The following is a 143774-nucleotide window of genomic DNA, read 5'->3' as shown; positions in this document are numbered from 1 at the left end:
TGTATATCAGACATTAATACAATCCAGCGAATCCAGAGGTATTTCACGAGAAGAGTCCTCCAATCCTTATGTCCCCAGGCTTGAAATTTTGGGCTTGGACACTCTAGAACTACGCCGATTAAGGTGTGACCCAAGTGTAGTACACAAAATTGTCTGCTACAAGGTCCTACCTGTCAATGGCTACTTCAGCTTCAACCACAGTAATGCATGGGCAAACAATTGATACAAACGCAAGATAAACTGCTCCAAACTCGATTGCAGAAAACTCGATTGCAGAGTGATCAACGCTTGCAATTCTCTACCTGACTCCGTTGTTACATCCTCAAACCCCCATAATTTTAACCTTAAACTGCCTATCATGGACCTCACTCCTTTCCTAAGAGGTCTGTAAGGGGATGGGTGCATAAGTGCACCAGCGCTTATGCACCCATCCGTCCCATTTATTCGTACCCATTTCCCGTGTTCATGTCCATGTTTACAGCTATACCTGTTATCTTGTACATGTTTGACTAAGTAAGTAAGTAAGTAAGTAAGTAAGTAAGTAAGTAAGTAATGAAAGAAATGTCCTTCTGGGTTCAGCTCCAAGTGGGGAAAAAGACACTGGAGACATGGAAGCTGCTTGGAAAGATGGTTTATTAGTGGACAGGGTCACATGGCTTGAGCCCTGAACAGAAAAGGTGATCACATGCTTCAACGTTGGTGAAGAAGAGAAGGGCTGAGGGAGGGGCTTGCTAGGCTTTTTATAACCTGTTCAGTCCCACCTCTCAGTTTCCTGTTTCTGTGTAAGAAATGTATTCTGATTGGTTGTCAGACTCCCATGGGGCCATGCAGGGGCAACTCTCTGGGCTGTGTTTTGAATCCAGGTTTAGTTGAGTTCTCAGATGCCATGTGGTCAGTTGAGTAAAGGGCCAATATTATCATGCCTTTACTCCCATCCCCCCTGGGGCTGCAGTGGAGAAGTCTTTATTATGTAAAAGGGACTAGCTTGGCCTTCTCAATGGCCCATTAACAGTGGGGATGGGCAGAAAGCTACAGGCAACTATTCTGTCTTTTAAAACATGTTTCTTTCTTTTCACATCCAGAGAAATATTCTGCCTTTTCAATATTTCCTAGGATATTTCATTTTTCTGGGAGAGGGCTGGATGATAACTTCCCACATAAGCAAGTAAATAAGTAAGTAAATAAGCAAGCCAGCAAGCCTTCAGCTTTCGATGCCAGCTGGGAAGTAGAAGTATTACTAGCTCTCTTCCCTTGGTAGTCCAGAACTGGATTTTGTGCAGGCACATTTAAGACTTTCAAAGCCCATTGGAGGGTTTAAGGGAAAGGAGCAACGGTCATCCCAGAAACCTATTGTGAGAATGAAAAGAATCAGATACGGCGGTTATATTTCAACCCCTTTGCAAATCAGCAAATCAACTTGCTCTTCTGTAATCGACTGCTGGTCGTGATTGCAAACCCCCTCCACCCCCATTGCAAAATGCAATCAAGCGCCTGGGTGACGGCATCGGCAGCTCCCAACCTTCCCAGAAAACGGGAGGATTTCAAACGGGAGGAAAGGCGCACAAGACCAAAGGGGCCGGCTGAGTCACGAAGAGGAAAAACAGGTTGCCCCGAGCAGGAAAGGGGCGGGCCGAGGCGGGGAGAGTTTAAAGCCCCGCCAAACTGGTCTTGGCGGCCGAGATTTGGGAGCGCTTCGCCATGGGTGGTTGGCTTCTCCTCCTCATCGCGGGCAGCCTCTGGGCGAGCTCCTGCGGGGAAAGTAAGAGGCCGACGTGCGGTTATCCGCCGCAACTTTGGTGCAGTTCCAAAGAGATCGCCCGAGCCTGCCAGGTAAGCCGGAGGGTTGGCCCCCGCTGCACGCCGATAACCCGTTTGCAACGAGGCATGCCGGGCCGGCTTCGAACTGGGTGCTTTGCAACCTCCTGCTGCAGAAGGCTGCTTGTTTCCTCCCTCCCCTCTCTTTCTCTGCTAGCCTCCCCTGAACGATCCCCGAAAAGTTGCAGCCCACGCCTCCCGAGAAACACCGGGGAAGGGCTTTGATTTTTCAGCAGGCTTGACTCTGATTTTGGGGGGGGGGGGGGATGATGAGAGAAAGCGCACGATCCCGGGTCGTCCAGTTGGCATTGGGTGCCCGAGGGAGGACTAGAACCCAGATCTCTCTGTTCTGAGTCAGGACCTTTAAGGTGCTGGCTCTCCGCATGGTCAAAAAGAACAAGTCCATTCAAAAAAAAAAAAAACCTTCAAGGAAAGGAAGAAGGCAAGCAGCTCAAACGGTCAAGATGGTAGAAAATGATCCCCATTTGAAAAGATGGGACGTTTTATTATGGAGAAGGGGTGTCTCTTGGTGCTCTCTGAGCTTGGCTATTTTCTTTTTCCCCCCCTTTTTTAATTTTAAAAAAGTTTTTTATTAGATAAACATTAAAAAACATTGGGCATAGTGCAACATTTCTGGCGTAAACATTTCCATATAGTGTTTGGATCTTAACAATTACATTTTATATCCATTATATAAGTATGTGTAGTCAGTTAGATTACCTTCCCATTGATCCTTTTGTTGATAGAATTACTAACCATACCAATACATATCCAATTTCTACCTATCACACATTTTTAAGCTTCGTTATTTTCTTGCAGGCGTTTCATTACCCAAACTAGGGAATGTCATTAGTGCACTCCTATATTTCTACCCTGAGCTACAAATATTCTCTTTTATTGGTACGGTTTATTTTCCAGCAGTAAATTAATAGTGAGATGTGGGCTAAAGGTTGGTCTGTTGGCATGGTGTGTGTGTGCAGTATTGATTTTATTATGAATGCCAGAAAAAAGGGGGGAGGAGGAGAAAAGAAAGAAGGAAGGAAGGAAGGCTGGCTGGCTGGCTGGCTGGCTGTGAAGTCAAGCAAAGGACATTTGAATTGGTTTCCAAAGAACTCATGCTGTCAATGAAGAATCACCAGACATTACTATGTTTCTCCTTCATTCATGAGTTTCCTGCCGAGGATGATCAGATGGAAGAAATGCATAACAGAAGGTCTGAAGACCCATGACATTCCCGGAAAGAGGGAAGATCTTCATAACTCTCTTACCCCACTCATAGGAGTTGGCCAGATATTTCTTTTAAAATACTTCCCGTAGAGTCCAACAAGGCAAAATTTTGACTAAGTTTCTTAAGCCCTTGCTGATGTTAAGTATCGCTTATTATCTAAGGAGAAGGGTGGATCTATAGCGCAATAATAACCTGCAAATCATTGGGTTTCCCCCCCTTCCTGCTCCTCCTTTAATGCCAGAGGACTTGGGTTTTTAATTCCTTCCAGCTAAGCAATGGGGAGGACAGGGAGTAGGCAGAAATTCCTGGAACCTTTGCATAAGGAATAGTGGGTGGAAACAGCAGGCTTGATCAGGAAATAAAAGGCAATATATAGTACATATTTTAAAAATGGTCTCACAGAACTCGGCCTAAATTGTGTAGAAACCAGCATCCTCTCCAAAATTTAAAGCAAGGGCATCTAGCATCCTTGGCAACTTTAAAGCTTGTGGACTTTAACTCCCAGAATTCCCCGGCCACCCTCTTTCAAAACATCCCCTTTTGCTTACCTTACTCTCTAGAGATCTGGGCCTCATTGACTGGCTGTGATGAAAATTGTATTGTGATGCATCTGAATTGTATTCTGGTGCAAAGTGCAGAAAACGGGTGAGCAATAGTCAAAGACATGTTTAAAAGAAGTGAACAAAATACTGCAAAATCATACCAATTATGTACTGTTCCACCCTTATAAATTATCCTTCCTTTCACCATGTTAGTACACTAATACATATTTATCTATCATCTCTCTACCTACCTACCCATCTTCCTACCTCTCTCTCTTATAGTTTACTTCCATCATAAACTGCTGTTAATGCACTTAGTAACTAACCAACTTTTGGCTCCATATTTGCCATGCAGAATGTTGTGTGTGTGTGTGTGTGTGTGCGTGTGCATGTGTGTGTGTGCGTGCACGTGTGCCATTTGAGTCAACATTGACTCCTGGAAACTACCTGGACTAGTCCCTGAATTTTTTTGGGCAAGAGTTCAGAAGTGGTTTAATTCAAGCTTCTTCACATTTTGGTACCTTTTGTCTAAATCTCCAATCATATACTAAGTTCTCTGTCAGATGGCTTACAATTGCACTACCTTTCTGTTTGAATAGGGAACAGTAATGGCTTTCCACTAATTACCAGGCATAGATGAAGTCCTAATGCGCAAAGTCAATGGGGAAAATTGGATTTACTTAACATTTTCATGATTCACTTACTGGTTGCAGTGATTTGCATAACAAATGCAATAGAAAAGGTTGTGACATCTGGCGTGAGTCACTTAATGACCACATTGCTTAGTGAGGAAAGTTCCAATCCCAATTGTGGTCATAGGTTGAGGACTACCTGTACTGTCAGCCTGTTTTCCCCCGCAGTTAGAAAGTTGGGAGTCTGTGCTCCCAGTTCAAAAGCTCCCTTGCAAACAAAACCTTTACAGCTAGGTTGCAATCTAAGAGTCTTTGCCCAGCTTCCTTTGGCCCAGCCCATTTTATTAGGGAAAATTCCCGACAGAAAACCCCACGGTTGGTAAAATGAATCAGCCCTGTTTTTGGCAAAGCCTCACACTTTCACTTCTCTTTACAAAGAAAGGAGGAAATGGCTGAATCAAAGCATTTGAGCTTTTTTTGTTTTTATTTGTCACCTTCCTTGGTACAATCGTTCATAATTATCATGTTTCCCTGAAAATAAGACAGGGTCTTATTTTCTTTTGATCCCCGAAATAAGCGCTTGGCCTTATTTTCATGGAGGTCTTATTATTTTTGAAATGCAGGAAGCGGCGAGCGTGGTCACCTCATGCAATATTTTCGGGGAGGGCTTATTTTAGCGCATGCGCTCAAAAGCCCATTTGGGCTTATTATCTGGGGAGGGCTTATTTGGGGGAAAACAGTAGACCTGTGTATTGTATAACAATCAGGCTGTGTTCATAACAGTTCATACTGGTTGTGGAAGGAATTTTTTTCCTGAAAGAAACATCCTAAGTTTTAAAACTGGGAAGTAGCCTGGGGATACATCGTTATTTATTTAGTGTATGGCATCTATGGAGGTCATGCAATCACTGATAGAATAGAATAGAACAGAACAGAACAGAATAGAATAGAATTCTTTATTGGCCAAGTGTGATTGGACACACAAGGAATTTGTCATTGGTGCATATGCTCTCATTGTGCATAAAGAAAAATAAAATAGAATACATTCATCAAGAATCATAAGATACAACAGTGATAGTCATAGGTTACTAATAAGCAATCAAATCATACTAGGAAACAAATAAGAATCATAAGATATCATACTAGGAAACAAATAAGAATCATAAGATACAACACTTAGTGACAGTCATAGGTTACTAATAAACAATCAAATCATACTAGGAAACAAATAAAACAATATAAATTGAAAGATACAAGCAACATGATTATAGTCATTAGTGGGAAGAGATAGGTACTAGGAAGGATGAGAAGAATAATAGTAATACAGTCTTAGTAAATAATTTGACAGTGTTGTGGGAATAAGTTGTTTAGCAGCGTGATGGCATTCGGTGGGAAAATGTTCTTGTGTGTAGTTGTTCTGGTGTGCAGTGCCCTATAGCGTCGTTTTTGAGGGCAGAAGTTGAAACATTTTATGTCCAGGATGTGAGGGGTCTGTAGATATTTTCACAGCCCTCTTTTTGACTCGTGCATTATACAGGTCCACAATGGAAGGCAGGTTGGTAGCAATTGTTTTTTCTGCAGTTCTAATTATCCGTTGAAGTCAGTGTCTGTCTTGTTTGGTTACAGAGCCATACCAGACTGTTCTGACCCCCCTCGTTCCACACCAAAGCACACTCTGAGCCAAAGATAAGTTATGACATTTAATTAACAGACAGCAGGGACGTGCAGTGACTAGAGGCAAGGGAGGCAGAGCCTCCCCAGTCTCCTGAGAGAAAGGAAAGAGTTTTAAATATTTTTTTTTAATGAATTAAAGCCAGGATAGTTGCTACCAGATTTCAAGTCACAGTGGCTTGGTGTCTGCTCTCAGTGTTAACTAGGAGGAGGCCAGAGAACTCGGGGCCTCTTTTGCTTAAGGAATTTTTCGCCTTTTAAAAGTTAAGGCGGAGTTAAAAAGCAAAAGATTTAATATGCAAAAGAGGCACTGATTCTCCCGCCTCCTGATCTGGAAGCAGCAAATCATGTCTTGTACTTGAGCGACTGCGCAAGTGCAAGGGTGATTCTGGAGAGGTTTTTCTTTCACCAGCCGCCATTTCTTCTGCAGCCAGCCCAGCACCGAGCGGGGAGGAGGAGGAGGAAGAGAGCGGTGAGCCCTTGTGGCTGGCTGGGGAGGGACTCACCGCTCTTCTCCCAGCCAGCCAGCCACTCACCCCCACCCGACCTGCTCCCTGCTTGGCCGGCCGGCCGGCACAAAGACTCACCGCTCTTCTCCCAGCCAGCCAGCCACCTGACCTGCTCCCAAGAATGTCAGCGGGGACGGAGGAGGCGGGGGGGGCGAGGCGGCAGAGGCGAGAAGCAACACCCCCGCCGCTGTGTCCGACAGGCATCTCGCGTTTATGTCCATCATAAACGAGAGACGCCTGTCTGACACAGCGGCGGGGACGTTGCTTCTCGCCGCTGCCGCGCTCTTGCCTCACCAACGGTATCCCTCACTGCACGTCACTGACAGACAGACAGGTTCTTGGCAGCAAACTGGCACAGACAAGCTTGGGCAGCAATAAACACAGATAAGGCTTGGCAGCAATCCAGCCTGCCAAGCTCACAGTAATGTCCTCCGACATTCAATCCTGCGTTGACTTCTGCAAAGAGGGGCGTGTGCACAAGTAGTATTTTTATAGTCTGGAGAGGAGCCTAATGACCACCAGCTGAGTGCAATTACCTCCTGTAACTGCGCAACTGTTCCTTACGCTTAGTACCTCTTCGATGCCGGGCATCCAGGAACAACTCACTGCTGGACTCAGGCTCACTCTCCCTTTGTCTCCTCCTCACTGGTCCAAGGCTCAGGTGCCTCCTGGTGGCCAACCAGCCTCTCTGTGCCCTCTTCAGAGTCGGAACCCTGTCCAGGGTCCTCCAGAGCCGACTCATAGGGCCCCTCGCTGTCGGAGTCTGGTGGCAGCTCCAATGGCTCCTGCTGGGCCACAACACCAGACTATATAATACAACTAGATATATAACCAGATATACATCTTTCCTCTTGTCTGTTAATTTCACATGGCTCCACACTTGAGGGCTGGCCCAAAGGCGTGGGAAAGGAGGAGCAGGGACACCAGCTCTGACAAGGGAATATTTGTAGCTCAGGGATGAATGTTGGAGTCCTTGGTGTTTTCTGAGCTTGGTGGTTTCATCAGACGTTTCATTACCCTATTGAGTAACATTAATCTTCTAGCACTGAAGATCTTACCTAGTTGGATAATGAAACACCTGAAAAGGAAACAATCAGCTCAGAGAGCACCAAAAACTCCACAAGATGGACAAGGTCCTGAAGCCAGACCTTCCCCATTGTGGCTGCAGAGGTCTTAGTGGTGGATGAAGTCCGTGCTGACTGGAGACAGGCTGAAAGCTGTAGGATGAGGGTGGAGATTCGTTCTCCAAGCTTGTGGGTTGGTTTCTGAAGGTTTTGTTACCAGCCTTGGTAATATCTTCAGCAGAATTTAGGGGGGTGCCATTGTCAGTGTTCTTCTGCTTATCAGGGCTTTGTATGGTCAGTAGGTCTTGTGATAGGGAGGTCACATGAGGTGAGGGTCATGTCAGGTGAGGGACCCACACCAGTCACAAGACCTTCATCTGATGTGACCTCGTCATCATAACACCTACTGACCACATGAAGCCCTTAGAAGAATACCGACACTGACATTTCTCTAAATTCCATTGAAGATGTTACCCAGCCTGGTAGCAAAATGTACAGAAACCTCTGCGGCAGGGCTTGCCTCCAGGAGGCTTGTGCCCTCTCCTCCTGCTTGCCTGGCAAAGGTCCTCACTGAGTGACTCCGGTCTCACTCAGTGGCCAGGGCAGCATGCCGCCCCAGTCTTTGCAGGAGGAGGCTGTGCGCGGGACAGGGAGACAAAATTCGTCGGGTCCAAATATTTTTTCCTTTTAATTCCTTGCGATTTGCTGGAGATCCAGAATGGTGAACCTTCCAGTGAGTGGATTGAGTCGATAACTGGGTAGTACCTGGTGGCCAGGGGCGTGTCCCAAAGAGCTTATCTGACTCAGTCCAATCAATGAGAGGACAAGGTCAACCCAGTCTGGATACTCCTCCCCCCTCACTATGGAGAACAACCCACAACCTCGGAGAAAGAGGTTACCACCCCCATGACAGAATTATCCAGATGCTGGTTTTTCTTTCTTTCCAACCATTTAAAGTTCTTTTGAATGAACCAGCAGAACATATACAGTATTAGCCCATGGTGGCAAATCTATGGCACGTGTGCCAGAAGTGGCACACAGAGCCATCTCTCCGGGCACGCAAGCCATCACTTTAGCTTTTCCAGGTTCCAGCAAGCCGGCCAGTTGGTCTTCATGCACGCATACGCATCGGCCATCTGGTGTTGCGGTTTCTGGCATGCATGTATGTGTGAAGACCAGCTGGGCAGTGTGCATGCATGTGCCAGAAACCGGAAGATCATCTTTCCAGCACACGCAAGCCCACCGGGTGGCTGCTCTTCCGCTTTCTGGCATGCGCAGCGCCAGCTGGTGTTCATGCGTGCATGTGCACCAAAACCCGGAACACTAGGTAGCCGGTGCGCATGTGCACGCCCTCCCATTTCAGCACTCAGTGCCGAAAAGGTTCATCAACACTGGTATAAACTATGGAAAATAAATATTTTCTTTGGCCCTATCCAAGGAAGACAACTACCTTTTTAATGTGCTGGCATACCAGGCAGTCAGACCCCGAACACCCCATCTTGATGCGGACTTTCCTTTCTTGCAGGTGGAGAAGCATTGCACCAGTTTGATCTCCAACACCCCGAAAGCCGACCCTGTCTCTGTCAGCCTCTACTATGAATCCCTCTGTCCTGGTTGCCGTCAGTTTCTTGTGCTGATGCTCTTTCCCACTTGGTTGATGCTAAACGATATCATGAATGTCACTTTGGTCCCCTACGGGAATACAGAGGTAGGAGAATATCCCCGGGTGTAGCAGAATGACTGAAGATGTTATGGAGACGAGTCCTTGCCCAGATTTCTCATCCACTCCGTTTATCATCTTGCAGGAGAAGAAAGAGGCTACAAAATGGCACTTTGAATGCCAGCATGGCGAAGAGGAATGCTTGGGGAACACGATAGAGGTTTGTGCTTATAGAGTAACTGATAAAATGAGACTAGTTGAGGGTGAGATGTGGGAATGACCTGTTGGAGCAGATCAACCTTGCCCAGGTTGCAACTTGGAAATGTCTTCCTGCATCTACACCAGGGGTGTCAAACTCAAGGCTCGTGGGTCGGATCCGGCCCACGATGTGGTTAGATTCAGCCTGTGGGGGCCGTCTTTGCATTTCCTCAATGTGAAAAGGAAAGTTTGGGCCAGTGTACCCAATACGAAGAAAGATCACGCCAACGTAACTTCGGCCCGGTCTACAAATGCGAAGGGGAAACATGCCAGCAGTTTGGGGAGTGACGTCAAGCTGGCCATGTCCATTAAGTTGGCCATGCCCACCCAGTTGGCCATGCCCGGCCAGCCCTTCCCAAGATCCACTACAGTCCTGATGTGGCCCTCAATGAAATCGAGTTTGACACCCCCGATCTACACAGCAGCATGCTTTAGAGCACAAACTTGCAAGCTGAAGCTGCGTGTGATGTGTCAAGGCCCCACTCTTCCCTCAGCAAGGGAGGACAAAGGCCCATTTCAGGAGTGGATTTCAGGGTGAATAGCAATAGCAGTTAGACTTATATACCGCTTCATAGGGCTTTCAGCCCTCTCTACAGAGTCAGCATATTGCCCCCACAGTCTGGGTCCTCATTTTACCCACCTCAGAAGGATGGAAGGCTGAGTCAACCTTGAGCCGGTGAGATTAGAACCGCTGAACTGCAGATAACAGTCAGCTGAAGTGGCTGCAGTACAGCACTCTAACAACTGCACCACCTCGGCTCTATTAAATGGACACCTTAATTATGTGCCAAGCTTCAGCAGCCATTTTGCATGTTAAACCTCTGCTTGTAGAAACTCACAAAAGATAGGAAAAGAGTCCATTTTTCAAGAGCCGAGGTGGCACAGCGGTTAGGGTGCAGTACTGCAGGCCACTTCAGCTGACTGTTATCTGCAGTTCAGCGGTTCTAATCTCACCGGCTCAAGGTTGACTCAGCCTTCCATCCTTCCGAGGTGGGTGAAATGAGGACCCAGACTGTGGGGGCAATATGCTGACTCTGTAAACCGCTTAGAGAGGGCTGAAAGCCCTATGAAGCGGTATATAAGTCTAACTGCTATTGCTAACTGCTATATTCTCCCCCAAGACTATATAGGTACGCCTCGACTTGCGACCATGATTGAACCCCAAATTTCTGCTGCTAAGGAGCCGAGGTGGCGCAGTGGTTAAATGCAGCACTGCAGGCTACTTCAGCTGACTGCAGTTCAGCAGTTCGGCTGTTCAAATCTCACCGGCTCAGGGTTGACTCAGCCTTCCATCCTTCCGAGGTGGGTAAAATGAGGACCCGGATTGTTGTTGGGGGCAATATGCTGACTCTGTAAACCGCTTAGAGAGGGCTGAAAGCCCTATGAAGCGGTATATAAGTCTAACTGCTATTGCTATTGCTATTGCTATTTAGTAAGTGAATTTTGCCCCGTTTTATGACTTTTCTTGCCACAGTTGTTAAGGGAATCACTGCCGTTATTGAGTAAACACGGTTGTTAAGTGAATTGACTTTGTCAGAAGGTCGCAAAAGAGGATCATGTGGCCCTGGGACACTCCAACTGTCATAAATATGAGTCATTTGCCATGACTATGGGGATGCTGCAATGGTCATAAGTGCTGAACAGGGGCTTGGACTTTCACTTGGGTGGGGAAAACCTGGAAGTTTTTAGATTCGGGTTTTCCCAGATGTGCCAGTATGACATCTCTAATAAAATGGAACTTTGAGGAGACTCAAGCCTTCTTTCGTTGGGGGTGTTACTAGGAAAGCTGACAGATTACCTTGATGTTGATGTAGGTTTGTAAGCTTAATCTTCTGACCTTATTGTGTGGACAGCCTTGTCCTAACCCTTGTGCTCTGTCTTCCCCAGGCTTGTATCAGCCACCTGTACCCGCTGTTCGATTTTGGGCTCATCTTCTGCATGGAGTCAAGTGTAGATGTTACCGCCAGCTTGCCACTGGTATGCCACGGGCCCTCCTGCAATTCTGATCTGATGGGGGATAACAGGGAGACCTTGGAGGGAGGGAGGGTAGAACTAAGGTTGAACACTAGGTTTTTAACTTGGCCGAGGGACTGTGCCATGCCAGGGCATTCATTTTACTCATGAGGATGGCCATCGCCTGCTTAAAAGGACCAACACCAGGAATGCTCACTTCTATAAAGAGAATAAATCAAATTAAAGAGAATAAATAAAAGCTGAATACAACTGAGAAAGCTGGAAAAAAAATCCTAGCAAGCAGGGTGTCTGCACTGTATGTGTGAACTCCACTAGATAGACCAGTCCAGAAAACCAATTCCTCTGGAAGACCAATACTAGTTTTATTGAGATCATCTATCATAATATGCAAACCTTCTACCTCCCCCTTTTTATACTCCGGTGAATCCGGGAGATAACTGCCTGAGCCTCTTCCAAATATCATCTCATTGCTCAGGACCTAAAAATGTTTCATCTCCTTTAACCCAGGAAATACATAAAATGCCTTGCATATTTCTGTCGAGATCATCTTCCTTACTTTCTACAGCAAGAGTGTCAAACTCTCATCGTCACAGGGGTGTCATGTGATATATTGTGATTCCTCCCCCCCTTCGGTAAACTGGGTGTGGGCGTGGCCAGCCCGTGACGCATCTGGTCTGTGAGCAGTTTGACAGCCCTGTTCTACAGTATGGTCGAATAATTTTAGATGGTAGTCTCTGATAGTAAAATTGAATTTACCAGGTTACAACTTCTGTGGGAGCTATATTTTGCCCCATTTCCACTATCAAGAAAAGTTTCCCCCCTTCTCTCCAACTGTTTCAGTTCTGCTAATAATCATTTTAATTTAACTTTAATTTGCTTAATGATGGTAATTGGGAACGGAATTTCTGTTGCTAAGGGATGGAGTTATACAGTGTGATGTCATGTGACCATGCACTTAGCAATGGCAGTCCCAACAGACCCTGGTTACAGTCGTTAAGTGAATCACTGTGTGGTGTTAAGCAAACATCTCCCCTGATTCTGACTTCCGATTTCCCGCCGGCTTCCCCATTGATTTTGCTTGGGGGAAGCCATCAGATTGCAATCGCATGGCCATGGGATGTTGCAATAACTGGGACAAATGGTTGCTGAAGACATGATCATTAACCGAGAACTACCTGAAATATGTTAGATGCCATAAGTCAACGGTCCCAACCTTTCTGGCTCCATGGATTGGCAGCAGCAGGGGGGATGGTTTTATGTGTGCCACCCAATTTCGTGCATGCACAAATGGAGCTTTGTGTGCTCACCTGTGGCTTAGCGGTCCGGTTTCCAATAAACCGTGGACTCTAGCGGACCATGGACTAGGGGTTGGTGACCCCTGCGATAAGTGACCAGCGGAGTGAAAGCAAACGCTACATTGCACAAATGTAGTAATAATACATAATTTATTGTTAAATTTTTATGCTTGTATAGTATTTGTATTCCATTTTTTTTGCTCATTTCTATAAGGTGGATGGGTCAGAGAGAGAGAGAGAGCCCAAGTAATATATCAGCTTCTACAGCAACAGGATTTACAAAGGCAGTCAAATCCACCTTCGTCTTTTAGTGGTGGTGATGAGAGGATCAGGGATCAATGAAACAGGTTTAATAAAATTGCTCGTTCTGGTTTCAAAGTAATAAGGATTGCTCATTCTGTTTCTGCAGTGCCTGAAATTGTATGCTCCTAACGCCTCCCTAGCAGAAATCAATGCATGTGTGAACGGAGACCTAGGTAACAAGCTTATGCACAGGAATGCTGAACTCACCAGGGCTCTGAAACCACCTCATGAGTATGTGCCATGGATTCTCATCAATGGGGTAAGTGTTAATCAGGGATGGTACCGTGTTTTCCCCAAAATAAGACCAGGTCTTATTTTCTTTCGAACCCCGAAATGAGCATATTTTCAGGGAGGTATTATTATTTTTGAGGTGCAAGAGGCGGCGAGCATGGTCACCTCATGGCTGTTGCTGTGTTGCAATATTTTCGGGGGAGGGCTTACTTTAGCGCATGCACTCAAAAGCCCAGGGAGGTCTTATTTTCGGGAAAACAGGGCATTCACTTACCTTCCCTACCAGTTCACAAATGTGAGCACATCCATGCATGGACTCAGCCTTCCACGCATGTGCTTTGGCTTTAAAAAGGGGTCTAAATGGGATGCCATAGAGCCAGGGCGGGTGGGCAGTGCCACCCACGATTTCCACCACCGGTTCGGGTGAACTGTCCCAAACTGGTAGAATACCACCATTGGTGTTATTGGAGGCAGGAGATAATGTTCCCCTCTCATGTCTTCTTGTATTATCTTAGAAGAGAATAATTGTAGCCTAGGGTTGACCTCTGGCATCCTGGGTGCTCTCTGAGCTTGGTGCTGCAATAGTGATGTTACCTAGCTTGATCATGAAACGTCTGCCAGAAAGCTCAGAGAACACCAAGGACCCCGCCGTGTCAATCTTCTAGAAACCCCAGATATATCAAGCCTTGCAAAGAAGATGCTGCTAAAACATGATGTAAAAAAAGATGTTCTTCCAACATTTTCTTCTTCTTTTTAAGACCTTGTAATCTCTTGTTTGGGTTGGATTGTGGGGTGACTGAATGCTGTTTACTGGACGGATGCTCTTCCTGCAAATCAATAGCGCACTTTTAATTATATAGTTCAGATAGTCCTGTTAGGAATATAATCTAACGGTTGGGTTGGCAATATATAAACCATGTAACAATGCTATACCTGTTTTTTTAAATCATACTGTAAAATGTGTTTGGTTGCTGTTTTCCTCAATCAGCCATAAGAAGGAGCCAGAATGACTGTTAGCTCTCTGTTTGTTAGATGCTGGGCTGATCTGATCTGAGTGTTTTGGAAGCTGGCTGTTAGAAAGTGCCGTGAGCTATTTAAGTTTTGCAACTGCTAGCGAACATTGAGTACTGAACTGATTATATGATACTGGACTATGTTATTTGGATTATCCCTTAACTGAAAGACATTAAAAAGAGCCAAGGTGGCGCAGTGGTTAAATGCAGCACTGCAGGCTACTGCTAGATCAGCAGGTTAGCGGTTCAAATCTCACCGGCTCAGGGTTGACTCAGCCTTCCATCCTTCCGAGGTGGGTAAAATGAGGACCCAGATTGTTGGGGGCAATATGCTGACTCTCTGTAAACCGCTTAGAGAGGCCTGAAAGGCCTATGAAGCGGTATATAAGTCTACTGCTATTAATGACTGACTGTCTTATCTGTGTATGACTTGATGGACTCTGATACCTCTATTTCCACGAAAGTAAAAGCCTACTTGAACTGCAGTGTCTCTGTATGCTGGTTTGTGTGTTCTCCAACAACACTTCCACAACGCTTCTCTGAACGCACTCGCTCTCCCAACGGGGAAATTACCTAACAATCCTCGACTTATGACTACAATTGAGACCGGAACTTTCATCGCTAATACAATGTGGTTGTATAAGTAAGTTGTCATAGGACTGTGCCTCATTGTACAATCTTTTTTTGCCGTGGTTGTTCAGTGAATCATCCACTCATTAAGTAAACCTGGCTTTCTCTGTTGACTTTGCCTTTTGGAAGTCCTTGGGAAAGCCACAAATGGTGATTGTGTGACATTACGATGCTGCACTGTCATAAACATATGCTGGTTGCCAACTGTCCAGCTCACGATCATGGATCCACAAGGACAGTGTACCAGTTGTAAGTGCAGGACTTGTCCTAAGTCACTTTTTTCAGTAGTTATCACTTTGGACAGTTGCAAGTTGCTAAATGAAGGGTTATAAAAAGAGGACTATCTACTTAGCAATAGCAATAGCATTTATATACCGTTCCATAGTTCTTTATAGACATCTCTGAGAAGTTTACAGAGACAGCATATTGCCCCAAACAATCTGGGTCCTCATTTTATCAACCTTGGAAGGCTGAGTCAACCTTGAGCCTGTCAGGATCGAACTCCTGGCAATGAGCAGAGTCAGCCTGTAATTCTGCATTTTAACCACTGTACCACCATGGCTCTTTTTAGACCAGTGGTATCAAACTAGATTTCTTTGAGGGCCAGATCAGCATTGTAGTTCTCCTCCATGGGAAAGCCAGGGGGGCTGGGTGGGGTGGGACGGACGTCTCCTGTCTCCTCCACCCACACGTGCCCCACCATGCCCGTTTTGCCTGCCAGAGGCACCACTTTGCTATTTCCAGATTTAAGCACTCCATGGGCCACATCCAGCTCGTGGGCCTTGAGTTTGACACTCCTGCTTTAAACCTTTGAGGCCGATACTTAGATTTTTTTGCTTCCTTAACTTTCCCCTTTGAGATGGAAAGTTGGGCCTTCAGTTTGCTCCTGAACGTTGAGCTGATTGTGATAAGAGGGCCCTGATTCGCGCTGCCCCTTCTTAACAGATTTTCCCTTCTACCTTCTTCTTCCTTTTTTGCTTCAGTGTTGAGTTGTAACATCCGGAAGCATTCAGCATTCAGCATTCCTTGATTGTTATTTGGTTAAAGGGGTGAAATACTACATTAATATGAAAATGGAAAGGATTACCTTTTTTTTCCTTTACTGTGCTAAGAGAATAATGTTCAAAGTTCTAAACTTCCCACTCAAATTCAAAGTGTCTCAAGATCAAAACGGGTTGATGTGACAATATTGGGTCCCGTCTTGTTGGTGTTATTTTGATCATTTCCAAATAGTTGCCAGGTTGAAAATACCCTTTATGCTCAAAATTGGACTCCTTTGAGCTTTGAGCGTGCTATGAATGACTGTTTTGAGCATTTGAACGCAATTCTTAAACATTTTACACAGGGATAATACAGGTGGTCCTGGACTTATAGCAGTTCATTTAGTGACCATTCATAGTTACAGTGGCACTGAACAAAAGTGACTTATGAATGTTTCTCACACTTGCAACCATTGGCGCATCTCTACGGTCCTGTGAACAAAATGTGGACACTTGACAACTAGTTCATATTTATGACGGTTGCAGTGTCCTGGGGTCATGTGATCAACTTTTTGCAATCTTGTGACAAGCAAAGTCAGGTTCACTTAACAACTGGGTTACTAACTTAACAGCAGGGGTGGGATTCAGTCGGTTCATGCCAGTTCAGGTGAAACGGTAGTTCCGGCGATCATTTGGCCCCACCCACCCGCGCCTGCTCTATTCCATCCTATACTTCCTTTGTTTGAAGCCCAGCTGATTGGCGCGGCAGAGCGGTTTTACTCACTGGTGTCTGCAGGAAAAGGTAAGGTTTAGTGCTGATTTCAAAGGCAAAAGCGCACACGAAGCGAACCGGTTGTTGCACCGATTGAATCCTACCCCTGCTTAACATCCTCAGAGATTCACTTAACACCTATGGCAAGAAAGGTCGTACAAAGGGGCAGAACTTACTTAACAAATGGTTTGCTTAGCAACATACATTTTGGGCCCGGTTGTGGGTCGTGCATCAAAGACTCCCTGTATTCAGGTCTCTTGATGAAATCTAGTTGCAGAGTAGCCAGACTCCCTGGTGTACTGCCATGGTGAAAATGTCTCCCTCCGCTTTGTCTGTTTTCCTCAGGAGCACTCTGAACAACTTCAAACTCAGGCGCAAGAGTCTCTCTTCAATTTGGTTTGCAGCTTGTATAAGGCAAGTATTGCTTTCTTTCTGAGGACTATTCCTGGTTGCTTCCCCACTCATCTTGAATGGATAAAAAGAAATTGGGGGTGATGTTCATCTATGAGTTATTCTGGCTTTGCTTATATCGCACTGAGTTAGCATCATATTATTATTTACTAAATAAAAAATATGAATGTATTAATTTAAATTTATTGGCTGCCAGACTCCAGTAGGCTCTGGGTGGCATAGTAAACTAGGGAAAATATAGAACAATCAAAAATATTCAGTCAAACAGAGAGCCCGTACTAAAATTCAGCCATTTGTCTGAAATGGAATAGGCTCTCCTACTTGAGCAGAGAGTAGGACTAATTACCCATAGCGATAACACTTAGACTTATATACCGCTTTAGAGTGCTTTAGGGCCCTTTCTAAGTGGTTTTACAGAGTCAGCCTATTGCCCCCAACAATCTGGGTCCTTATTTTACTCACCTCGGAAGGATGGAAGGCAGAGTCAACCTTGAGCCTGGTGAGATTCGATTTGCCAAATTGCAGGCAGCCAGCAATCAGCAGAAGCAGCCTGCAGTACTGCACTCTAACCACTGTGCCACCGTGGCTCAGATCAGGGTTCCCCAACCTTTCCAGCTTTGCGGACCGGCGGAGGGGGGAGAGAGAGGGAATGGTTACATGTGAGCAGTGGGCGAGTGCATGCACAAGCACAAGCCTTATTTGTGTGAGTGGCGGGCTTGCATAATGGAGCTGTGTGTGTGTGTGTCATGTGCTCACCCCCCACTTCTGTGGCCCAGTTCCGAACGGGCCAATGCCTGGTAGTGGGCTGGGGGTTAGGCACCCTTAGACTACATGACCTCCAAGGTCCCTTCCAATTCTAAAATAATCTAGTAGAAAGCCAAAACCACAACTATTTTAGTTTTGGAACAAATACTAAATGTATGAAACCTGTGTTCTTCTTTTGCCTGTTTCTTTACCAGAAGAAGAAGTGCCATAATCCCAAATGATAAAGAATCGGTCCAACCCTTGGTGTATTTTATTTATGTGATATGGCCGAAAGTCACTCTTCTCCTGGGTGATATGGAAATCTAAAGGTCTACTAGATCTAAACCCAGAATGTATTTGGTCTATTTATTTAATACTAGTATTAAATGGACAAACAAATGCATTCAGGGTTTAGATCTAACACTGTCTTTTAACTTGGGAGATACATTTTTTTTTTAATCCGCACCAATAAAATTTGTAAGAAGTATTCCAATATGTCGGGTTTTGTCCTTTGCTTCTGTTTACGGTGTTATTAAGTCTTTTGGAGGAAAGAAATTACCTTAATACAGTGTGCAGTGAGACAAAAATGGGAGATCTCTAGTCTCATAAGCTAGATTTGCATTAACACTGTAAATTAGGTTAAAATGAAGTTGGGCAGCTGGGTTTGAGCCTATTGCAAAACTTAAACAGGTTTCTAAACATGCTGTGTAAAATACATGTTTTGGTTAACGAGCTCATGGATAAATAAGTCTTCTATAATGGAAAATGGGGTAGCAAGTGGAGTAGCAAGAAAGAACTTGTTGCTACTCGTTGAAGTCCTTCATGACCTGCTGAGATCCTGAGCTGAAATGCTGCAACCTTTTTGTGATAGATCCCTCTTATGATGTCCAACTTGTTTGCGCTTCCAGAAGTTAAATTACAGCAGAAATTTGTCCAGAGCAGTAAATCGAGTGACAGGGGAAAAAAAAATCTGAGTTAAAAAAAGAACGTGCACATTACACAGAGCCAATAACTAAGTGCTGTGATAACTAAGAGCCTGTATTATGTCGTTGAGATCATCCTTCTTCCTTCTTATAGCTCTGGTTTTTACCTACTTTTGTGTTTGCAGGGAGATCTGCCACCTGCCTGCCAGAGACCAAAGGAACTTTCGTTTCTTCCTTTTTCCCCAAATCGCACTTCCTTGAGGAAGTCAGCACCCAACTTGTCCGAGGGAGAGGAGACAGTTTATCAGTCTGCCCAAGGAAAAGCAAAGGAAACCTTTTAGGATTTTAATCCTACATCTATCAAATTTCCCTGCTACAAGGTGGAGCTTGGATCTGGAATATAGTGAAGTCAAGGAACTCTTTCAAGGAGGCAGAAGAAGAAAAATCAGGGCCAGATGTTTTGGGAAGAAGAGTGGCATCTTGGTTTTCTTGGTGCTATATGAATAAACCTCTGGAAAGGTAGTTTTTGTCACTCTTCAGCAAGAATTACCTATTTTAACCTCATAAAAGTTGCTGATTTTACCCTCATTCCTACTTCCTATTGATTGTACCCCTCCCCCAAATTGAAATGTTGTCTTTAGAAAAAAAAAATCATGTCTTCTTACCAACATCCAATCCTGTTGGTGATCTGAGATACGGGAAGCTCCATTGTAACCTGGAGAAGTGGGAGCAACGTCTTCCTAAGGACCAACCTTGACATCATCTCTGTTAATATTCCCGAAGAGTCTGTTTTGCTAAATAAAGGTGCATCAAGACAGCCAATATAATGTGGTTTTCTTTCCACGTGGGAGCACAACATTATTTAGTAGCTGGTTTCTATTCCTGCCTTTGTAATGCAGCTGGCGAGTGGTGGTCTTATGACAGAGTGAGTTAAGGAGCAATGGTTGAAACATCTGGTTGTGGGAAAAACATTCTTCAGGTGCTGTCCCTGAAGCAGGTTAGGCAGAGGTAGTATTCAGCTGGTTCGGATCGGTTCAGACGACCCGGTAGCGGAGATTTTGAGTAGTTCGGAGAACCGGCAAATACCACCTCTGGCTGGCCCCGCCCTCCCGTCCCCGCCATATTCTCTTGTTTTTTAGTCCAGCTGATTCGCGCGGCAGAGCGGATTGCCACGCCTCAACTGAGCTAAAAAGCAGCTCAGCTAATCCATGCCGACACCAAGGGCAGTCGTTGAGCATTGCACATGCAAAGCACGCTCTCATAGAACTGGTATGAAAAGATTTGGAGTCCCACCACTTAGGCTAGGGATGGGGGAGAAGGCGGGTTTCAACAAAAGGTTGGAATGACAGGTTTAGCCATCTATTGAAATCCAATCTGCAAAGTGGGTGGAAGATTTCCTACTTTGCCCATTCCTTCTGTGGATAAAACTTCAGATGATCACTCTTATGTGGTCTCTTGTTCCATTGCTGTCTTCTACTTGTCTTTTCCAATGATTGTCACCTTCTCTCTTGTGTGGATACATGCAATTGCAATGCATGGGCTATTCAATTTAATACGGCATTACAGATAGTCCTAAAACTTATGACAGCAATTGAGCCCAACGCTTTCCTGCCTCTCTCACACTAATGTGCATGCTACCACTCTTGGACTCAATGGTCTTTTTCGCTTGATTGTCTTTCACCCTTGTCAATCACTCACATTCACCCATCTGTCTCTTGTTGTTGTTCTCTCATTCACTCACTTTCACTTATTTAGCCCAAAAACAACTGCTGGGAGTCAGGTGACAGATTGAGATGGGAAAATAGTATGCATGAGACACTTTATAAGACCCCAATCTAATGTTTTGCATGGAATCCCTAGGCTCATATAAATAAAACCTGCTACGTATGTTTTGCTGCATACTCAAATTCCTGATGCCTAATCAAGCCTGCTGCCCAGATCAGAATGTTCATGGAAGGAAATCACAAACAAGTGGAGGGGTTGTGTTGCATTGTCAGATTATTTTATCTCTCTATATAAAAGCGAAATACCACTTACACATCATCATGAAATCTCCAGAACCGTAAAGCCTACAAACTTGAAATTTGGCACGTATGTTCCTCTTGGCTTCTAAGTGCTCACTAAGAAAGGATTTTTCGAAATCACCATCAGATCATTAGTATTTCTTATATTATTATTAAGACGCTCTGATGTTAAGGAGTTACGTAGACATTCTACTCCCCCTCCCCACCTGAAAAGAACTCTGTTCCAACTGCCACTTGGATGTGGGTGTGGCAGTGCATGACTCATCTAGCCTGCAGGTTGGGAGTTTAGACATTCTACTCCCCCTCCCCACCTAAAAAATGCTCTGATGCTAAGGAGTTAGACCTAGGGAAAGAAGGGGATAAGAGGAGAAGCCTCTGTGGGGCAAGCCTGAGGGGAGAAGGGAGGATCAATGGGGCCAGCCTAAGGGAGAGAAGGGGATAAGATAGGAGAGGCTTCTGTGGGGCAAGCCTGAGGGAGAGAAGAGGACAATTGTAACTACTCATTAATTTTCAAGCTGTAAGTGTCGATTTATCAAGCCCAATCACATAGTTTTGTAGCGGAGCACAGGTATCTAGACCAGGGGTAGTCAACCTTTTTATACCTACCGCCCATTTTTGTATCTCTGTTAGAAGTAAAATTTTCTAACCGCCCACCGGTTCCACAGTAATAGTGATTTATAAAGTAGGGAAGTAACTTTACTTTATAAAATTAATAAAGCAGAGTTACAGCAAACCCCTACCGCCCACCATGAAAGCTGGAACGCCCACTAGTGGGTGGTAGGGACCAGGTTGACTACCACTGATCTAGACTTATACGCCGCTTCATAGTGCTTTACAACCCTCTCTAAACAGTTTATCATAGTGTTAGCATATTGCACCCAACAATCTGAGTCCTCATTTTACCCACCTCAGTCTGAATGAACTTTGGGCTGAGAACCTTGAGCTGGAAGCCGGCAGTTAGCAGAATTAGCCTGCACTATTGCATTCTAACCACTGCACCACCATAGCTCTTTAGTAGCATCTACAGGGGATGGGAATAACAAAAACAATGTCACAAGTCTCGTCCCTTTTAGATTTGCACTTTCCCATTTCATGTGCACCCTGAAGGGGCAGGCCTTGCAGGCAATGCTACAACGCTGCTTTTGCTATGTTGCATCCACATCCCGCAGATGCCCCTGTGTGGTGCAGAGGTGGGTTGCTACCGGAATTACTGCCAGTTTGGCGCACAGTTTTTTTTTTTGTTCGAACCCCTAGCACCGCATAGCAGAGTAAGCTCCCGTTACTTGTCCCAGCTTCTGCCAACCTAGCAGTTTGAAAACATGTAAAAATGCAAGCAGAAAAATAGGGGCCACCTTTGGTGGGAAGGTAACAGCATTCCATGCACCTTCAGCCACAGAGAGGTCTTTAGATAGCGCTGGCTCTTCGATTTTGAAATGGAGATGAGCACCGCCACCTAGAGTCGGGAACAACTAGCACATACGTATGTGCGAGGAGAACCTTTATCTCAGCTTCTAGATTTTGTGCTTGAGACAGAAAAAAAAATGAAACTCTGATTTTGGGATTTGCTGATGACATACGTTTATTGTTATAGAAATGGCTAGTTTATACTAGGAATGCAAAGATAAAAAGTTGAGGCTGTGATGTTATTAACCTTTGTTCGAGTGCGCTGAAAAGAATTGGAAGTGAATGGGTTTTTTCCCTGCTTTTCCCTTTACCCCACACAGTTCTCTTCCATTTCCCTCCCCACTTTCCCACAATCTTTATTTGCGCTTGTATTTTATGTTTTGATAAATTTAACAAAATTACATATATTAAAAAAAATGAGTGGAAAAGCCTTCCTTTCAATTTGCCTTATGCAATTCCTTTTGCTACCAGAAGGAGGCAGTCACGGAACACTTTCACAAATAAATTTCCATTTCTGAAGCATTGAGAAGTTCTGAAGGAGAAAAGATGAAGGGGCTGTAGAGACTCTGGAAAGAGTGCAGAGAAGAACAAGCTGCAGGAAGATCATTAGGGGACGGGGGCTAAAACATATGAAGAACAGCCGCATAAACTGGGCATGGCTAGTCTAGTGAAGAGAAGGCCTGGAGTTGATATGATAGCCGTCTTCCAACATCTAACGGGCTGCCACAAAGAAGAGATAGGTGAACCTCTTCTCCAAAACACCTGAAGGCAGGACAAGAAGCAATGGATGGAAACTAATCAAGGAGAGAAGCAATCTAGAAATTATGAGAAATGTCATACCATTGTTCATTAATCAGTAGAACTGCTTTGCTTTCAGGAATCATGGATGCTCCAACACTATACGTTTTTAAGAAGAGATTGGACAGCCATTAGAAGACCTCCAAGGTCCCTTCCAACTCTGTTATTCTAAATTCTATTGCCTATCTCACTTGCACTTTACAAAATGCTAAAAATCATTCTATTTCAAAGGGTTTTGAGGGCCCGTATATGTGCCTTGAAAGAGACACGATGGCTCAGTGGTTAAGATGATGAGCTTGTTGATCAAAAAGTTGGCAGTTCGATGGTTCAAATCCCTAGCACTGTGTAACGGAGTGAGTTCCCATTACTTGTCCCAGCTTCTGCCAACCTAGCAGTTTGAAAGAATGTAAAAATGCAAGTAGAAAAATAGGGACCACCTTTTGTGGGAAGGTAACAGTGTTCTGTGCGCCTTTGGTATTTAGTCATGCCGGCCACATGACCCCGGAGACATCTTCGGACAGTGCTGGCTCTTTGACTTTGAAACGGAGATGAGCACCACCCTCTAGAGTCGGGACCAACTAGCACATATGAAAAATAGAAAACAAAGAAAAAAGTATAAAGTGGCTTCTGATATTCTTCACAACAGTTATAACTATACAATGTTTTATTTATACATACATACATACATACATATATATATACACACACACACACACATACATACATACACGTATACACACAGACACAAATATATATTTCGTATACACATAGATACAAATATATATTTCACCTTTCTCTAAAGTTACATTTTATTACTCTGCTTTGTACAAATGATCCTATTTAATCATCAAAACCGTAAATCACAAGTTCTGTTTTCATTTTTCTTCAAAAAGTCTATAAGTGGCTTTTAGCCAGCAAGAAATGTAGACAATATATTTTCTCAACTCAAAGAAATCAGCATATCCATTTCACCAAAATTTGTCAACTTCACCAACTATTCCTCCATTGTGGATAATGTCAAACCTTTTCATCTCTGTGCAACGTGTGTGTGTGTGTGTGTGTATGTGTGTAAGATGTGCATTCCTTGAGGTCATATTGTGTGCTGTGACACAATTATTGACACAATTGACACAAAATACAATTATGACACATTATGAAATCCGCATTGAGAGGCAAAAAATGATATAACATGAAATCAATCAAAGCCAACCATAAACTTCTAGATCAGTATGTCTCAACCTTGGTAACTTGAAGATGTCTGGACTTCAGCTCCCAGAATTCCCCAGCCAATGCTGGCTGGGGAATTCTGGGAGTTGAAGTCCAGACATCTTCAAATTGGCAAGGTTGAGACACACTGTTCTAGATTCTTCTTGAAGAATCTAATCGCAAACGACCCCAGGCTTGAATAGATTCATATGAAAAACTCAAACTGCTAATCACACTCACCAACACACAAACCAGAAGCAGGTTGTCTGCAGGAGATGGACAGCATCAAAAAGATCAAGATCAATATAGAACTGAAATGGAACTTGGAGGTCTTCTAGTCCAGTGATGGCCAACCTTTTTGCTATCATGCACCAAAAGCGGGGGGAGCGCAGGGGTTCATAATGTGCCCACACCCATAATTCTACGGTTTGCCCATAGGGCTGTTTTTCTCCCTCCAGAGGTTTCAGGGAAGCCTCCTGTAGCCTCCGGAGGGAGAAAAATGGCCCAATGTGCAAACCGTTCAAGTCTGTTCCCAAACTTTCGGTTTCCGTGTTGGGTTGTTTTTCGCCCTCCGGCGGCTTCAGGGGAAACCTCGGGAGGACAAAAAACATCCGTAAATGAAGGCTGAAACCAGCTGGCTAGTGCGCACATGCGTGCTGGAGCTGACGGCAACGCCTCAGGTGCCCTAAGAAATGGCTCTGCGTGGCACGCCTGCCATAGGTTTGCCATCACCTAACGCTGTCTAGGGCAGGAATCCTCAGACCTTCCCAGATGAATGGCCCATCCAACTTCTGCTTGAAATCTTCCAGGGATCTTGCACCCATGACTTCAGGAGGCTGGCTGTTCCACTGTTTAATAATTTTCACCGTCAGAAAATTCCCTCCTATGTTGAGTTTGGATTCCTCTCTGTAAATTTTCCATTCATTGTTTTCATCTTATGCTTGGGAGTCCTGGAGAATAAATCGTTCTCCCCTGGGATAGTCCTTCATGTTTTGGAAGGCGGTCTCATATCTCTCCTTGGGCTTCTTCTCTTTAGGCTAAACACCAAGTTCTTTCAACTAGCCTTCATAGGATTTAACTTCCAAGCCCCTCATCATCTTGGTTGCTCTTCTCTGCCCTCTTTCTAGTTCCTCAGCATTCTGTGTTTATTGTAGCAGCCAGAACTGGACATAGAACTCCAGGAGTGGCCTGACCAGTGAAGTAGAGAGCGATACATTCACTTTCCGTGATCTTGACATTATATCCCGGTGGATGCAGCCCATAGATTGCAGAGGGGTTTTTTGGGGGGACGGCTTCCAAAGTGACATCACATTTCACAATTGAAGTCCTACCTCTTTCATCAAGTGGAGATCTGGGGGGAAAAAGTTGAGCTGCTTTAATGAATGTAAGAGAAGTGCTTGTAGTGGTTTGATGTAGTGGTAAATGAGAGGCGGTGAGTCCTCTTCTCTTAGGCTCGTGATGGCGAACCTATGGAACTCGGGCCGGAGTGGCATGAAGATTCCTCTCTGTGGGCAGGAGCACCATCCCAGCTGCTCTTCCAGGATCCGTCGCACACATGCACCAGTTCTGGATCCCGTAGCAACCGGGTGTCCTCATCAGGCATGCACGCTGCACAATCATGCACATGCCACCACCCAACGACACTCAACTGCTCGGCGGAGATTGTGCAGGTGTCGCACGCTGTGCACGCATGCCCAATTGGCCTGTTTGCACCAAAAAGCGGTAAGGAACGCGGGTGGGCAGGTGGGTCAAACAATCCATCGTTCCGGTATGGTGGCCGCTGCTCCCAGCTACCACCAATGTGCCCATACCGAACCAGACCGCCCGGAACCCACCACTGGCATGCACGCAGCCAGCTGCACTCTTGCAGGTTCTGGAATGTGCATGCACACTGAACTAGCTGGCCGGCGCGCCTGCGCACATCGGAATTCAGAAGAGAGTAGCTGACTAGTGCTCATTCTCACCGGACCAGCTGGTGGCACGCAAGTGTGGGACAAAACCCAGAAGAGCAGCTGGCCGCCGCGGGCTTGTGCATCGGCCAGCTGCTTTCTTCTGGGTTCCTGCGCTTCCAGTTCACATGTGCTCGAGTTTCAGCACTCGGTGCCAAAAAGGTTAGCCGTCACTGCCTTAGCCAGAAAACCAACTGGGTGACCTTGGGCCAGCCACTCTCTCTCAGCCCTCGGAAAGAGATAATGGCAAATCTCTTTTAAAATCTTGCCTAGAAAATGGCAGAGAATACCCCAGGCAGTTACCAGGAGTCAGAAACAAATTCAAGAGCACACTGACATCAAATAATTATTGTCAACCTCAGATATTGACCCTATGGGACTATGTAGCATCCCCTAACTTCATGCAACTCCATTCTGGCCCCTGCTTTGCTTCCCTCTGCCACAGCAGTACTAAAGGTCTCTCCTCATTGTATGCCTGGGAACTAAACTCTCAGCAAAGCTTACCCTTCACACTAACTCCCAATTAGAGCCAAGGTGGCGCAGTGGTTAAATGCAGCACTGCAGGCTACTGCTAGATCAGCAGGTCAGCGGTTCAAATCTCACCGGCTCAGGGTTGACTCAGCCTTCCATCCTTCCGAGGTGGGTAAAATGAGGACCCAGATTGTTGGGGGCAATATGCTGACTCTCTGTAAACCGCTTAGAGAGGCCTGAAAGGCCTATGAAGCGGTATATAAGTCTACTGCTATATTCTGCATTTTTAAACTAATGGAAGCTTATTGGATTACCTCGGCCTCCTTCCTTCCTTCCTTCCTAAGAGTAAATGCCACTTTTTTTTTTTAAAGAGATCTGGAAACTTAGTCTAAAAATGGTAAACATACCACCGGCTGAGTCGCCAGCGCCAGCCCATTAATGAGCCAGCTCAGCGGCAAAAGATCGAATGGCCCTGGTGAGCATTAGTGCAATGAACCAATTAAAGGCATTTCAAGTCATTATGTGAACATTTCTGCTCCATTCACATAAATAATTTTCAGGTTGTTTATTCTGCCACATGTAAATATATTCTCCCTCTTACCACCCACCTCTTCTTTTTCATCGTATATTTAAAATGCAATTGTAAAACTATTCCAGAAATATGCTTGGTTTACTGTTTCAGCATTTCCTCTTCAAAATTAATGCTCAGGGCATGTTACTTAACAGATTCCTGCTTTTGCTGTGCTTGAATTCTTAGGGAGGAATGAAAGTAGAAGTTCCTTGATTTTACAGGAACACTTCTAATTAACCTCAATATAAAAACCTATAGATCAAGTTTATCCCCTTAAAAAGTGACTCGGAAAGGTCAGATTGTTATCTAATTAGCTTTATTAATTAACATACTTTTGCCAAAGGGAATAAAAAAATCTAATTAAAGACAAACAATACTGGTAGAAACTATGCCTCCTCTGATAAAGGTTTGTACATTTTAGGGAACGAACCTTTAAAAGCAAACAGTCCAAAAATGCCACTTTTAAAGTAATAAAAGGTAAAGGTTCCCCTCGCACATAGATGCTAGTCATTTCCAACTCTAGGGGGCGGTGATCATCTCCGTTTCAAAGCTGAAGAGCCAGCGCTTTCTGAAGACGTCTCTGTGGTCATGTGGCTGGCGTGGATTCGACTGTTGCGACTGTTGTCTACTTTTATTATTTGTATTTTGTCTTTTATGTTCCCCCTTTTTTTCCCCTTTGAATTGTTCGCCGCCTTGAGTCCTCCCAGAGAAGGGCGGCATACAAATAATAAAATACCAATACCAATACCAATGACTAAATGCTGAAGGCACACAGAACTCTGTTACTTTCCCACCAAAGGTGGTTCTCATTTTTCTACCTGCATTTTTACATGCTTTCGAACTGCTAGGTTGGCAGAAGCTGGGACAAGTAATGGGAACTCACTCCGTTATGTAGTGCTAGGGATTCGAACCTCCCAGTTGCCGACCTTTCTGATCAACAAGCTCAGCATCTTAACCACTGAGCCACCGTGTCCCTGTTTTAAAGTAATAGGTTAGCACAGTACTAAGGAATACTACAGTGTGCAAATTATTATGGTTTGTGAACTACGGTTAGTTTCTTCTTAGGGTAGGTTTGGATCTTACACTATGCTAGAAACAAACAGTACTCTGTCTTAACATACACATGAACATGTTGCATTTATTTTGCTGCCTGATTTTGTTTTTCTTAAAAACCACTTCCTAATATTGTTTCTTTCTCAACTGAAGTTGGCTCTTCCAAAGCATTGCACAGACCTAAAATAAATTCGGGATCCTTTTTAAATTGTTTTTTGTCTTAGGAAAAGGTCAGCTACAAAGTCTGTGATTAAGGACCTCGGTTTCCCAAGTCAATCCTACTACTTCCCATTCACTGCACTTACAAATAACGTGTTAGAATTCCCATTGGAATCAGTGGGAACAACAACAGAGAAACTTAATTAAAGGAAACAAGAGCTGCACTGAGGTCATAGTCAAGCAGGGAGGGATTAACAAATGTATAATCCGTTGCCATAAAATGAATAAATCTTTCCCCAGATGAGGCAACATTTCTATCAATACTAACTTGGCAAATTGAAAATAAATCCAGATAAAACGTAAGGATTTTGGGCAGCTGAAAATAGGGATTTGGTCTTTTTTTCCAATTTTCCTGGTCCTTTCAATAGCTTTAAATGTCATAAAGCTCTTCTGAGAATTTTTCTGAGCAGGATATCTATCCTTTGAACAATTCCTGATCATGGTTGGTTGATTCCTTCTAGAACAGTGTTTCTCAACCTTGGCAACTTGAAGATGCCCGGACTTCAACTCCCAGAATTCCCCAGCCAGCTGGCTGGGGAATTCTGGGAGTTGAAGTCCGGGCATCTTCAAGTTGCCAAGGTTGAGAAACACTGTTCTAGAACAATGTTTCTCAACATTGACTTCAACTGCCTACCATACTAACTAGAGAATTTGCAGTTTACTAGCTAGGCAGTTGGGAACAGTGGCTAAGACACTGAGCTTGTTGATCAGAAAGGTCAGCAGTTCAGTGGTTCGAATCCTAGCGCCGTGTAACAGAGAGAGCTCCCATTACTTGTCCCAGCTTCTGCCAACCTAGCAGTTCGAAAGCATGTAAAAATGCAAGTAGTAAAATAGGGACCACCTTTGGTGGGAAGGTAACAGCGTTCTGTGCGCCTTTGGCGTTTAGTCATGCTGGCCACAAGACATGACAAAGTCTTTGGATAGTGCTGGCTCTTCAGCTTTGAAATGGAGATTAGCACTGTCCCCTAGAGTCAGGAACGACTAGCACATATGTGCAAAGAGAACTTTTACCTTTACATTAGCCAGCCAGTTGAAGTTCACACATCTTCAAGTTGCCAAGGTTGAAAAACACTGTTCCAGAAGATGGTGATGAGAAAAGTTAAAAAAGTAAAAGAATTAAAAAGAACTGATTGTTTTTACTTATTGCTTTTAGTATTTCCTCTTTCTTTTTATTTTCTTTTGGTAAATGCATGTGCATTTAGTTTAGGTAATGATAAAAGCAATAGACTTATATACCACTTCACACCGCTTTACAGCTCTCTCTAAGTGGTTTACAGAGCATATTGCCCTCAACAATCTGTGTCCTCATTTTACTGACTTACGAAGGATGGAAGGCTAAATCAACCTTGAGCCGGTGGGAATCGAACTGCTAAGCTGCTGGCAGCCGGCAGTCAGCAGAAGTAGCCTGCAGTACTGCATTATAACCACTGCACCACCATAAACTACAGTGACCACAATATAAATCATACTACACTGAGTTTTGCAGTGTTTTATAATGATTTCTCAAGGTGACACTAGGATATTATATTTATTTGTTATGTGATCAATAAAATAATTCTGAAGGTAATGAAACTACCCTGTTTCCCCGAAAATAAGACCTCCCCGGATAATAAGCCCAATTGGGATTTTGAGCTCATGCACTAAAATAAGCCCTTTCCCAAAAATATTGCAACACAACAGCAGCCATGAGGTGACCACGCTCGCTGCCTCCTGTACCTCAAAAATAATAAGACCTCCCCGAAAATAAGGCCAAGCGCTTATTGGGGGGGGGTCAAAAGAAAATAAGACTCTGTCTTATTTTTGGGGAAAACACGATATAAAAGCTCTATTTACAGGTATTTTATTCTCCAGCCACTATGTCTTTTCTTCTTTTATGTAGCAGTATATTTTATTCTTTTATAAGTTTTAAAATACAGCTAATCCTTAACTTACAAGCGCCAGAATTTCTGTTGCTAATAGCAATAGCAATAGCAGTAGACTTATATACCGCTTCATAGGGCTTTCAGCCCTCTCTAAGCGGTTTACAGAGAGTCAGCATATTGCCCCCAACAATCTGGGTCCTCATTTTACCCACCTCGGAAGGATGGAAGGCTGAGTCAACCCTGAGCCGGTGGGATTTGAACCGCTGAACTGCTGATCTAGCAGTAGCCTGCAGTGCTGCATTTAACCACTGCGCCACCTTGGCTCTAAACGAGGCGCTTAAGTGTATCATGGGGTTGATAAGTGAATCTGACTTCCCTTGTTAACTTTGCTTATCGGAAACCGGCTGGAAATGTTACAAATGTTGATAACCTGATCCAGGGATAGTGCAACCGTCATAAATGCAGGCCAGTTGGACCATTTGTCCGAATTTTGATCACGTGACCTCGGGGGATGCTGCAATGCTCCTAAGTGTGACTCCTAAGTCGCTTTTTTTCAATGCTGTTGTTGTAACTTCAAACAGATGTCGTTGTAACTTTACTCACCGAACAAATGGTGGCAAGTTGAGGCTAATTGCATTTGCTTTTTTAAAAAATCGCTTGCAAAATGGTAGAGACCTTTTCTGCATGTGACAGTTATTCCTCGTAAGCAAAAAAAAATCTGTGTTAAACTGGATAATTTAGCACAGATCTGCTCAAAATGAAAGCAAATTGCACAGTTCTATAGGCAGCCTTGTCTCATTAGGACAGTGTTTCTCAACCTTGGCAACTCGAAGATGTCCGGACTTCAACTCCCAGAATTCCCCAGCCAGCATTCGCTGGCTGGGGAATTCTGGGAGTTAAAGTCCGGACATCTTCAAGTTGCCAAGGTTGAGGAACACTGCATTAGGATATTTGTAAGATTCAGCCGACCCCCAAGCTCTCGGGGGAATTTGGCAACTGTCAGGTCTGTGAAGCCTACAAACTGTACAAATTCGGTGTGACGAGGCACATTCTACCCAATTTCCTTCAAGGTCTCAGGTCAGCCTTCCAACCCCCCAGCTCCACCTTCCACAGCTGCATTTACTAGCTGCTAATTAAGTGTTTCCATTCTTTTGTAGCCCAACCAGCTGAATTAATCAGCTTTGCCTGCTCAAAGCCAACTTCCTGAATAGAGTAACTATTCCACTGCGTTGCCACTCTTGATTTTAAAGCAAGATCGTTTTACCAAGGAGTGCATTCTCTCCACTGCTTGTGAGATCCTATGAAACAGTCTCCATTTGCTTCCGAGATTTGTATCTGGTTTAGGATTGAATAGAATAGAATAACAGAGTTGGAAGCGACCTTGGAGATCTTCTATACCTGTGATGGAGAACCTATGACATGCATGCCATAAGTGGCACGCAGAGCCATATTTGCTGGCACGCCAGCCGTCAGCTCCGCTCTGCACACTTCTGGAGGGCTGGGGTAGGCCGTTTTCACCCTCTCCCCTCCCCAGGCTTCAGGAAAGCCTCCGGAGGCTGGGGAGATCGAAAAATGGTCCCACTGGCCCAACCGAGGTGGCGCAGTTGTTAAATGCAGCACTGCAGGCCACTTCAGCTGACTGCAGTTCAGCAGTTTGGCTGTTCAAATCTCACCGGCTCAAGGTTGACTCACCCTTCCATCCTTCCATCCTTCCGAGGTGGGTAAAATGAGGACCCGGTTTGTTGGGGGCAATATGCTGACTCTGTAAACAGCTTAGAGAGGGCTGAAAGCCCTATGAAGCGGTATATAAGTCTAACTGCTATTGCTATTGCTATTGCTATTGCTAACCGGAAGTTTGGGAACGAACTTCCGGTTGGCCCATTGGACCTGTTTTCACCCTCCCCAGGCTCCGGAGGCTTTCCTGAAGCCTGGGGAGGGCAAAAAACAGCCCCAACAGGCCAGCCAAAAGTTCAGAAATAATCCATTTCCGGCTTCCAGAGGGCCTCCCAGAGCCCATGGGAGGCCGTTTTCGCCCTCCCCAGGCTTCAGGAAAGCCTCCGGAGCCTGGGGAGGGGTTGTGCATGCATGCGCGGGGGAGAAGTTGTGCGTGCATGCTGAGGTGGGCAGGGGAGGATTGTATTGGTATGTGTGCGCACAATTTTGGCATACCATAATAAAAAGGTTCACCATCACTTTTCTAGTCCAACCCTCTTATACCTATACCATTTCAGACAAATGGCTATCCAATCTCTTTTTAAAACTTCCAGTTGTTGGAGCATTTACAACTTCTAGAGGCAGATTGTTCCACTGATTAATTGTTCTGTCAGGAAATTTCTCCTTAGTTCTAGGTTGCTTCTCGGTTTCCATCCGTTGCTTCTTGTCCGTCAGGTGCTTTGGAGCGTAGCTTTGTGTCAGCCCCTGAGATATTAGAACACTGCTATCATGTCTCCCCTGGTCCTTCTTTTCGTAAGACAAGACATACCTAGTTCCAGCAACCATTCTTGATATGTTTTAGCCTCCAGTCTCCTAATCATCTTTGTTGCTCTTCTCTGCACTCTTTCTAGAGTCTCAACATCTTTTTTTACATCGTGGTGACCAAAACTGAATGCAGTGTTCCAGGTGTGGCTTTACTAAGGCGTTATAAAGTGGTATTAACACTTTAAATTATCAACACAGCCTAGAATTGTGTTGGGTTTTTTGGCAGCAGCTGCACATTGCTGGTTCATATTTAAATGATTGTTCGGTTCCTGTTTGATATATCTAAAGCAGGGCTGTCCCATCTTGACAACTTTAAAGCCTGTGAACTTCAACTCCCAGAGTTCCCCAACCAGTCAAACTGGATGGGGAATTCTGAGAGTTGAAATCTACAAGTCTTAAAATCGCCAAGGTTGGACACCTTTGATCTACAGCCAGTTTTCACGTAATGGTTAAGGCACTGGACTAGGAATTGGAAGATGATGAGTTCTAGTTCCACCTTAGGCAGGAAGCCACCTGGGTGACCTTGGTCCAGCCACTCTGCCTCAGCTCCAGGAAGGAGACAATGGCAAATCACTTCCCCAAAAAACCTTCTACAAAGCCGTAGGGATGAATCCAAGCAATTGCTAGGAATTAACACTGGCTTGAAGAGTCAAAAATCTAGCTCTGGGGGAGAAAATAAATGATCAGTCAGCCACAAGGGCCAGCCCCAGAGACATTCACGAGGACAGCAGTGGTAAAATTTAGGATGGTAGCCATCATCATTCATTTGAAATTCCCCGGTTTTTTTTACAAGCATTGTGGCACATACTGACAGCCAGTATGGTAGGTTCCACCAAGGTCCTCCGATCTGGCGGGAAAATACTTAAAGCCGATTGGCCGAGCTGTTTGACAGATCCCTATAAAAGGGCTTGCTGTCAAATGGAGCGGGGCTGGATTGTACATAGTTATTCCAATAAAGAGTTGTTGTTTGTCACTGAACTTTGAATCTGCCTCATCCATTCATCCGATCTAACACATTTACATTGCATGTAAACTTTTGCAATCTGCAAACACAAAACATTTCATTACTGGTGTAAAAACCAAGCACACATTTAATGTTGCAGAAATTACTATTGATTCAAAAATTCAAAAAGGGTGGGCTTCAAAAATTTTAGCAATGGGTTCTCTGCCTAGTGGCTGGGTGGATGTGGGCGTGGCCATGTTGGGTGTGGCCTAGTCGGCCTCTTGCACCATGGGGGGGGGGGCGTTTTTGCCCTCCCCAGACTCCGGAGACTTTCCTTGAGCCTCCCGGACCGCAAAAACGGCCTCCCCTGGCCTCTGGAGGCTCTCTGGAGGCTGGAAACAAGCCTGTTTTTGGCCTTCCAGAACTTCTGGGAGGCCCGTTTTTCGCCCTCCCCAAGCCTCCGCACAGGCCATGTACTTACCTGGCACCCCAAATGGCCCGTGTAGGGACTCCTGGGATGGGTGGGGCAGGTTGGGATTCGTGTGTTCTCCGAACTCAGCAAATTCTTAGCTAGAGGTTCTCCCAAACCTGTGCGAATACGCAGCAGCCCACCCCTGATTCCGGGCCCATGTTTCATTTCATCAGTGCCAACTGTTCTTAGGATCTAGGACCCTAGGCTTTAGTCTATGAAAATCAGAGGAGAGCCATCTAAAAATGGAATAAGACCAGATCGCTTCAAAATCAGTACTCTAGCCCAAGGCATCTCTCTGAAAAATCATGTTTTTCAGCTGAACTTCCAGCCAATTTGCAGAAAAGGGATAACCAAGAAAATAATGTCAAGTTCAGAACAGAGACACCTACTTACTGTCACAATAAAATGTTCTTTATAGACCACTTTTTTCCTGTGTCATCAGGAAACCACTAAGCCGAAAAAGGCCAAATCAGCCCCATCATGTGAAGATTATGAATGCAAAGAAAATTGAAAAATAAAAGAGAAAGCTAAAAAAAGAGAACAGTGGGGAAAGCATTGAATCCTATTGACGCATGAAAAAAGTACTTTGAAATTAGTCATTCAAATAGAAGTAAAATTTTAAAAAGTAGATTAAAAATGAAAGAAAGTAGCCGAGGTGGCGCAGTGGTTAGGGTGCAGTACTGCAGGCCACTTCAGCTGACTGTTATCTGCAGTTCAGGGATTCTAATCTCACCGGCTCAAGGTTGACTCAGCCTTCCATCCTTCCAAGGTGGGTGAAATGAGGACCCAGATTGTGGTGGCAATATGCTGACTCTGTAAACCGCTTAGAGAGGGCTGAAAGCCCTATGAAGCAGTATATAAGTCTAACTGCTATTGCTATTGCTAAAGAAAGGAAAAAAGAGGAGGAACTGGCGAGCTAATTAGAATAATTTACCAGCCCCCATATGTTTGGTTTAATTGTTTTTATAAATAGCTTGCAAAATACAAAAATATAACAGTAACAGATTATCGTACAACTAAATTAAAATATACAAAGTATGAAGAATATTTAAAAAATTCTACATGTCTTTAAAATTAGACATAATAAACCAACAAAATGAATGCCAACAAAATAGCATGAAACCCCCACAAGCAACATTTTTAAAAAAAAATGAAAGTTCTAAAGGAATGAAAAGTATTTTTAAAATGCTTGTGGGGCAGGGATGACTATAAAAAGGAATCCCTTAATATCATATTGAGAGAAAGGTTACTATTTCTCTGTGTATTCATACAGCTAAATGGAGTGGATAAATATTTATTTCTTTTACCAAGTAAAACAAATAGGGCCATAGTAATTACAGAGGAAAATGGAGATGGAGAAGACACTGGCAAAGATTTGTGGACTGAAGCAAAAAATTTTCTAAAAGTAGAACTTCACTTTACAGGTAATCCTTAATTTATGACCTCAATAGGGGGTCAGAATTTCTGTTGCTAATCAAGGCAGTTGTTAAGTGAGACACGCCTTTAAAACTTTGCTTACCATTGTTGTTAAGCAAAGCACTCCAGTTGTTAAGCAAATCAAACGCCTGGTAAGTGAATCCAATCACCCCATTTTGCTTTTCTGAAACCATCTGGGAAAGTCACAAATTACGTTCATGTGACCCCAGGACACTGTAATAGTCGTAAATATGGTTTATTTATTTGTGTTTGTTTACCAAATTTAGAAATTGCCCATCTCCACTGCAGAGGCACGGTCTTTATTTTTAACAAATAAGATATTGAAAACATAAAAATGGACTATAAAAATTTAAAGCAGAGGCAAGGATTCTTACCATCTGAAAGAAACGTTAATGGAAAGATTAAAAGTTAATGAAAAATTTGAAAAGTCATAAATTTATGCCAATTGCCGAGCATTAAAATATTGATCACATGACTGGGGGGGAAGCTGTGACCGTTGTAAGTGCAAGGGCCAGGTGTAAATCCATTTTTTCAGCACTGATGCTAAACAAATGATTTTAAGCGGAGGACTAAAAGTCACCATATTTTTCGCACTATAAGACACACCAGAGTATAAGACGCACCAGAGTATAAGATGCACCATGATTTTGAAGAAGTAAATTAAAAAAAAAAGTTTTTGTACTCTGCAGGCCTCCCAAACGCTTTGCACGCTTCATTTTTTGCAAAACAAAAAGTGGGAGGCATGCAGAGGTTTTGGGAGGCTTGTAGAGTGCTCCTGCAGGCTGGGGTTTTTTGCCCTCCCCAGCCCCCAGGAGCACTTTGCAAGCCTCCCAATCCCTTTGCATGTCCATTTTTACAAAGGGAGCAGGGTTTTGGGAGGCCAAAAATGCTGTATTCAGTGTATAAGATGCACCCAGATTTTCACCCTCTTTTTGAGGGGGAAAAAAGTGCGTCTTATACTCTTCTACTTAAAATACGGTATAACTTTTCCCTCTGTCTTTACCCATTTTGAAGTTGAAGTGCCCTCCCTATTACTGACCTGGCAGCACATTATAGTGGTGTGATATTTGCTACCCTGTAACTATCCTGTCTTGTTTTCAAGTCATGGCGTCCATCTAACTTGAAGGGAAAGGTTTGACAAAGGCAAACATGAGAAGCATGCCCTTGGGTGACATCCAAAAATCCTTTAATATCAATTCAGTTAAGGATGGATTAAGTTTGTGTAACTCATTAGCTGGAGCTGAGATGAAGGCAAATTCATGGGAACATCTTCCTTACCCCCCCCCCCAACCCCCCAAAATCCTATTAGGACATGTTATCATTGAAAGACATGAAAGACCAGGTTAGAGACAGATTGTCATGGAGAATATTTCCTTCTTGTATGTGGGTTGGTAAGAGTTGACAATTTGATGGCATATAAAAAAAATAATCAATTAATCACATGGGGTCAGTGGTGGGTTCCTACCGGTTCAGATCGGTTCGGCCAAACTGGTGTGGTTTGGCGGCCTGGGTCACTGGAACCGGCAGCAACCCAGGCCTGCCACGCTCCTGAACCAGTTCTCCGGGTGGCGCCATAGGCGGCGCCATCTTGTTTTTAAGTTGTGTGCATGCGCAGAGCAATTTTAATTACACCGCACATCAAGCACGCGCAGAGCGCACACACAAACCAGCAGTAGTACCTGCCGGAACCCACCCCTGCATGGGGAGTCCTTGGTGCTCTCTAAGCTTAGTTGTTTTCTTCCAGACATTTCATTACCCAGTTAGGTAACGTCATTGGTGCTAGTTGGGTAATGAAACATTTGGAAGGAAACAACTAAGCATGGACAGCACTGAGAACCCTAGTTAAACCCTGAGCTACAAATATTCTCCTTTAATAGTATCAGATGAGGGTGTCAGTCATCCCAGTTAGATCAGACAGAAAACACAACTACCTAGATGAGCCTATTCTACTTTATTGTAAGGCTACATTAATAGAATCTGCAAACTTTAAAAGTGTAAAACTCCCAATGACTTCTTTACAGCCTGAAAAGTTAGGCGAGTCCCTTCTGAGCCCTTTCCTCTGTCCATTATGCAGCGATGGGCTCTGCCCTCTCTTATCTAACTTGTCCCTTAGGTAGTAACTCTTTGTCCTATTTCTCAAATCTTTCTTACATACCAATGCATAGGGCCGTGATGGTGAACCTACGGCACCGGTGCCAGAAGGGGCACACAGAACCATCTCTCCGGGGACGCTAGACGTTTCCCATTTCTCTTCTGGGTTTCAGCATGCACATGCGCACCGGCCAGCTGGTTCCTCACGCATGCGGGAGCGTCATAAACTGGAAAAGCAGCTCCCTGGCATGCATGCACATGCAGGGAAGCTGAGCTTCTGGTTTCTGGCACTCCCCCACATGCGCACGCATGCTCCCATTTCTGCACTCGGTGCCGAAAAGGTTAATCAACACTGGCATAGGGCATCTTTGTCTGGCAACTTAATAGACTACTGTACAACTACATAATTGTAGAGGACTTTGGAAATTAGAGTGAGAACCACACGTTCCCATCTTCTGAATTAAATTCACACCTTCTAACGGAAAGGTGGATCGTTTCCCATCCTCTACAAGGTATTTTTCACTAGAAAGCCAAAAAAAAGGGAGTTATTTTTAATTTGAAAAGACTCAAGTGTGCATTTAATTGCTGCCCTGATTGGAGTAAATAGGCTGGGCATCATCATGGAGGTCCACCAGAAAGGTTCTACTGGATGTCCTACTTACAGAATTAGAAATTAATTGTACCTAAAAGAAAAAAGAAAACCCATAGCCACATCAGTGCAGCTAACTGTATGTAAAGGAAAGAAAGGAAAAAGATTTTGAAAAACAGCACAATCAGAATTTGGGGGAGGGGGGAGACAAAGGAAAGACAATGAGTTCTGTACTCTCCCACCCTTTCAAAGAAATTATTTCTATGTCATTAAGCAGAAGAATTGTGGTTTTGTCCGATCAGGGAGTCTGTTGTCTGTTGTCAGCAGAGTTAGACACAAAGGCATATTTCATGCCATGCCTAAGAAAGTTACAGAATTTACCAAAACAGGATAATATTTTATTCATTGTTGGAGCCTTTTCTGGATTTTGCTTTCCCCAGGATCTGAAACAGGGACAAGTTTTTCACTGGAACTATCTGATATTTGAGGATCTCTTCTTGGAAAATCTCTGATGGTGGCCACTTGAATGGTTTTCTGGCCCCCAATTAAAAGGCCATTTGTTTATATAGAACTTCAAGCAAGTTTAAAATGTCTTGTACCATGGACTACTGAAGCCCTTTGGTGGTTTACAATAAAAATATAAAACCAAAGTTAAAACCAAAGGTGCTATAATTAATCACCGAGAGTTAAAAGGAGTGCTTTCAGTCTTTTAAAGCTGCTGAAAAACAGATCCATCTCTTTAGTGAGGACATCTCAGGAAATTGACAGAGCTCAGCAAATTGATGGTAACGAACAGGAAGCGAACATCTTCCAATTATTTCAGTTAGATGTGGGAGAACAGAGGTACCAGTGAAGACGCTGTTCTCTCAAATAACCTGGATCCAAGCAGCAAATGGTTTTATGGGCACAAACATTTTTCTTGGAAACAAATTAACGGACAGAGGGCAATTTCAAGGCAGCGTTTTCAGGAACGTTTCATACCATAGTCATAGTGGAGTCACAGAATTCAGCTGCTCCTGTCTCTTCTGCTCTGGAGGTGGCTTTTTTTTTTTAAAGGTTTTTATTAGGTAAACATTGAAAATGTTTACAAAATGTCATTTGCGACATTTTTGGCATAGTCATTTCCATAGAGTTTTTTGGTCTTACAGCAATAACAGTTTATATCCGTTAAGTAGGCATGTGTAGTCAGTCAAATTACCTCCACATTAATCTCTTTCATTATATAGTTACTATCAGTACATATGCATATCCAATTCTTACCTATCGTACAATATTAATACCATATTTTTCCAGTTCTTAACTTTCTGTGTTTTTCTGTCCCGGTCTTTTTCCCCTCATTTGTAACTATCGGTACCATTTGTCCCAGATTTCGTGGTATTCCATCTCACCCTTGTCTTTGAGCTGTAGAGTCAGCCTATCCATTTTTGCACACTTGAGTATTTTCTTTATTATTTTTTGTTCCGGGGGAATCTCTTTGTTTTTCCAGTTTTGTGCAAAGTCCAGTCTTGTTGCCATTAAAATATGCAACATTAAATATAATCCACCTTTGCTATGTTTTTCTTTTGTGATCCCTAATAGAAATAGTTCTGGCCTCGACTTTGTCCCATCTCTTCACTAGAACCTCCAGTGTTTTAAAGAAGAGATTGGGCAACCTTGGGGATTGGAGCCCAGGAGCAACGGGCAGCCTTTCTGGTTTGAAGACTCATGGAGGGGGGAGAGGAGATTGCAGGTCCTGATTTATTGCAGAAGAAGCAGGCAGGTGTTCGAAGCACAAACATCTGTCATCTGTCAGAAATGGTGTACAGTTTCCTGATTGGGCAGGGGGGGTTGGACTAGATGACCTACAAGGTCCCTTCCAACTCTGTTATTCTATCTTTTATCCAGTTAGGAAGGGAATATTCAAGGTAGCACAGTTGACTTAGATGTAACCAGGATGAAGTTTAGAATACATTGAGATCTCTGCTCAATGAAAGTATGAAAGAGATCGTTGTGGTGCCTTAAGAGACTCGCAATGTGTGATAGCAAATACAGTATATTCATTGTTAAGGGGCCTATGTTGTTTTTACCAAAAAAAAATAGTTTAATAAGCCTACTCTTTTGGAAACTTTTAATCCGATGGTGTTGCAGAGCTAAATTTTATTGCCCCACCTCAAGTGTTGGGTCATTTAGCAAGTGCAAGTTTTGAAAAAAGCCTTTTGCTTCAAGGACAAAGATGACTTTATTATCTTTATGTGAATCTTATTATGCTTATTCTGTTCCTGGAGCAGGGAGAGGTGAGCCCATCATGTTTACATAGGAACATCAAAGAACTTTTAATGAATGTTAAAGAGTACAAATAACAGAAAAACAAACTCTGGAGTCAATGAAGTTTTTGGAAGCCATGTCGGAAGTTAGCACCCACCCCTCTCCTAGAAAAATGAAATATTTTAGGAAATGTTAAGAAGACAGAATATTATAGTTCCCTGGATGAGAAAAGAAGAAACATGTTATAAAGACAAAGCATCTCCCTGCAGCTTCACCCCCGCCCCCACCTTTGACAATGGGCCATTAAGGCCTGAGCCAGTCTATTCTACCTACTTCGGGCAGAGTCATAATAGGAATCCCAAAGCCTTTTCATACATCATCACCCAGCATGGTACTCAAAAGACAGATAGCCTACAAAGTTAACTAAGATCCACACCCCCAATCAGAATGCCTTTCTTGCACAGGAATGGGAAGCTCTGGGCAGGGCCCAGAGAAGGGATAAAACCAGGGCATTCTCAGCATCTCTTCCCTTTTTTTACTTCAAGATCTTCAAGGCATGTGATCCCCTTTCCCCCCAGGATCTCAAGCCATGTGGTCCAAGGGTGGGATGTTGCTGGCATTACTGCCGTTTCGGTGCACGTGCATTGATTGGAAAGATGGCTTAATGATGAACCAGTATCACCAAGCACATGGTTCTTTGGTGCAGCTGACCCCATGCAGTTGAGATTGGAGGTTATGTATACCTTCTCTTGGGCTTTGAACTTGAGCTTCCTGTTCCTGTGCAAGAACATATATTCTGTTGGCTGTGGTCAGACTCCCATGGAGCCATGTACAAATCCTAGGAGTTTGTCTGAGCTAAGCATGGTTGAAGTTTGGCTGATGCAATGAAGGGGCTTGTTGGGCAATTCCTATTATGGCTGAAGGCTAACCCTACCTTTGTTCCGAGTTAGATCTTGCTGCAGGAAGTAATGGATCACAAAACCTGCATTTCTAAAGCTGTCCCAGCTCAGTATCTGCTTGGTGGGGCATGGAGCTGAGGCTCTGAGTTTCTGTCTCCCTTAAGATTTTTATTTCTCTTTTAGGGGAAATATTTTATTCTTCTTTTTTTAATATTTCTCGAAATATTTCATTCCTCTAGAAGAGGGGTAGATGCTAACATTCTACACTAGAGTAATCAAAGCAATGAGGAATGCTTCCTACTGTGCTTCCCATGTTGTGGCAAGGAAGAACTGGTAATTCAGCTTCCTATACAAAACAGCAATATTCTCAGCTGAGTTGTTCTAACCTTGACAACTTTAAGACCTGTGGACTTCCACTCCCGGAATTCCTCAGCCAACCATGTGAATTCTGGGAGTTGAAGTTCACAAGTCTTAAAGTTATCAAAGGTTGGACACCCCTGTGCTAAAAAAAATAATCCAAAAAGAAAAGAACAGAGATAGTTTGTGGTATCGTGGACAGTGTGAGAGAATACCATACCAGCCTGGGCAGGAATTGAGAAGGTGCCCCCTGGGAAATGTAAAGTTGAATAGAGGAAAGTTCTTTGACTTAATTTTCCATCTTTGCATGAAGATAATTTATATACTCGCAGTTGCCAGGGATCAAGGAAGAAAGATGCCTCCCCTCCACATGCTGAAGAGCCTCATGCCAGGTATGAATGGGTCAAAGTAACACCCTCTGAAGATTTAAGATGCATTAGGCTGGAAACAACAGTTTTAAACAGTTTTGAACAAGTAAGGTCCTAATACTACTCTATAAAACCTTAGTAAGACCACACTATAAAAAAGATGTTGAAACTCTAGAAAAAGTGCAGAGAAGACAAACCAAGATGATTAGGGGACTTGAGGGCTTAAACATACAATGAACGGTTGCTGGAACTAGGCATGGCTAGTCTAGTGAAGAGAAGGACCAGGGGAGACATGATAGCAGTGTTCCAATATTTGAGGGGCTGCCACAAAGAAGAAGGAGCCAAACTATTTTCCAAAGCACCTGAAGGCCAGACAAGGAATAATGAATTGAAAGTGATTAAGGAGAGATTCAACCTAGAAATAAGGAGAACTTTTCTGACAAAGAAAGCCAATGGAACAGCTTGCCTTCAGAAGTTGTGGGAGCTTCATCACTGGAGGCTTTCAAGAAGAGACTGGACTGCCATCTGTCGGAAATGGTGTAGAGTCTGCTTGGGGTGGGGGTGGGGGTTGAACTAGATGACCTACAAGGTTCCTTCCAACTCTGTTAATCTGTATCTATATCTGAACTCAAGATGGCAAATATAGAGATAGGGTGAATTTGCAATGGACTTGGAGTGGCAAGAGGATGGTCTATTCCTGCATTTGGGAATGGCTAGTACTGTCCTAGTCAAGATGGAAGTATGGATCTGCCCACTGGGATACAGGTAGTCCTTGGCTTATGACCACAGTTAGGAACAGAATTTCTGTTGCTAAGCAAGGCAGTTGTTAAGTGAGTTGCACCCAATTATAAGACCTTTACTGTCCTGATTGTTAGAAGAATCACTGCAGGTAAGTGTGTCACATGGTCATTAAACAAATGTGGCTTCCCTCATTGGTTTTCCTTGTTGGATACTGGCTGGGAAGGTCACACATGGCAATCACATTATCAGGGGATGCTGCAACCTTCCTAAAATTCATGCTGGTTGCTGCTAAGAACCTGAATTCTACTAATGTGATCATAGGAATGCTGCAATGATCATAAGTGTGAGGACTGGTTGTAAGTCACTTTTTCAGTGTTTTATACATTCGAACAGTTCCTAAACAAACAATTGTAAGTTGAGGACCTATCAGCAAGAATTAATTAAAGGCCACCTTTGATTTTCAGCTCACAAGGAAGAGAAGAAGGTTATCTGGAAGCAGGAGCTAGCAGGAGCCTGCTGGTTTACTGATCAAGTAACAGATGATCTTACTTTAGACATTATAACTTAAATTCCATAGAGCAGTGCTTCTCAACCTTGGTTCACCTGAAGACGCGTGGACTTCAACTCCCAGAATTCCCCAGCCAGCTCTGCTGGGAGTTGAAGTCCACGCGTCTTCAGGTGAACCAAGGTTGAGAAGCACTGCCATAGAGAGATCTGTGTGTACCTGTGCAAACAGAACAACAGAGTTGGAAGGGACATTGGAGGTCTTCTAGTCCAATCCCCTACTCAGGCAGGAGACCCTATACTCTTTCAGAAAAATGCCTGTCGAGTCTCTTCTTAAAAGCCTCCAGTGATAGGGCACCCACAACTTCTGAAGGCAAGCTGTTCCACTGGTTAATTGTTCTCATTATCAGAAAATTTCTCCTTAGTTCTTAGTTCTCTCTTGGATAAGTTTCCATCCATTACTTCTTGTTCTGCCTTTGTGGCAGCCCCTCAGAACACTATCATGTCACCCCTAGTCCTTCTTTTCATTAAACTAGACATGCCCAATTCCTGCAACCGTTCTTCATATGTTTTAGCCTCCAGTCCTAATCATCTTGGTTGCTCTTCAACCATCTAGTTGGACTTAACTCCTAGAAACATGGACAAAATGCCCTTCATCTGGACTTGTCAGTGAAAATATTTACAGACCCCTCGCATCCTGGACATAAATTGTTTCAACTCCTACCCCCCAAACGACACTACAGAGCACTGCACACCAAGACACAAGAAGAGTTTTTCCCCGAATGCCAACACTCTGCTAAACAAATATTTCCCTCACCACTGTCAAACTATTCACTAAGGCTGCATTACTATTAGTCTTCTCATCGTTCCTATCACCCACCTCCTCCCACTTATGATTGCAGGACTGTAACTTTGTTGCTTGTATCCTTATGATTTATATTGATATTGTTTCGTGATTGCTTATTTGTACCCTAAGATTATCATTAAGTGTTGTACCTTACAATTCTTGACGAATATACAGTATCTTGTCTTTTTATGTATACTGACTGAGAGCATATGCACCAAAGACAAATTCCTTGCATGTCCAATCACACTTGGCCAATAAAGAATTGTGTTGTATTGTGTTGTATTGTGTTGTATTGTATTGTATTGTATTGTATTGTATTGTATTCTATTGTATTCTATTCTATTCTATTCTATTCTATTCTATTCTATTCTAATAATTGACCACTCTGTCAAGGATGTTCTAGCTAGCTAACTCAATAGATACACATAGAAAAAGTTCGGTCTCACAACTGAATTTGGGTCCTTGTATTTGTATCAAAGAAAGAAAGAGGTTAGCTTCCTTCTTGATGGACCTTTATGGAAGACCTGGGCCAAGATTAAGGCCACCAAGGAATGCAATGTTCAAGAAACCCATTGCATTCTGGGAAGGGTCTCCACAGCAAACCTTTAGCCCTGAGCAGAGGGTGGGGTGCTTGCTGTAAGCCTCCAGGGACCATGGGTGGAACAGAAAGCCATTTCCGTTCACATTTCAGGTTTTCTCTGGGTGTTTTAATTTACTGGGGTGTAGTTTGTGATTCTATATGAGAGCCATATGCTTCCCTTTCTTCTTTATTGCTGGGTGGGTAAAGTTACACACCAAACATCAGGCCATGCCTGTGAGGTCACCTCCGTGAGGCCAGAACCCAGAGCTGTTAGGGAGCTCATCATGCGTTTTAAACATATACAAGTCCAGAAAGAACTAATATTCTCTCGGAAAGGGGTGGGAGTCCCTATGGGCCCATCAGTTTCTTTTTCCCCTTTTCCTTTCAAAGTTTATTTTGTGGAATCTGTGAAAATATGAACTCAACCCTGAAAGAGGTAACCCCGTTTGCGTCATAGCGGTTCAGAATGGCAAGGCCCGTGAAGGCTGATTTTGAGATTGCCTCACTAAAGCAGAATGCAAATTAGCCCTGCGGCTTGCCTCTATTCCTACCCCATACAAGGTTCAGCTATTAGCCCATAAAGTGTGCAAATTGAATCCAGGCCTTTGCATTTTTTGGGGGTGGGGGGAGAGAGATTCTGAGGATCTTTCCAAATTTGGCCTATTGCCATTTGGGAGAAGGGTGAATTACTCGTTTGGTACTTTCCCCAGTGAGCAATACAAAAAAAAAAAAAAAAAGGTTTCTCCTCCTTCCATTCTTATGGGGCAAGCCTGTAATCAGTATAAGCTGGATGAGGATAGATCAGATGGGAAGAGACATGATTTAATTTGCTTTTACATGCAAACTTATCTGGGCATCAGAAAGGGGGACGTCACGAAGGCCAGCAGTTATGAACAGTTATGAACCAAGGCGATTCCCGTTTTTATAAACGTCATGCAAAAATGATGATCGCTTTTTGTACTCTTCCTCTGTGAATGTCCCTAAAACTTACTTTAATTTTCATAACTTTAGCCCAGGGGTGTCCAAACTTGGGAACTTTAAGACTTGTGAACTCCCAGAATTCATTTCATTTCATATTTCATTTAAATATAAGGAGAAACTTCTTGACAATGAGATCTAGTCAGACAGAGGAACAGTAGTTTATCTATGGAGGTTGTGGGTTCTTCATCTTGGGAGCTACCTGAGAAGATGGATAATCTTCTGACTTGGGTGGTTTTGGTGATTTTCTTGCATGTGCCAGAGGGCTGGATTAGATCAATTCTTTTCAAACTTGGCAGCTTTAAGATGTGTGGACTTCAACTCCCAGAATTTCCCAGCCAGCATGTTTGGTTTGAAAAATATTGGATTAAATGAACCTCTTGGCCTTCTATGGTTAATGATTCTGTGATCCTCCAGATAATTTCCTCAGCTGGACTGAAGAAAGGTGCTAAGGAAGGAAACAATCTTTCTTTCTTTCTTTCTTTTCTTTCTTTCTTTCTTTCTTTCTTTCTTTCTTTTCTTCTCTCTCTCTCTTTCTCTTCTTTCTTTCTTTCTTTCTTTCTTTCTTTCTTCTTTCTTTCTTTCTTTCTTTCTTTCTTTCTTTCTTTCTTTCTTTCTTGGGGCTGCCTGAGTGCTGCCTATCACCACCAATACATCAATGCTGTGTTTCCCACAAAACAAGGCAGGGTCTTATTTTCTTTTGACCCCTGAAATAAGCGCTTGGCTTTATTTTCGGGGAGGGCTTATTATTTCTGAGGTGCAGGAGGCGGTGAGCATGGTCACCTCATGGCTGCTTCTGTGTTGCAATATTTTCTGGGTGGGTTTATTTTCAGGGGAGGACTTATTTTAGAGCATGCACTCAAAAGCCCGATTGGGCTTATTATCCAAGGAGGTCTTATTTTCGGGGAAACAGGGTAGTTGTTCAGTGCCGGTTTTGTTGCTTTTCCCTACCTAATTCAAGTTAAGAGTAGCCAAGAAGTGTACTATTGGAGTGTATTGTTTAGAGTAGGGGGAAAAAAAACTTTGTCTGAGAGCGCACACTGTTGCCAAAAACTTGGCAATCATTGAAGGTGTTGAAACATAGCTCTAGAGAATGATAGTGCCCTCTCTTTTAATTAAGCCCTGGAAAAAAAAAAGATAAAACAGGGGGAAAAACAGCAGGAATTTCCTCTGGCTTACATGTGAACCATTTTTTTTCATGATCTGGATGAAATGCACTTGATTAACCCTAGAGGGCAAAGGCATCAAAACTTCCAAATTGTGCAGCGGAAACAGGATCCATTCCAATGCTATGCTTCCTTTTACAGAATAGAATAGAATAACAGAGGTGGAAGGAACCTTGGAGGTCTTGTAGTCTACCTCCCTGATCAGGCAGGAAACTCCATATCATTTCAGGCAAATGGGTGTCCAATCTCCTCTTAAAAACTTCCAGTCTTGGAGCATTCACAACTTCTGGAGGCAAGTTGTTCCACTGATTAATGGAGTAGATTGTCCAACTCTGTTTTCTATGGGAAGATCTTTCTTGTCTATGAGAGCTTCTGCTAAATTTCTTTCTTTTTTGGCTACGTTTTGTGATTGCAGAGGTATGCGGCATGATTCCCATCATCCCCTGACGTTCTGCCTCATCTTTTCTTTTAGATGCTTTTAATAACAGACACTAAATAGAAGCCTTGGCGTGCTGCAGAACAAAACTCCGGGTTCTAGCATTTTTTTTTAAAAAGTATTTATAAGAATATTTCTGATACCCTCTAAATGTCCTTAGAAAATAAAGAGGATGGGTGGGGAGGTAAATGTTGCAGGCTTGTGGTAATTTTGGAAAAATGACTATATGGTATGTCCAGCAGAAAAAATAAGACTGATTGAGAAAATATTGTACAGGGTGGCTGTTAGGGGGCAGGTGGGGGAGGGGGAGGGGAAATCCTCTGGTAAATGGGTTTTTTTGAGTGTCCATAATATACATAATAGCCAGCTTGTGAACAGAGAAGCCATTTTGGGCAAGTGTCCACAACGTTCCTAGAGTTCTAGAAGTGCCTACAAGAACTAAAATGTTGCTTGGCTGATTTACCGTATTTTTCGGAGTATAAGACACACCTTTTTCCCTCAAAAAAGAGGCTGAAAATCTAGGTGTGTCTTATTCACTGAATACAGAATTTTTGGCCTCCTGAAGCTCTGCTCCCTTGCAGAGCCTTTAGCAGGCTTATAGAGTGCTCCTGGGGGCTGGGGAGGGCAGAAATGAGCGAAAAACGGGCTATGCATGCCCTTTTTTCGCAAAAAATGGGCCCGTTTACATGAAAAAAGGGACATTTTTTGCTCATTTTTTGTCCCCACACCCCCAGGAGCACTCTACAAGCCTCCTAAAGGCTATGCATGCCCCTTTTGGGGGGAAAAAAACAGGCTCATTTTCATGAAAAATAGGCTGTTTTGAGGAGGTCTGCAGAGTGCAAAAACTTTTTTTCAAGTTTCTTCAAAATCTTGGTGTATCTTGTACTCTGATGCGTCTTATACTCCGAAAAATATGGTAACTTAGATTTTTACCATATTTTTCAGACTATAACACGCACCAGTGTATAAGACGCAACAAGATTTCAAAGAGGTAAGTAAGAAAAAAGATTTTTGTTCTCCCCACCCCCCGGGAGCACTCTGCAGGCTTCAGCAGGACTGGGGAAAGGCAAAAAGGCCCCCATTTTTTGCAAAAAACAGGCATTTTTGCCTTTCCCCAGCTCTGCTGAAGCCTGCAGAGTGCTGCTGGGGGCTGGGGGAAGGCAAAAATGCCTTAGTTTTTGCGAAAAATGGCCAGTTTTTTGCCAAAACAGGGGTATTTTTGCTTTCCCCCAGCCCTGCTGAAGCCTGCAGAGTGCTACTGGGGATGGGGGAAGGCAAAAATGCCTCTGTTTTTGCAAAAAATGATCCGTTTTTTGCAAAAATGGGATGCGGGGGCAAGGCTTCAGGAGGCCAAAAGTGGCTGTATTCCGTGTATGAGATACATCAAAATTTCCAAGCTCTTTTAGAGGTGGGGAGGTGTGTCTTATACTCTGAAAAATACGTTATTTTATGTATTATTTGTATCCCATTTTTATTATTTTTACATAGAACTAAGTGGCGATAAATATATTCAACACATCTTCCTCTTCCTTTTTTCCCCACAACAAAAACCCTGTGAGGTGAGTCTGGCTAAGAGAAGGTGACTGACCCTAAGTCACCCCGTTGGCTTTCACGTCTAAGTAGGACTAGAAGTCACAGTCCCCCATTTACTAGCCTGGTGCCTTAACCACTAAAACCAAACTGGCTCTATCTGTGCAGGATGGAACAATTGCCCTTTAGCCTATCATCAATAGTTGTAAGCAGCCTCAGAAGGATGGAAAATGGCTTTTGGTGCACTTTGTGCACAAGGAATCCTCGACGTACAATTGCACAATTGAGCTCAAAATGTCCATTGCTGTAAGACACTTGTTAAGTGAGTTTTGCCCCATTTTACAACCTTTCGTGCCATAGTTGTTAAGTAAAACATTGCAGTTATTAAGTTAGTGTGGGAAGAAATATCTATCTGGTTCAGTTCCAAGCCGGGAGAAAGACACTGGAAACATGGTAGCTGATTGGAAATATGGTTTAATGATGAACAGAACCACCAAGCACATGGTTCTGGGTATTTATGCCTTCTCTTGGGCTTTGCACTTGAACTTCCTGTTTCTGTGCAATAATATGTATTTTATTGGCTGTTGTCAGATTCCCATGGGGCCAGGTACAAATCCTAGGAGTTTGTCTGAGCTAAGTTTGATTGAGGTTTCTGAAGGTAATGCAGTAAAGGGGCGTTGGGCAATTCCTACTGTGGCTGAGGGCTAATCCTATCTTTGTTGGATCTTGGGTGAGAGTATTTGCTTATGAATAGCGCTATCTATCTCTTTGTCTCTTAAGTGCTGACATCTGCTCAGGGCTCTTAAGAAAGGTTGGGGTTATTAAGAGTGAATCTGCTTTCTGCCTCTTAAAAAACATGTTTCTCCATTTCTCATTTAGGGAAATATAGTGTTCTGCCTTTTTTAATATTTCTCAAAATAATAAGTCTAAAATATATATTTTTTAAATTCTGCCTCTGCCTACCAGCAGCCATCGGTATTCATCTGGCTAGCGTCCTTGCAGCAAACAGCAAACACCCTGGTCAGCTTCAGCACATTATCGCAACCTGATTTAGCAAAAGCAGCTGATTGGTGGTTGGGTCGGCCTCCCAGAATACCCCCAATCTGCTGTTCTAGGCTGCGGCGATCACCACAGCCCATGGCTGCCATCGCATGTCGTGTTTTTGGTCTCCACATGTTGCATTTTCAGCCTCCGGATGTCATGTTTTAGACCCGTTCCAGGCTGTGGGGATCACCACAGCCACAGATTGCCGCTTCCGCGTGTCGTATTTTTGGTCTCCTCATGTTTTTGGTCTCTTCATGTTTTTGGTCTCCTCATGTTTTTGGTCTCCTCATGTTTTTGGTCTCTTCATGTTTTTGGCCTCCTCATGTTTTTGGTCTCTTCATGATTTTGGTCTCCTCATGTTTTTGGCCTCCTCATGTTTTGGTCTCCTCGTGTTTTTGGCCTCCTCATGTTTTTGGCCTCTGCATGCCCGTTTTTGGCCTCTGTGCATTGCGGGGGAGTGCATTTTATACTCAGAAAAATGTGGTAGTTCCCTACAAATCAGTAATCAAAAATCAGCTTCTCAACTTAGCCAAACACTGTGGTTCTGGATAGCTTAGTAGTACCTAGCCAACCTTAGTTGACTTCAAAAATTCAGGTAGTAATTGGAGGGGACACCATCAGGTAATCCCATAACTCAGGGGTGGGTTGCTGCCGGTGTTACTGCCGGTTCGCAACTGGTGTGCAATATGCACGAGCAGGCGCAGCCACTATAATCCAAAATGGTGGTGGGCAAGCGGCAGCGAGGAAACTGGTTTGGGAGCGTGGCAGACCTGGGTCTCTGCTGGTTCTGTCACGCAGACCTGAATTCTACTACCGGTTTGGCTGAACCGGGCCGAACCGGCGGCAACCCACCTCTGCCATAGCTGTAGGCTAAGTGAATAGTTGGCCAAAAAAAAGAGAGAAAAAGTGGACCTAGAAAAAGATAATGGCAAATCAGTTCACAACACTGCTGTAAAAAAATCTGTATGGAAGGAAGTCATTAGAAGTCAAACTCAATTTGAAGGAGAATTCATTTTTAATTAGTTATTAGAAAGAATAATTCAATCATGAATACAGAATGACTTTTTGTACATGCATTCCAAGATGGTAGGCAGGATTATTATTTAATTTTTTTTGTTTTTATATACAGTCACTCACACAATAATGCAAATGACCGAATCTCAGATGTTATCCCAAGACTGGAAGATAGGGATGAATGGTTAGCTGGCAATATTTAATATCCAGAAATCATAACAGCCTCTCCAAACATGGGCCAGGCACTCCATTCCCAGAACGGTTTTCAAGTTGTGCTCATTTCTGGTTTGCACAATCTCAGTGAAGAAGAACAAACTATCGCATTACAACCTCCCACAGAGGAAGGGATTATGTGCGAGTATTGTCCACTTCCCTACCCCTATGGAGAGAAAGCGAAGCCTACGCACTTGCAGTCTATCAGGTGACGCTACTCATTCACTCTTCTCCCTTACTCACAACCACCTCCTGTGTACTCCACTCTATGCACTGCGCATTCCTGCTGCTGCTAATTGCTCAGTCTTCTACTCATGTCTCCTTTTGATCCCCACAGTCGGGTCTCTAAGCAAGCCAGCCAACGGGGTACCCAGAATTCTATGTTGTACACAGCCGTGGGATTCACTTATCTTCCCTACCTGTGTGCAAATGTGAGTGCGCGCGTGTTTGCGAATGCGCATCACCTTCTGCGCATGCTCACGCATTACATTGGGCGTGGGTGGACGGAGCCTCCCGCAGCTGCCGCTACAGGTTCGCCCGAACCGGCTGAATACCACCTCTGATTGTGCAGGAAGAATATTCCTGTGAGGCATACAGAATAGGAACAACTTTGTGAATAGGCCAACTGTTTCTTTATTGTTGATCACCTATATTACAAGAATCTTGTCAGACTGGCTAATTCTTCCCTTGGGAAGAAGTTGATAAAGCTTCACTAGTGTGCTCTATGATGTTTCCGCCCATGCAGAAATGCTATGTTGCCACATCTCTTTATTTCTCCCTGTCCTCTAGCTGGTGATTCCACGAGATGATGATGATGATGATATCCCTTCAGTCATCTCCGACTCTTGACGATTCAATGGGCCATCTCTCTCCACATCTTCCGATCTTGCACTACTTTTTAAAGAGTTTTTCTACAATCTGGCTAGGGTCAGCTTTGATGGGGTCCAGCCACTGTGTTTTTTGGTTTCCTTTTGCCACTAACTCTTCCAAACATAATTGTCTTTTTTTCCAGTGAATATCCAAAGTGAGATGTAGTTTGTGATTTTTGCCTTCTAGTGATAAGTCTGATATTACGTATCCCAGCATTTGCTTGTTAGTCACCTTTACTGTCCAAGGAGATATAACAGAGTTGGAAAGAACCTTGGAGGTCTTCTAGTCGAACCCCCCTGCTCAGGCAGGAAACCCTATACAACTTCAGACAAATGGTTCTCCAACCTCTTCTTAAAAACTTCCAGGGTCAGAACATTCACAACTTCTGAAGGCAAGCTTTATTTTCAACAGTGAAAATAAATAACATTCGGACTCCCATCTCCCGGAATTCCCGAGGCAGCCAACTTATGCTGGCTGGGGAATTCTGGGAGTTGGAGTCCACGCATCTTAAAAGCTACTCAGCTTGGGAAACGCTGCTTATAGAAGCGGAGCTCAGCTCTTTCAGACGCCGGAATCGAGCGAGGCGGGCGCGGGGAAGATGCTTCCGAGGCCCTCTGAGCAAACTTTTCTCTTTCGGGCACAACCGAGCCCAGCGCCCTCCTTCCTGCCTTGGTGCATCAGTCAACCCGTGCAGCTGCCAGCAAACACCGGCCCGAGTCCGGAGTGGCGATCCTCGGCCGCCCCTTCTCTGCCCGCTCCGCTCCCCCTCATCCCAAGCCAAGGAAAGCCGAGGGGCGCGGGGCGGTCGGAGGAGGTGCCGGGGGCGGGGCGGGGGAGGTATTAGGCAGGGCCCCCGGATCGAGGCGGGGCTGCGGAAGAAGCAAGGCACCGGCGGAGCTGCGGGGCCGGGACAGCCAGAGCCGGAGGCTGAGCTAGTGGCTGGGATCTCGCTCTGCTGCTACTGTGGGGAAGAAGCCCGGCGCTGCTCGGACGGGGCGGCTGCTGGCTGCCGAGCTCGGCATCCTTCCCGATCCATCTTCTGCTCCGGCCGTCCCGAGGGAACAAAGGGCGCCCGGACCCAGCGCGCCATGCCCGGCGGCCGCCTCTGCTGGATTCTTCTGCTCCTGCCCTTGTGCAGCTTCGGCGAGATCGGCGCCCCGAGCCCGCCCAGGCAGTGAGTAGCTACGCGCAGCCCTCGGGATGCCGTTCCCCGAACAAAGCGCACCCAGCAACGGCTCCGTATTCCGCCTCTCTCCTTCTCTTTCCTTTTCAAGCCGAGCCTCCCGCGCCAGGAAGAGTCTTTCTGAGTAGGGCTCTGCTTGCCGGGGTGGTCGCGAGGCATACTCAGAGAGCACCTTGACCGCCTTCCTTTCTGGCAATCTCCGGGCTGCAAAGGACACAGGGGCATCCGAAGAGGAAGGCTATAATTTGTGCAATCACGCGCGTTCACACGCACATGTTTTTAGCGAGCAGATTTTACGCATCTGGGCCGGTCCTATGAGAGATGAGTTGTGGTCCATACAAAGTTGCACGCTGTTTGCGTTGATTCAAAACCGCGTCTTTGCTGTCCTTAACAGTAGGGCTTATCAGTTTAACAAATGTTAAAAGCTGTGTTCCCAGGCTTAGATTTGGGATGGGTTTGATTGTTCGTTTCCAACCAAACAATCCGATTGGGCGGGAGTCTAATTCAGGGATTGGATTGAGAACAATTAATCTGGCCTAATTCTGCCCTTGCCATCTGATGTGGTAGCATCGAAAAGCAAGCAAGGGGAGAGGGGTGGGTTTTGACATCCCACTTCTGGCCTGAATTGTGTAGAATTTGAAAAGTGCTTGTTGTGGCAGGTCACCTAATTCTGTGAGGTTCTCCAGGCTGCCTCCCTTGTTTCCAAATGATCTGTCTGCTTTGCTAACAGAAGCCTGGATATGTACCTAAACTCAGTTCAGAGGAACATTCATTGGCTAGCTAGCTTAAACTTAACAGTAACAGAGTTGGAAGGGACCTTGGAAGTCATCTAGTCCAACCCCCTGCTCACGCAGGAGACCTGTACTAAGGAAGGAGAGAGACATTTCCTGGAGAAGATGCAGAAAGTATGACTTGTGAAACGCCAGATTTCTTTGGTAACTAGCAAGTACTTTTGTTTTTCTGAGATAAATTATGCAGAAATCATTGCATGCTATTCCCCACCACCACCACCTTTCATTACCCTACAATCAAGTTTGTCACACCAGGCTACTTGGTTGTAACTCCTTCCCAAATGTTAAGTATTAAACAGCCTCTGACACTTCCTTTGTGAGGAGCACATGACATTTTGCTTCTAAGCTGAGTGTATAAGCTTTAAATTCTGAGACCCTCTTTGTACATTTTGTTTGTTCCCGGCAACACATCTATTCCCCCACAAGCTGGGGCGCTGGTGAATATTGCCTAATTCTCAAGCCAGTTCCCAAAGCAAGGTTAATAAACTTTATGCTTTGTTTTAGGATGTAGCAAAGGCACACCAAGCTGGTAACGATGCAAAGTTAGGTTCTCGAGGTGCCTTTAGCAATTCCTTCTCAGTGACTAAATGCTTCAGCCTGTACAGATTCCAAAGGCAATACCTTTCCTTTTAAGATCTGTCAAAACAGTTAGCAAGTCAGATGCTGTCCTAGGGTTTGTGACTGCATTTCTGTGCAATGTGCATTCTTGGTGTGACTCTAAGCCCTAAGCCAAAAAAAAAGAAGTCAGAAATGCTCGATTTACAAAAAGATGGAACAGTGATGATGTATATTTTTTAAGTGCGGTGACTTTTAGGAGCAGAACAATGCCATTTGCAAGACAATGACAACATATTGGAAGAAGAATTTTAAACGACATGTGTTCCCCATATGGGATCATCGCCCACAGTGGATGTGGCCACTCACAGCTGTTTGCCTAATAGAAGCAGATGTATATTTTTTTTATTCCTCTCTCCATCCCACCCCCTCCTGATACAGAAAACATGGCCAAAGATTTACAATTAGAAAATGAAATATGTATTTTTAGCCTGGTAATATGAGGAAAACATGCTATATCCTACCCTCCCTGGTTCTTAGCATGCCCAACACAATCTGCATGATGCACACCCAGGAGATCTGAACTTTTGCAGTTGTAATGGGATCTCCATGGCAATGCATCCTGCTGAGGAAGAAACACAAGAGTTGGAATTTGAAAAAAGACAGGGTTGGGAGCTATAAAATAGCATGACCCTCAACCCCTGGGGTGCCTATTAATCTCCAGTTAGAGAGACCCAAGGGCTAGGCCAAAACGAAACAACTAGTTAAATATATATTTTAAAGCGTGTGACATGAAGAGCTGTCTTCCGTGAAGGGTCTTCAGAGAGCGGTAGAAGCGGGTGAGGGAAGCTGATGGATATCATGATGTCACACGGAGGGCATAAATAATTCTGCAAGAACCTGAGAATATGGTTCAGCCTTTTGTGAAGCTCTAAAGTATGAGTATCTTCCTATCTTAGCCTTGTAACAGAAGATAGAGAACGCTTCTGGCCTTATGCCAGAAGAATGAAACAATAGACCAAAATTTGATAAGTATGACCATAGCCAGGAGAGCCAACAGGACAATTTAAATAGCAACAGGGGACCTTTAAGATTCCTCCCATAAACACAGAAATATTTTTTACTCGAGGGGGGGGGAATGAGATCAAGGGGGATGCGAGACTTCTTGAGCATCCATTCAGGATTCCTTCATCTTTTAATGCAATCACAAACTTCTCAAATTCCAGCCTTCCAGGATGGATAATAAATAAATAAATCAGATTTTTTAAAAATCAAATTTATTTTAATAAAATGCTTTTGGAGTAAAAATCTATCTAAAGATAGTTTCCTATTTAAGATATGTGAATAATTTAGTTTATTCAGCGTGAAATGGGGCTTAGTTATATAGCATGAGGAGGCTATATATTCTGCAATATTGGGACTCTTGGTGAGTCAACCAAGGAAGTCAACAGCGGGTCAGAGGAAGAGCTGCTGCGGGTCAGAGATGACGGTTGCTCTTTAAAAATTATGATTTAAATCGAGTTGATTTAAATCAAGCCTTTTTACTAGTGATTTAAATCATGGTTTAAATCAACTTGATTTAAATCTAATCCATCTGGCAGCCTCCCTCATGAAATATGTTTCAGAGTCCCTATCTATTACCTAATAGTCTTTAGAAGTTCTCTTTAACGGACCTTTTGTAAGTATGGTACTCTGTGTGTCTTTGTGTGTGTGTTTGAGAGGAAGGGAGAAAAATTAAGAAAAGCAGTCATATCCGTTTTTGAGAGCATCGATCAGGTTTTATCGTTTCTTGCCTTTCCTCCCCGATAGCAAATGAGAAATGTTAGCACTGCCTCCCATCTGTGTTACTGTACAAAATCCTTGGGATAATGGATGGTTATTACAGCCTCTGCTTCCTTTTCACCAAACTTTCTTTTTCCAGATCCCTTGGGTGGAATAATCCTGAAGTCTGTACAATAGTTTTGAGTTTATTGGGATTTATATGCCGCCCTTTTCCCTGAGGGGACTCAGGGCGGCTTACAACCACAAGGGAGGGGGGTGCAGTGTCAAAAACAGAACAGTATGTGAACAAAGAAAAAATAGTAAAAACACAACTTTCATTCAGCAATCAAACACTCGGGCGGGTAAATTGGGAACCTATCCCCAGGCCTGCTGGGAGAGCCAGATCTTGAGGGCTGCGCGGAAGGTCTGGATAGTGGTGAGGGTACGGATCTCAACGGGGAGGTCGTTCCACAGGGTCGGAGCTGCAACAGAAAAGGCTCTCCTCCGTGTGGTTGCCAGTCGGCATTGACTGGCAGATGGAATTCGGAGGAGGCCCAGTCTGTGCGATCTAATTGGTCGATTTAGGGAGGTAATCGGCAGAAGTTTCCAAGATAAGCACAACTTTTCATTGCCGTGAAATCTCTTTTTTTTTTTTCCATCCCTTTCTTCTTTTGCGCATCCCTACAGATGGGAGGAGCAGTTTTACAAAATACACACGATGTTCTTGTGTTGACTTTTGATTTCCCCCCCCCTTTTTCCAGGGGCTACTTGATTGCGGTTCCTTCTGTTTTCCGATCTGGCGTGGAAGAATCTATTAGTGTGACCATTTTTAATCCAGTAAGGGAGACAACGGTCCAGATCCAACTTGTTGTCAAAGGAGAGATGGTGGCTCATGCCCATGGAGCAATTCTAGGTAGGCTGCCATTCATGTATACAGTACATAATTGAATGATGCTGTATTTTCTTGAAAACAAGACCTATCCCAAAAATAAGCCCTACCTTGATTTTTACACGTATCCTTCAGGAAAGGCCTCTGGTGGCAAAACGGAGCTGGGGGGGGGGTGCTGTACATGTCAATCCAGAGCCTCGTGAAGACCTCTGACAGTAAAACGGAGGCCAGGGCGCTGCATGCATCAAGCTGGAGCCTGTTTCTTGGCTGCAGAGGCCTTTCCTGAAGGCCTCTGCTGGCGAAAGGTAGGCTGGGGGCGCCGTGTGCAAGTGGCAGCAAACGGTTGCAGAAGAAATGGGCTGGCAGTAGCCACATGAGCTGCTGCTGGGCAGGGCTGTCAGTGCCGCCATTGCGAGATGAGACAGTGGAAGACATCTCCCAAAAAGAAGACCTAAGGCCTCTTTTGGGGGCCAAAAAACAACAACACACACACAACCCCAAGTCCAGGTTTTATTTTCAGGGAAACATGATAGTAGACTAGAGCAAAGCTATTTGGATCCATCAAGGAAAAACAGTTTTGTGGATTACTGTATTGCAATGTTTCTCAACCATGGATCCTTGAAGATGGGTGGACTTCAACTCCCAGAATTCCCCAGCCAACTTTGCTGGTTGGAGAATTCTGGGAGTTGAAGTCCACGTATCGTCAGGGGCCAAGGCTAAGAAACACTGCTTTATTGGATATCTGATACCCAATTTGTTGTGTTCATAACCCAATTCATCCTTTGCCTGAATACTTCTGTTGTGTACTGCAAGTCCATCACTATAATAACAACAACAGCAGCAGCAGCACAATACTAATGATACAAGCTCAGTATTTCATTTAGTGATACAAATATGTATCACCTAGATTTAAGTGTGAGTTTTCCTGATTGTAAAGGACTAGAGTTTTAGATGTTTTTATAGCTACTTGTACCATTTTGTCAGTTCTATATTTCTTCTAATGTCCTTAATGCAAAATTAGAAGTAGATAGCAATAGTCAGAAAGTCAAATATTAGCAATGTCAGTTCATAAAGAAGTGTGACTCTACCACTTTACTATGGTTGTCAACAAAAGTCTAAACTAAGCATTGCAGGAAATGAGTAAATTATTTTGCAAAAAACAATAAGCAAAAAAAATGTGCTTATTTCCCCCCCAGAAATAAATACCACTGTTCTTCATGGGACTTACTTTCAGAAAAGCAGGCATGGGATTATAGCCTGAAAAGCTAAACTCTATTCCCAGATATGTCTCCCTCACTTAATTCCTTTTTAAAAGAATTTGCTAGAATTTATTTTCTATAAGGATGCTTGTGGTCCCGAAATCAGTCTTCCAGTTCTGGGAAAGAAGATGCCATTAAAATTTAAATATTTTTGCGACTCATACAGTAATTCAAAAAGTAGAGATTACAAACAAATCTTCTACGATTATGCAGGCCAACATTCCTGAAATTACCGTATTTATCGGCGTATAACACGCAGTTTTAAAACTAAAATTGCAAGCTTAAACCCTGCCTGCGTGTTATACGCCGATACTCCGGGTGGCAGAAGCCCGGGACCCAGTCAAATTCGCTGCGCAAGGTGAAACGGCCGGCAGCAGCCCTGCTCTCCTGCTGCGGCTTCTGTTTCAATAGGGAAGAAAACTTCCTTTCGCTTCCCGGGCTTCTGCCGCCCGGCAGAAGCCCCGGGACCCAGTCAAATTCGGGAAGCGAAAGGAAGTTTTCTTCCCTACTGAAACAGAAGCCGCAGCAGGAGAGCGAGGCTGCTGCCGGCCGTTTCACTTTGCGCAGCGAATTTGACTGGGTCCCGGGCTTCTGCCACTCGGCAGAAGCCCCGGGACCCAGTCAAATTCGCTGCGCAAGGTGAAACGGCTGGCAGCAGCCTCGCTCTCCTGCGGCCAGCGTCCGTTTCAGTCGCTTCCCTTGTCCGTCTTGATTGCTGGAAGCAGTAACAAACGGCACGTCCGCTCCACATCGCCCTGACAACCACCCCAGCCGGCGGCTGCCAGGCCTCGCTGGAGTCAATTGCAAAGCTGCGTTCAGCGCTTTGAGGACCTGAGGCATCTTGGGAAATGTAGTTCCCTATCAGAAAGAATGGAGTAGCTGCGAATTTGTAACAACATAATATAACTTGGTGCTTCGCAGGTTACGAAAATCTCGTTTGATTTGCACACTGTTTTTTAAAAGTTAGATAAAGAAATTATGCTGTGAAAGCGACTAGATAGCCCCCTCCCCTTCCTGTGTGTGAGAAAGGGAAGGAGAGGAAGGAAGGAGGGAGGGGGGAGGAAAAGAAGAAGGGAGGGGGGGAGAAGATGGAAGGAGAAAAGATGGATGGAAGGAGAAAGAATGGAAGGAGAAGGAGGAAGATGGAAGAAGAAAGGAAGAAAAAGAAGAAGGGAGGGAGAAGGAAGAAGGTAGGAAGAAAAGGGGAAGAGAGGGAAAGAGCAGAAAGACAAAGAGGATGAAGTTGATAGGCAAGAGGAAGGGGGAAGGAAGGGAAAAAAGAGGGAGAGAGTGAAGATGAGGAAGAGGTTTTTGGTTTTCCAAAAAGCAGTGATTCTGATTAAGTTTTTTTGCTCAAAGAGGTGTTTTTTTCATTTCATATTTGCCTTTTAAGAGGAGTTAATGTTATAATTCATGTTCTAATGTTATAAATTTTAATCCAACATTAAGTTCCGAGCTTCCAAGTCATTTATTTTTAATGAAAAAAATTTTTACTCAAATTTTTGTGTTAAAATGGGGGGTGCGTGTTATACGCCGGTGCGTGTTATACGCCGATAAATACGGTAAAACCGGAAAGCCATGGAGCATCTTTCTTTGGCAGCTTGTATGTCAATTATTTAAAAATACCCTTGAAATGTATCATTCCAAAGTGAATCATGTACTTTATAAGTAATTCCATTATCTAAGTGTCGTATGCCAGCAGAAGTTTTCACAACAGTATGAGAACTGAAGAAGCTTTAAAATTGTAGCTCATTCATCCAAAAGGCTTTGTTGATAGCAGCTGTTTTTCGTTGTCATCTTTGCCACAAACAGCTGCTTTTGACTCTTGTTGTGTCCCACAAAAGGTGCTTGCATGTCCTTTCCTCTTCCAGCTATTGCAAATGTAGCATTTATGGACAAGTTTAAAGCTGCAACAGAAGCCTTTGGGGTTTGACATTTATGTTAAGTTTAGTTTACTTTATTGTCATTGCACATGGTTCAATGAAATTAAATGCCGTCTTCATTGTACATTACAATTATAAAAATAAAAGCACTAACATACATCCTTTACATTCTATATAATTGAAATTGAAAACCCAATATTGCATTATACTGTAGAATTCAATATGGATTGAATTTTGATTCAGTATGTTATTGGGAGTTTAGCTCAAGTATATCACCCTGATCCCTATCTCCGGAGTGGGTTGCTTTGTACATGGCTGAGCCCTCACCCTGTCCTTCTGGTATTCCTAGTTGAGAGATGATGCTCATGCCAAGGGTAACCATGGACCTTGGGGTTTTTTTTTGCCAAGGCTTGTTGATTATCTTGCAGCTGAACTGGCAATTATAGCCAGAACAAACACATTTATATTTTTGCTGAATATCTGTGCTAGGTTTGTTACCCATTTGTATTAAAATAGGAAAATAGTCAAAATATTTATCTTTATGGGACTTCAGTGGGAGAAAAATAATGATTCCTCACCCCCTTTCCTTTATCTTGCAGGTAAAGGAACAATCAAGCTTAAGGTGAGTTCTTATAACTTAGTTGGAACTATCAGGTACTTACAACTGAACAGAAGCTTGTGGAATTGAATGGCTACTTTTCGCTTTTAGGATACAAGAGATAAAATTGGCTGCCCTTGTGCCCGAAAAGAAATCGTCCTTTGTCGTTTAAACCATCAGTTTCACAGGACATCTTTTGGATGGTTCCCACATTTCTCCCCCTTCCAGGCTTTTGTGCTTCGTTTTAGCTCTCTTTTAATATTGCTTGCTCGAGTGAAGTGTGTGCCAGTTCCATTATTTTTTTGCTGCTCAAGGAATGGGTTTACTCTGAACTTGGTCTGGAACCTTGGCAACAGTGACTGCAGCATTTCTTCAGGGTGGCTGCGACTAAGACCACACATTCCTTGGCAGCATCTCTGAATGCGAGTTCTTTCAAAGCAGCACATACCAACTCCTTCAGCCATTGCCAAGAGGTCAGATGGTGGACCTATCATTGACCATCTCAGCTCTGGTCCAGTCTCACCCTAGCCTCCGCGGTGAAATGCTGCTGCTGTTTGCAGTTGTAGCAGAATTTGTGGTTGCTGGAAAACCTTGAAAATGGCTATTGATCTGCTTCTGATAGGTGGACTAAGCTGCTCTGTTTTGCTTAAACAGACGGTCCACTTCTGGGTCCCACAGAAGCCAAATCTGAACTGAATGCTATGCTCTGAATATGTTAGCAACCCTCTTCCTGCATTAGGCCATGTTTATATACTGCATTTGCTTTGCTTGTTGGAGTTAGAATCTTGCAAAGTAAATTATGTTGTCTGTCTAATTTAGTAGGGGATCTGAACTTATATAGTTGTTGACAGATTTTAACTGCTGGTCAGATTGCACTCTTAGAATTGTATTCATTTCTATATAAATAACTGGGCTAGCATTTGGAAAGAAACAGCATCTACAATATAATGGGTGTGTATTATTATTATTTTCTTGCTTTCTTTCTGCTTTAAAAATGAACAATTTTTACGAGAACAGATTTCTACCCACTCAAATAAAGTATACATTCATTCCAAGAATGTTATCCATTTACTCATGTGTGATATTGCTGAGAAAAGCTCATTACTCTTTCTTGTAATTCGGTTTATTCAACCATTTCTGCATCTTCTCTGAGCCATTGATCTTCAGGTATTTTGGAGCATACCTCCCATGTTTCTTATTCCTAGGAACTCCAGTCCAAATTATCGAAGAGTGACAGATTGGAGAAAGCTTCTCTGAAACTTGACAAGCCAAATGTTTCATTTATGATATATTTTAAAAACCTGTAACAAACTAGGATTACCATCTAGCTCTATGTGTATAGGTAACCTTTAAAGCACCATTTCAAAAAAATCGTGTTAGACATATGGCAAGAATCTTCCTCTTTTGCAGAGAAAGAAGATGCTAGAAAAAGGTTACTGTGTGGTCCTGTCCACTTTGGATTCTAGTCTTTGCTTGCTTTAGGTTCTTCACCCAGCCTTAAACCACCAAAAGACAATTCTTGAGGAAACAGAGTTCTCCCTTCCTGTTGTGAAGTAATGACATAGAGTTGTATCCACAGATAGAAAACCAAGAAGGTCCCCAAATTCAGCATTTCTCTGTCTTGGAAAAAACGAAGGGAAAGGCAAGAAAACAAAATTTGTTGCCTATAATGAGAAAATAGAAAGAACATGGAAAGAATATGGTGGAGTGAAAGTTTGGAAAAACAGTGGTGGAGAAATTAAGAAGCAAGAGGTCTGGGTTGACTGTGAAAATGCTTTATCAAATCATCTTGGAGTTTGCGTTCCTATAGATCTGAACTAATGTTTCTCTAAACCTTAGCAAACGTAAGACTGCTGGAATTATCTTCTATAATTCCCTAGCTAATCATGCTGGCTGGGGAATTCTGGGAATTGAAGTCCATTTTAAGTTGCCATGGTTGAGGAACACTGATCTAAGCTGTTAAAAAGGACAGGGAACTTATTCAGTGTAACGTTTTTAGGATCTCTGCTAGAATTAGTTCTGCCCAAGACTAATAGTCATAAATCCAAGTTCCATCCTGGATTTGTCTCCTAGGTTCCCTCAGGACTTCGGGGCCAGGCTCAGGTAAAAGTGTGGGGCAACCATCACTTGGCTGAGGAGGGCTACATCTTCCACAACTATACTACCGTGACTATTGATAGCAAAGGCGCTTCAGTCTTCATTCAGACAGATAAGTCGGTGTACAGGCCAAAGCAGAAAGGTGAGAGCATTGCACGGGAGCATTGATTGAGTCAGCAGGAGCCTGATGTTTTGTGCTGGGGCGATTTTGATTCTCCCTGATTATGTTTTTCATTTCTTTTTTAGTGCTGATCAATTTGTTTACCGTGAACCCAGATTTGCGACCAATCAACGAGAAGGTAAGGATTTCCCTAAGCTTGGGACTTAAGAATCCGTATTTCATAGAAGTAGGCTAGATCAGTGCATCTGGTTGGAGAATTCTGGGAGTTGACTGGGCAATTCTAGGAATTGAAGTCTGCATATCTTATGAGATTGAGAAACACTGGTCTAGATTCATTTCATTTGAGAAGGATCTTGGCTGACAGCCAGTGGGGAAAATCAGTCTTTACTTAAGACTTGAGAGACTGCTCTTGAAGTAGAGAATAATACAGGTAGACCTCAGGTAACAATTACCCTATTTAGTGACCATTTGAAGTTACGATGGCGCTGAAAAAGTAACTTTGTGACCCATCCTTGCATTTATGACTATAACAGCATCTCCGCCATCATTCAATCAATATTGGGTTGCTTTGCAACCATGGCGTATTTACAGTGGTTGTAGTGTCCCATGCTTCACAACTGGCTTCTAAGAATAGAATAGAACAGAACAGAATAGAATTCTTTATTGGCCAAGTGTGATTGGACACATAAGGAATTTGTCTTTGGTGCATATCCTCTCAGTGTACATAAAAAGAAAAGATACATTCATCAAGAATCATAAGGTTCAGCGCTTAATGATAGTCATAGGGTGCAAATAAGCAATCAAATCATACTAGAAAACAATCAATATAAATCGTAAGGATACAAGCAACAAAGTTACAGTCATAAGTGGGAGGAGATGGCTGATAGGAACGATGAGAAGATTAATAGTAATAGTAATGCAGACTTTGTAAATAGTTTGACATTATTGAGGGAAATATTTGTTTAGCAGAGTGATGGCGTTCGGGGAAAAACTGTTCGTATGTTTATAGTCAGTGCTAAAACCTAAAATTGAGGGCATGCAGTCTTGCTTAACAACCTGCAGTGATTTGCTTAACAACTGCAGCTGAAGTGATGATATAGCAGTTAGACTTATATACCGCTTCATAGGGCTTTCAGCCCTCTCTAAGCGGTTTACAGAGTCAGCATATTGCCCCCAACAACAACCCGGGTCCTCATTTTACCCACCTCAGAAGGATGGAAGGCTGAGTCAACCCTGAGCCGGTGAGATTTGAACCGCTGAACTGCTGAACTAGCAGTCAGCTGAAGTGGCCTGCAGTACTGCACTCTACCCACTGCGCCACCTCGGCTCATATAAATACATCAGAGTCATGAAATGTGTCACTTAAGGAATTGTGTCACTTAGCAATGGAGTTGCTGTCTCTAGTTTTACTTGTTAAAGAGGACTCATGTGTATGCCAGATAAAATAAAACAATTTATTTAGGAAAGACATGTTGGCTCTTTCCCATAACAAAGATTTTTTTCTTTCTAATTTTGGAAAATGAAAGGAAAGAATCCAAGGAATTGAGGTGACCTCTATAAAGAGGAGAGATATTTTTGTGTGTGAGCACCTTACTTATGGAATTATTTCATCAGAACGGCTTGACTGGTGCCTATATTAGCTTTATTGCATTGCTTTGCATTGCATTGCATTTCAATAAATTAAACAAACAAACAAATTTCCCTGCCAGGTGAAGACTTCTTCATTTTCCCAGCTTTTTTATCCTGGTTTTAATTGTACTTTAATAATGCATATTACTTTAGATTTTGAGTTACTGATTTGCAGCTGCCTAGTTTATGTAGTGTTTTTATTTTACATTTTGCTGTGTATGCTTTTACTTAAATTGTATTTTTTGGAAGCATTTTAGTAGGAACTGTCCATATAGCTTTGGCTGTTGAATAGTTTTTAAAAACCAAAATAATTAAATAAGCTCGCGTTTAGTGCCACAGTGCCTAGTGGAATAAAGCTATTTAATTCTCACTTTGTTTTCTTTCAGATTGAAGCTTATGTGCTGGTGAGTATCTCTCAAGACCCAAACTATTAGAGTATTTTCTTCAGGGGCGTCTACAGAGGCATTGATAAAATCAAGACGGAAGGACTCCCCCCCCTTCCCCCCTTTTAAAGTATTGTATGTGCAATGCCCATAAAAAAGGGGTGAGATCTTGATCACAAAATGCCATGTTGACTTTTTTTACCTTTATGGGTGCCCTGATTTCTGCCCTCTACACACAGACACACGCACGATACTTTCAAAATTCTATAAAAGTTGTGCTTGAGGAATTAATTTTCCCGCTAAAAAGTTAACGAACACAACGACCCAATTACCTTCACTATCATTTTCAAGGAATTGCTTGGCACAGGCCTGTGATGGTGAAACGTTTGGGCTTGGCGTGTCAGAAACTTGGAAAATGCCTAATTTGATTCTACTAACATGGGACCCCCTGAACTTAAGAGAAACAATTCTCTAACTTCTCCCCCCCCCACCTTATCTAAGCTACCCTGAGCAGCGACAGTTGGCAGCAGCATTGAGATTTGGCCTGAAGTAGATGGAGGCCTGGTCATTGGCTTCAGCCCTAGCCTCACCAACTGCCATTCAAAAAGGCCACCTCGCACCATTCCCCGAAGTGTGCGGTTTACCTTTGGATAGTGTTCTCTTTCTGTTGAGAGGCCCCTGCGGCCTACCTGAGGCTGCTCCAGGTCCCATGAGGACTTTTTCTCTAAAGTAGCTTGGAGAAGGCTTTTCCGTGGCCTCTGTAGCCTCTGAAAATTGAATGAAAGCATGCCCCATTCTCATGTGATTTTTCCAGAGAGTCCAGAGTCCTCATAAGAGCACTTGCTCTCTCTCTCTCTCACACAACTTCCAGAACATCCAGAGGCTGCACAAGAACAGACCTCATTCTTACGTAGCCTCCACATCTCCAATTCTTACGTTGCCTTCACAACACAAAATCACCAGACTATGGGCATGCTTTCAAGGATAGTTTAATGTTCTGAACTGCTCAGAGTCACCTTGTGGCAAGATGGGTGGCAAGCACATTTAATAAATAAGTAAAATAGTTGTTGTTGGGTGCCTTCAGAAGTAGTGGATGTTCGATCAGTGGAGGTTTTTAAGAAGAGACTGGACAGCCATTTGTCTGAAATGCTGTAGGGTCTCCTGCTTGAGCAAGGGGTTTGACTAGAAGATCTCGGAGGTCACTTCCAACTATGTTATTATGTTATTCTGCTGCCATGTAACCAAAACATTGTCATAGGTTCACCTTCACTTCATTCAGTTAAAGAAAGAAACATGGCATATCTGATGAGTTTCTGTTTATATATAATAAGATATTAGAGTCAAGTAAATATAAACCTGGTTTGCATGTTAACATTGTGTGCCAAAATTCCCTTAATTATAATTCATCTAAAAAAGCGTTAGTTGTCTCTATTCATCTATGCTGTGCCATGGCTTATAAATGTTAGTGACTGGGCCCACTTAGCCCACTAAGCAAAAATTGTGATGTATTTTTATTATTTATTTATTATTACCGTGTTTCCCTGAAAATAAGGCAGGGTCTTATTTTCTTTTGACCCCCGAAATAAGTGCTTGGCCTTATTTTCGGGGAGATCTTATTATTTTTGAAGTGCAGGAGGCAGCGAGTGTGGTCACTTCACGGCTGCTGCTGTGTTACAATATTTTTGGGGAGGGCTTATTTTCAGGAGAGGGCTTATTGTAGCGCATGCGCTCAAAAGTCCAATTGGGCTTATTATATGGGAGGTCTTATTTTTGGGCAAAGGGTAGACTTTGATGCCACCAATCTCATTGAGCCAATGTGTGAAATTATACATATTCCGGTTCTGGGGAATTGTTTTTACATTTTCAAATGGTGTAGTAAAAAGATATTTAGATATTGGTAACAAAGACCAATATAAGAAATGCATCTCTTTTCATAGGATCCCCGAGGGTCTCGGATGGTAGAATGGAAAAACCTCAAGCCAATTTGTTGTGGTGAGTTTTAGACTGTCACAACTGAGCATCCCACTGCCCAGAGCTTCAAAGAGAAAGGGTGAGAGGCAAATTGATTAAGGAAATAAGGATGAATCCTTTGGCTCTTCTATTTTCTGGTTGTGATCCCTTAAGGAAATTGGGCCACCAATGTAGCTCATCTCCTCTGATCTTCCTTTTCTTTGGCAGGCATCCTGAACATGAGCTTCCCTTTGTCTGATCAACCAGTGTTCGGAGAATGGTTTATATTTGTAGAAATGCAAGAATACACATATAACAAATCATTTGAAGTTCAAAAATATGGTGAGTGAATAGCAGAGCTGCTAGAACTTGTTTTGAATACACACTATTTTTGAGATGTCATAATCATGTTTGAATGAGTCCAGAGATTAGGTGTTTCAGTGGAGTAGGATCAAATCCATCAAAAAGGCAGCTGGGGCCATGCAGTTGAAGGCCCCCCCCCCTCCCCCCGTATAGATGTTCCTATATAAACCGTTTCTGAAAAAAGTTGTTGAGTTGGTGGTGCTCAGGTTACTATTATTGCACTGACTATGGTTGTCAGTAATATGTATATTCGTTCATATTCAGACTTAGTATGGTGGACAAATGAGGAATAATTAAAGCCATCCAAACAATTAAAAAGTTAAATGGCTACTCAAATCTTTGTTGAAAAGTCAAATGATTATTCCAGATCTGGACACCCTAAATATTAATGGACATCACCATCCTGACCTGTGATGGCAATGTTCATCATCAGTTATGCTTATTAATATTCTTATTAATATCTTTATTACTTAGATTCTGCTTAGGCAGGAAACCCTCTTCTTAAAAACTTCCAGTGTTGGAGCATTCACAACTTCTGGAGAAAGTTGTTCCACTAATTAATTGTTCTAACTGTTAGGAAATTTCTCCTTAGTTCCAAGTTGCTTCTCTCCTACCCATTTGATATCCTCTAGACTTTTATAAACTTCCATGTTAGAAAGGCTTGCTTTGGAAATCAACAGTTTTGAAAAAGTGCTACAAATAGCCTCATGAAGTTGTGCCAGATTTTATAATCCATTTATTTTTTGCATAAACCATGAGTAATATCTGATTGCTTTTTATTAGTTGTGTAAACTTGTCTCGATATCTAGTTATTCCATTCCATTCTATGCTTCTTTTATCATTTCCAAATAGAGATTATAACATCCACTTTCCTCTGTATTTTTTTCCATATCTTTTCCAACCTTATTTCGTTCAAAAGTCCATTTCTGAAACTAATTTAGCTCCTCAGTGTGCAGCCTTGCACACTTGAAATAGCTTAGAATCTGAAATCAGAATTTCAGAACCCCAGACAATAGGAGAACCATTTAAACCTTGCTTTTTAAGAAAGGCCTAAAAGGGGATTTATGATGATTTAGAACCTTAATGTAAGCTTGAATCTTCTGTCTCAGTGGCCTTGTTTTTATAGTAACTTTTGTTACGTTTTATTTTGTACCATATAAGATTTTAGAATTTCAATCCTTCAATATTTTAAAAGAACATGTGCATATCTTTTGAAGTAGCTCTGCTGAATTGAAACAGCTAATAAAGGAAGGAAAGAAGGAAAGAGGGAAGGGAAGGAAAGGAGGAAATTCTTTCAGTCACACCAACATGTAAATATGCCATACTATATGAAGTGTCATGAATTGTCCAAGCCCTGCTTGAGGAACATGAGGAATGCAAACTTAGTATCAGAATTATTATAAATAAATAATTTCAGCAAACTGGAAATACAGGTAGTCCTCAACTTACAACCACTATTGAGCCCAAAATTTCTGTTGTTAAATGAGACATATGTTAAGAGATCTTTGCCTCATTTTATGACATTTCTTGCCACAGTTGTTACACGAATCATTGCAGTTGATGAGTTAGTAACCTGGTTTTTAAGTGAATCTGGCATCCCCATTGACTTTGCTTGTCAGAAGGTCGCAAAAGGTAAATCACATGACCTTGGGACACAGCAGTGATCATAAACATGAACCAGTTACCGAGCATCTGAATTTTGATCACATAGTCATGAGGATGCTGCAAAGGTTGTAACTGTGGAAAATGGTCATTTGTCACATTTTTCAGTGTTGTACCTTTGAATGCTCAGTAAATGAACTGTTGTAAGTTGAGGACTACCTGTTATATCCTGAACACTTTATCCCCTTACTAAAATTAAAATCAGTCAGGAAATGAAGGATCTTTCAAAGTAACACATTTTATTAAAATGCAGAAGCTTTCATGAATTACACCTCGCTTTCTTTGTTCCATAGAATGGCTACTACATTCATTCTGATTGTTGGCTCATGTTGATTAATGCGACTCTCCTCCCACACTGTTTATTACTGAATGAAGGCTCATTTTTCATGAGTGACCAGTTGTTTAGTCCAAGACCTTTTCAGGTTATGTTTGGTGGATTCCACAAGAACTTGATTGGAGGGAGAGAAAGTTTGCTTACACACAGCCAATTTTCCATCATTAGAACTTTGCCTTTTGATTGGGTGTTCTGGGAACTTTATTTAAATTTTTAATGAAATATTTAAATTTAATTCAGTCTTGAAATCTGAAGAAGCTTGAAGGTCCGTGGTCTAGAAGTGTTTTCAAACTTCGCAACTTTAAGATGTGTACTTCAGCTCCCAGAATTCTCCAACCAGCATGGGGAGCTCAAATACATATACTTTAAAGTTGCCAAGTTTGAAAAACACCAGCCTAACGTATCAGTCAAAACAGGGAGAATACTTCCATTAGGCTGAGCACTTTATTTCACATCATTTGAAGCTTTTTGAGGGGAAAAATAGTTGTATTTAACATCATTTTAAAAAGTAAACCAGCACACCATTTGAAATTATTCCATGGGAATTTGGCAGCAATAAGCCTCCTAAACATATGACGTTTTCAGTCTTACTTCCCCCACCAAAATAAAAAATCAAATTGTTACGCCAACTGAAAAAAATCAGGCTTGATCCATTTTTGGGTGGGAGGGCAAGGCATTGTAATTAGCTGCTATGAAAAATAAGTGATCCAGCCAGAAGTTATAAACAGTTGAAAAAAAAGTTACCCTTTAGCTGGATTACTGTCATGTTACAGCTCAATTATTTCTTGTAGTTGTGAAACATGTTAAAAACAAGACAATTCAAAAAGATTAAAACAGGAATGGAAGAGTTGGACTTTGTGAATAGAGGATTCCTTTAATGTGTGATTCCTTTAATGAACCATTACATTTTGTGGATTTTTTTTAATGAATCATTTTTGGAATTCTATTTCCAGCTCTGCTATGGGATAGTATCAAACTGGATTACCCAAATAGATAGCTGATTGCTAGGGATATATTTAGTTTACTGTGTAGACACTGGTTAGGTTTTCCCCTTTGGGGGTAAGATGTCCAGAAGTTCCATGTCTATTATAGATCTCTTTATATTGTAGATCTCTTATGGATCTCTCCACTCTTTTTTCAGTCCTCATTACTCATTTCTCAGTTCAACTGCTTTCTTACTTTTAGGTTAAGATTTCCTGATAGCCTTACTCATGCCACTTCTTATCACAATCAGATTTCCACATTGTTCTCGCTCACTTTTCCCTCCTCTTTTTAGTTTTACCCAGGTTTGAGCTGCGTATTGATCCACCACGATACATTCGGGACTTTGGGTTTTGTGAAAAGGGAACCGTCCACGCCAGGTAGGAACGATCGGTTCCTTCTGCTCACTTGAGTAGTTTCCTGCTGTTTGTGTTGACATCCCTGTGATTCTTCTGAACTGTATAGTTTGAACAAGTTTTTGTGGGCGATCATAGATAATCATTGTGTCACTGAACTTGAGATAGAGAACTTTCAAGAGCTCTCTTCCCACAGAGGCAATGTGTTGGGGTCACGTGGGCTGTGCTGAAGCCAACAACAGTTGTAGGTAATGACAGAAATAAGTTAGAGCAGCCCTTTTCTGACACATTCTTGTTTCTACCCTTAAGATTTTTTTCTGGGTGTCCTTCTCAGCATTGGATGGGCTGCCTTTAATCTTTTATTTCTCCTTCTAACAGTACTGCTGAGTTTGATTCAAAGGGTGGCATGGAACAAATGTAGTTTGCTGTCAAAACTCAACTGCTAGGCAAATTGGGTACACGATTCCCAGTTGTGGCTCCCTTTAATTTCTGCAAGGAGGGTTGGTTTTCAGCCTTTTCTGGGCACCTTTAATGAAAAGGTATCTTGGCAACAGGCCTGGAGACTTTCTGGAGGAACATAGCAAGGTACAGGAATTTGCTAAAATCAGTGACTCAGAGTATCTGACATGGTCTTAGAAAGCTTTGCATGCATGTAATTAAGCTTGGAAATGAAAGCTAAAAATAATAATTGTTGAGCTTCTGTTCCAGGTACACATTTGGGAAGCCAGTGACAGGAAAGCTGACCATCAATATGACAGTAAATGGAGTGGGGTACTACAGACACGAATCAGGGCATCCTGTCCTTAAAACCACTGAAGTGAGTAAGGGGATTACGGTAAATAACAAGGGGGGGTACATTTTGGTGACAGCGAAATAATATTTAACAGTTTTAAAGAAGATTACAACTCCAGTGGATCACATGGTCATATAACATGGGTGAAGCCAGGCCACATCCATGGATTAGACCAGTGGTAGTCAACCTGGTCCCTACCGCCCACTAGTGGGCGTTCCAGCTTTCATAGTGGGCGGTGGGGGTTTTGTCCGATACTGAAGCACTTTCCTTTTTTTAATTATATTGACTTTAAAAAAAAATCATAGCATTATTTAAAAATTTTCATTAGGTTTTCATAAAATCACCATTACTGTGGAACCGGTGGGTGGTTAGAAATTTTTTACTACTAACAGAGATACAAAAGTGGGCGGTAGGTATAAAAAGGTTGACTATCCCTGGATTAGACTTTGGTTCACTTTTTAATGGGTTTCTAGGTATATTTAAACTGTGTTGAGCCTACCTTAGGCCATAAACAGCCATTTTTCCTTCAAGGGATATGAAATGACACTTCCAGCTTTTGGCATTTGCAGTGTTAAATTTTAGAGAGGGTTCCGAGGAAGTGCAAAAAAGGACTGCAAAGTCACACATAGTTCTTGGATCAGAGATCATGCTCTTGTGACATAGAAAAAAATCTTCTAAAGGGAGTGTCCATTCCAATCTGATACAGTCCACAATATCTTAGTCAATACCATGCAAAGACTAGGTGGCCTAAAATTTATCTAGAGAGGGTTGTCAAACTCAAGACCCATGGGGTACTTAGATCTGGCCTATGGGACCACCCTGAAACACAGAACGGAGCTCGGGAGGGCTGCACGCAACCCTCCCGAGCTCCGCTTTCACTGGCAGAGGGTTGCAGGAGGCTGTGGCAGCCAAAAACGGAGCTCATGAGCCCATTTTTGCTGGCAGAGTGCTAGGGCCACCATAGGCGCCCCCCTATGATGGTGATGATGAACTAGGCACGCCCCCCTCCCCAAGGTCAAACACAACCCTGATGCGGCCCTTGATGAAAACAAGTTTGACATCCCTGGTCTAGAGGAGAAATAGGCAGAGATGTAGTTTTTCGAACCTTTAAATTCCAACATTTGGATCTTCATAATTCTAAAGTCTGATACAAAGTTTACAGTCAGAAAATATATTAAGAGCAAAGAGCAGCGCATATTCGTTTCTAAGAACTAAACTACTGGTCTCTGCAATGCTACCCTACTTCTGGTTCTCTTCACCACTGGGAATTCTGAGATGTCCACAAGGAGGAGTGAAAAATTCAAGATGGCAGATGCTCCATTTTAAAATGGGTTGGGGTTTCAATTATGAGTCACAGGCGCTTCTTGACTTTCTGGACACTCCCCACCTTTTACAGATGTCCTTCCTAGCATCTATTATTCACACCTCAATTGCTAATTTATTCAACAACATGCTTATTTAAAGTGAAATAAACTATGGTTTTTCTGGCATTAGTGTTCAGTTGGGATTTAGTTTAAGTTATCCAGAGATAAGGACAAGTGAGCCAAATGCCAGAACCTAAGTACATTTGTTCTTGACCCTGGCAGCATTTTCACTGTCCTCCAAAGAAAATAGGAGGTCTTGGTTTCCCTGATTTGGGTTGTTGGCATCTGGGAGAAATGATGCCCCTTCTATTCGCTGTAGTTACCGTATTTTTCAGAGTATAAGACGCTCTGGAGTATAAGACGCACCAAGATTTTGAATGGGCAAATTTTAAAAAAAGTTTTTGCACTCTGCAGACCTCCCAAAAAGGCCCGTTTTTTCACAAAAACGGGCCTGTTTTTTTTTTTTTGAAGGGCATGAATAGCCTTTAGGAACCTTATAGAGTGCTCCTGGGGATTGGGGAGGGGGGCAAAATTGAGCAAACAACTGCCCATATTTTTGTTCATTTCTGCCTTCCCCAGCCCCCAAGGAGCACTCTGGAAGTCTTCTAAAGGCTATGCCCGGCCATTTTGGTGAAGGGGCGGGGCTTCAGGAGGCCAAAAATGCTGTATTCATTGTATAAACGCACCCAGACTTTCAGCCTCTTTTTTGAGGGGAAAAAGATGTGTCTTATACTCCAAAAAATACAGTATATTTCCCCTGCCACTACCACAGGCACATATAGCCTCTTTAATTGTTTACTTTTTTCATATTATTTCCTGGCAGATTGATGGTTCTGCGGATTTTGACATATGTGTAAAAGACATGATGCCTTCAGACATCCCTGAGCATTTCAGAGGCACTGTGAACATTTGGGCCACAGTAACAAGCACCGATGGGAGCAGGCAGGTCACCTTTGATGACTCTACCCCTGTCCAGAAGCAGCTTATTGACATAAAATATTCTAGAGATACCCGGAAGCAGTTCAAATCTGGTTTGCCATATAAGGGGAAGGTGAGTAGGATATTGCAACGGGAAGATTGTAGCATCATAGAGTAGACTTTTCATTAAGAGGACAGAGGAAGTACTGGTTTAGGGACATAAGACTACCTGGTTTTGATTAAAAGAATGGAATATTCTGATGCAAGATGACAAATTGTTGCTCGCTCTAGGATCATTCTCTCTTCCTGATTATAACTGACTATGTTCCATCAAGTTGGTATTGACTTTTACTGGCCACAGATTGACCTTCAACATGATTTGTGCCCAGATTGTCCCTTAAGGGGTCCCAATGGCGCATCCCTCACCACTGTGGTTCACAACTTCTTCCTCTCTTTCCTTTCACCCTTCTCAGCATTTGTGGATTTCTCAAGGGAACCTTCCTACTTGCCACATTCTAGAGGTGCCCTATTAAATATTTACTGAGGACGCATCCTCACAACGGAGCCTTTATTTGTCACTAGACCACTAAAGAAGTAGGCTGAAATTGGGCCAAGTATGAATTTTGTGTTTTCCATCCTATGCCGGTAGAAAAGTGGTCTTCAAACTTTCTGGCTTTGAGGACCAGTGTGGGGGAGAGATAGTTCCATGTGAGCGTCAGGTGAGCGCGCGCGCGCGCACACACACACACACACACACACAGCTAATTTGAGCAAACGGCAAGCACATACGCCTGCTGCTCACACAAATGGAGCTGTGTGCATGCACTTGGTAATCTGCTGCAGGTGCAAGTGGAACTGTGCGCGCATACATGCTCCTCCCCCTCCCCCCTCTTTCATGGCCTGGTTCTGAATGGGCTGCAGCCCAGTAGTGGGCCACAACCCGGGGATTGGGAATCCCTGCAGTAAAAGATCTTCTATGAAGGTTTTGTAGCTCATGTAGAAGAGGAGCCTGAGAGACTAGAGACTTGTTGGGCCCCAGTTGGCTATCACAGGACCATTTCCTCCCAACCAGGCTTTTCCATGGCCAGCAGGAATGGATGCCTCATCTGCACAGCCTGTTCTTCCTCCTCCTCTTCTTTTTATATTATGGGAATACTGTCTCTTGGAAAACCCAAATGAAGGTCTTCCATGAAGTTGATATTGCCAGTGGGATAAAGCAAATTATGAACTCCGTAGGATTTGTCTAGCAGCCCCATCACTTCTCATTATGCACAAGTGTGCTACCCTGATTCCCCACTCCTGACCCAATCTCTTGAGTTTTCAAGATAACCTGGGAGATGTTACGCATTGTCCTTGCAGGCAAGGTGGGATGGGGACTGATGCCTCTTGATTCGCGTGATGTTGAGGAAGGAGGCTTGCAGTCCTCCTCCACAACTGGACTTAAAGCAGCAAGCTGGACAATGGTTCCAGGGGATTAAAATTGCTTTAACCTCTAGGGCTTAACAGAGAGCAACCCGCACTATAATTCACTAGACCTTTGGCCACCTTTCCCCGCCAGCTTTGTGAATGCCCTGAGGGGATGGACATTCCTGTCCTGAATGTGTTAGGAACTGCAATGGCTTACCATCCCTTCCACATGCTCAGGCCAGTTATTTCCCCATGTCTGCCTTTTTAGCAGCAGCCCACTCTATGTTTGATGGCTTATTTTCCTGCTAGTAGATGATATTGTCTAGAGGAGGAAGGTCAGCAGGGATTCTTCCCATCTCTATCTATGTTAACTTTGTCTCCTGATTCTTCAGGTTGAAGTCACTTATCCTGATGGGAGTCCAGCGGATGGAGTGACTGTCCGGGTAAAAGCGGAACTCACTCCAAAGGACAACATTTACACAAGCGAGTTAGTGTCCAGAAGCGGTGTGGTGGAATTTGAAATCCCCTCCATCCCCCCTGCTGTCCAGTACGTCTGGCTGGAGGTGGGTGAAAGCCCTTGATAGGATTAGTGGGCTGGAATTGCCATTAATCTCATCAAAGGCACACTTTGTCAATGGGGCCAATGGGTTGAGAACATGGGGGCAACTTTCTTTAAGAACATTAATTGGGGGATTTCTTAATCCTTAAGCCTCTTAATTTCCTTGTGAATGTGTGATTTCTGGGGGGATTTTTGAACTGAATGGGAATGGGAAGGAACCCACAGAACACCGGGGGGGGGGGAGGTACAGTGAAAGGAGGGTGTCTGCTCTGTATTCATGTGTGGTATCTTCAGATAAATGGAGAATGGGATAAATGATAAGAAAGTGCGTTTTCTACCTGAGTTCCAGGGAACCACGATCTGTGAACAGAAGCAACATCAGATCACATTAAGCTCTTTTCCATAGTTGGGTTCAAAATGGGGACAAATGTTCAAAATGATCAGATGGATTAATACTTTTCATTCCAGGCAGGGAAACAAAATTTGTTCAAAGAAGCATTTGATTATTTTGAGGCTCCCCAAAGATTCCCGCTTATTGAAATCATATTCTGTCCATTAATTAGACAGAAAATAATGGAGAAAAAAAGATATTGATCTAGGGTGCAGAGAGGAAGAGAAAGGAATTATAGAGATCTTTCCTGTTGTTTTCACTGGGTATCAGTCTCCAAACAGCCGCGATCTGGCAAGGTTGCCTCCTATTCTGTTAACCACAGCACAGAGTCGAATCTAGGGGAAGATTAGATCGGCCTGGTCAAACTCTGCAAGTTGTGTTGGGAGTTCAGAAGTTGCCCTTGAAAGTAACTTTCTACTTTCCACCTTTCTCAAGACCAAAGTCACAGCCCTTGATGGGAAGCCTGTTGGAGATCAGTATCTACCCAACTACCTATCGATCAGCAGCTGGTATTCACCTAGCAAGTGCCACGTCCAGCTTCAGATGCCAGACAGGCCTTTTCTGGTAAGATGCAAGGCAACTGTCGGCATCTTGTTTTCAGAGTTTTCAAGATGCATCTGATGGGTTGCTCTGAGTCTTTGCCTGCTGTTCTCAGTCCAGTACACTTGGAATGACTAATATCCCTGTTGAGGAAGCTGGGCTGCAGCCAACATGCCTGCTTTGGCTGGGTGTTCCACTTTGGCTGGCTTTCGGAATTGATCTTGCTCCAGGGAAACACTCAATAGCCAGAATTCTTTGGCTGCCTTTTCTTAACAATGAGACTGCTCTGTATCTTCGCATCCTGAGCTGTGCTCTGTTTTGCTTTCCCCTGAGTATGGAGTGGATTTGGAAGATATGCCAGGTTCCAAAAGACCTAAGGAAAATGTGGTCTATTGTTTCAGAAGGCATTTCCGTCAGCAGTGATGCTGGAATTCAGTCTTTGTTCCATGCCACCCTTTGAATCAAAGCCCCCTTCCTCAAATCCATGTCCTCCAGATATGTCAAACTACACCACCAATCACAGCAATAACACTTAGACTTATATACCACTTCACAGTTCTTTACAGCCTCTCTTAAGAGGTTTAGTCAGCTTATTGCCCCCAACAATCTGGGTCCTCATTTTACCCACCTTGGAAGGATGGAAGGCTGAGTCAACCTTGAGCTGGTCATGCCAACCAGATCAGCTTTTCTTTCAGAAAAGTCACTTGGGTAGGAAGGGGAAGAGGGTGTTAGCAAACCTTTATATGGCTGCAGTTGCCCCCTTTCTCTTTCCAGGTGGGAGAGGAGGCATGTGTTGCTGTGAAGTCCACTTGCCCGTGTAATTTCACACTCCACTACGAAGTTGTATCACGGGGGAACATTGTTCTTTCAGGACTGCTGCCTCGAAACAAGACTCGGGAGGGGAACAAAAGAACCGCCACCGGTGCATCTTCTGGTAAGAACGTCTACATTACTTAACTTCTCAGCCATGACTGTGTGTTTGAGGCAGGGTTATAAAGGGGTAGCTTTCTGCCTTGAGTGGCCAGTCAGTAGCTCCTCTGGGTGGAATGAACAATCCGCTCACCCTGCCTCCTGAAAACTCAAGGTTTTAATCAACATATGTGTATTTTCCACCCTATTTCTTGTTTAGATTTTACCAGCTCTTCTGCTCCAGAACTGAATACCTGCATGACTTCTGTCTGTTTCTCAGTCACTCCAAACATGGCTCCCCTGGGCCGTCTTCTTGCATACTATGTGCGGGAGAATGGAGAAGGGGTTGCAGATAATCTGCAGTTTGCCGTCAAGCCTTTCTTTGAGAATCAGGTATCCAGTATAGAATGACTAGTCGTGCACCTGGGTTGTTTGGCAAAGGATCCTGGGTGATGGTGGTTCTTCCCTTTCTTCTCTTCCTCCTCCTCTTAATGTTCAATGCCAGGTTTCGGTGGCATTTTCAGCAAATGAGACCAGGCCGGGTGACTCCGTATCTGTTACAGTGCGAGCTGCAAAAGGAAGTTGTGTTTGTTTGGCCACAGTGGACAAAAGCATTTACCTCTTCAAGCCGGGCTTCCAGCTGACAGCTGACCAGGTGAACAGCATCCTCTTGGGAGTGGGAATGCTTTGGTACTATCAAACTACTGAGTCCAAGAGGGAAGTGAGGACATTTTAGAAAGAATGTAAACATAACTCCAGTATTGTTGTTGTTGTTAGTCATGAAGTTGTGTTCGACCCATCGCAACCCCATTCACAATGTTCCTCCAGACTTCCTGTACTCTACCATCCCCCAGAGTCCATTTAAGCTCACACCGACTGCTTCAGTGACTCCATCCAGCCACCTTATTCTCTGTTGTCCCTTTTGCCCCCAGTTGTTCCCAGCATTAGGCTATTTTCCAGTGAATCCTTCCTTCTCATTAGGTGGCCAGAGTATTTGAGCTCCAGTATAAGGCTGGGCAAACATAGGATAGCCTGAAGCCTTACTTCAATTTTTTGGAGGAACTAAGGCCATAGTAGCTTGGACATATCATTTCATCTGGATAGGAGTGAGATTGTTTTCCTAGATATTTTAGGAGCATTTGGAAAGCTTTTTATAAGCATTAAGAAGTTGGCAGGAAACTGTTATTTCAGTTCTCAGATTGGGTCAGAAGCGGCTTATAGGGAGCAGAAAAGGGCTTCAAGTTGCCCATAGCTTTAATAGATTGGACCAAGGTAAATAAATGTTTTCTTATACAGGTAGCCAATGCCTCTCTGAAAGTTACAGTACAAGCAAAATCATGGATAGACACCTTTTTGCACCATCATTCCTTACAAAACCATATTCGTTGCTTTAAAATTATGATCATTGCCGCCTTTTATGCCAGTGTAGATTAATTACCTGTTGTGTGAAGAAACATTTGTTATGATCTCTTTTAAAACTCTGATTACTTAAGATACACTGGAAGATTGTACCATACATATTATAATTTGAAGACCTTGCAGTTATTTTTCACACATCAGAGTTGGATTTTGTTGATCACTTCTGGAAAGCAGAACCTTTCAGTATTCCAGCAAGATACTTATTAGTCCCTGACATGCTCATGGACAAATCTTATGTTAACTCATTGTGCAGATCTTCCAGGAACTTGCAGATTATGATGTATCTGATGCTTTTGGAACTTCAAAAGAAGAAGGGCACTTCTGGTGGCCAGGCTCAACACTACACAAGCGTCGGCGTCGTTCTTCTATCTTTCCCTGGCACTGGGACGTTGCCAAAGATGCCCGCTGTGCATTTACGGTGAGGTCTTCCTTTCTTGCATAAGTGTGGCATCTGCGTGGGGCCTTTTGTGGTAGTTGTAAAATTGCCAGCAGACAGAGAGCATAGTCAAGCAGGACAACTTAACAGATAACAGATTCAATCCACTTTAGCACACTGCATGGAGCAAACTCAATCTTGTCTTGCTTTTCCTACCATAGGAACTCACCAATCTATAACAATCCCTTTCTCTGGAATTACCATTTTTTTATTCAGTGACATTTAATGGGTGATGATGCAGACGTTATATAATAAATTGCATATCATATTTTTGCACCATCATAAATGATGCAAAAATAAAAAAAAATCACACCCACACTGTACTAAATCTGGAGTAACAAATTTACAAAATGTCACATTAAGAGCTTACATGACTTTAATTAAATATTCACTGTTTGGGAGCTTATTGTTTATCTGTTGATCTTGGCTGTATGATTTGTGATTAATTATCCCCTTAATTGTTTAACTTAAATTGCTCAAGCATTACTTTCTCTTTCCAAGAAAAGGAGCTTTCTTTTCTGGTTTTCTCCCATTCTTTTGTCTGTTTTCAATAGAGGGTGTTATTTGGCAAATAAAAAGAATGAAACATCTAATTAAAGTTGTTTCTCAACATTTCTGTTACTCTTAAACATAAATTAACACTGCATAGTTTTGGAAGGCTCTCTAAGGGAAATTACAATAATGGGAAATTCAGCACTAACTTAGCATAGAATAAGAGGTAAACAATTCAGTACTTCTTAACTTCTTATTATGGTGAGTGAACTATAGAAGGTTCTCAGGCAGAACACTGGATGGTGTAGTGCTATAAGGAATGCTATTTTAATCAGTGTAATTATGAGGAAACAATTCTCAGTACTAAAGAATTCTAGGGTAGAAATAACATCTTGCCTGCAGTGAACCCTGCAACCTTAAAGAAACAGAAATATTCCAATTATAGGGAATATTTATATAACAGAAAAATGTTGCCTTTTAGCTGGTTAGGGTAGGTTTTTCAATAAACGATATATTTGGGCAGGGGCTCGTATAGTAATTAGTGTTAGGGAGTTCCTGATACTCTGGCAGGAAGCACAGTGGAGTTAAAATAGTGCAAAGAAAATAGAATCAGTTAGATTTCATATGAGAATTTGACAACCTTGGAAAAGAGCTGGAAGCCTTTTTGAAGAACATTGCTGATACATTCAGGTGTTTTTTTTTGAGGGGCAGGGATAGGGCACCCAGAACTCGGCAACCATTCTTTGCATCGGTTGCTAGTTCTTTTCATGCTTAGAAGCCATTCCACAGGCTGTATCCTTCCACAATTGAAAACTCAAATATGTTCCGAAAATGCCTCCAGTCTAGTTCCATCAACTTTGTATCCTTATGATGGAGAAACTTTCCCCTCCCCTGTTCTGAGAACTCTGAATTTGTGGCTGTTAAGAAGGCTTTCCTTTGGTGAGGAAGGAGGTGGCGTGAGAGGTTAATTTCTCAGTACATCTTGTGCTTAGATTCTTTGAGAAGGAGGCCTTGGCATTCAGAGCAAAATGCTGCTCTCCGCTTTCTCTAAACAGGCCACTTTCCCCAAAGAGGTTCTGTCAACTGAGATAGCATAGGTGAAAATGTTATTGGCTCCTACGTGCTTGGCAGAAGGGACACAGCCTCTTCTGTTCCCAGTGTGAAATGATTTCATTTTGATCAGGGGAAAAGAGAAAACGACTATTAACAAACAAGTCAGATCTTTTTAAACAAGGTGGGGGGAGAGAGAGAGAAAGAGAGAGAGAGAATTTTCAGTCAAAAATAAACTGGCGGCCTCTGAGAGAGCCATAGGAGAAGCATTCCTTCTAAAGAAGGAAGACTGGCTTGTCTGCTTTTGGAGGAAAAAGAAAACCGATTCCCCAGTAAGGATGAGTTTTTCTATTCTCTTCCTTTTAGTAACCAGTTTTTACCCAAGGAAGTATTCAAAGGAAGTGAATTCCTATCAGACAAAAATATTGATATATGTTGTATATCAGAACTGCAAATATCAGGATGATTGCTAGATAGAATTGTGTTAGTAAGATATCTCCCTGCTTCCATCTAATGATTACCAGGATTTTTGCAGACCAAGTATGCCACTCTTAGAGAAGTACATCTCCTAACCAAACCTAACTCATAACCAAAATAGGATAATATCTCAGGGTGGTTTGGAGATTTCTTTTCAGGCTCAGAATTAATACAAAAATTCCTAATGAAAAGAAGACTTATTTAATGTTTGGGAAGCTACTATATCATAAATTATATGCTATTGGTGGGGAAGGCAGCATTTTTCTGTTGGCAACTCAGGATACGTAGCTTAGCCTGAAATGCCATTTGTAATCTGGTTTAAGGAATGCAGTCTCAGCTGAAGAGGGTCTGCAGTCTGTCCAGAAGAAGGAAAATTTCCCACTCGTCTCCTGGAAATGGAGGAGATTCTCACAATCCATTTTATTTTATTTTTGCTTGCCATTCCCTGGAAATTCCACTTAGACAATCTGAAAACTCTGAAGCCAATTTTTCTCAAAGCACCTGATCTCTCTGGGGAAGAGCAGATGGGGAGATCACTGCAGTGTCTAAATATTTGCCCCGTAACGGCCATTTGTGCTGGCCAGTGTCAGCTTCTGCTTTGCTGTTGCTTCAGCTGCCATGAAACGGGGAGGGGGGGGCGTGTATGTGGGAGGGATTTAATTGATGTGCTGGAGGAATGTTCTAGGATGTACCAGTCGTTGGGATTACGCATGCGTATGTGTTTCCCGCCTGCATCAACGGCCTACACATTCCATCTTCGGCCTGTCTTTTTGAAGTTATCTCACACCTGACATTTGAAGGACTTATGATTGGACTGGAGCTTTGATCCTAAGGGGGGGGAACGGGTTTTCCTATATATCAATTGCTTTCGCGCCATATTATTCAGATCTTGCTTCACTACTGCTCGCTTACCATTTATAATTAGTAAAAGTACTTTGGATTTCCAACCCATGGAGTCTCTTAGTCTTCTTTCCTAATTATGGAGTGGAGTGGGGCGTGACAAGAAGCAAGATCTGAATATATCCCTTTCCAGGAGATTTACGTCTACCGAGAAGGGAAAGAATGTCTTCTCCGACCAGAGAGGAGGAGGGCGCAGCTGGAGGGGATTCCAGTGAACTAGGACCTCCCGACCTTTCTTTACACCAGCCCAGCCCGTCTGACCGACCTTTGCACGAAGATTTATTTCAACTGCAAATTTCCAGTCAGCCTGAACCTTCCCCCCCACCCCGTTGGTCAATTTCAGCGGGGCAAAGAGAGATAGAGACAAGCTGGAATGCTGGGCTCACCCAAAGACCACCTCCACAAACTTCGCTGGAGCCAGGTGCTGTGAGAAAACTTCAGGCGAGTGAAGTCCCTGACTATTGGAGCCAAAGGTACTGTGGGGAAAGCAGAGGGGACCCATTTTGGGTTCGTCAAGACTTTGCACCTCGTGAAGAGACAGTTCTGGTGGCCTTCTTTAAAAAAGGACATTGAACTTTATGTGGCCAGTTGCCCAGTTTGCGCTGCCGCCAAAAAGCCGCCGGGGAAACCGCAGGGACTTCTACAGTCTGTCGCCCGCCCGGTTGCACCTTGGAAGGAGATTTCTATGGACTTTATTGTTGAGCTCCCCGAGAGCCAGGGGCACACCGTCATCTGGGTGGTCACTGATTTGTTTTCCAAGCAAGTTCATTTCGTGCCTTGCCACAAAATTCCTTCCGCCAAGGCGTTGGCTAAATTATTTCTTTCCCACATCTACCGGTTACATGGGGTTCCCGACCGTATTATCTCCGATCGTGGAGTCCAATTCACATCTAAATTTTGGAAGGAGTTCCTCGCACGCATTGGTTCCGCCCAAGGCCTTAGCTCCGCCTACCATCCTCAGACTAATGGCGGCTGTGAACGTACTAATTCCGTCCTTGAACAATATTTACGTTGTTTTATCAATTATCAACAGGACGATTGGGTTGACTTGTTACCACATGCTGAAGTGGCCTATAACAATTCGGTTCACTCCAGTACGGGCTTCACCCCTTTCCGGGTCGTTTACGGCCAGGATTTTGTTCCTATTCCCGAACTGCCTACGGCCCAGCCTCAGGTTCCTTCCGTTGCAGACTGGAGTGAACGTCTCAGTCGCCTTTGGCCCCTGACTCTTTCCACCTTGGACGCTGCCCATAAGGCTCATAAGAAGCAGGCTGATAAGAAACGCTCTCAGCCCTATGAGTACCACGTTGGAGATTTAGTGTATTTGTCCACGAAATTCTTGCATACTACACAAAAATCGAAGAAATTGGGTCCCAAGTATGTTGGCCCTTTCCCAATTGTGAAAGTTATCAATCCTGTTTCTGTTCGTTTGCAATTGCCCAAGCATCTCAACCGTATCCACCCAGTGTTCCACATTAACCTCATCAAACCAGTTCGGGTGTCCAACCTAAGGCCCACAGATGACCCTCCGCCTGCTCCGTTACTTGTGGATGGGGAACATCATTTTGAAATTCGTGACATTCTTGATTCCCGTCGGCACCGTAATCGCATCCAATACCTTGTGGCTTGGAAACATTTTCCCCCCTCCCACACGGAATGGGTTGATAAGTCCCACGTTCGTGCGCCCCGCTTACTCCAGAAATTTTATGCTTCTTATCCCGACAAGCCTTGACTTCTCTCCCCTCCCTTTTTCATTTGTTTTGTTATTTGTCTGTTTTGTTTGTTTTTTCTTCCAGGCCTGACAGCCTTTTTCCGGGGGACGGCCGGATGTCAGCTTCTGCTTTGCTGTTGCTTCAGCTGCCATGAAACGGGGAGGGGGGGGCGTGTATGTGGGAGGGATTTAATTGATGTGCTGGAGGAATGTTCTAGGATGTACCAGTCGTTGGGATTACGCATGCGTATGTGTTTCCCGCCTGCATCAACGGCCTACACATTCCATCTTCGGCCTGTCTTTTTGAAGTTATCTCACACCTGACATTTGAAGGACTTATGATTGGACTGGAGCTTTGATCCTAAGGGGGGGGAACGGGTTTTCCTATATATCAATTGCTTTTGCGCCATATTATTCAGATCTTGCTTCACTACTGCTCGCTTACCATTTATAATTAGTAAAGGTACTTTGGATTTCCAACCCATGGAGTCTCTTAGTCTTCTTTCCTAATTATGGAGTGGAGTGGGGCGTGACAGCCAGTTTGACCCAATTTCCCTGTGTTTTAATGATCTTTCCTTCCATGGATATTTGGAGGTGGGGGTTGGGGAATTGCTCTTTAATGGGACAGATTGAATCAGTTTTTAACAGACATGGACTTTTTGTTGTTGTTTCCTGTTGCCTAGGAAACCGGTTTGGTTGTAATGACTGATCTCGTCAGCTTAAACCATAGACAGCATAGCAGTCTGTATACCGAGGAGGTTGTGCCTGCCTTCCAACCTCACACCGGGATGCTGGTGGCTTCTATACCTTCCAAAGCTCAGCCCAGGTAGAACAAATGCTCCTTTTGTTGATAATCTGTTTGTCCCAAAGACGTGTTGTGCCGCCTTCCAACTTGGGGTTGTTGTGTGGAAGATGGCCTTGCTTGGCTCTGTGGAATAATGATTTAGGAGCCAGTTTGGCCTATCTGCTACTTGGATGAGCCAAAGTTGATTGCCAATGGGAAGTAACAAACAGCTACAATCCCAACGACGTAACCCAAGTGGCATTGTTGTTCTGGGCATGGTGGCAGACACCTGCTCTTTTGCTCAGCAGGCAGTAAGGGTTGATAAGAAGAGGCCAGATGGCACTCGTGATGGAATCAATGTGTATGCATGCATGTGTGGTAGCTGATAATGGAGCTCTGTTTTGGCCCCTTTGACTGGGAATGGAAATGTTTAATCACACAGCTTTGTGTTCCATGGGAGATCTGGAGGCGTTTGTTTCTTGCTTCCTGCCAACTGGTTGTGGGAGTCTGAGACTGGCATGAGAAGCAAGGAATGAGGTGCTTGCTAGGTTAGGGCTTCCTTTAGCTGGCCTCTCCTGGGAAGGCACCTCCATTTATTCTAATAAATTGTTTTTTGTTGGAAAGAATTCTCTATGCAATGATAAAAAGTCTCTACATCATCAATAACATTGATAAATGAAGTAAAACAGAAACAATACATAGCATAGTATAGTGATATTATAAGAACAAAAATAAAACAAACACTTAGATTCAAAGCCACAGATGCCTGGTAGAAAAGGAAATATTACGAACTGGTGCCAGGAAGACATTAATACAGGCAGCAGGTAGGTTTCTCTGGAAAGAACAATCCTATGTTAGGCCCATAACTCTTCTATATGGCCACTTGGCCAACTGGATTGGGAGGAATACTGTATGTATGTATGTATGTATGTATGTATGTATGTATGTATGTATGTATGTATGAATGACTTTCTTGTTTTTTTCCTTGAAAACATTTCACTTCTCATCCAAGAAACTTTTCCAGTTCAGTCCTGAAATAAATCAATAAACTCCAGTTGTCTTTTGGAAGTGCACCTGTGGGACAACCATGACCTGGATATTTGAGAATCTCCATAGACATCTAGCCTCCAGATGTTGAGAAATTTAAATACTAGCATGAGTATGACAATTGATTGGTAAGCCCTGAAACTGATCAAGGGCCTAAATCAAATGATTGTATTGTCATGAGACGTAGGGTTTGATGGAGCTTCTGCTTTTGAAGGGGAATAATGCTCAGTTCTCTCAGCATGCACAAATCTATTGCCTTCCACAGAGCAGACAAGAAGAAAAGAACATTCTTCCCAGAGACTTGGCTCTGGCAGTGCTTCAATGTCAGGTAATTTCTCCGCAATGTGGAGCCATTTTCTATTGTCTGTAGGGACCTGTCCTGCCTTGTGAATGAGGCACAATTTTGTTTTTCTGTCTGTGAGGAACATAGCGATAGCACATACTTATATACCGCTTCACAGTGCTTTATAGACCTGTCCTGCCTTGTGAATGAGGAACAATTTTGTTTTTCTGTCTGTGAGGAACATAGCAATAGCACATACTTATATACCGCTTCACAGTGCTTTATAACCTTCCCTAAGCAGTTTGCAGAGTCAGCATATTGCCCCTAAAAATCTGGGTCATTTTACCGACCTCGGAAGGATGGAAGGCTGAACCAACCATCAGCTGGTCAGGATCGAACTCGTGGAGTTGAGCAGAGTCAGCATGCAGTACCGCATTCTAACTACTGCGCCACCACCATGGAGATATTGAGATTTGTTAGATGAGAAAAAAAATAGGAAAGATTCCTTTGGACTGGGAATAAGGGTTAGAAATATAAATGTGCCTCTTTATTTTATAAGCAAGTGTAAAGTAATGCATGATGAAGAGGAATTAAAAACATATAATAATTGTACAAATCTGTTGATAACGTCAAAGGCTTGTAATCTAAAAACATGGGTGATGACGAATAGCTTGATGAAACCAATAGGAAGATGCTGTAAAATTAGTAAATACTAATTTCCATAGAGTTTCCATAGAGTGTCACAGGGAATATTATTTCTTTTATTATTTTGATCTTTGTAGGTATAGAATATCTCTTCCAAGGACTTTATGGCTGCTCTACTAAGTATTAATCTGTGGTATATTTCTTGACTGCTTGTTCCTTTACTCTTGATAGTTGATCCTAAAAAGTAGAAGCTATCCACTATTTCTATGTTCATTTAATTTATAAGACTAGTTGTTCAACTGGTTGTGTATAATGTGGACTTCCTTAAATTTAATTTTAGTCTCATTTTTACACCATGCTCCTACTTTTATTACTAAATCTTTTGTATTTTTAGCAGCAGAGCAGTGTCATCAGCATAACACAGTGATATTTTTTCCCTCCTGTTTTAAAACATTTCTCATCTTTTTCCAATTCAGTTTCCATTCATATATATTTAGCATACATATTGAATAAATCAAAGGAACGCATACAGCCTTGTTGCACTCTTTACCATTTTGGAGTCGATCAGCTTCACTATGTTTGGCCCATACTGTGGCATGATCTATATATAAGTTTCACATGAGGGTAATGAGATATTCTAGGATTCCCATTTTTGTGAGCACATTTCCACAGCTGGACATGATTGAAAGAGAAAGCAAAAAGCTTCTATGGGTATCAGAGATTGTCTCTTAGAAAGTCTTGGGCCTTGTTAGAGGAGCCAAATAGCTGTGTCTATGTTTGCATTCAGACACCTGCTTTGGCAGAGAATGAATGCCATGTGGTATGCAAAAATTCTTGTTACTGGTTAAAATCCTAGTTGAGAGAATAGTGCCATGGCTAATGGTTTCATTAAGTGGTTTGGAGTGCAACTGGAAACTACTTTTAACTGACAAGGATCTGTCTTTGCCAATTCATTCTTGTGGGAAAGTATAGCCAATTTTCTTCCTCTCTATCCTCTTTTTGTTGTCATCTGATCAATAGAGGCCATTCTTTTGTAATTTAAGCCTTTTTTTAAAAATTCACCGACTTACATTTAAAGCATAGTAAGACAAGGAACAGCATAGCAGATACAATGATAACACATCTAATGTTCATTTTCTTTACCTTTCTTTATCTGGGGAATATTCTGATGATTCCTTAAGCTAGCAAAGATAATTCTACGTCTAAAAATCACCTGGAAGGATCTTGATTTGGTTAGTACACTGCAACTTTTTAAAAACCTTTCTTCTATCTATAAAAGGGACATAGTGGCTCAGTGGCTAAGACGTTAAGCTTGTCAGTTAGAAGGGTCGGCAATTTGGCAATTCGAATCCCTAGTGCCGCGTAATGGAGTGAGCTTCCGTTACTTGTCCCAGCTTCTGCCAACCTAGCAGTTCGAAAGTATGTAAAAATGCAAGTAGGAAAATAGGAACCACCTTTGGTGGGAAGGTAACAGCGTTCTGTGTGCCTTCGGCATTTAGTCATGGTGGCAACATGACTACGGAGACGTCTTCAGACAGCGCTGGCTCTTTGGCTTTGAAACGGAGACGAGCACCGCCCCCTAGAGTTGGGAACAACTAGCACATATGTGGGAGGGGAACCTTTACCTATCTATTAAAATTCTTTTGTCTTTGCAGGACTGCTGGCAGTCATATTGTTGTTGCCGTTTTGCAAATAACTATCTGGTGCTACATGGATACTGGCTTTTCATTTAGCACTTATCTTGCTCTTAAATGCTTGCCAGATTTGGAAATCCACTACCATAGAAAAAGACATTAATTTGTTAGAAGTACACCTTGCATACACAAGACCCCAGGTTTAACATATTTTAAAGGATCTAATTTTTTTCTGACATCATGGGTCAGAGTGGATGATAAACCATGATTTGGTAGCTAAGATACCATAGCTTGAGCTGTGGTAACGCAGTAGTTAGAATGCAGTACTGCAAGCTACTTCTGCTAACTCCCGGCTGACTGCAATTTGGCAGTTTGAATCTTTACTATTTTTTTTACTATTTTATTAAGCATTTATAGGCCGCCCTTTTCCCTGAGGGGACTCAGGGCAGCTTACAATAATATCTCACCAGGTTCAAGGTTGACTCTGCCTTCCATCCTTCCAAGGTGGATAAAATGAGGATCCAGATTGTTGGGGGTAATAAGCTGACTCTGTAAACCGTGTAGAGAGTCTGTAAAGCACTACAAAGTGGTATATAAGTCTAAATGCTATTGCTATTACACATTGTATGAAGCCTTTAACCATGGTTTATAAATTATAGTGACTGGGTTCATGCAAGACTGCGATGTAGTATTTATAGAAGTTGGAGAAGGACTCAGAAAACCTGATTCAAGAACATGTTCAACTATAGAACCTCATTGGTTGACTGGAGCAATCACTGAGCCTCACCAGACAAGGAAACATTCTAGTTAAATGCTGGGATTCTCCTTTGCATGATATGATATTCACAGCAAGTTATAGCTTGCTTGTTGTAAAAAGGAAAGGAAACTTGGTATCCAGATAATCCTGAAGAAAGATATGGGTAGATGACAAGCATCTTTTTTCTATCTGCCATTGCTGTCTTTGAAAAAAAGGAGAAAACATCACTTTCCCTTGGCTATGATTTTGGGATGGACCTGGAACAAATGAACAGGGGAAGAGAGTGAAAGGATAAAATAAGGAGAGTGCAAGATACAAAAAGTCTCCCATGTATGGCTGCTGCCAAAGTATAGAATGTTGCCTGGATATGGGAAATTTGCAGAGAATATCCTGCACACCACAGTTGACTCTGCAAGGAATAGATGCAGGCTTGCATATGTGTAGAAGTCGCACCATGACTCCTAGTGGAGCCTTGTGGTGGCAATGTGGCAGTGGTGGGATTCAAATAATTTAACAACCGGTTCTCTGCCCTAATAATTTCGTCCAACAACCAGTTCACCAAACTGCTCAGAAAGTTAGCAACCGGTTCTCCCGAAATGGTGTGAACTGGCTGAATCCCACCACTGCAATGTGGCTAAAGGAGAGTTGGGACAATGTGACAACAAGCTGTCCACACATGACTTGCAGATTCCCTCACTGTTTCATGCAGCATAGGAAGCTGCACATGTGGACAACATCCTGTGCTAGATCTGTTTGAAATACTGTATTTTTCAAAGTATAAGACGCACCTTCCCCCCCCCAAAACAGAGAGGGAAAATCTGGGTGCGTCTTATATACTGAATACAGCATTTTTAGTCTACCGAAACCCCACCCCCTTTGCAAAAATGGATGTGCAGAGGCTTTGAGAGGCTTGCAAAGTGCTTCTGGGGGCTGGGGAGGGCAAATATGAGCAAAATATGGGCTATTTTTGCTCGTTTTCCCCCCCTCGGCCCTCAGAAGCACTCTACAAGCCTCCCAAAGCCTCTGCATGCCCCCCTTTTATGCAAAAAAGGACCTTTTTTGCTCGCCCCCCCCCCAGTCCCTAGGAGCACTCTACAAGCCTCCCAAAGATCTGCATGTGCTTTTTTTTTTTTTTGCAAAACATGAGGCGTGCAGAGGGTTTGGGAGGCCTGCAGAGTGCAAAAACTTTTTTTTTAATTTACCTCTTCAAAAATCATGGTGTGTCTTATACTCTGGTATGTCTTATAGTCGGAAAAACACGGTACATAGAGAGAAAGGTTAAACGGAGGGCACATTTGGCTCAATGTCAGATTTACACAGAGCTTACTATCTCCATCCAACTTTTCTAGGATAATGAAAGGAAAGGGGCCATGCTTATTGTGCTCAGAATATTTGATGTATTTCTTTTGATATCCTTTGATGTATCTTCCTCTGGTGCCTGTTCCCAATGACTCTTCTTTTCTCCTCCCTTCCCCATTTTTTAAAACAGTGATGCTTCAGGAGAAGCTCAGCTACGTGTTGACGTTCCGGACTCCATCACCACATGGGTGATGGAGGCTGTTGGGCTCTCTGAGAGAGGGCTAGGCTTGGCGAGACAGACTGAACTCAAGACCTTCAAGCCGTTCTTCATTGAGTTCACCCTGCCGTACCACATAATCCGCGGGGAGCAGGCAAAGATTCCTCTGACAGTCCATAATTACTTACCCATGTGTTTGGAGGTGAGATTACTGATTGACTGATTTAAAAGACTTATAAACCTTCAGGCATCTTATATGCTAAACTCTGCCTGGATCACACCAACAATAATAAAAAAACCAATAAAAACCAGCATGTAAAAAACAACTCCAAATGCCTTCAACCAATAGTCCCCAGGACATAAACATCACAATCACTGGGCTCCAACCTTATCCTATCCCAGTGATTTGGGGGTGGGGGTGGTGTACCTGTTCCTAAGGCCTTCTGGAAGATTAGAAGGGTTGAAGTCTGCCAGAACTCATGGGTGGTGTTGCACAGGCAGGCACTGCTACTTGCCAGGCCCTGCCGGATAACATTCTTTAAGAGAAGGGACTGGAGCACAGCCACTCCATCTGACCTTATAGAGTGGGCAGATATTCTCAGGAGGGACTGTCACACAGATAATCTGGCCCCATGCCAGCACCTTGAATTGCACCTGAAAGGAAACGGCCAGTGCAGCTCCCCCAGCAGTGGTGCAACATGAACAAGCTAAGGGGTGCTGGAATCTGCACACACCATTTTGTATTCTGGACCAGTTGTGATTTCATCATGGTCTTCAAGTCATCCCCATGTAGATTGCATAGCAGTAATTCAGTTGTGAAGTCACCAAGTGCTAAGTGACTGAGCTAAGTTTCCCAGATCAGGAATGTGTGCAAATGACCTTGAACCTCCCAAATTGTGTACCAGCTCCACTAAGAAAAAACTATTCCATCAAGAGTAGGGGGGGAAAAATCTAAACCTACTCCATTCAGAGTGTCACAGCTTCCAGGTGGCATCAACTGCCCAAATCAGGATGTAGATGTACTATATAACTGGGCATCATCTACACATTGATGACACTGTACCCATTCTGCCAAATAATCTCGCCTAGTGGTCTAATGTAGATGTTAAAGAGAGACACAAGCCCCTTTACGAGAAGGACCTAGGTTTCGACCTCTTCCCCTGTGACTAGTACTGACCTCAACTGGTCATGGGGGAAGGAGGAGAACATTGCCCTCTATCCCAATCCCCAAACCTGGCCCAGAAGGATACCATTGCTCAATATGTTTTTTATGTTTTCTGGGGAATCCATGCAGAAAGCTATAAATCTATGATTGAGGAACTACAGTGGCTGTTTCCCATAATATCCTAAACCAAAGCAACCCATCCTGTTACATTACTGTATGCCATAATAAGTGTTGCTTGGATCAGACTCTGAATATACAGATAGTATCCAGTAAGTGAAGAACCTGCTAACTGTTAGATAGCTCAGATGTTTAAAAAAAAACAAGAGTAAATCATTTTAAAAAACCAGAAAGATTTCAAATGACATGTTTTAATAATACAATTCACCATTATTAAGACAACTTTAAGAATAACACAGTTCACACAATCCACTTTACTTAGAAGAAAAAATATATTACCAGGGATAGTAATTCAATCTTTTCAATCTTTTCTATCACTGACCTCTTCCCTACAATTCAAGGCACTAAAAAGATAATCTTAGCTGGTGCTAAACTTATGTGATCTGCTATTACTACTCCAACATTCTTTAGTGTGTCCCTGATGACTAGCTGGACAGATCCATCGTAATAATTGTTCATTCCTTACAATCACACAGGTTTATGTGAAAATCTCAGTCGCCAAAGGCATCAAGTTTGTGGGACATCCTGGAAAACAACACTTGACAAGGAAAAAATGCGTAGCCCCTGGCAAAGCCAAGCCCACATCTATTGTGCTATCTTTTGGTGAACTGGGGCAGAACAACATTACAGGTAGTACATTTGATATTCCTTTCAAAAAAATTAAAAGATGTTACAAATGGTTGCCTCCACTTGATGGATTTTGCCTATCTACAAAAGATATAGATTCTATATTATGGACTATCTTTAGACCCTACATCTATAGACATATAGACACCTATAGAATCTATATTCTCCATAGAGAAAACTCTAGACATTTTAAAATAAAAGGGGGAAACATCTTATCCACAATCTGCTTCAGGGAAAGAGTGTTACATTGGTCCTGAATGTAATCACTTTTTAGTACATTCTCAGCTGAAGGGATAGAAACCTTTTGTGCAAAAATCCACAACCTATTTTTGCCAATAGCATATCAAGAATTTTAGGTCCTCTCACAAATAACTGCCTTGCAGGAAACTGCCTGCAAAACTTCTTCACAGTGTTTTCTACCGTCTCGATGTCCCCTTTGTCATTGTTTTTTAAAAGATGAGCATACTAGCCATGCATTGCACTATAACCCCCTGCCCATCAAGAAAAGCTGTGAGCCCATAGAAACATTTTGGAATGAATGCCATTTTGAAGGCAGGCATTGCATCTTGAAAAATAGCAGTTTCCTATTTATTTATTCATTTTGAACTAAATAATCTGGAAAAGGCAGAGAATACACCATCTGACAAAAATATCTGGCCACGTTAGATTCTGCTGAGTTCCAGTTGAGGACCAAGCTATTGAGAATTCATATTTCTTTGTGTTGTCTTTAGCAAAAGCCTTTGCTTATAGCGGAAGCAGCTGCTGCCAAGACAACATTCAACTCACAAAAAATGGCAAACATTCGGAGGATGCCCACATAGACAAGAGGACTCCTGTTGGTGTCGACTATGTACGGAGGAGCGTTATTATTGAGGTAAGCAAGCAAATAGTCCTTTCAGAGAAATAATTTCAGCTGGGAAGATGGAGAAATGACCATTATATTCAAGATGCAGAAGCTAGAAGAGATGCTAGTGTTTTCTGAGTAGATGGATAGTAGGATGTAAGATTTGGGATTTAAAAATCAAGACCCACAGATCTCCACATGAGTGTGCCTGGCATGTTATAAAGAAATTCTTCTACTAATGTTTCTTCTTTCTGAGGTGGGCTGGTATTTCTAGAGAAAGGAGAACTATTTCCAAAGGTTCCCCAATTGCAAAATTCTGCTTCCAAGAATAGTTATATGAACTCAGTGTTTCTCTTAGGCATCAAACCAACTTTGTCAAACTGTAATCATCATTCATTTTTGTGTCATTGACTGATTTCTTAAAATCTTTATGTCGATACACTAGATTTGTATTTTTGCTTTATTTTATTGTGGGTTGGGCATTCAGTAGACTAAATTTGAAGTTTTTCTTGAGATACTTTTGTTAAAAAGAAAGCCATTGAATTTTGGTGCAGGTCTCTGGAAAATAAATGCCATTTTTTTTGCAGCCAGAGGGACTGAGCAGAGAATATACCTACAGTGTTTTCTTCTGTCCTAACGGTAAGAGAATTTCAGTAGCAGTTTCAGGAGCTGCATTTCAGCAAAATTTCAGCCCCAGTTTCTCTCCCTAGGCTTACTGTCAAGCACAGCTGGATGCATTTAACAATTATGTCCTGACAACATTTCTCTTCCTTCCCCCCAGTGTCCCATTGAGGAAGTAGCCTTTTATGCCTTTAGCTGTTCAAGTTAAATAATTTTGTTATCCCTCTTATCCCAAGAAAACATTGTATGAATAAACTACAATGTCTCTCTAACAATCTCCCGGTGGCAGTTAGAGACTGCTGTGAGTGCGCCCTCTCTTCCAGTCACTGAGTGTTGCTTTCTGCCATTTTGGCTTGAGTTGAAGGGAGACATCTGATGCCCCATAGGGATCTGCTTGGGTAATGTCTAATTAATGTCTAACCGTACTTTGCAAAGCACCATTTGTACATCATGCAGACCCTTACGTTCATGACTGAAGCACTCTTCTCAACATTCACTAGACTTCTTTTTTGTGTATAGGTGTTTAATGGTCAGATGATAGACCTGTGGAGAGAGTGGTAGCTAAGGAGGTTGAATTGTGAAAAGACCCAGGTTCTGATAGCTAGGTACTGTGGATTCTTTTACACAAGTGAAAAGTGAGGGCAAAGGGAAGGTGAGATCACCTAAAATTCTTCGAAACCCCATAGCCAGGCTTTCTACAAAAATGCTAAATCCATGTCTCAAAATAATTTGGATGACAAGACGAGTGGCACAGAAGTGGTCATGGAAGAAATCTTGACCTAACACCCCTCCTCTGGGTTATTTTGGGACATGTTTATGATCTTCCAGAAGACACTCCACTCTCGTTCAGAAATAGTGTGAGTAGCAGGTCACTGGCATAGATAGCGTTCACATAGGCAATGTTGCTTGGGCAGCATGGAAGTTAGCTAAGGCCTCTGCCTCAAGTAGTTATTTACAGTTACCCAAGCTACCCCTTACAAGCTATAAAGATGGTGGCTAGTGGTTGGTTTTCTCCCTTGTACGTGATACTAGGTGAGAGGAAAAACCCAGCCTAGGGATTTTACCAGTTGCTATTTTTAAATTGCCCCAGATTAAACTGTAAGGACAGTACAGTGGTATCTTGGTACACAACTGCTTTGAAAGTCATCAAATTTGGTACTCAGTGAATTTTGATGTGAAAATTTTGTCCTGGTTACTCATCATTTATTTTGCACTTAATGCACAACCTAGAACTTGTTGCTGTCAGCTACCTTGTGACTCACTACTTATTCCTTATGGGGAAATTTTGTTCGGTATTCATCATTTTTGGTATTCATCCCACCTCCTGGAACCAATTAACGATGAATACCGAGTACTGGTACCACTGAACCACTTCCCTCCAGCATCATTCTTGACACTGATGAAAGCTCAGTGGTTGGGACAGAACAACTGAAGGGATCTTAGGGTAACATGCACTCCAAAGGCTATAAAATAAGAAGCCAATGCTCCTTAAGAAATGTGATTCTAAAAATGCAGACTTTTTGTTGACATGATCTCTGGCCACTATATCTTCTGTGTTCTCCGGGAAAACATTATTTAAAGGAGTTTCATTGCAATTAATCTCCAATTAAAACATATAGCTAGCTTACGTTCTTGCTGAGGGATGAGAAAGGATGTACCCCAGGAAACCCTGACTTGAGCATATAGAATTTGGATTATTTGCTGTGGCCTTTTTGCTCTAAAACTATTTTACATAAGGGGAGATTGGTTTAAAAGAGGCCCATGAAGATGTGTCTTTGGAGGTGCATTGCTGTGAATGAGACTGAACACTGACAGTGTTTTTGGTTTATTTTTGACTAGAGAAAATTCACATTTCCACTCCTAATAAGTATGAGTACCAGTATGTGCAGAAACCTGCCCACATGATGCGCTTTGATGTTGCCATCAAGGCCCACAATAATGCCCACATCGCTTTGTCCTCTGCCCCCCATGACATGGCGGAGATGACTGAAATTGTTATTGGTGGGCACCAGAACTCCAAAACTTGGATCTCTACTAGCAAGATGGGTGAGCCGGTGGTCAGCACAGAGACAATAGGCATCCTTTCGTGGGACGAATTTCGAAGTTTTTGGATCACCTGGGCCCATGGAGTCATCCAGGTGGGTTTTTTCTTCTTCTTCTCATTATCTCTTTATTAATTGGGAAATGCTTTCGGTAGACCTCCTTAAGCAGCTCATGATAATATGCATCTCCTGCCTGGATGTTGGTGTGTTATTTTTCTCTGTGCAGGTGGGCCACGGCTCCTTCACTCTCAATGAGTCCATCATTGTGACTTGGTCCACCTCCAAGCAGCCGGAGGTGAAGTATATCGGCTTCTCCACAGGTTGGGGTTCTGCAGGCGAATTCAAAATCTGGAGGAAAGAGGAGACGGATGAGAATCACAACGAAGCATTCACACTGGGCGTTCCTCACAATGTGATTCCAGGCTCAGAGAGAGCTACTGCCTCTGTTATTGGTACGAACACTGGGAACAATTAAAGTCAGTTCTGTTGTGACAGACTCATGGCAGGGGTTCATACTGTGTCGGCATAACAGTAAGCTATCTGTATTGGAGCAAAGAAGGAATTATTCAATGCCTCAATTGGCATCTCTCAAGCAGAGCACAAAAATTAAATTCTTGTCTACTTATTTCCCTAGAACTAGATTGTGAGATGCATTTATTCTGGATTGGGTCACTTCATTTTTAGTTTTCTTTAATAACAATCGTGGCATTTTGGAATTTGTGGCTCATTCCACAATACATTCCAGTGCAGAAGATTGTTTGCAACTATGCACCCTAACTAGGTGAGGAGGCATCAGCCGGAACAGCTGATACATAATACAGTACTATGCTGTCTTGGAACACAGAGGCTCCATTTAGCTAGAATGACTAATGTATGTAAAGATATCCAATCTTTTTATCAAAATAATCTAAGATTACACTGACCAGGGAAGAGAATCTTCCCTTCAGGGCCCTTCTTTGTTTCTGGGAAATGTAATGTGGCAAGCACTATTTGGCTACATGCCGTAGGATACTTTTGGCATAAGTTAATTCAGTTTTAGTCTAGAATGTTTTCCACTTGTGGACTCTGCTCTGTTTTCTGCTCGCTCCCATCTGGGAGAATAAGAACAGACCTTAGCAGACAGGTTTTTCTGGCTGATACAATGCTTTTCTTTTGGTACCAGGAGACGTGATGGGACCAACGCTGAACAACCTGGATAACCTCCTTCAGTTGCCCTTTGGTTGCGGAGAGCAGAATATGATTCATTTTGCTCCCAACATCTTTGTCCTCAAGTATCTCCAGAAGACCAAACAACTTAGCCCCGAGGTAGAGAGCGAAGCCACCGATTACCTGGTGCAAGGTACTGAGCCTTGAAAGGCTACAGGGATATTTTCTAAGAGGAGATTCAGGAAGCAATTGCTTCTGGCCCCAACATGCAAAAAGTTTCACTTCGGTAAATAAAGTTTGACCTATACGTTCAGTTTCTATGTACTGTTTTATGGGTTCTTTCCAGGATACCAGCGCCAACTGACCTACAAGAGGCAAGATGGTTCCTACAGTGCCTTTGGGGAAAGGGATTCCTCAGGGAGCATGTGGTATGTTGCAAATTATTGCATAGGAAGATAACATTATGTTTGTCCCACGGTGTTCAGAGTAGTTGCACGTGCGATATTGGTCCCCCCCTGCAGTTGATGCTGGCATGGAGTTCTGCAGCTAAATCAAAACATTTCTGGCTTAGTTGAAATATAGAAGAAAATACTGAGATAACAATTCTATGAGCCATGGTGGTGCAGTGGTTAGAATGCAGTGCTGACTGCAATTCGGCAGTTCGATTCTCACCAGGTTCAAGGTTGACTCAGCCCTCCATCCTTCCGAGGTTGGTAAAATGAGGACCCAGATTGTTGGGGGCAATAGGCTGACTATGTCAACCACTTAGGGCTATAAGTCACTGTGAAGCGGTATATAAGTGCTATTGCTATTGCACAGACACTAGGCCCACAGATTGGGTGCTTTCTCATTGGCAGGAAAGTTTGCCTCTGTTGCTCCTTTTCCATTCACATCATGTCCCTGCATTTCATTGTGCTTCTTTGGAATTGTTCTCTACTCTACCACATTCACCATGGGTGTGGGTTTTTAAGTACAAAAACAAATGCAGCAAAGCAGGGACAAACGTGATAGGGGAAGACCAACCTGAAAGGCCCATTTTATAACTTTCTCATTAATAAGCTGGAAGAATGCTTGTCAACTCCCACAGAAACTGCAGTGGGGAGGATACTTATGGGGCAGAATGAAAATGTTCCTCAGGGTTGGGAGTGTGAAGTCAGTGGCTGGGTGGATACAACCTCACACAGTAGTAAGTAGCCAAGTATGGTGGCAATCATCCTCAGGCACTTTATGATCTTTGTATTTCCAGGCTAACAGCCTTTGTTCTGAAATCTTTTGCTCAATCCCGGGAATTCATTTTCATTGACCCCAAAGAACTTTTAGCCACCAAGGATTGGATCATCCAGCATCAGAAGGAAGATGGCTCATTTCCAGCCATGGGCAGGATACTCAATAAGGACATCCAGGTACCACAAGGGGTGGGTGCAGGGGTGGGTTTCTCGCCCGGTTCCAAACGGTTCGGTTGGAACGGGGCCGGCGTCGTCGTCGTGCACGTGCGCAATGCGCGTGTGCACGCATGCGGTGCACGCATGCGTACTAGCGTCTGTGCGATGCTCCAGCTGATCCTGGAGGATCGCGCAGGCGCTGTATGCGTCCTGTGCATGCGTGGAAGCGCAGAACTCGTCAAAACCGGGTAAGGAGTGCGGGCGGGCAGGTGCGACCTTCGCTGTTCCCGGAAGTTACTTACTTCCGGGTTCGCCGACCAACCGGTTCGCAGGGACCGCCGTGAACCGGTTGAAACCCACCCCTGGGTGGGTGGGTCTTTTCTTGCAAATGTTTGATTGACAAAACTAAGCCACATCATCAGTGGTAGTAAAGAATGGGGTTTGCTCTCTCAGCTTATATTCTAGGGGCTTGCCCTGTGCTGGTTTTAGAGGTTCTTTGGTTGGGCTGTTTACTGTTTACTTGTTTGGCAGGTCCTTGATAGGAGTGTTGTCTCCTTAATGGTTGATGTTAATCTTGGAGTTAATCTATGCTCATCTGGGTGCTGATTGCTGGTGGGGAGGAGTTTTGGACTTTTTGTTCCCTTTTTTGGCTGGTTTATTGTTTCTTTTGCATAGTATTTACATAATATTTATATCTATGTGCCTATTGATGGTTAATTTTTCAGAAATTCCCTAGTGTTTTTGGTCTTGGCTCCCTCTAGGATGATCACAGTTTCCCATTTGAAACTATGGTTAAGTCTGTTCATATCTTGTGAAATTAAACAGTTTTCATCCTGTCTTCTAAGTGCTAGTTGGTATTCATGGACGCATTCTGCCAGTTTTCTGTCTGTTTATCCTACGTAACCATTACACTGAATGTTGTAGATGATTCCAGTTTTTTCTTCTGGGGTTACTGGGTCTTTTGCTTTTTGTAGGATCACAATATTTACAAAAAGCAGAAGGACTTCTAGAAGACAAAGAAACATACATCCCAGTAAACACTAACACAATACAAAAACTTAGACAACTGAATCAAGAGACTTCTCAGTGACCTCACTAAGAAAGGCCAAATTACCAAAGAGAAAGAGTGGTGGATGAGAAGCAGCAGTCCCATCCTCCCACACTTCTACGGTTTTAAAATGTTTACTAGTTTCACCTGTTCAGTTGAAAAAGCCTCATGTTTCCTGCTATTGCTATATCAATCACACTTGCTATCTTGACTAAGGATAGGTTTCATCTATTTTTCTAATTCTCAGCAATAGAGTCTATCGGGATGAAAGTTCTAAGATTTCTCTTCAGTCTTTGATCCATAAATTAAATAATTTTTCCCAACTAGGGAATTGTTACTTATTATACATTCTCTAAAAATATGGTCATTCCTAAAAAATTCCCATTCAGAGAGGCAAAGAGATGCTGTTCCAATAATTTCGTCATGCATTTTCTGTTCAGAATCTCTTATGAAATGTTGAAAATGTGAAAAGAGGCGATTGGATTCAAGTGCAGATCTTTTATTCATAAAAGTTTCTTAGTCTAATCCTTTTATTTCTTTTTATTCCAGGGTGGAATTCATGGGAAGATTTCTGTAACGGCATATGTAGTAGCAGCTTTGCTGGAAACAGGGGTGACTTCTGAGGTAAAAGATAAATGTGTCCAAGACATTCCACATTTTGCCCAGTATTTATGAATGACAGCTGATCAGAGTCTAAAAACCAAAGAGCCAATAACCAACCAATTTCTCTCCTTAAGGCTTAAAGAATGGGAGCTGGAACACACCCACTCAAGTTGACCTGAGTACATAGGTTAGAAACATGGAGACAGGTGGACTCTCAAATAACTAGGTCCTATGCCATGGAGAGCTTTATAGGTGATAACCAGCATCTTGAAATACCCTTGAAAGTCATCTGGCAACCAGTGCAGCATACTGATGATGGTTTACTGATGATACATGTAGAAGTCAAAAGTATTGCCTTGCACCATGAGATGAGTAGCGTATAAATTTAATAAAAAATAATAAACAAACAAATAAAAATAAATAAAAGCAGAGACAGTTAAGCGCAATGGCATTCCACAAATGAAGGATTATAGGCATGACCTCTCACCCCCTGTCAACATCAGCTAGAAACAATCATTGAAGAAGAAGGCAACACATTGCTCCCACCCCTAACCCCCAAAATTGATCCAGAAGATTACCAGGGTCAAAGTATCAAAGATTGCTGAGAAGATCAAGCAGCATTAAGATGGATTCAACACCTGAATCCTGGCTTCTCAATAGTTCATTGACAAACATGACCGTAGCTGTGTCTGCATTGAATCCCAAACTAAAACCCAACCAAAATGGGTTTAGGCAAACTACTTCCTTCAGAGTTCTTTGGAGCTGAAACCCAACCACCCACTGCACCTCCTTTCCCAGAAAATGGAGGTTGAAGACTAGAAAACACTTTCCTGGATGGTTTGTCCTAGTGATGTTCTCTTAGGAAGCAGGCCTTCTGTGGAATGTTTGCTCTCTGCCAACCAGGTTAAAATAGCAGGTTTATTTCAAAACAGGAGGAAGCCAGAGAAGGCTAGGCTGCATTAACAGAGGGATAGAATCAAGATCACATGAAATATTAAAACCACTTTATAATGCCTTGGCAAGACCGCACTTGGAATATTGCATCCAGTTTTGGTCACCATGATATAAAAAAGTGTTGAGATTCTAGAAAGAGTGCAGAGAAGAGCAACAAAGATGATTAGGGGACTGGAGGCTAAAACAATTGAGTATAAAAAGAAGGACTCGGAGTCACATGATCAGCAGTGCTCCAATACCTCAAAGGCTGTCACAAAGAAGAGGGGGTTAACCTATACTCCAAAGCACCTGAGGGTAGGATAAGAAGCAATGAATGGAAACTAATCAAGGAGAAAAGGAACCTAGAACTAAGGAGAAATTTCCTGACAGAACAATTAATCAGTGGAATTAGTTGCCTCCAAAAGTCGTGGGTGCTCCAACACCACGTTTTTAAGAAGAGATTGGACAACCATTTGTCTGGAGTGTTATTGGGTTTCCTGCTTAAATGAGGGATTGGAGTAGAAGACCTCCAAGGTCCCTTCCAACTCTGTTGTTATTCAGAAGAAGCCGAGAACCTCACCACATGCTGAGTTTTTGCTCTGTGCTTGCACAAACACAAATTTTATTTTCCTGCTTGGCTGTGCTGGGATGCAAATAGAATTGCTACAAGGAAAGTTTTGCAATATGCTTGGTAGTGCAGCTTCCAAGGAACTGAGAGGAACTATCGCTTCACTGGAAGGAACTCCCTTATAGGAGATAAGGCCACTGAAACTACACACTCTATTTTCTGCTTGTCTTTTAAATTTAGCATCGGTGTGGCTTGATAGCTCCCTTTTGCAGCAATCACTCTAGCCGTTTAAAAATCAAAGAACAGAGAATATGAAGTAATGACATGGATTGGATGGTAGATTTGGTGTGAATTGGATGCTGATTCTGCACTCTCTTCTTACTCAACTGGAGGGAGCATGGATGGATGCTGTGCTTGCTCTTGTTCGGATGAGTTTGGCAGTAGTTACAGGGCAGTTTAGACCATCTATCAGGTTAGGCAGGGAATGAAAACTGTAGCAGAGCAGAAGTGCCTTGAGCTTAATACATTTCCAGAATTGAATTCCATGTTCTTAGAGAATTCCATGTTCTTAGAGGATGAACTTACTAGGCAAAATTAACAAAGTCCTTTTGTTGTCTTTGGGATGTTTCTAGCCCCCCCTCTGTGAGGAATACCCTTCTTTCATATCTCCATACAGGCTTTAGAATCTGCCATCTGAGTTGTTGGGGGTGGGAGGGATAGGGCTGCCTGTTTTTTGGCTAATATAGCAATTCCATTGGGTCTGAGAGAAGAAGACACACATTTCCTACTGATCATTCAAAGCTTTGATTAATGTGGCTGTTATAGCAAGTTGAACCTGCAATCATGACTCTCCTTCTTCCTTCTTGCTTAGGACGAAAAAGAAGCTATTACCAAAGCACAGCACTTCTTAGAATCCAACCTGTACTCAGTAGAAGACCCTTACACCATTGTCTTGACTACCTATGCTCTCACACTCCTGCGCAGCCCTTCCGCATCAGCAGCTCTCCGGAAGATGAATGGCATAGCCATTACACAAGGTAAAGATACAACAGCGGTAACCTCTGTATTAGGGTACTTCCACTTTGGGCCCATTGTCGATGCATTTGGATTGGCATAGAGCCATGTGATTCCTTACCATTTGCATCACTGGGAGGTTGAGCCTATTGCTATCCAGCTTAATTGTAACTCAGGCAGAAAGAAACTCATGGGGAAAATCTTATCTGGTTGATAGGGGTTAAAAGGAGCTGAAGGGAATGAGATGCTTTCCCATTAGTGGGAATTCTTAGCTCAGGGGAAAGACATGAAGTAAAACCAGTGGGATCTTGTCTGTGTGTCAGTGTGATAATTGTCCAAAAGCGAAATGCAAAGTTTGGTGTGGGGAGAGAAGAGGGCCTATGGAAGATAAAAAGTCCTTGGAAAATTCTTAAGTGGTGCATCTAAAGGGAGAAGTGATTGGGTAGTGGGTTGGAATATTAGCAACTGCCCAGTTCTGTCCTTGTTCTGTCTGGGTTATGCAACCCTGGGTGGAGTGTATACTGCCAATGTATTTCCTGGTGCAAATGCTCACATGTGCAACATGAAAGGTGAGCAGGCAGACACATACATATGCGTACACAAAAGTGAGACTCAACATAATACCTCTTTACATAGAAGAAAATGAAAATGCCTCCTATGGCCACTGTTGGTAAAATGGTTAGAAAACAGTGCTTTGCATGTTCTACTGATCTTGTGTTCCTCCCCTTCCTCCGCTTTCCTTCTTCCTCTCTTCCCCTCTGCCCCCCTCTTTCAGATGGCTTCACACACTGGAATATAATGGGAACTCTTGCTTCTGGTGAAGACACATTCATGGGATTCAGTGATGGCCTCTCCCAATCAGGTAATTTATTATTTATTTTTATTTTATTGTAAAATTTATTGGCCATTGGCCATTGATCTTAAGGATAACCTTAACTTTGGCACTGCAGCCAGGAGTGAGAGGAGAAAACAGTCCATCAAGAGCACTGGTGTCAACACTTTTTCACAACGCTTTTTGCCTTTGCAGAGCTGGGGTGGGCATGGTCTACAAGTGACGCATCCAGCCCATGGGCTGCCAGTTTGATAGGCCTAATCTAGAGAATTATAGGAAATCTGACGAAGGGGTGGAGGGTTTTTTCTTTGCAATACGTTTATTCATTGGCTGATCTTGTTACCATATCTCTGCCAGTCATGAATATTCTGACAAAGGTTCATTCTCCAAGCTTGTGGGTTGGCTTTCAAATGTTTCGTTATCAGGCTAGGTCTAAACTCTTCAGCAGAGTTTAGGGCAGTGATGGCAAACCTTTTGAGCACTGAGTGGCCAAACCAGAATGCACAGGAGCACAGGAGCACCAGAAACCCAAAGACCAACTGGCCAAGGTGCTCATGCCTATTTTTTGGCTGTTTGGGGGCATTTTTCGGGACGTTTTCAGGCAGTTTTTCAGGCTGTTTTTTAAACCATTTTCAGATCGTTTTTCCAGGCTGTTTTTGGCCATTTTTTGAGCCATTTTCAGGTGAGTTTTCAGGCTGTTTTCGGGGCATTTTAAGGGACATTTTATGGAGCTCTGGCACCTGTGAAGACTAGCTGACTGGCACACATGTGCGTGCCGGAAACCAGAAGAGCAGCTGGCAGTGGCACGCTTGCCCACAGAGAGGGCTCTGTATGCCATAGGTTCACCATCATGGGTTATAGGGATCTCAGCATTCTTCTGTTTATAAGGGCTTCAGGTGTGGGTGTGACATGTGAGGGTCTTGTGATAGGGAGGTTACATCAGGTCGGTGTTATTGGGAGGTGAACTGTTGGTGGGGAGGAGGAGTTGAGTGTGTTGGTTGAGGGTCGTTGCTGTCTCTGGTTGGAAGTTTTTTTCTCCCTACCATAACTGACCTCAAAGATGGTGACTGGCCTATTCTTTGAGAAGAGGGGAGCCCCCTGTATTACTCCTGTGCTGCTGGAGTAGGGAATGCCAACAGCACCTTCTGGCTACTGAGCGGTGAAATGCCCCATTCTGCTCTCTCTCTTTCAGTCGTATCTGCTGAAGTTGAAATGACAGCCTATGCCCTGCTGACGTATACTGTGCTGGGAGATGTTGCATCTGCACTGCCTGTGGTCAAGTGGCTCTCTCAGCAGAGGAATGCGCTGGGTGGTTTCTCATCCACCCAGGTGAGTCTTCAGTGGGGCAGGTAGTTCTGCCTTTAACCAGAAAATGCTTTAGTGAGCCAAGAAGAAATGAGACATTCCAGGGTTCATTACCTACCTGACTTTCATTTCCTTAGAGACCAGAGAAGACTTCTAGGCATTTTTTGGTTATTTGTGTTCTTTTACATAGGGATTAGAAAATGCTCTGCCTCCCCCATCATCGCTCCAGAAATATTGCTAGCAACCCAGAATCCTTATTTATTTTGCTTGAATCCTAAAATTCTCAAGAGTCCTAATTACACTAATCCTTTCTTTTCAAGATATTAAGTCTCCACTACTGATCTATAAGAAGAACACTGGGTTGTGGGTTTAGACTCATGCAATTGTTTTATTGGCTTAATTGAAATTCTGTTCTGCTGTACTTACAAAAAGATCAAGCATAAATTTTACATTGTATCTAATGAGCAGCACTTTTGTGTACAACTACTTGCTCTGTTTTTCCTGTTTGAGAAGGACTATAAGTTAGTATCTCTTTTATAGGTGCGGCCAGGTTTCTATAGAAGAGCTTCGTGTATTATATCTTTTGTAGCTTGTACAGTGAAGAGTATTGTGATACTTAAGGACTAACAAATATTGGTCTAGAAAGCCATGGTAATATCCCATGTGTGTGCAGTCTTCATCTTTGACATCTACCCAGACTTCCATTTCAACATGAATTATTTTTTTTTACATGTAGAAAACTGGCTTGATGGAGAATCTAGCGTTGCTTTTGCCATTATTTTTATTTGCAGAAATACTTCTGGGCCCAGCATGAGTCTGACAGAAAACAGAAAACAAATATCCTAGACATCTGTAGTCAACACTTTGTTTGGAAAGTATCTTTACTTCCCAGAAATAAACAAAACCAAACATCCGCTGGGATGGTCAAGAACGTGGCCTAATATGGCGCAATTCCCACCAGTTTGTCTTTGGATAAATGACTTGCAATCATCTGTCTTCAGAGCAATGATGCCTGCTTTCAAATTGCCACATATGCCTATTAGCTGAAAAATATTGCCTACACTGGCATAAACCAGTGGGGAACTTTTGATCTTCATGATGGCTAACACATTCAGTGGGGTAACTCAGTTTGTGATACCTTTGAAAAAGGAGGCCAAAGCCAGGCTCCTCAGGAACATTGTTCAATTTCTGAGCAAAAGGGAATTCTGGGAGTTGAAATCCACACATCTTAAATTTGCCACATTTGAAAGCATAAGATAAATACCTGCTTCTGTGTAGCAGATAGGAGGATGGAGTGGCAAAGAGAGTAGAATGCAAAGGAGCTTGCATGTGACATTAATTTGGGATTTTTAGCTTTTTTTTTTTTTGTCTCTCTCCCATTTTTCTGAATGACAGGATACTTGTGTGGCCCTCCAAGCTCTGGCGGAATATGCTATCCTGTCTTATATTGGGGGTGTCAACCTCACCATTTCACTGGCCTCTACCAACCTGGACTACCAAGAGACCTTTGAGTTAAACAAAGCCAACAAAAAGCTCCTTCAGACTGCTGTGGTAAAAAGACCTCGCCCTTTTTGTTTCATTCCTGGCACCCTGTACGTATGCTTGTTTACATTCAAATTAAACCCTATTTTCTCTACAGATCCCCTCCATTCCCACAGGGTTATTTGTGAGTGCCAAGGGGGAAGGCTGCTGCCTCCTGCAGGTGAGAAACCTTACATGTTAGTCCCATTCCTGAGCAACAAGCCCGTTTTCACCCTGCTGTTCATCTTTCTTTCTTCCTTCCTTCCTTCCTTCCTTCCTCTTTCTTTTTTTTACTTTCTTCTCCCAATCTTTCTTTCTCTTCCTTCCTTTTTTCTTTTCCTTTCTTTTCCCTCCCTCCCTCCCTCTTTCTTTCTTTCTTTCTTTCTTTCTTTCTTTCTTTCCTTCTTTCTTTCTTTCTTTCTTTCTTCATATTTCTTAACCGCCCATCTCCCTATTATACACAGGGTGGTGTATAATAACATCAATGAAATTATGCATTAAAATCAGAATAATTTAGGATTATTATTTTTTAAAATTATAAAAACATTGTAAATATTTAACAAAATAATAAAGTATTTATACTTCTTGACTGCCTGTTTCTCATGGGAAGATGCAGATGCAGTGCTTTCTCCTTATATTGGCCAGATTGATGTCTCCTACAATATCCCGGATCCTGTGGCTAAGCCAGCTTTCCAGCTCCTGGTGAACCTGCAAGAGCCCAAGCTGAAGAGGCACCGTCGAGCCTCACGCCTACCTAAGCTTGTCTCTGCAGAGGAAAATCGTTCAGGGACCACCCGTCGGGACCGGGTTCTGGGCGATGATGATGATCCTGCCTCCGATCAGGACCATCAGGAGTACAAAGTGATGGTGGAGGTGTGCATGAGGTGAGACTCACCAAGTCAGTAGTCCTGTGTGTAGCCTCCACTGGTGGCCCCAAATTTCAGCCTCGTAAGGGAGAAGAACAGTTATTACATTCTGCTTTTGAAAGCAAAGAAGTCAAATGAAAAGACAGACTTTGTTTCATGCTCATCTATTTGTGTCTATAATTCAAATTGACTTAGAGTTTAAAACCCGAATTGATCAGAAAATAGGATATTATTGTCCTGATTTGTATCTGCCCCTAGCACAGTCTTTAAAGAGAACAACTTGTCTTTGTAGATCATCCTTTACTTGGCTTGTAAATTAAGCCATTTTCTGGATTTGCACAACACATAAAACCATAAACAATTAGATGGGTTGGGCTTGGACAGTATATCAGGCCAGAACTTAACCAACCAACTCAAGGCTAAACTAACAAACTAAGCATGTAGCATGAATACAGTTACTAGATCTGCCCTGCTTCACAATATGGTCTGAATTGGTTGGCTTTGAAGCGGGAGTCCAGAAAATCTTTAGCAAAGGAAGGAGGAGGGAAGGTAAGTTACTTCTCCCATCCTTCTAAGAGTGGGGATATCCCTGTTCAGTTATCTGTTTCCAGTGAGAACAACCTGGCCTCCTTTATTCTTCAAAGAATGTAAATGTTTATGAACTAGACTGTCCATCCCCTTTTTCCATTAATGCTGCTAATAGTTTTAAGGAGATTTAGGAAGCAGCCATTTGGCCCCATTCCCTCAATTCTGGCTGTGGGTATTTGAGCCTCTTCTTACTGGAAACATTTCATCTTTAGTTCTGAACAGGGTTGCATTGTCCCATTTGGGTCTGGTGCCCAATCTGGGGTTCTTCTGGACTTATAGCTCCTACTTAAAAACAACAAATGGCAGCTGTGTCCAGGGAAGCCTTCATACAAGTTCATCTCGTGCACCAGTTGCTCTCCTTCCTGGACCTGGAGATCCTTCTTTCATTCAGTCGTACCTCGATCACTTCATGAAAGGATTCTTGCAAGAACTATCTTGAAAACCATTCAGAAGCTGTAATTGATCCAGAATACAGCAGCATGAGCAATCATGGCTGTTCCATGCCAACACGCCTGCTCTGTGAGTTTCACTGGTTACCAGTTGGCTTCTGGGGCTGGTGGCCACCTTTAAAACCCTGCATGTCATGGGGCCTACTTATGGAGATATAGTCAGTCTCCCATGTTGCTACCTATCTGGTAAGGTCTGGCCGAGTCGGCTTCCTCCTGGTTCCCTCAATTAAATAATGTCATCTGCCGAATTTTGCTGTTGCAGCCCTTGTCTTCTAGATTAGCATCTCCCTAGAGATACACTGTACATGACACACACATACACACACACTGTCATCCAAATAGCTGGAACGACTTGATTCAGTCATTTGTTAATTATTTTTCTTTTCCCTTTCCTTCTGGTTTGTTGTCCTGAGAAGGTGGCTTCACTCTGGCTCCTCCAACATGGCAGTTCTGGAGGTACCTTTGTTCTCAGGTTTCCGAGCCGACATCGAAAGCCTAGAAAAGGTGATTCTTGTGGTCCTTTCTACCAATCTTCTATTTTTGTCTTTTAAAGCCTAGGGATATTCCACAGTGTCATGCCCTTTTAGAGTTCTGTACGAGGTTAAAGAATGTCAGTTGGTCTTACCTGAACTGCATGTCTAGAAGCTGGCATGGGAGCAGTCACCTGTGAGTATTATCATGGCCCATTTGCCCGGAGACGGAGGTAATTTTGAGGCCACTCCCTCTACTTCCTCCTCGTGACTCCCCAGATTAACCGACGGTACAGTCCAAGAAGAGCCTGGGAAGGAAGGGAACAGGAAAACACAAAACAACAACTCCCTCCCCCAGGCCTGACTGACCTACAACTAATCTCCCTCAGGGCCCTGTGCGCAGGTGCGCACAGAATGGGCAGGTAGTGGCTGCTCCCACGCCAGCTTCTAGACATGCAGTTCAGGTAAGACCAACTGACAGTCTCAGAAACAGAGTGTGGGAGGAGTCACCTGTGGGACATACCAAAACTAGATGTCCATGAGAGGGAATTATTGGGCCTGAGCCCCCTGAGTGTCCAGCACTCTCTGAAGAACTGTCCTACCAAATGATGCCTCTGTAGAGGCATAGGCATCCAGCCAGTAATGTCTAATGAAGGGAGAAGGCGAGGCCCAAGCGGCCGCCCTGCATATGTCCTCAATGGCTGCCTGGGTAGCCCAGGCCGCAGAGGTTGCTGCACTCCTGGTGGAGTACACAGTTACGCCCTCTGGAACTGGGATCCCCTGTGCCTCATAGGCCTTAGTGATGGCTAGCCTAATCCACTGATTAGGTGGCAGGCGATACCTTTGACCCCTGGTAGAAGCCTGGAAGGAGACGAAAAGCACCTCCGACTTTCTGAAGGCAGCTGTGCGTTTGAAGTATATACGCAGTGCCCTACATACGTCCAGGCGATGCCAGGACCTTTCCCTTTCTCTGGAAGGTGCCAGACAGAGGTCCAGGAGCACCACCTCCTGAGCCCTATGGAAGGGGGCGTTGACCTTGGGAAGGAAAGCAGGGTTGAGTCTGAGAACCACCCTGTTGTTGTGGAAGGTGCACAAATCTGCCCTGGCAGATAAGGCATTGATCTCAGACACCAGCCTAGCTGAGGTGATGGCAACCAGGAACGCCATCTTAAGCGTAAGGAGCTGGAAGGTTACCTCCCTCAGAGGCTCGAAGGACGCCTCTGTAAACGCCTGGAGCACTGTGGGAAGGTCCCAGGTGGGAAACCAATGGATCAACGGGAGCCGAAGATTAGCCACCCCTCTGAGGAACCTCTTTATGACCGGGTGCTGGGATAAGGTCCTAGAACCCACCTCCCCAATGATCGTGGCCAAGGCTGAGACCTGCCTTCTGAGGGTACTGTGGGCCAGACCTTTTTCTAACCCATCCTGGAGAAACTCCAGTACCTGCGGCGCTGATGCTGAGGTCGGATCTACCTGGGCCAACCTGCACCGTGTTACAAAGAAACTCCAGGTTGCATCGTAAATGCGTGTGGTGGACTTCTTTCTGAAAGCCTCAATGGTCCTGATCACCCTGGCTGAGAACTGTGCCTCCCTCAGCTGTTCCCGCTCAAGCACCAAGCAGTTGGAGCACTCCAGATCCAGGTGATCCAGACTCCCCTGGCGCAGAGCTACCTCGTCCCTGGGAATCCTCCAATGAGGCAAAACCAACAGACCCACTAGGTCCGCAAACCAGGGAGGCCTGGGCCAGTGGGGCACTATCAGGATCACTTCTGCCCTCTCTATAACTAGCTTCCTCAAAACCCCGGGAAGGAGAGAAAGGGGAGGGAAGGCATAAAGGAGGCCTGATGGCCATCTGCAACAAAGGGCATCGATGTCCATCGCTCCTCGGGCCGGGAACCAGAAGATGAACCTTGGAACCTGGGCATTCAATGGGGTGGCGAAGAGATCCACTGTTGGCTGACTGAATCTTTGGCAAATCTCCTTGAAGATGCACCGTCCACCGTCTCCCTGCTGAGCCAGTCTGCCTGTCGGTTGTTCACCCCGGAGATGTGTTCCACCTGAATCGACAAGAGATTCCTCTCCTCCCAGTTGCCCAGTTGAACTGCCTTGTCGCGAAGCGCCAAGGAGTGCGTGCCCCCTTGCTTGTTCACATGAGCTTTGGCCACCACGTTGTCCATCAGGACCAGGAGATGTTGACCAGCCACTGCCTCCTTGAAGTGTTGCAGCGCCAAGTGAATCGCCCCGAGCTCTAGCCAGTTGATGTTCTTCTGTAGATCCGTGGGCGTCCACCTTCCCTGAGCTATCTGAGACTGAAGGTGTGCCCCCCAGCCAAACAGACTCATGTCTGCAGTCAGAGTCAACCTGTCTGGTTCCCTGAAGAGGGAGCCCTTGGACAGTGCCGGGGACATCCACCAACGGAAGGAGAAAAATACCTGGGGTGGCACTAAGACCTTGAAGAAGGCATCGCTCATCCCGTCTCTCTGGTGCGGTAGCAGGAACCACTGTAGCTCTCTGGCATGGAGGCAAGCCCAAGGCACTATCCCAATGCAGAAGATGAACTTGCCCAGGAGCCTGGAGAGAAGGACTACTGGAACAGAACGTGTCTTGTGGATCTCCCGGATCAACTCCAAAATACTGACCCTACACTCCTGTGACAAAAACACCTCACAAGCCACCGAGTCAATGATGGTTCCCAAATGTTGGAGCTTAGTGGTAGGGGTGAGAACCCTAGGGTCTGGAGAGTGGCAATAGTGAGAGCCAGGTCCCTCTCAGCTCGGTCCGCCATAGTGGCCAGCGCAAGGATGTCAAGAGAGCCAAGGTGGCGCAGTGGTTAAATGCAGCACTGCAGGCTACTGCTAGATCAGCAGGTCAGCGGTTCAAATCTCACCGGCTCAGGGTTGACTCAGCCTTCCATCCTTCCGAGGTGGGTAAAATGAGGACCCAGATTGTTGGGGGCAATATGCTGACTCTCTGTAAACCGCTTAGAGAGGCCTGAAAGGCCTATGAAGCGGTATATAAGTCTACTGCTATTGTCCTCTAAATAGCAATGTAACCGGATTGGGAAGGACCGGAGATGACCTGCAGCTACAGCTAACACCTTGGTGAAGGTCCTAGGGGCAGATGCCAACCCAAAGGGAAGGGCCCTGTATTGGTAATGCACCTCTCCATATGCACACCTAAGGAATTTACGGTGGTCCGGTGCGATCTTGATGTGGAGGTACACATCCGTGAGATCAATGGATGCTAAGAAGTCACCCTGTCTGATACCTTCTAAGATGGATTTGAGGGAAGCCATTTTAAATTTGGCTGACAAGGGAATAAACATTGATTGGTGGCCATATCTCCAAATTCAAAACAAACACAAATTCGATCTAGCACAACCTGGCTTCCAGAACAAGAACCAGGAATTAGATAAAATTTTAATTGGACCAGATGAGAAATTAATTTCAAAAATATACAACTGCTTACTGATTCGAAAAACGGAAGCAGAAAGGGTAAAAGAAGTCATGGTAACCTGGGCCCAAAACATTGGCCACACAATAGACCTAGACGACTGGGAAAGAGTCTGGGAATGGAACCTAAAATTGACAAAGTCGACGGCCTATAAAGAAAATATATATATAAAATGTTCTACCGCTGGCATCTTCCACCGACAAGACTGGCGAAAATGTCTTCAAAAGTTTCGGCCATATGCTGGAAATGTAAAACGGTGCTGGGCACGTACTACCATATGTGATGGACGTGTCCGGTAGCCAAAGCATATTGGAAGCAAATACTAGGATGGCTGAATGGAATCCTGTCAATTAAACTATGCCTTAAGCCGGAAACTTTCTTATTAGGAATAATAGATCAAAAAATTTGCAAATCTGACCAATACCTCCTAGTCCATATTCTGACAGCGTCAAGGATTGTTTACGCACAGTGCTGGAAGAGTGAAAATGCCCCCACCAACACTATGGTGATGAATAAAATTTTAGAACTAGCAGAAATGAACAGACTGACGATGCGAATTAATGACAAAGAAGACACAGACTTTTACACAGTCTGAGAGAAGCTATACAAATGGCTTGATGAGTCAGTGAAGACCTAGACATAAAAAGAGATAGCTGACTAACCTAATACGATTAAACCAATAACTCAAATGAACAATATACAACAACTGAGAGATAAACGAAAGGAGAAATGTATCAGGGGCGAGAACCCACCGTCGAGCAATTTTGTTACGCTACAATGTTGGGAAAACTTTAAAAAGCTGATAGGAAATCTGCTATAATTACCTGCATGAAATTAGCGATCAAACTTCATTTTAGATGAGGCGAGAGGACTTATAATCCTTGCCTCTTCAAGCAAGGAAAGGGAAAGAAAACCAGGTTGTCCTCAGCAGAGGAAAATATGCAAATGTAATAAAGGTTAGAAGGGAGGGAGGGAGGGCAGTAGGGAAGTCAGGATGGAGAGGAGAAAGGAGAGGAATAGGAAAGGCAGAAGAAGGGGGGAAGGATAAAGAGGAGGAAGAGAAAGAAGAGAAGGGAAAGAAGGTGGGAAGAAAGAAGGAGAGGAGAAAGAGGAAAAACTGGGGAAGGAAGGAGGGAGGGAAGAGAAGAGGGTAGTAAAGAGGGAAAGAGGGAGGGAAAGAAAGAGAGAAGGAGAGTTGAAAGGAAGGAGGGAAGGAGGGAGGAAAGGAGGGAGATTAAAAGGAAGGAGGAGGGAAAGAGGCAGGGAAGGAGGAAAGGTATGTGAGAAGGAGGGGGGGACCGAGGGAGAGAAAGGACGGGGAAGGAAAGGAGGAAAGGAGAAAAGAAAGGAGGGAAGGCAGGGGAGAAGGAAGTAAGGGGGGGAGGGAAGAAAAGAGGGAGGGAAAGATACCTAACCTTTGATGTTTATAATGATTTGATAGTATGGGAATATCTCGAAATGTAGTTGTATTGTTTGTTACAAGTTATGGATGTTGTATTTTCTTTTTACCAATAAAATCTTTAAAAAATTTTTTTAAAAAATAAATAAATAAATTTCCGGTAGACCAGTCTGGAGTTCAACAATTTAAAGTCTAAGATTGCCCTACACCCCCCTGCACTTTTAGGAACTATGAACAGATTGGAATAAAACCCTAAACCCTTCTCCTCTTCCGGGACCAACTCCACTGCCCTGATGTCTAGCAAATGCCGAATGGCCTTGCGCATAAGGGAACACTTAGCTGGATTCTTGGAGGAAGGGAAAAGACGGAACCTAGTCGGGGATGGGAACGAAACTCTAACTGTAAACTAAACTCAACCATCTGAAGAACCCATGCATCAGTGGCGATGCGATTCCAGCGATCCGCAAACAAGGTAAGGCGACTGCCGATCAGGTGATCCGATCCTGAATCACTTGTTCCTGCAGTAGGGACGGCCACACACCCCTCGAAAGGGACGCTTACTGGGTTGTTGGTACCTGTCCCTAGAAAAATTCCTATCCCCCTGTCTGGGGTATCTGGGAGCAGAATACCTCAGCTGTTGGAAGTCCTGCTCAGGGGGTCGATAGGAGGACCTCCTGGGGTAAGGCGCAGGGCATTGGTCAGAGCGCTTAGTCGTGGAAGGGAAGACCTTGCACTTGTTCTTGTCCTTGATAAGGATAGGGTCAAGGGAAGCTCCGAACAGTTTGTCTCCTGTGTACTCCGCCCCCGCCAAATGCCACTTTGCCCGGGACTCTGCTTGCCAATTGTGCAGCCAGAGGAGGCACCTGGAAGCCGCCGAAGAAGATAGAGCCCTGGAAGAATACTGGACCACATCCAGTGAAGCATCAGCTGAAAACTGGGTGGCCGCCATCAACTTCTTGATGTCTTGCAATAGTCGCACCTCTGAAGTGTGGGTTCGATCACGAAGCTGTTCCAGCCAAAAGAGAGTGGACCTGTTGAAAAACGAAGCAACAGCAGCCACCCTCATCGCCCACGGCCTGAAAGGTCTTCCACAGAACCAGCTCCGCCTTCTTATTCTCTGCCTACAGACAGTTGGAAATATCACCACCCTTCAGACCTTCCGCGCAGCCCTCAAGAGCTGGCTATCCTGTCAGGCCTGGGGGTAAAGATTATAATTCGCCCCCACCCGAATGCTGAATGAATGTTGTTTATTCTTTTAATTACGTGTTATGTTATATGTTATTGTATGTATCCCCTCCCATATAAGTTGTTAGCCGCCCTGAGTCCCCTCAGGGAAAAGGGCGGCCTATAAATAAACTTATTCTAATTCTAATTCAGTCACCACTGCAGAGGCGGAGGCCAGGACAGCCACTGGGACATCTATATCTGGAACCTCCAGTGCTTGGGCAAAGGTTGCGTTAAGATTGTAAAACCTGCAATCATTACTGCCTGGAGTGGGAAACGTGCCCGGCTTAGCACACTGAGATTTGAGCACCTCCATAAATAAATCAGGGGTAGGAATCTCTTCCTTTTCTATGTGTGGCTTATAAAAGGGCCCCTTCTTGGTCCTCCCCACTGGAGGTGGAGGCAGTAGCTATTTGAAAAGGGCCTGGGGTGCTGTCAGATCTGTAGTAGCCCTGGCCTTGCGAAGCAGGGAACCAAACAAGGGGGGAGGAAACAAGCCAGCAAATAGCAGGGGCCTCTGGAACCTGGGAATCTTCGTCCTCAGCGAAGGCCACGTCCTTCTGCCCCTCTTCTTCTAATCCTGACCACTCACTAGCCATGGAAGGGGAATCCGATCTGCACTCTCTAGCTGCAGAAGATTGGGGTTGGCCTGGATGACCTCGTGGGGTGCCATGAGAAAATATTCGTCTAGAGGCTTGAAATTGATGCTGCATGCCCGATGAGATGCCCTGAGCAATGGCACGGGCAATCACATTCTGAAAACCTTCAGAAAGCTCTCGATAAGCCGGCAAAAGGCTAGGGGGCTCAGCAGATTGAGGAGCCAAGCATGGCCTGGAGGAAACAGCTGCCCTGAAGCCAAAGGGATCTCCCCAGTGTCCTGAAGACTGGGCAGGAGACAGAGGGAGGGATAGGGGGCTAGCCTCCCTCGCAGAGCCACGTGGGGAACCAGGAAAACCCATTTGGACCTCTGGCAAGGGTAAAGGCTGGAGAGGAGAGCGTGACCTGGATGAGGAAGGACTGATTTCCTACCTTATCCTTCTACCAGCTGCCCTGGTGATGCGGGGCTCCTTTCTAGGCTCTCTCCTTCTAACAGATTTAGAGATGGCCTTCCTTGTGGTAGACCTCCCCCTTGTCCCCTCACCTGGATCTGAATCCCCTGGTGATCTATGGGCAGCCCCCTCCCGCTCCTCGTGGCATCCGCCATCGCTTTATTCACAGTTGTTGCCTTCCCACCTCCTCTCATGCTGCCAACCAGCCTGGGCTTCTACGCGCGGTCCGGAGCTCCTTCAGACCGGCGCCACCCACAACCACGCCGCCGATCCGCAGCCCAAAGAGGCCGTCCCACCACTGAAACAAAGGGACCCTCCCCGGATTACCGGTGGAGCACAGGACCGAAGGATCCTTCCCAGCAGTGTTCCTGGGCGCTTGTGGCGGCTGCAGACAAACACGCCGATCTCCGTGTCCCACCACGTGCATCCCAAGATGGCCGCCATCCAAGATGGCGATCGCTGACCACACAGTCCAATTGCAAGCCGGCTCTGATCGAGCCACTCCCTCAGAAGCCTCCTGAGTGCTCCGCGACCCCCACCAATGGAACCAGGGGTCGCACGGACAGCGCCCTCCGGCGCGCGGCCTGGAGCGTCCCCTTTAACCAACCAGCAGCTTGTGGTCTCCCCAGTAAAGCAGCAAGCCCAGCTTGTGCAGAGAAAAAGTCTTAAATAACACAGAGATGCAAAGAAGAGAAGTGGAAGAAATTACAAGTGGGAAAAAAGCTAAAGACAAATTTAAATTAACCAAAAGAACCTCGAAACCAATGGAGTCAGAAAAAGTACTCCTTCTGGGCCGAAGACTGAGGTTAATCTGGGGAGTCACAAGGAGGAAGTAGAGCGAGTGACCTCAAAATTACCTCAGTCTCCGGGCAAATGGGCCGTAATAATACCCACAGGTGACTCCTTCTCCTCACCCCGCTTCTGAGACTAGATTTATATATTTAATAGATTTAAATGTATATATTTAATAGATTTAAATGTATATATTTAATAGATTCCTACAACATTGTCAAATAATTTACTAAGACTGTATTACTATTATTCTTCTCTTCCTTCCTAGTATCTATCTTTTCCCACTTATGACTATAACCATGTTGCTTGTATCTTTCAATTTATATTGTTTTATTTTTTTACTAGTACAATTTGATAGCTTATTAGTAACCTTAGTACTAAGTGTTCTAACTTTTTATTCTTGATGATTGTATTTTATTCTCCTTATGTACATTGAGAGCATATGCACCAAAGACAAATTCCTGTGGGTCCAATCACACTTGATCAATAAAAAATTCTATTCTATTCTACTCTGCTCTGCTCTGCTCTACTCTACTCTACTCTACTCTACTCTACTCTACTCTACTCTACTCTACTCTATTCTAAAGGAACTTTAACAAAAACAAAGCTGGAAAGGATGTTGATAAACACAAAATGGGGAGGCAGATGAAGTCGGACAGAAAGATCTTTTCCCTTCAGTGGAATTAGATAAGAGGTAGCCCATCTGAGGTTCCAGGGCTGTGTGGTGTAGTACTGGAGAGCCTCATAAATTGTTAATTTTTAATGGGCAGAAAAGAAAAACATAATTGGAAGATTATGGTTTTATACTAGTTAGAGTGCATTTTAATTAAATATAAATGAGTTGAAATTAGACTTTGTTCTTGTCCTGGCCACACCCACTGCCTTCTGGGGCACAGCTTCCAATATGTCATAGCAGGCCAATGTGATCCGCACTCCAGAAAAAGTTGAACATCTCTAAATAGGAGCCTCAGATAAATTCATTGTGTGATTTGCTCCTTTCCCCTTTATCCAATAAAACAATTAAAATAAATAGTTCTGGATGACTATAGACCACTTTGGGGGCTTGATGGATGAAACCTGCTCTCCTTGTTCATGCAAGCACTTGCTCTTTGTTGGTTCTTATCTCATTTCTTGCCACATTTTTTTCATTCCTTTTTTTTTTTAATCTTATTTTACTTCATTCAAAAAATATATAACAGTTTCAAAAATGTGCAGTTCTTCGTTTGCCAGTTTGCTTGTCCAGTTTCAATCTGGTGGACGGAGATGATGAAACCAATGTTTTTATCTTTCAGAAATATGACTATTTGTTGGGAATTGTCTTGGGTCCAATTAACATACTTGGCAAAAGGAATCCAAATCCTTTTAGATTAAATCATTTATTCATCCGTTATATTGGACTTTCTAAGGCTTCAGATTGTTTTGATTTTAAATTCTTCAAAGCAATATCTCACTGCACTGTTTATTTTAGTCAAATAAGATGGATAATACAGTACAGCCTGGGCAAAATACCTGTAATTATTGGGATATATGTGATCTTTAGTTGAATCTTGTACAGCCTTGAGCCAGATTTCAAACTTTCATCTAACAGACTATTTCATACCTTTGTTGAAAACTCCCTCTCCCTTCTGGAGAGGCAACTTGGGGATGGGGCAGATAGCGAGACCAGAGAGTCAAAGAGCAAAATTGGATATTTCAAAGACAAAGGGCTGAAGTTATCTACATTTTCCTGGGGCCCCACTTCCTGCTTTCTTCCTTGTGGTATCCAATAAATTATTCCTGAGAAAACATGACCCCTCATGAAGACAGCAAGATGTGAAGTCCATTCAGAAATGAGTGTGTGTAACAGGGGTGTCCTCAGGGAAGGGGTAAAAAGAAAACCTCAAAATGGCAGCGACCATCATGTATTCAAAGGCTTTTTAAGTGCAAGGCAGTGCTTTGATACCAGGCGTGTAGCCACCATTTTGACTTTCTTGACCTGCTTGCGGGCACCCTGATGTTTCATGTCCTTTAGAGAAATGAGGGAGATTTAAATGAACATGGGGGATGCAAATGTTAAGTCAAGCCTTATGCTTTCTTTCCAGCTACTCACAAACAAACAAATTGGTCTGAAGAGATACGAGGTGGATGGCAGGAAGGTCCTTTTCTATTTTGATGAGGTAAGACTCCATTTATCACAGGCCTCACAAAACGTGCTCTCGTTGATCCTCTCCTGCTCATCTGAAGCCAGCATTAAGATACAAATCTCTCCTTTACCCATGAATGGAAAAAAAGAAGAGGAGGATGGTTCTGTTTGTTAAGAGCTGAGATGTTAATGATTCTTGATCCATTCTTTTGCTCTCCCTTCCCTTGGCTTCATGTGAGTGTACAAAGACCCAAGGAGTCTTAGAATTTGAGAACTGGACTGTCAGGGATATACCGGATTTAGTCCCTGGTGATTCTTTGCTTATTGATAACTTAACCCCTTAACCACCTCATGATAAATACTGGAACAATGGCTTCTCCCTGACCAAACACAGGAACCCATTTGCTAACAAAATCTAAAGTACCTCTTTGCAATTCACCCTTTTTCTTGAGCCCCTTTTTGAATTAGAAATGTTCTTGGGATCAATACTTCCCTCTAATGCTTTCCCTTAAATGGTGCTGCTGTTGTGGGGGGGGGGGAGGGAGCTCCCCAACCCTCTTGACTCAAGACCTCACAGAGTTAAATCACACCTGCAGATTCCAAGCCAGTGTATGACCTGTGTCAAGTTTATGGCCTTTCGGGAATACATTGTGGGGAAGACGGCTCCTTTGCCTATCAAGGTGTATGACTACTATGAGCCAGGTGGGTATGTGCCTCCGCAGCTATGCCTTGAGCCCTGGGCAGCCGACCCGACCCTGACAACCTGCCTTTCCTCCCTCCTGCTCTGCAGCTTTTGAAGCCACCCGTTTCTACAATGTCAGTGAATCCAGTCCTCTGTCCCGTGAGCTCTGTGATGGTCCCATGTGCAACGAGGTGGAGAGCATGGCCAGCCACTGGGTTGGTAAGTCCTGCAGCTAATGAGAAAGAAAGAGGATGGCTACACATTATTCCTTTTCCTTCTCCATGCCATCCTTCTTTCTTTTCGTCCCTTCCGGCAACACAAGATGAGTTTGGGTAGCTTCGTCCCACACTAGTCTGGGAATCTGTCCCCAGGAGTGTGAAGCGGCTTCAAGGCAGCAAATACAGATAGTCCTCAAACTTACGACCACAGTTGAGCCCAAAATTTCTGTTGCTAAGTGAAAAAATTGTTAAGTGAGTTTTGTCCCATTTTGCGACTTTCCTGGCCACATTTGTTAAGTGAATCACTGTGAATCGTTCAATTAGAACCACGGTTGTTAAGTGAATCTGCTTTCCCCATTGACTTTGCTTGTCAGAAAGTCACAAACAGGGATCACTTAATCTCAGGACACTGCAACCGTCACAAATGTCAGTCACCTGATGCAAATCACCTGACCATGGGAATGCTGCAACAGTCACAAATGTGAAGAATAGTCATAAGTCACTTTTTTCAGCGCAGTTGTAACTTCAAATGATCACTAAGTGAACTGTTGAAAGTCGAGGACTTCCTGTAATGTGCTCTGGGAGCTCATGGTACTTATTCTGCCTTTTACACCGGAAACGGTAGAAGCCTCTGAAAGATTTGCAATCCTCCCAGTGCACCTCTAACCCCTCCCGGCTGTTTCTGCAGGTTTTGTACACACCGGTCCTTGCAACAGCGTCTTTGGTTGCTTAGAGGATGGCTATTTTGAGCAGTGCCTGTGTTCCCGCGACTGTGGCTACGACGGGGAGCTGGTGTGTGGCTCAGATGGCCTAATCTATCAGAACCACTGCCAGATGGAGGTGGCCGCCTGCAGAAACAACACCCAGATCGAGCAGGTCCTCATGGCACAATGTGTGGTGGGTAAGTTCTGCGTGGCCACCCAAAAACTGGGCAAGAACATGGAAGAAACCGTGGTTGTGCAGAAGCCCCCCGAGAGGCATTGCCACAGCCTTCCTTTTGCTTCTTCTCTGCAGCTAAGAGCCCTCCAGAAGAGAAAGAAAAGCACGTTCACAGCCTCACATTTCCTGACAGGAAACAGCAGACACCAACAGGTAGGGAGATTAGCGCCAAGTGTTCCCCTTTATGCAACGGGGTTCTCTAGCCCTTGCTTTTCCCCCCCACAATTGTCTCATCCTTTCCAGATTTGTTGTGGTTAGCAAGTACTTCCCAGGAGGGAGGGATTGCTCCAGAACAGGGGTCTCCAACCTTGGCAACTTTAAGACTTGTGGACTTCAACTCCCAGAATTCCTCAGCAAAGAATAGGGCAAAGCTGGCTGAGGAATTCTGGGAGTTGAAGTCTACAAGTCTTAAAGTCGCTAAAGTTGGGAACCCCTGCTCCAAAGTATCCTTTCTCTGTTCCTTACTTCAAAAGTGAATTAAAAGTCGTTCTGCCCATCCTTGAATCTGCAGGAAACTGTAGCGGCATGAATATATTTGGCACGATTGCTATTCCCTCTCCTGACTCTATTGCAGTGGTGGGTTGCAGGCGGTACGCCCAGGTACGGGCGTACCGATGCCTGCCCGGAGCACTGGGTATCGTTCCATTCCGGTGCTCCGGAGGGCCCATCCGCCCGCCCAAGCTCCTTACCTGTATTTGAGCTCTTTGGGGCTCACAGAGTACATGGGGGCTGCACAATGCTCTGCCAAGCAGTTGGAATGCCATGGAGGTTCACGGAGGCATCGCAAGAGATTCATGTAGTTGACACCGGGCCCCGTTGCAACCGTACGAGAAAAGATGGCTGCAGGCCTGACACTGTACAAGGCGTTGGAACAAGGGCGGGGGGAGGCCTTACTTTGACACCAGTTTGGGTACAGATGCTGAGCTTATTTTATTCTTGGGCTGCGGCCAGATGAAGTCAACCTCAGGAGCCAAGAAGGAAGTCAACCTCTGTGATCAAGAAATGTTTGTGTTTTTATGAGTAATAAGCAAGTGAGAAAACTCAATCCATCTTTAGATTACTGTGGTTTAACAGTGTTTCTTAGTGATGCAAAGAAATAGAGGACTGACTGGAATTAGAAACTGCTGCTTCTCCCCCCCCCCCGAACTTAATCTACTTTTCCCCCATTTTCTTGAACCTCTTTTTAATGTACCTCACAGATGAAAGTCCCTCCCTTCAGTTGGACTTCTCCTACTACTCCTATGAATATGAGGCAGACCCTTACACTTCTGAAGGAGACGCTTTTGAACTGACAACAGCAAGCGGCACAGAGGCGCAAGATAACGGCAGATACCCAAGAGCTGCTGTGAACACTGGGAAGTGAATGGTGAGAGGTTCAATGGGGGCCTTGTGTGTGTGTTGGGGGACCAGTAGTTCTCCGCTCTGTTTCCACTTCACAGTTTTCTCTTTTTCTTCCTTTCATGTTTCCTTTTTTTCCTGTAGAAAACTCCTTCCTTTCAGTCTAGCAGAGCCAACTCCACAAGGGATCCAGGCCATTTTATTGTTCTGTGTCTTGCTGACAAAGGAAGATGGAGCTCCGTCTTGCCCTTCCCATGGCTCTCACAGTAGCCTCCTTGCCGCTTTCCCACTTGTGTTGCACAAGCTACATAGGGCAAGCTGGAATCCAGACCCTCTTTTTGGAGTTGCTCATCCCCAGTGGGCCTGCATCATTCGAATTGACTCCTGTCTTCCAACCCACTCTGCCCTAGTTGTGAGTGGAGAAAGGATGGCACCGTTGATCTCTATGACCCGGGCAGCCCCATTGCAACCAAAGCACAAGAGTTCCAGGTCATTTGTTTAGTGCATCATATTACTGCACCCCTCTGTCACTCCACCCCACCCACCACCCCCTTAGCCTGGAGGGAGGATGAAGAGCTTGGACAGAACAAGTTTCCTCTGTTCAAAGGTTGGTGTTGGTGGGATAGGAATTGGCTTTCCGGTCTCACCTTATCTTCCCTTCCCGATTATCCTTCCTCCACTGTATGGAAAGAAAAGCATGCGTCCACCTCATATTTTCCAGAGCACTGGAGCTGATCCACTTCTACCTTCTTCCCCCTCTAAACTTCTCAACCATGGATGGTAAACGTGTAGCTTTCCAGATGTTGCTCATTACAAACTCTGCACTCCCGGCCAACTTGGCTAGAGCTGATGAATTCTAAGATTTGTAGTTTGCAAACATCTGCGGCTACAGCTTCCCCTCCTGTTTTACATCGTCCATGAGTGATGGCAAAATAAGCTATTTATAAATTTGAAGGAGGTCAGAGAATATTTTCTAAGGGAATGGAAGTTCGAGAACTACTACTGCCAGCCCCGGTTCTTCTGCAATGCAGATATGCCAGCCTTGATGAACCGTTTTCAAAAATATAAGCTGTACCCAATATTTATTGTAAAACAAACATTTTTATTTACCCCAAATGATCGTCAAATAGAACCAGGTTGACGTGGTGACCCCAATCTTGACATATTTTTTTTATCTCTGCTCATTGGGCTTATCTGCTCTTGCCCACTGTACATCTAGGCAGATACCTGTTTGTTCATTCCAAGTGCTCAGTAGAAGAGCCTGTTCCCCACTTGCTTAGGCATTGCAGGGGTACAATTTGCTTTTATGGTTCGGCACAATCCTTTAGTGAATTGGAGCATCCAGGGGGTGGGTGGGATGGGAGAAGAAGTTTGATTTAGATACTGATAAAATATTTTATTAAAAATCGATTTTTAAAACAGTTGTGACTCCTTCTGGTTTCTTCCTGAGGTAATAGTTTACCTCAGGGGTCTGAGGTAAATCCAGGAACAGAAAGCATAAGAATAATGAAGACTCAATCAGCAACAAACTTATTTTTGGAAGTTTTCTTCCATTTATTATTACTTGGACTTTCCCAAATCCATACAGTTAATTCACAAAATAAAGGGAAGAACTATCTGCTACACAAGACTTCAGAATTAATGAGGAACATAATTAGGCTTCTTGGACGTTGGAAGGGAGCTGAGATTGGGCAGGTTTTATCCAGCTATATTGTTTTAAGAACTCCAAGAACATATTGACTGTTAGTTGCTTCCTCAAAGAAAAAATCTTGGTAAGAAAGACCATGAAAAGTCCCTGCAGGCCTCCTTTCTGCTTTCCTTTCCTTCAAAGTACCATGAAGACAATCTCTCCTTCACCCAGGACAATGGAAGTGATGGAAGTTCTTTGAAGGCAGCGTTTCTTTTGAGGTCTTCATGGACACAGCAGAATCCTTCCGGTGACCAAAGAGTCCCCTCTTCACATTTAACCTGAATTCTTCCGAAACATAATAGTAAATGAAGGGGTCAACGCAGCTATTGCAGGTGCTCAAGGCTAGGCTGCCCATGTAGGCCACGTAGACCGTCCCGTCCCTCCGGAAGCAGGAGTGGGAATGGTGAAGGAGTAACAGGATATGGCTTGGGCTATAAAAGGCCACGACTGAGATAAGCATGAGGGCTGTCAGCTTGGCAGCCAAAGCATACTTTTCACCACTGCCCAACAAGACCCGGAGTGTAACCCCACAGCTGAAGACCATGATGAGGAGAGGAGTTAGGAAGCCACAGGCAATGAGGATGATGAAGTAATAGTAGTAACGATGCTCTTCCTCTTCCCATGGCTGGACGTCGTGGCATAGAGTCTGCTCCGTCTTATAGAGTGGGAAGGACTGGCGGGAGACAGTCAGAGGCAGGGTGAGGAGGACAGCCACCACCCAAACTACAGCACAGGTGCCCATGGCAAAGGCATTGCTGCGGAAGGAACGGGCGAAGAACGGGTGGGCTACAGCAAGGTAGCGGTCCATGCTGATGCAGGCAAGCAAAATAATGGAGCAGTACATGTTCCCGTAGAAGGCCATGGTGGTAAAGCGGCACATGGCCTCCCCAAAGGGCCAGTGGTTGCCCAAGAAGTAGTAAGAGATCTTCAGGGGAAGCAGCAGGCATAATAAGAGATCGGCAGTTGCTAAATTGATCAGGAAAATGGTGGAGGGCAGTTTCTCCACCCGTGTGGTGAGCACCCAGAGGGCCAGAGCATTGGCAGGGAGTCCAATGAGGAAGATGAGTGTGTAAAAAGATGGGAGGACTACGACGGTGAGCGTGCCATTGAGTAAACCATGCGAATCTTTCGAGATTCTCAGGAAAGTAGTGTTGTTCTCAGTGATCGTCTCTCCTGGGATGCTGCGAGGGCACAGGCCATTCTGTGGCTCTCCTTGAGACTCATCGGTTCCATTTACACTATAATCTAACAATAGAAGGAATCCAGTCAGTGATTCTAATTATGAGTCCCCAGTCCACCTCCAGCCTTCATTCCCATCTACTTTAAAAAAGCAAGTCCCTTGTAGGTGTACCTCCCTTCTCCCCTCCCCCTCTTTTTAGGGACTCTCTGAGCCTTTCTTTCGGTTTCTGATTCCTGAGATTGCATGGACTTCCGGTTTTCTTGGCAAGAGTGCCTGCTTCCTAGGGCTGGGAGAGAAGGTCACTGAGTTAGCAGTCTCCTGGTTTCTAATCTCGTGTCTTTAACCACTACACCAAACTGTCTCTCTCCTCTCCTTTGAATCGTGGAATCGACTGGAAAGATCTGGCAATCGCTGTGCAGCACCCCTGAGAGCAATCTAGATCCTGCTTAACCTACTGTATGAAGTGTTCGGATTGCTACTGTCCACTTGTTTATACTACTAGGATGTTTCTCGTATTATTCAGCTGACATCTGCTTGTTTGGCAGTCCTTCAAATGTTTGAAGATTGTTATTGCATTGCTTTAATTTGTTTTTCCGACCTAAAACATGCAGCTTTTCATAAGGTTTCCTTCCCTTCCTGACTATGGGGCCAATCATATTCTAGATAGCCATTAAAATGTGGCATTATTCCAGGAGCATTTTTTAAAACAATCATGTCACATTGCTGGCTCATATTCAGTTTTTTTGACCAATTTAAGGGGTCAATTCTTTTCATACAAAACTAGGACTTATTTCTCCATCTTATCTGTACTCTTTCTTGTACTTAAGACTTCCTACTTGCATTTGTTTTCATCCTGCTGATTTTGACTGCAAATTATCCACCCTTTGTTTTTCTACACAACATTTGGCTCCCCATCCTAGCTTCAGGAAATTTGCAGAAGTAATGTATAATAATGTTGAATGCCATAGAACTAACAACAGTGTCTTGATACTCTGTACACAAGATCTCTCTCATTGGATCCATTAAAGCAACAGGAAATGGTTCTTCAACTAGCTGTTTATATTTCATTAACCAACTGTGTTTTGTATATCAGAGCTAGGGAAGAAGCTCATGCCATCAAAATAAGCTTGCAAATAACTCAAGGGAAGCAAGTATTTTCCTCTTCTAAACTTTCCTTTGGATTGTGGCTCTTGACTGCAGTCATTCTGACAATTTCTTTTCTAAGGGATGCTTTTAACTTTTTTTCTCCAGCTTCCAAAGGAAGTAGGAGGAATAGCTAAGGATGTGATGACATCAACACAGCATGCAAAATATTGGCTTGCTTTCACATTTTAGAGAGTTACAGCGTCTTAGCAAGCAATTTTTTTTCCCCAGGGTGATACTTTAAAAATATTGTGTCACAATCCTGGAAGGCTTTGGTGGCTGCAAATCTGGAACTGTCTGCCCCACTGTCAAAGGGGCAGGAAATCTCTGCCCCATTTGATATTCCTGAGCTACAAGTAGCTACACAGCTGCAAGATTTATAAGACCTTAGGCTATTAAACAAGGATTTCTGGGTTTTTCAAGCCATAGAATGGGTTGGGTTTCTTTTTAAACCCTCCTTTGGAAGCCCTCATGAGAAAGTAAAGATCTAGTGATAGGAAATATGCTTTGTTTGAGTGGGAAAAACTTTTGTTCTTAGCATTTCAATGGAACTCTATAGAGATCTCACAGAATCCTAGGATTCTGGACTTCAAAAAGTCCTATAAACAATGCAATTCCTTGAGGAGGTTAAATAAAAATGCCTGGCCATCTACTTTGCCCTTGAGGCATCCTAAAGAGAGCTGTGGCACAACTGGATGTTATCTTTAACAGAACTCTGAAAGGGTCCTTAATGAAAAATTTAAAACCCTGAAACAGAGTCAAATCCCCACAACCATCACCCCGAACCCCTTGGTTCCTCAGGCCAGTCGGTCCTGCTCCAAAGGTTCTGTCTTTGCCCTTCAGGCTCTTGCAAGCTAAATGGGGTTGGGGAGATTTGGCTTCTTACCATCATAATCAGCAACTCCTGCAGTCGACACCTTCCAGCAGCACACAAGCAGCAATGGCAAGAAATATCCCCTGGTCCCAGTGTCGCCCAGTGACATCCTGTGAGTTGTCAGCAAGAGTGTTTCACTGTGCGGTGAGGAGTCAGGCAACATCCCATTTCCTGCCTTGACAGCTCTTAAGTTCAGAAAACATCATGTTCCTCCTACCCGCCTCTTCTGGGAGTGGTTGGATGGTGGGGGCTCCTTTTACAGCAAGCCATGCCAGGGAGAAAGTACGTGTCTCAGTGACACAATCCTTCCCCTGACAGAAGTTAAAAGAGAGGAGGGAAGACCCAAACCAGGATTGGTCTGGTCTGTCTCAAGGGACTGCTCCATAACAAAAGGGACCCATTGGATCTAACCCATTTAGCCATAAAAGCATAAAGCAGAGGTGTCCAAATGTGGCCCCTTGAAGAGTGGTGGACTTCAATCCCCAGAATTCCCCAGCCAGCACGAGCTATAAATATGAGCAAGTTGCTGGCTGGGGGAATTCTGGGAGTTGAAGTCCACCACAATCTTTTAAGTGGCCAAGTTTGGACACCTCTGGCATAAAGTGACCATCTGGCCTGGCTAGCAGTCCAGGAAAGCCATTTATTTTCCCAGAGATTCTTCTCTGTTATCTGTAGATGCCGTCACTCTGCCCGCTTTCTCATCAAGGCTTCAGGTCTGTGGAACCTCAAAATAAATATAGAGGACCAGGTAGGACTTTGAGTTGTCCGAACCAAAACTGAGTCGTTGCTGAAAAAGGAGTGGGCTTCTTAATCTTTGAAATTGGGCTTCCCACCAACCTGACCTTTTGCCTTCCGCAACCTCCCTGCTGTTTACTCAAGGTCACTCAAGATGTCTTTGACATACACAAACATTCGGATGGCTGCTGCAATATCCTCTGCTTCTCCTGATAACTGTCAGGAAATAACGTCATGGTGGGGCGAATGAGAAGGAAGAGGGCGGAACAGGATATCCCTGTGCAGATAAGGCCCGCCTCAGCTCCATCCATCTGCAAATAGCACAGCTACGAGAACATGTCCGAGGGGGAGGAGAGAAGCCTGATGTGAGCGTGGAACTTCCCGCTTGTGGAATTAGAACATAGCATAACAGGGTTGGAAGGGACCTAATCTAGTCCAACTCCCCATTAAAGCAGGAGACCCCCATAGCCTTCCAGACAAACAGTGTCTTCTTGTCTCCAGTGTCTTCTTCAAAACCTCCAGTGTCAGAGCCCACACAACTTCTGGAGCCCACACAATACAATACAATAGCAGAGTTGGAAAGGACCTTGGAGGTCTTCTAGTCCAACCCCCTGCCTAAGCAGGAAACCCTATACCGTTTCAGACACAACCTCTGGAAGCAAACCGTTTCATTGATTAAATGTTCTGTCAGGAAACTTCTCATTAGTTCTAAGTTGGATCTCTAATGATCTTCCACCCATTACTTCTTGTCCTGCCCTCAGGACTTCACAAAGAGGGAGTCAAGTTACTCTTCGAAGCATCTGCCCCTCATGTACTTTGAAGAATAAGTTGACTCTCTTTGTGGCAGCCCCTAATGTACAGGAGTCAAGCTCGCTGCATCACATTGATGTCACGTGACATATTGCAATGTGGTTTTTTTTGCCTTTGTGGAGCTGGGGTGGGTGGAGCCTGTGCGTGTCCCGTGGGCTGCCAGTTTGACACCCCTGCCTTAAACTACAGGAAGACTTCTAACATATCATCCCTAGTTCTTCATTAGACTAGGCACACCTAGTTCCCTCAGTCATTTGTCATATGGTTTAGCCTCCAGACCTCTTATCATCTTTATTGCTCTCTGCATTCTTTCTAAGGTGCCAATATCTTTTTTGTACTGTGGTGACCAGAATTGGATGCAATATTCCAAATATGGCCTTACCAGGGCAGCATGAAGCGGTACTATCACTTCATGTCATCTTGAAAGTATCCCTTTGTTGATTCAACCCAGGACCACATTAGCCTTTTTGGCAGGTGCAGAGGCCTAACATATTGCCTCTGGGCAAGCACCATTGCAGCGGTGCTAGATTCCCCAAAGAAAGAGAAATAACAAGGGTACAGCTGCGTTAAAAATGGCCAACATCTTATGACACTTCACTGAGATCTTAAGATTTGACTCCTGAGATTTTTGCAATTTAATTTTGGTAGTCAGTGGCATTGGCTTAGGGCAGGGGTCGGCAAACATAAACAGCCACAAAGGTCCTAACCGGAAGCCCCCTGTTCAATTCTGGACCTGACCGGAAGTTCAGTTCCCCCACCATAGAGTTTCCTCCTAGTGCGGCATACTTTTTCCTCTACCTGTCATAACCGAAAGCCCTATCAATTGTGGAGACAACGGGAAAACCCTCCCTTTGCCATAAGGTCTTCTCCTGGCGCACTGTGCTTTTCCCCCCCCCCCCCGAAGCTCCTCTCAAAATTGTGGTGACGGAGTCGCAGCAGAGGGAGGAAAGAGCCACATGCGGCTCCAGAGCTGCAGTTTGCTGACCCCTGGCTTAGGGGCACCCTAGTACCAAGAAGCTACAGATATTTACATATATTACATACCAATTGTAATACTCCCTTTTGAGTTAAGCAGAGTTTAGTACGAGCCAATGAAATTAAAGGTCTGAGAGATAAAAAATAAAAGGACATGAAACTAGCCTACATCAACACTATTCAGCATTTTTCTCCTTTTCTTTTTCTTTCCTTGCCAACCATCCTTTTTTCATCGCATTGATAGCACTGCTTTATTCATAGTCTTTTGCTTTTTAAATTTCTTAACTCTACATTTTTAGGAACTTATCAACAGTATCCAGGCCACAACTTTCTCAATCTTCTCTTTAGCCTCTTCACTTTGTCTTTATTATTTTCAATGGAATTTAATGTTTCTCCTGGTATATCCATCTTTCACTTGCTTTGAGATGGGGAGCAATACACTTGCCTACATAACCGTTATTGCTTCATTCAATATTTATTCCTTACAACACATTAACCACCACTTTCCTACTAAATTTTGTACATATGAAACCATCCCCACCCATTTCCTCATCTTTTGTAAACACCCTACCAAGAGAGACAAATTCACACACTTAGACTTAGTCTAACTTTATTGTCACTTTGCACGTACACTAATCGGCATACATTCAAATGTAGATTTGTTGCATACAGCTCTCAAAGGGTTACCACCTCTAATATACACTACGTAGACATGGCAAAATAAATAATTACAAAGTTATTCATACATCTACTGGATTTGCTTTCCCATTTATAAATAGCTTGCAATTATTCTCTGTCAAACCCAACAATGTCTATCTTCAGTACATTTTCACATCCACATTTCTTGTTACACTACACTTTCTAAAATTTGTTCCTTCAGTTCTTCTGCTTTGACTATCCCAATAAAAGAAAATATATACAATACAATACAATAGCAGAGTTGGAAGGGACTTTGGAGGTCTTCTAGTCCAACCCCCTGCCTAGGCAGGAAACCCTGTACCATTCCAGACAAATGGCTATCCAACATCTTCTTAAAGACTTGCAAGGTTGGGGCATTCACAATTTCTGGAGGCAAGTTGTTCCACTGATTAATTGTTCTAACTGTTAGGAAATTTCTCCTCAGTTCTAAGTTGCTTCTCTCCTTGATTAGTTTCCAACCATTGCTTCTTGTTCTACCCTCAGGTGCCTTGGAGAATAGCTTGACTCCCTCTTCTTTGTGGCAGCCCCTAAGATATTGGAACACTGCTATCATGTCTCCCCTGGTCCTTCTTTTCATTAAACTAGACATACCCAGTTCCTGCAACCGTTCTTCATATGTTTTAGTCTCCAGTCCCCTAATCATCTTTGTTGCTCTTCTCTGCACTCTTTCTAGAGTCTCCACATCTTTTTTACATCGTGGCAACCAAAACTGAATGCAGTATTCCAAGTGTGGCCTTACCAAGGCATTATAAAGTGGTATTAACACTTCACGTGATCTTGATTCTCTCCCTTTGTTTATGAAGCCTAGAACTGTGTTGGCTTTTTTGGCAGTTGCTGCACACTGCTGGCTCATATTTAAATGGTTGTCCACTAGGACTCCAAGATCCCTCTCACAGTTACTATTATTGAGCAAGGTACCATCTATAATGTACCTGTGCATTTCTTTTTTCTTGCCTAAATGTAGAACCTTACTCTTTTCACCATTGAATTTCATTTTATTAGATAGTGCCCAATGTTCAAGTTTGTCAAGATCCTTCTGTATCTTTAGCCTATCTTCTGGAGTGTTGGCTATTCCTGCCAGCTTGGTGTCATCTGCAAATTTGATGAGTTCCCCATTTATTCCCTCATCCAAATCATTGATGAAGATGTTGAAGAGTACTGGGCTTAAAACAGAGCCTTGGGGTACTCCACTGCATGCTTCTCTCCATGTAGATGCAGTTCCATTGAGTACTACATGTTGAGTGCGGTTGGTCAGCCAGTTACGAATCCATCTGGTGGTGATGCTGTCTAACCCACATTCTTCTACTTTATCCAGTAGTAGGTTATGGTCTACTTTATCAAATAAAGTCCAAGTAAACTATATTGATGGCATTCCTCTGGTCCACTAATTTTGTCACTTTGTCAAAGAATGCAATAAGATTAGTCTGACATCAATCCTGTTCTAGGATCGATATAGCCTGGTTGACACCAGAAATTGGGGACTTGATTAAGCAAGCAGCAATTGAGGTCAACACCTGGGCCGATCATAATCCACTCTTATTGGTGTGGAAAGGAGTAAGGCAGGGGAGGAAGAGAAGGTGGATGATGAATACAGAGATAGTGAAAGAACAAGAATTTCAGCAAATGTTTAAAAGGGAAATGAGGTTTTTTTTTTTAAGAAAATAGGAAGGGAGTAACTCCACAAATACTTTGGGATACGGCCAAGGCTTATATGAGAGGCCTAGCTATTAAATATACAACAGGCACACAGAGGAAAAAATTAGAAGAGAGGGCAAAATGGGTAGCTAAATTGGAGGTGGTAGAAAAAGCCTTGCAACAGGACCCACTAGATGATAGGAAAAAAGAAGAAATGGCTAGAATTAAGCACAGGATCTCTCTTCTAGACCAGGAGGATGTTGCTCGGAAACTTAGGGGGATTAAGCAAAACTTTTTTGAGCATGCTAACAAACCGGGTCGTTGGCTCTCTTATAGACTTCGGAAAGAAAGAGAGAGCAGACGTATAGCTCAACTGCAGAATAGTAAAGGGGAATTAGTAGAAACCAAGGGGGAGAAACAGGAAATTATCCAAGGTTTTTTTCAGCAACTATATAGTAGGGAAGAAATTTCTGAGGACCAAATTGAGGAATTTTTAGACAATGCAAATCTACCCAAGATCTCAAATGAAGTAAAAGGGGTACTGAACCAAAAGATAACAATAGATGAATTAGAAAAGACAGTTAAAAAAATGGAAAACAACAAAACTCCTGGCATGGATGGTTTGCCAGTTGAAATCTATAAATCTTTTTTGGAAATCTTAGGACAAGAGATGATAGTAATATTTAATGCTGTCTTGACAGATTCTATCGCACTGAAATCATATAGGCTGAGGCCTATATAACCCTTTTGCCTAAAGGGGGAGCTGACCGTACCCAAATTAAAAACTATAGGCCCATTTCACTTTTGAATGTGGATTATAAAATCTTTGCAGCTATACTGGCAGATAGACTTAAATTCTTCCTTAATAAATTTATACACCCTGATCAGAACGGCTTCCTGCCGTCAAGGCATTTGAAAGATAATGTTAGAATTATTTTGGATGCCTTAGAATATTATGAAGCTCGGCCGGATAAACAAGTGGCCTTTATGTTTCTTGACGCACAAAAGGCTTTTGATCGGGTAAATTGGAAGTTTATGTTGTCACAATTAGAATATATGAAGTTTGGAGAAAACTTCTTAAATGCAATTCGGGCAATTTATGTACGACAAACCGCGACATTATTGGTAAATGGAGAAGAGGCGGGTGATATTGAGATTGGTAAAGGCACAAGACAAGGATGCCCGTTATCCCCCCTACTGTTTATCCTCACATTAGAACCCCTTCTTAGAATAGTGAGGAGTGATACACAAATTAAAGGGTTACGAGCTAAAGCTCAGGAATTTAAGGTCCAGGCTTTCGCCGATGACCTTGTTTTTATCCTGGAGGATCCTATGGCTTCTGGGATACAACTTTTACGTAAAATAGAGGAGTATGGCAGGATAGCGGGGCTACGTATAAACAAAGAGAAAACAAAACTGTTAATTAAGAATATGACTCTGAACCAGAAAAGGAAAGTACAAAGCCTGTTAGGGATTAACATGGCCCATAAAATACAATACTTGGGAATTTGGCTGACGGAGAGATGTTCCTCTATCAAGGTAGATAACTATATGAAATTGCTACAGCAGGTATCTAAAGATATGACTAATTGGAGTGGTAAACAACTGTCTTTGATGGGCAGGATTGTGACAGTTAAGACATATGTATTACCAAAATTTTTGTTTCTGTTTCAAACAGCACCAACTAAATTGGACAAATTTTTTTAAAAATCTTTGGAGACAATAGTGGCTCGATTTATATGTCAAGGCAAGAAAGCACGAATTAAAGCCCAAATATTGCAAAAACGTAGAGAACTGGGAGGCTTTGGAGTACCTAACTGGGAAGCATACTATAATGCAGCAATTATAACATGGGTGAAGGATTGGGTGATGTTGAATAGAAGGCGCCTATTAGCTATAGAGGGACATGACCTCCCCCAGGGATGGCATGCCTCCCTCTGGCAAGAAAGAGACCCCCCCCCATAGGTACTTCATGGGACATTATATTCGGAAGATTTTGATGGGGGTCTGGGAAAAGATGAGGAAAAAATACTATCTTAGGGTTCCATGCTGGTTGGCACCGTTAGAGGCCTTAACGCATCCCAGTGTATTTAATTGGACAAGAAACATAACATATAAAGACATTATGACAGAAGATGGCAACATGAAAACAAAGATGGAATTAGAGCAGCAGGGCAGGAATTTGGAATGGTGGGAATATTTACAGGTTAGAAATAGGTTTAAAAGCGATGAGGTACGGTTTGGGATCTACCCAAACCCTCAGGGGCTAGATAAGATTTTGTTTGGCGGAGACAAGAAAATGTTATCGAAGATTTATCAATTTTTGACCTGCCAAGATGCTAATGAAGAGATGGACAAAAGCCTTCTAATAGCATGGGAGAGAAACTTTGGCTATGAGATTGAAATGGGCAAATGGTGGGATCTATGGAGTAAGACCATTAAACTTACAATATCTACAGCATTCAAAGAAAACATATACAAGATGGTTTATAGGTGGCACTTCCCCCCCAACGAGGTTAGCCAAAATGTTTCCTGGGTTATCTCCACTGTGTTGGAAATGTGGAAGAAAGGATGGCACATTCTACCATATTTGGTGGTCCTGTACTGAGGCCACGAAATACTGGAGAAGGATTAAAAAATGGCTAAAAGAGGTTACCGGGGCAAGCATGGAATGGAGACCCGAGAACCTTCTGCTAAGCATTAAACCAGAAAACATGAGCAATTCAATATGGCATTTGAGCCTACATATAATTGTGGCCGCAAGAATAACTTATGCACAATTTTGGAAATCCACTACCATACCGTCGGAAGATGCTATAATTAAAAAGATCTATGAATGTGCAGAAATGGACAGAATGACGGGTTGGCTGAGGGACAAAGGAGAAACGAAACATTACCTTAGCTGGAACTTATGGTATATGTGGGCGACAAGGAGAACAGCAGGGACTTAAAACGGGGAAAGTTAAAAGCGAACATGGGTATTGTAATAGATCCCTGAATTTTGTAATGAGAAGATGTGGCTTAGAGACCTAACAATGAGGGGGGAAAAAAGTTGGGCTGTGAATGACTGTCACCGCAGGGGGGGGGGAGGGGGGTTGTATGTTTAAAATTGTATTTGTATTTGTATGTTTTACTCTTTAAAAATGTATAACTAATAAAGATTTATTTTTAAAAAAAAGATTAGTCTGGCATGATCTGTTTTTGACGAGCCCATGTTGGCTTTTGGCTATTACTTTGTTTACTTCTAGGTGTTCGCTAATTCATTGCTTGATTATCTTTTTCAGAATCTTTCCTGGTATTGAGGTCAGACTGATAGGTCTGTAGTTTCTTGGATCTGGTTTTTTTTCCTTTTTTGAAGATGGGAATCACATCAGCTCTTTTCCAATCCTCTGGCAGTTCCCTGGTGCTCCAGGATCTCAGAAAGATATAGTTCAGTGGTTCTGAGATCTCATCTGCCAGTTCCTTCAGAACCCTGGGGTGTAATCCATCCGGTCCTGGTGATTTGAACTCGTCTAGGGTAGACAGGTGCTCACTTACCATTTTCTTCCCTATTTCAATTTGTGTTCCTAATCTGATTTTTGTGGTGCTGTTTTTGATAGGTTGGATTGTTTTATCCCTTTGTATAAAGACAGGTGCAAAAAATGAGTTAAATAGTTCTGCTTTCTCCCTTTTGCTTGTCACCTTCTTGCCACTTTCTCCCAGCAATGGACCAATTGTTTCCTTAACCTTTTTCATGTTTTTAACATGTTGGAAAAAGCTTTTTTTGTTATTTTTTACTTTTGTGGCAAGCCTTTCTTCACTGTGAGCCTTAGATTTCCTTACTTCATCTTTACAGGCTCGGGCTATTTGCTGATATTCTGCCTTAGTTATGTCGCCCTCCTTCCACTTTTTATACTTAACTTTTTTGTCTTTCAATTTGTCAGAGACTTCTTTATGTATCCATGCTGGTTTCTTTTGGGAGCTGTTATTTTTCTTCTGCATTGGTATTGTGCTAGACTGAACTTTTGTAATCTCATTTTTCAAAATTTCTCAAGCTTCTTGAGTTTTTCTCCCCTTGAGGATTCTCATTCATGGAATTCTTCCCAAGCTCTCTCTAAGTTTATTGAAATTAGCTCTCTTAAAATCCAAGACTCTAGTTTGACTTTGTTCTACTACTTGTGTCTGCATAATGTTGAATTCCAATATTGCATGGTCACTTGTCGCCAGGGTTCCTATGGCTTCAACACCTTCTATCATTTCTGTTAGTGAGAATTGTCTAATACGGCCGATCCCCTTGTTCCCTTCTCTACTTTTTGGAAACAAAGTTGTCTGCTAGGTTCATTAGGAACCTGTTGGATCTTCCACTTGGTGCAGAGTTTGTTTCCCAGTTGATGTCAGGGTAGTTAAAATCCCCCATTACTATTGTGGTGTGCTTCCTATATACCTTAGTTAGCTGACTAGCAAATGTTCATCTATTTCCTCTGCTTGGTTGGGTGGCCTGTAGTATAGACCTATGGCAATATCACACCCCCCCCCTGCCCCAACCTTTAATATTGACCCAAATGCATTCAAGATAGTTCTCATCATTGTTGTGCTCTATTTCTGTAGAGATGTAGTTATTTCTTATATATAGTGCAACTCCACCTCCTCTTTTATTTGGTGTATTTGTTTTAAATAATTTAAATCCTTCTAGCTGTATGTTCCATTTGTGGGTTTCATTCACCCTGTTTATTCCTCATACTCTGTGCATTGGTGTATAGACATTTGAGTCCATTTTGATTGGCCCTGTGTTTACTGTCTACATAATCTGTGTTATGACTGACTGCCCCTATTTTCTTGCCACTTGTATGATTCATGCACATGGTATGGCACTCACTATTAAATGCTTGGTTTTGCTTGACAGCAGGAGTGATAATCTTACCCACACAAACATCTATGTTACATGCACTGATAACCCTATGAGTTTTAGATTGCTGGGGACAGAAATGTTCTATATCAATTAATTCTCTGTCCCCGCTGTTCAGTTTAAATGTTTATCCAGAAAAAACTGTGAATTTAATGCCTAGTAACTCAGTCCCTTTCTTGGATGGGTGCAAACCATCTCTTTTGTATAGTTTTTCATTGGACCAGCTGCAGGTATCATGACTAATAAAACCAAAGCCTTCCCTTTTACACCACTCCTTTAGCCACACATTAAACTCTGCTACACACTGGCCCTTCCCTTTTTGTTCCTTATATACTGGTAAAACCTCTGAAAAGATAAGCCTACACTACTAAGTTCATACCCCAAGCTCTGGAAATCATTCTTCACAGAAAGTACATCTTTTTGGGAAGATCATTTGTGCCAAGATGTATAATAGCATCAACATCACAGTCCTTACTTGCATTCTTAACTATTTTAAGAATACGCCTCTTGTCTCTGCTGGCAGTAGCACCTGGCAGACACCTGACCTTTTTTAAAACCTCCATATCCTTTCCTAAATTTACATCCCTTACGATTGAATCACCAACCAGAAGGTGACTTCTCTTTTTACATACCTTGATCTTCTTGTGTGACTGATGTGTGATACCTGGGTCCACACTTTGCCTTTCCAAATAAAGTTCTTCATTTTGGACCACAATCCCCTGCTTATTTGAGTCCTCATTATCACAACTACCTTGACCTGTCTCTTTAGTGTCCCCATTAAGGTCAGCAAGGGCACTATATCTGTTATGTTGGGTCACAGCAAAAACTTTGTGTTTATGGTTCAGCTCAGTGGTGGGTTTCAAAAAAATTTGGAACCTCTTCTGTAGGTGTGGCCTGCTTTCCGGGTCCACTGGTGGAACCTCTTCTAACTGGTTCGGTAGATTTGACGAACCGGTTCTACCAAATAGGTAGGAACTGGTAGGAACTCACCTCCTGAAGTTAAACCTCTGGTTCAGCTCTCACCTTGCCAGATCCCACGGTTGTCCAGACTGCTATTCTCCTGCAGGATCTTTGCGGTAGAGAGGGCTGATAGCATGGCATCTCCATAGTGTGGAATGGTCGAATTGGGCACCTAATTTCTGCTTGAAGATTCTACATAGGTAATCTGTCTATGTAGACTAGTAATTTGTTTACAAAGGGGACAGTATCCAAATTTGAAAAGAGTACTGTGAAAGACAGGTGCAAAACAGCTATTACATTGAACTAAGCTGATCATTTTTAAATAAAATAAAATCAGAATCTCAAACACACTAATCAAGAATGTATTATTGCTATTTTGGTTTATAGATATATGATTCGCGCGCCATTAGGCGCGCGGGCTACTACCTAGTCCTCTTTGTCTCTCTGACTCCCCCCTTGTAGAAAACAGCTCCATTTACCAGCTTCAGGGAAGTTCAAAATATGTAGCTCAGGATTGAACCATGGAGTCCTTGGTAGTCTCTGAGATTAGTTAGCAATAGCAATAGCAGTTAGACTTATATACCGCTTCATAGGGCTTTCAGCCCTCTCTAAGCGGTTTACAGAGTCAGCATATTGCCCCCAACAACAATCCGGGTCCTCATTTTACCCACCTCGGAAGGATGGAAGGCTGAGTCAACCCTGAGCCGGTGAGATTTGAACAGCCGAACTGCAGAACTGCAGTCAGCTGAAGTAGCCTGCAGTGCTGCATTTAACCACTGCGCCACCTCGGCTCGCCTGACAGTGTTGGAGGGGGGGCGGTGTTTTATCCTTGGTAGTTCCTTGATTAGGATATTGTTTGTCTGGTGTGAATTCCTGCTAATCTGGGAGTTGGCTGTTGGAGGGAATGTATTTTGGTCTTTTTGTTTTGTTTTTAGCTTTTTAATTGTGTATTTTGAATGGTGTGTAAAATTGGTTTATCTCTGTGTGTCTATTGATGGCTAATTTGCCCAAATGCCAAGTTTCCAGGAATTTTTTTTTTTAGTTTTTCGATTTAACTTGGTCTAGGATGCTGTTTCCCAGTTGCAACTATAGTTGAATCTGTCCAAGTGTTGTGAGGTGGCATTTTCATTGTGCCTTCTTGACTGCTAGTTGCTGTTCATAGATGTAGATACTCTGCTAATCTTCTGCATGTGTTGTAAAGGTAAAGGTTCCCCTCACACATATGTGATAGGCATTCCTGACTCTAGGGGCTGGTGCTCATCTCCATTTCAAAGCTGAAGAGAAGCGCTGTCTGAAGCCGTCTCCATGGTCATGTGGCCAGCATGACTAAACAGCGAAGGCGCATGGAACGCTGTGACCTTCCCACCAAAGGTGATTCCTATTTTTCTACTTGCATTTTTTACGTGCTTTTGAACTGCTAGGATGGCAGAAGCTGGGACAAGTAACGGGAGCTCACTCAGTTACGCGGAGCCATGGATTCAAACCGCTGAACTGCCGACCTTTCTGTTCGACAAGCTTAGCATCTTAACCACTGAGCTACTGCGTCCCTTTTGTATGTGTTGTAGACTCCTGGTTCCCCCCCCTTTTTTTTGGGTCTACTAGGTCTTTTGGTTCACTGAAGGTGTTTTGGGGAACTTTAGCCATTTTATGTTATGGGTTGTTGTATGTGGTTGCAATTGTTGGTGGTTTCTGAGATATTTTTGGTGTATAGTAATGCAGCAATAGCAATAGCAGTTAGACTTATATACCGCTTCATAGGGCTTTCAGCCCTCTCTAAGCGGTTTACAGAGTCAGCATATCGCCCCCAACAACAATCCGGATCCTCATTTTACCCACCTCGGAAGGATGGAAGGCTGAGTCAACCCTGAGCCGGTGAGATTAGAACCGCTGAACTACAGATAACAGTCAGCTGAAGTGGCCTGCAGTACTGCACCCTAACCACTGCGCCACCTCGGCTCCTTAGGTGCAGTTCTTTTCATAGCTTGTGTTGGTTGTATTATGAAAGGTAAGCATTTTTTTGATAAAATTGTTTAGATTTCCATTTTATTGGAAGATATTGTATAGGAACCTACTTCCCTTTCCTTGATTTTTTGAGTTGCTACTGTGCATTTGTAGTCATCAGAAGACAAATATTTTTGTCTGAATACAAATATTCAAACAGGTTGCAGCACCCTAAAGGCGTAAACCCCATACTCATTAGCACTGATGATGTTATGTAGTCGAAGCTATCAGAATATGGAAAGAATATCATAAAGAAGACAGAACAATGATATTTGGGCAGAGCAATGAAACACACTTATTCCCGTCAGAGGCCCTCCATCCACCCCCATAGTCCTTGGAAAAAGCCAGACTTTAAGGAACACTTGAAGGAAGTGAGGAAGCTGTTCCAGAAGGTAGTCACTGACACAGAAAGCCCACTTGGTAGGGCTTTTTTGTCAATCCCAGAATCATAATTGCAATTCTGTCTTATTTAAGCACATTAATATATAACAAACAGAAAAACAGGCAATAAACACCTCAGTCTATTTTTATATTTGGCCATCAATGTAATTTTATTTAAAACTCAGGCCTAATTTCTTAAAATTGCTCAGAGTTCTTTTCAAAAATGCACTATTTCACCTCTAAAAGAACTCTTGGTTACTTGAATTATACCTCTTTACTCCAGCAAGTGATTAAGATAGCCAATGTAAAATAAAAGTAAAAGCAGAATATAAAAAATTAAAAATACAAATTAAAGTTAATGGTATAAAATAAATGTTTAAATTAAATCCTGATGAAAGTGAAAAATCAGCTGGTTTTGTAAACTTAACTTTCAATAGGACGTATTTCATTAGTCTGGGAAGAACGAATAATGTCTCAAGGGACAATAGATTGTTCTCTTCAGAGGAGTCTTCTATACTGAGCCTTAAAACTATACCGATTTGGAACAGGTGAAACAGGCCTTTAAATACTTGGATTAGGACTGTTTAGTCCACGTATTTCCACGCATTTCCCAAGACTGAAGGTAAAGATTCCCCTGCACATGCATGCTAGTCGTTCTCGACTCTAGGAGGCGGTGCTCATCTCAATTTCAAAGCTGAAGAGCCAGTGCTATCCGAAGACATCTCCATGGTCATGTGGCCGGCACGACTAAATGCCAAAGGCACACCAAATGCTGTTACCTTCCCACCAAAGGTGGTCCCTATTTTTCTACTTGCATTTTTGCATGCTTTCGAACTGCTAGGTTGGCAGAAGCTGGGACAAGGAATGGGAGCTCACTCCGTTACACTAGGGATCCAAACCGTTGAACTGCCAACCTGTCAGTGTCTTAGCCACTGAGCCACCACATCCAAGAGTAACTCTACTCAAAACACATGAGCATAATCAAAAATATTATTAAGGGAACAGATAATCAATACCAAACTTGATTAGTCCAGGAATGGAAATAGTTGGCAAGCTAAATGCAATTGTGCAGACAGTTCTTGCCATTGCCAATACTTGCGGGTCTGTTGATAAAGGAATCCCTGTGGATTTTAGTCCGCTAATCACTGCTGATTTTAGAGGGCGGTGCTCATCTGTTTCAAGGCCATTGAACCAGCGCTGTCCAAAGACATTCATATGGTAATATGGCCAGCATGATGTTATGAAGCACTGTTACCTTCTCATCGAAGTGGTACCTATTTATCTACTCGCATTTGCATGCTTTTGAATTGCCAGGTTGGCAGGAGCTGGGGTGAGGATGGGAACTCACCCTGTCGCATGTTGCTCGGGTCTCAAACCTGGACTGCCAGCTTTCCAGCTAACAAACCCAGCATCTTAATAACTGACTCACTATGCTGCGCACACACACCCCAACAACAAGTAATAATCATGAAGTATTCCCAGACATTCTATCCACAATGGAGTGACCCTCCATCTTCCTGCCTTTTTTTCCCATCTACCAGCAGCACATCCATTTGGTCAGGATTGAAATGCAGTTTTCTCTCCCCCATCTAGTCCACAAGTAATTATGGATGTCAAAGAAATTTTTTTGTAAAGAGGAATAACACTTAGCAATAACAATAGCAGTTAGACTTATACCGCTTCATAGGGCTTTCAGCCCTCTCTAAGCGGTTTACAGAGGTAGCATATCGCCCCCACAGTCTGGGTCCTCATTTCACCCACCTTGGAAGGATGGAAGGCTGAGTCAACCTTGAGCCGATGAGATTAGAACCGCTGAACTGCAGATAACAGTCAACTGAAGTGGCCTGCAGTACTGCACCCTAACCACTGCGCCACCTCGGCTCTCGGGACACTAAGGCCACAATCCCAGGAATAAATACGGAAATGGATTCAGATCAATACTTGAGCGCCAACCAACTCATGTGTTCCCTGATCCATGGAATTAAGTACAGATAATCCTTGAATTAAAAACTAAGGGAGTGTTGCTGAGTGATTGTTCACAATTACAACTAATTTTGAAAAAGGGACTTATGACCCAGATTTAAGGTTCTGATGGCTGCGCCTCCCCTGTCATGTGTCAACATTTTGGGCACTCAGCAACTGGCCTGTTTTTGTGGCCATTTGCAATAACAACTGTGATTTATGGCATTTTTGCTGGGAAAGCAGGATTTACTTTCCAGCCAAAAAAAACATTGCAGTTAACAATGGGTTTGCTTAACAACCATGGTGTTCGCTTAAAAATAGGCTGCAAAAAAAGGCATAAAATCCCATTGTCATGGCTTACAACCATAGCTTAATTATGGTCATAAGTAGAGGACTGCCTGTAATCTCATTGAGAATGTTACATCTAAGTCCCAGATTTCTTATGTCTCGTCTGTAAAGACGAGACTCACAAATAGCTACCTCTCCTTGAATTTTCGAACAGGTTCTATCCCATCCACAAACATTTGTTTCTAGCTTTTCAAACGCTCTGAAGAGCTGCCCCCCAAAGGCTTTGCCGAGCACTCTGAAGCCATCCAAGAATCAAGAAACGAGGGAATCGTTGCATTTTAAAGTCAATATTTTATTTTACTTGATGTGCAAATAAATATTTTTTTAAAAACTACATTTAAAGAATCGCAAAGCAAATACAAGCCAAAACCAATTTTGTTTTTTAAAAAAAGCAAGAGATCCTTCAGAAAAAAACCGAAGAATTATTTTTCTCGTCTTCTCTTCCGACTCTATCGACAGATCTCTCTGTTGGTTTCGTGTAGCCCTTGCTAACACCACATAGAGCGATGAGAAGGACACAAAGGAGAGAGTCTTGCTTTGTCCACTCAAGATTATAAATTAATTGATTTATAAAAGGATGTGTAAAGAGATGGCTTTGAAAAAGTTTGAGGAGAAAGAGGGGAGGGAGGAGGGTGGTCTAGAAGGGGATAAAATTCTCAAACTTCACGATGCCCCCCTCCCCCCAATCAAACACACATTAAGCCACAAGCTACCGTTTAAGTAGTAGTTTCGTAACAGAATTTGGCACAGGCAGTCATCTCTGCTCAGGCAGATCGTGAGAAGACACAGTTCAAAATCTGGGAGAAGCAGCGGCTGGAGACAAAGGTGGTAGAGCTGGGACTTCTGAATACTGCTCAAGGCAAAATTGCATTCCCTCCCTCGGCCGCAAGGGGAATAAGAGAAGGGGTGGTGGAATAAACCATGTATTTCGCAAGTCGAAAAAAACCCCAGGCACCAAGGACTTTCTGGAAGCAGAGGAGGGCAATAACCCCTAATTGGGAGACCCAGAGCTTCAGCACAAAACCCCCAAACCCTACAGTGTGTGTGTGTGTCATCTCTGGATATGCACTTCGTATCCAGAAGTGGGACCAGCAAATCTTGTTGCCACAAGAGGCACACCAATGAGAATCTAGGATGGCATAGGTAAGTGAACACACCCCGGAGCCTGTTTGGGAGAGAAGACACCTCGAATCTTATCCAGGCCAAGTTTTTAGACTAGATTTTTTTTTTTTTAAGGAG

The 143774-nt window shown here is 43.4% G+C and overlaps 3 protein-coding genes across 3 annotated transcripts; 2 read left to right on the top strand and 1 right to left on the bottom strand.

Annotated features, from left to right (window-relative positions):
- The first annotated feature begins 1501 nt into the window (after nucleotides 1-1501).
- On the top strand, nucleotides 1502-19477 carry IFI30 (IFI30 lysosomal thiol reductase). Its single transcript, XM_032238160.1, has 7 exons — nucleotides 1502-1830; nucleotides 8987-9169; nucleotides 9267-9341; nucleotides 11267-11356; nucleotides 13058-13210; nucleotides 16923-16991; nucleotides 18841-19477. The coding sequence occupies exons 1-7, from the start codon at nucleotides 1699-1701 to the stop codon at nucleotides 18994-18996; spliced, it is 858 nt and encodes a 285-aa protein (XP_032094051.1). The 5' UTR covers nucleotides 1502-1698; the 3' UTR covers nucleotides 18997-19477.
- Nucleotides 19478-52958: 33481 nt separating this feature from the next.
- CPAMD8 (C3 and PZP like alpha-2-macroglobulin domain containing 8) lies at nucleotides 52959-123887 on the top strand. The gene is made up of 43 exons (XM_032238149.1): nucleotides 52959-53187; nucleotides 57065-57216; nucleotides 60934-60956; nucleotides 63006-63171; nucleotides 63276-63328; nucleotides 65166-65183; nucleotides 67100-67154; nucleotides 67341-67454; nucleotides 70748-70832; nucleotides 71517-71625; nucleotides 73789-74016; nucleotides 75683-75853; nucleotides 76676-76804; nucleotides 77555-77714; nucleotides 77910-78082; nucleotides 78195-78344; nucleotides 79362-79526; nucleotides 84858-85000; nucleotides 86271-86333; nucleotides 90814-91042; nucleotides 92659-92812; nucleotides 93541-93683; nucleotides 94241-94292; nucleotides 96114-96412; nucleotides 96543-96768; nucleotides 97479-97655; nucleotides 97809-97890; nucleotides 98709-98865; nucleotides 100442-100516; nucleotides 102868-103033; nucleotides 103786-103872; nucleotides 105035-105171; nucleotides 106543-106698; nucleotides 106787-106849; nucleotides 107314-107552; nucleotides 108988-109075; nucleotides 119040-119114; nucleotides 119677-119782; nucleotides 119871-119981; nucleotides 120669-120881; nucleotides 120995-121072; nucleotides 122119-122285; nucleotides 122402-123887. The coding sequence occupies exons 1-42, from the start codon at nucleotides 53102-53104 to the stop codon at nucleotides 122280-122282; spliced, it is 5520 nt and encodes a 1839-aa protein (XP_032094040.1). The 5' UTR covers nucleotides 52959-53101; the 3' UTR covers nucleotides 122283-122285; nucleotides 122402-123887.
- A 90-nt stretch (nucleotides 123888-123977) lies between these two features.
- Nucleotides 123978-127620, bottom strand: F2RL3 (F2R like thrombin or trypsin receptor 3). The gene is made up of 2 exons (XM_032238137.1): nucleotides 127157-127620; nucleotides 123978-125192 (listed from the first exon to the last, which is right to left on the bottom strand). The coding sequence occupies exons 1-2, from the start codon at nucleotides 127305-127307 to the stop codon at nucleotides 124111-124113; spliced, it is 1233 nt and encodes a 410-aa protein (XP_032094028.1). The 5' UTR covers nucleotides 127308-127620; the 3' UTR covers nucleotides 123978-124110.
- Nucleotides 127621-143774: the final 16154 nt, after the last annotated feature.

This window comes from Thamnophis elegans, chromosome 1, assembly GCF_009769535.1.
Source record: "Thamnophis elegans isolate rThaEle1 chromosome 1, rThaEle1.pri, whole genome shotgun sequence".
In the NCBI taxonomy this organism is placed as follows: Eukaryota; Metazoa; Chordata; class Lepidosauria; order Squamata; family Colubridae; genus Thamnophis; species Thamnophis elegans.
Note: the sequence above shows the minus strand (reverse complement) of the source record. Positions and strands in the feature narration are given on the sequence as shown.

What these genes read in the sequence shown, in the direction of transcription:
- IFI30 (XM_032238160.1), top strand. Translation starts at nt 1,699, where the DNA reads ATGGGTGGTTGGCTTCTCCTCCTCATCGCGGGCAGCCTCTGGGCGAGC. An exon ending in TCCCCTACGGGAATACAGAG is followed by an intron (nt 9,170 to 9,266) that starts GTAGGAGAATAT and finishes ATCATCTTGCAG; the next exon opens with GAGAAGAAAGAGGCTACAAA. An exon ending in CATGGATTCTCATCAATGGG is followed by an intron (nt 13,211 to 16,922) that starts GTAAGTGTTAAT and finishes TGTTTTCCTCAG; the next exon opens with GAGCACTCTGAACAACTTCA.
- CPAMD8 (XM_032238149.1), top strand. Translation starts at nt 53,102, where the DNA reads ATGCCCGGCGGCCGCCTCTGCTGGATTCTTCTGCTCCTGCCCTTGTGC. An exon ending in ACATCGAAAGCCTAGAAAAG is followed by an intron (nt 109,076 to 119,039) that starts GTGATTCTTGTG and finishes CTTTCTTTCCAG; the next exon opens with CTACTCACAAACAAACAAAT. An exon ending in GTATGACTACTATGAGCCAG is followed by an intron (nt 119,783 to 119,870) that starts GTGGGTATGTGC and finishes CCTGCTCTGCAG; the next exon opens with CTTTTGAAGCCACCCGTTTC.
- F2RL3 (XM_032238137.1), bottom strand. Translation starts at nt 127,307, where the DNA reads ATGTTGCCTGACTCCTCACCGCACAGTGAAACACTCTTGCTGACAACT. An exon ending in AGGAGTTGCTGATTATGATG is followed by an intron (nt 125,193 to 127,156) that starts GTAAGAAGCCAA and finishes TTCTATTGTTAG; the next exon opens with ATTATAGTGTAAATGGAACC.